A 144,179-nucleotide genomic window follows, 5' to 3' on the forward strand; every position below is an offset into this window, starting at 1 on the left:
AATGTGTTTTGACAAAAGGTAAAATTTTAAGTAATGATTTGTTCTTGTCGTGACAAATTCTTGACAAGTTTTGACTTAATATCACTGTTAAAGATTTACGCAGTAGGAGAAGCGAGATGGGCTAATACTTAGCGTGTATCGGCGTCTCTCTTCCACAACAAGGGGAGGCCTACGCCCAGCAGTGGGTTATTCAAAACGGATGATGTTAATGATGACATACTAGTTATGTTCCTCGGTTCCACTCACATAGTTACTTGAATTTGACGTTACTTAAATTATGGAAGAAGTCGTTTCCTTATGATAATAACCAATGCAATCAGTAACGTATTAATCTCCGACAGTCACCTTTTTTACTTGAATGTTTTACAAACGTGCCAAGTATCTTCATAACTTTGTAAAATATCAAGATATTTACATATATCAAAGTCTCATTCTAAATATATTACAGACGGGCCACTCAACGAAATTAAACTTCATTTCTATTCGAGGACTGTCCACAAACCGCAGCCATGCAGAGTTCGCGAAGTCGTGAATAAGAGCAGTGACAAACTCTTTGCCAATCGATGCACATGCTCCTGCTTCAAATTTTGCGGAACTTGGCTCTTTCGCTGCCGTGCCCCAGAATGATACGGAGAACTACCTAAATTTGCGTATTAAATTAGTTACTTACTATAACTTAACTTTGCATGTTATAAATGGTTATCTGTACTTGTTATAATTATGAAATTGTTAAAGCTTTGAAGATAATTTTAAATTAAAAACATAGATTTGTAGTTTTCCCAAAACTGGGCAAAAAAACTCCAAGAGGACAGATCAAGTAGTGTGGTTTATTTATGTGTATGTAGTAATCGTAGTTTTTTTTTTGTTGTTGTACGTACCTACAAGTTTATTTTGTAAAGCAGAGAGAACGTATAAATTTATAACGATTTTTTAGCACTCTCCTTCTTTTCACAATTTTTTATTAAATTCCACCTGTCCCCTATAAAAAATGAAATATATTATGTATTTTAAGATGTTACAATATTTTTTTATAAAACACAATTACAGCACACCTTATCAAGTTTCATTGTTGATCATAAAGAAAGAAAGCCAAGTTAAAAATCTTGGTACATAATTTTGTACTGGCTTCTAAATATGTTATTTTATTCTCTGATATATTATTTGTTATATCTCAACATTACTTCTATAATAATAATAAAAGTCTTATGGCTAAACTGTTATCATTTAAGTAGTCAATGATTATGCGTTTTAAGTACCACAATATGTGATCTATTTCGGTTTATCTGTGGTTTTTTCCTCTATCCAAGTTGGGGTGTCTGTTTTTTTGTTTCAGTCCAGATATTCCCAAAGTTAGTGATGACATATTAAAAAATAGAGAAAAAAGATATTCTTACTGGCCTTGACATCCATAAAAGTCATGAAAACTAGTTGTCAAATAAAGATATATTATCCTTATCTTTTGAAAAGTGAAGCCCATCTTTGGGAGAGGTAAATTATTACATAATAATTATGTTATTGCAATATGTTCTTATTATCATCGTAACCGTGACTACTGCCGAAATGAGCTAAGTTTCACGAATATAAGGCCATCCATTTATGAGCAGATGAAGCTTAAACAGACAAAGTTGTCCCACCTATTAGATACAATTTTGAGCCCACACAAGTTGAAACCCTACTTTTAAATCTTTGAAAACCACTGCAGTAATCTATTTTGGGAAGTTATTTATAGAGTTTTAAATGCAGATAAATTTTAATTGACTATTTGGATAAATGAAATGATAGCGGTAATGAATACAAATTAAATTTTATTGTTAGTTTCATTGTATATTAATTTTAGTATCTGTTGAATAATTTTATTTATGGCAGCCAAAAAGAGCAAAATGGATTGAAATTATAATGTGTTTTTGAGGTTTACTAAGGCTTCGCTGTCTGTTCGTTTACCACCAGACTGTCTCATAAACCGTTACTCCTAGATATTTTTTTTATTTTTAGATATTTTATACGCAGATGTATATCTGATTACACTCGAACAAAACATAATAAAAAAAACCGAAGAAAAGCAACGCTTGGTTGTTCATCAGTTTGAAAAAATAATTTCTTCAGTCTTTTTACACAGCATCCCTCAGACTCGCCCTTGACGGGGTTTTTTCATCAGCCTCTGCTGTCCATCTTTTAGGGGCACTTTAAAACTTCCAATACACAAAAACACTCATCAAATTCTAACCATTAGCATTTTGTAGATGATTCATATAAAGTGTTCCCCAGCTCTTTGCCTATAGTTAGGTATTACAGTGACCACATTGACCGCATTGTGTAGTGCTTGTAATGGGCTTAGCGCAATTATATATTCATGTCAGTATAGTCAGACGCATATGAGTCTGACATAAAACTGAAAATTAACTTTGAGAGTCAAATGCATGAGCGATGTTGCTATAATACCTTGTCTAAGGATTCAGAATTATATATTTCACAAAGGTTTACTTACAAGTATTAATTATCGGGATCACAGACAGACTTCGATGTCATTCCATTCAAATTGTATCAAAATCGGTTCAGCCGTTTTTTTAGTTGCAATTTGCATTATAATCGGGTTTGAAGCTACCCTGTTAATTTCAGCCTGCAAGCTTATCAGGAAGTGCCTCAAAATTTAGTGTGTGTATAAAAACGTGACAAAAAACAAACGTCGCGTCGTTCCGTTTCAAATTTCGGGATGTTAGAAAATCTTTTATGAATTGTTCTGCATTTTGATCACTGATCTATGTAATTAACTGGTCATTAATAAAACTAACATAGTTGCCGAGGCAGGTGTTTAATTCGTACTAACAAAAGCAAACATTTAAGGCACTGAGTAAGCTATAGTCCAAATCAATCAATATTGATCCATCCGACTGTACTCATAACATGGAGTTTATCAATTTAATATGTAAATGTATGTTGCCACAGAACTAGATCTGTTAGAAATAGTCTAGCTTGTAATATTGGAGTCCCACTGATGGGCAAAGGCTTCTTTCGAGACAAGCAACGATCATCGAAGTTTGAATTATTTTATTTGACTGAATTTTTTTTTGCGGTTCCATTCGAAAAAATAATTATAATATTAGAGTATTTGACTAAAGAAATCAAATTAGTCTTTCAGAAAAAAATACACAGGTAGTGTACAACCTGAGACAGGATAGGCTACGTTTTGACTGAAAAAAAAAGGTTTTAGGGGGAGGGGGTAGTGGCGGTTATCGTTCTTTTTTTTCGGCATGGTTTATGGCTTTGAAATTATGCGCTCAGCGGTTTTTGGGTTTGATTTGATAAGGGGTGCGGGCGGGTAATGCATCATATCAGTTTTCCTCAGTCAAAGCTATATTTTATACCAGCATTCCCACGCAAACTGGAACCTCCACGTGCTGTACTAGTAAACTAAAGTCCACGCAGACGGAGTTGCGGGAAACCGCTAGTTCAGAAGATAAATAAAAACAGTTGTCTCCCGGCCCACAATCGAAGACATTTCCCCTATAGTTATAATGACAGTTTATTGACAAAGCATTCAAGAATACTAGTGCCTGTTATTATAGAACTAAATCGTTTGTGTATACAAAGAAATGCCTTTGAGCTAAAAATACTGAAATGTCTTCGGTATTATCATTGACAAAAGTGTATAAATGCTGTGTTTAACTAGCTGTACCTGCGACGTTCTTTGCATTGATGATTTTCAATTGTCATCTTGGTCGACAAGTGACAGCTATGATTTAATACTAACTATAGTGTTTATTTTACCCCTGGCAGCAATTGTAGCTTTTACACGGGCAAAGTAAGTTTATTATGATAGTAATATTGAAACACAAACTAAAAAAAATCCTGATTATTTTGTGGATAAGTTAGATTTTTTGACCTTTTATATTACTGAGCACATTCATTAATGTTTTGTGAATAGCAAAACATGTTTTTTAATGTCGTTTAATGAACAACAAAATTTTCAATTCAAAGACATATTCCTAGTACTAAAGAATTCATAAAACAGTTTTGTTCGACATGATACTATATACTCGTACATATAATTAAAAGGTAGAGTCTGTCTTTAAGTGAGAGGGCGTCAAAGCGACTTGTGTTTGTAAAACACCTTTGTGATTATTTGTATTGTGTCTGAATTATTAACATACGTCGACTTGGTGGGTGAAGAAACAAATGGTATAGACAGTCAAATTTTTGTAACCTAACCTAACTGCATCAAAATTAGGGTAATGTTTAACGTGCATACTATTACATATTACTTACATATTTACTCTATTTTTTACAATTTGGCTCTGTTTTATAATATATAATTGCTTTTTTTATAATGATACTATTATCTATTCTTATATTATGCACATAAATAAGATGATAAAGATTACTTGGAATTATAATAATAATAATAAATAAATGCGGACAACATCACATAAATTGTTCTGAACCCAAAGTAAGTTGCTTAAGCACTTGTGTTATGGAATTCAGATACAACGAAGGTACCACAAACGCCCAGACCCGAGACAATGTAGAAATGTGAATTTTTACACTCGACCACGGATTAATATTTATATTTATGAAGACTTAAATAATCAAATACTCAAAAATATTTGGCAAAGTGTTATGTCCAAGGGGGTCGTGGAAGAAGAAATAACAACCGATACGTACAAACTCGTTTATTCGACTGACGCAGCAGTCATTAAATCACACGGTGTCCGTGGTCTACCCTATAATTGTTCTTAAAAGATATATGTAGGTACCCACATAACATCCCTCCACCTCTATTTAGAAGAACTTCTTATAATCTACAACAGGCCTATTTCGTTTCGAGCGCGGGTCTGGCTCGGGTTCTATAGAGGGAGTTGCCAAGGTTGCTTCCTCTTCCGTGGAGATGTCACCGTGAACAAGTCCTGAGGTCGTCTCTGGTTGTGCTGCTGACTCCTCAGCAGAAACTTCGGGCTGCAGCTGGTCGGTGCTAGTCGGATGTGTTGGCAGTATGAATGCGGGAACGATCTTTTCACATGACTTATCTTCTCTCCCTCTATATTTGAGCAACTGGTTGGCGTGTCTTTTGATAATTTGACCCGATTCAGTTAGTTGGACTAAATATACAGTTTTTCCTACACTTTTAATAATCACACCACGTGACCAATATTGTTTTTGTTGACTATAAAGTTTTACCAGAACTTGGTCACCCACACTAAACGTAACTTTACGGTTGCCACGATAACTGTCAATCTGCGAACACTGCTTAACTTTAACCACTGTGTCAAGCGCTGCGTCGGATGGCATGGTGGTGGTCGGTGTCAGGAGGTCCAACCGACATCTCAAATTGCGTCCGAACAATACCTCTGCCGGTGATCTGTTTGTGGTCGAATGTTTAGAATTCCTATAATAAAGCAAGAATTCCGATATTTTAACATTCAAATCTCTTAAACATGTACCTGATGACAAGTATGATTTTATTGCCTTTTTTATAATTTTTACATAACTTTCTGCTTGTCCATTGCTGGCTGGGTTATATGTTGGTGAAGTTAAATGAGTAATGTTATTACGATTGCAGAATTCTTTAAATTCATGTGATATAAAAGACGTTCCGTTATCTGAACAAATCGTATGAAATAAGCCAAATCGTGACATTACTTCGCATAGTTTTTCTATCACTACTCGCGAAGAGAAACCCGTTGAAACATCAAAACATTCCACCCATTTCGAATACGCATCTACTATAATTAAAAATGTTTTACCGCTGATCGGCCCTAGAAAATCTAAGTGTACGCGATGCCAGGGCTGGGTAGGGAACGGCCATGGTGTGAGAGGGGTACGCGGGGGCGCGGCGCATGAGCCGACGTACTGTTCTATAGCTACAGACATACCCGGCCACCAAAATCTATTGCGTGCTTCTTCTTTCATTTTTGTGATTCCTAAGTGACCTGTATGTAACTCTTTCAATACTTTATATCGCAAACTATTTGGAATTACTAATCTGTGGCCCCTCATAAGACAACCGTTTTCTACAGACAACTCTAACCGGTGGCTGTAATAAACCTTAATTATTGGTTCATTAATTTTATTAGGCCAACCATTTGACAAGTAGCCGATGACGGCTGTTATTACCTTATCTAGCTCAATCGCGTTCTTAATATCCATCATTGACAAAAATCTTTCTTCTTCGTAAACAAAATACACGTAACTGGATTTATCTACTAATGACTCATCATGCGCCGAGTGCGTGGCGGTTATTGTTAAATCGTCCGTTATCGATCGACTTAAGAAATCCGCACAATTATGTACACTGCTTACATATTCAATTTTATAATTGTATGCGGATAGGAAAATAGCATATCGCTGTAAACGATTTGCTGATATCTCGGGAATGCCCTTGTCTGGATTAAAAATTGTAACCAAGGGTTTATGGTCAGTTCTCAAAATAAAAGGTTGGGGTCGACCATACAGATATTGGTGAAATTTTCTTATACCAAAAATTATAGCGGTAGCCTCTTTTTGTATTTGGCTGTAGCGTTTTTCGGCTGCATTCAGTGAACGAGAAACATACGAGATAGGTTTTTCTATACCGCCTTCGACCTGTGATAACACGGCGCCTAAACCGGTCGGTGACGCGTCGACAGTTACAATTAACAATGCCTCTGGATTAAAATGCGCTAATGTAGTCTCAGACACTAACTCGCGTTTAATTGTTGACACTGCTTCATCATGTTTCTTAGTCCATGCCCAGGGCTCATTTCTTTTAAGTAAGTCATGCAGGGGACTTAAAATCGATGAAGCGTTTTTAATAAAATTCCGATAATAGTTTACCATTCCTAAAAATGATTTTAGTTCTGTAATATTACTAGGAACTCGACTTTGCGTAATAGCTTTAATTTTTTCTGGAGATTTATGCAATCCATTACGGTCAATGACAAACCCTAGATAGGAAACAGATTCTTGAAAGAAGGTACATTTTTCTAGGTTTAAAACTAAGCCCGCTTCTAGCAACCTACGGAAAACTTCATTCAACCTGCTCATCATCTGATCTTTGTCTACTCCGCTAATCAAAATGTCATCTAAAAATAAAAGAGTACCATCTAACCCTGATAGAAGCGCCTCCATGTTCCGCTGAAAAATGGCGGGGGCACTCGCTAGTCCGAACACTAAGCGAGTAAACTTATATAAACCTTTGTGTGTGTTTATACAGGTCAGCATTTGTGACTTCTCATTAAGGCATAATTGATTATAGGCATGCGAAAGGTCTAATTTACAATAATACTTGCCGCCGTGCAGTTTTGAAAACAGCTCGTCATACCTAGGTAAAGGGTACTTATCCACAAGTAACTGTTTATTAATTGTCACGGAGTAATCGGCACACAAACGTAACGAACCATCTCGCTTTAAAACAGGCACAACGGGACTCGCATACTCTGCGTATTTTACAGGTACTAACACTCCTAAATCTACAAGACGGTTCAATTCTTTTTCTACCCTTTCTCGAAGCGCAAATGGTAAAGGTCTGGCTTTAAAAAAAATCGGTTTTGCGTCTGACTTTAATGCTAAGTCTACCTTTACGCCTTTAAAACAACCTAATTTATTTCCAAATAGTTGTGTGTATTTTGAAGCAATATTTTTTACAAAATCATTACAGTTATTTAACGAACATATTTGCAAGTTGAAGCGCGAAAAGAAATCTCTGCCTAATAAAGGGGGGCCTCCATTCCGTACAACATAAACTCCTATTGTGAATGCTTTATTGTTATATGTAAACAGTAGGTTTATTTTACCCAGAATAGACAACTTATCACCGTTATAACTATGCAAAATAACATCACTGACTTCTAATGTTATGTTAAAAAAGTATTTATTATAAGTTTGCTCAGAAATAACGGTAACTGGTGAACCAGTGTCTATTTCAAAAGTTAGCTGGATCCCATTGACACAAACAGACTCCCGCATCGGCTCGCCGCGTACGGTGCGAATATTATAGCACATGTGCTTACCGTCATCACCAGCATCCCCACAGCACTCGACATAGTGTTGCTTATTAAAAGTTTGTTTACACATTCGCTTTAGATGTCCTTGAACGCCACACTTTTTGCACTTATAACGCACAAAACGGCAGCTCGATGCCTGATGACCTGCGTAGCCGCAGGCCGTACATTCGCCGCCGACGCTGCCGCCGCCGTTGCCGTAGCTGTCTCGAGCTCGCTCGCCGCAAGCTGTGGTTAACATCTTGCGCGATTGCGCGCTGCGTCCGCGTGCTGCGCTATGCTGCGTGTCCAACTTCATCACTTGAAGTTGCGTACCCGCGTCCACTTGCCGATTTGCTTCTTGTGCTCCCATACGAGCACTGCGTATGCCTTCAGCTATTTCCAAGGCCTTGCTCAGGGTCAGCTCGGACATCGCCTTGGTGAAGAGTTTATCTCTCTCTGGTCCAGGTGCCATGCCCAGCACAAAACGGTCGCGAAGCTGCTCGTCAAGGTTTGTTGACACGAACCCACAGTATACTGCCAAACCACGTACTCGTGCCGCCCACTCTGGCAACCCTTCGCCGCCATGTTGCGTGGCCCCATGAAATTTATGTCTCTCCGCGAACAAGCATTTTTTCACATTGAAATGTCCATCCAATAATGCAACTATTTCCGCATAGCTTAAGGTACCGACTTGCCGCGGTAAAGCTAGATCGCGAATTAGTTTATAGCTTGATTCCGAGCAGTTACTCAGAAATATTGCTCGACGTTTACAACCGGCTTTATCCACGTCTACCCCAATTTCGTTTGCAAGAAACCACTGTTCGAGCCTTTCTTTATATAACTGCCATTCTTGCTGCTCATGGCTAAACACTGTTATCGTGCCGACCGACAATGTAGCGGATACTTTTGCCATCTTATTTTACGCGTAATTTATGTATCCCATCCTCGTCGCCAACTGTTATGTCCAAGGGGGTCGTGGAAGAAGAAATAACAACCGATACGTACAAACTCGTTTATTCGACTGACGCAGCAGTCATTAAATCACACGGTGTCCGTGGTCTACCCTATAATTGTTCTTAAAAGATATATGTAGGTACCCACATAACACAAAGTAATTAAGTAAGTAATATGGTGTGACTGTGTCACTTTTGCTATATAGTTCTAAATTAAGAAAAGTAATCATAAACCCTCATATTCTTTACATTCCTAGAGATTTATGATCTTTGGTTTAACTTTTCAACTTGCGTTGCATTTACTTCAATTCTTGGCAGAATGAAAAAATCCAACTATCACCGTTCATGAGATGCTGCCTGATGACCGACAGACACAATTCGCTAGTCCGACTCGCACTTGCCTTTTCAATAAAGCAACTATTTTCCTTTGGAATCGAACAAGATGTATTGCAATACAATGCCTAGATACTAGAGCATTCTAGAACATTCTGGATGCTTCGATTTGTTCCCATAAACATTACTCTGTTACCTGAATGCTTGAAAAGAAATCGTCGCACTGCAGTGTAATTTAGTGATGTGCTTTTTATGTCGATATATCGATTAAAAAGTACCTACACTTCATGAAACCTCTATTCAGGCTCCACGTACAGAAAAAAATAAGTCCCTATGAAATAAATTATATTTTTATTAAGAAAAACAATGAAAACTACTCTATTCCCTATTTAAGTTACATGTACAAAGACACCCAGATTCAGAATAAACATTCGTCGATCACACAAAGTGCTTGTCCCATGTTGGTACACGACGATTTCTTATGCACAGTGGGTTTGGTCTGGTGACCTATATCAATAAATATAAATTAATAATCAATATAATGCGAGCTGCTAGAAGCTTTAATGATCTTTCGCAAGGTTCTGACATTGATATTTTCTGCACAAACGCTAGCTCAATTAGAAGGCAGATGACCCATAGCTACTTTATCGGTTGAACTGATCTTAAACTGAGCATTTTTATTTTTTTCAGTTTAAACGTGGGCAGTTAATAGCAGTGTCGAACTATTGTAATATTTACCACATGACCTTTTAGTCTGTTCCCCCTTTATTCCCTTCCCCTTTCATTCCCCTTTATTTTGTGTTAAATGGTGCTTGCTTATTAATATGTGGAAGCTTGTAATTAGCAATTTGTTTATCTATGTAATACCTATTCTACTGATTATTTGTCTGTAAGCTTTCCTATAAATAAATAAATAAATAAATAAAATTATCGATAGTTTGGTAAATATATCGACATCGCCCCATCCCTACAACTTGCTATCGTTCAGTTCGACAGCGATGCACCGCCTGTCCCTAGAGAAATACCCTGTATTAGACCTCCAGCGATATTTACGCAATCGTTTCGTTGATTTCGGACCTTTGGGTCACAAAGCGTTATGGAAACAAATAGAGGAAGCCTGAAAACACAACCTTTTGAGTTCAGAATTCATTTACGTATAAGAAATATCAAAACAAGGCAAAGCTTGCAAGGCAAGCGTCGTTCGTCCGGGATCAAGATGGATCGATGACATAGTTAATATTATAATCTGTAATCGCAGTGAGCTAGCATATTGACAAATGCTAAAACTTCCCCTATAAGGTGGGAAGACTGTGCCCAGCAGGTCATCTTGAGTCTTGTTTTGTGAATAAATGTCAATTTCAATTCATTCATCGGCAGTTGTAAGAAGCCTAATTAGGGCTCAGAAACCGAGATTCTAAGTGCGGGGTTTTAATAAAATTTCTGATAATATCATTTAAATGTGATTTTATTTTTAGAGTATTTGAGGTATTGGTCGCAAATAACAATAAATACGTTGACATATAACATATCAGGGTGCTAGTTTTTTTTGTGCATGTGATTTGAATGAATTTATGGCTTAGTAGTCGATTCGCCCGAATTTGATACGCCGGAATCAGGCGAATCGACTACTTCTAATTTTAAATATTTTGTAGGGGCAGATTCGCCCAGGACAAATTTAACAGCGGGCAAATCCGGTACAACAAAATTTTATCATGCACTATTCGCCCATAAACCCATGTTAATAAACCGCCCGCGATACTTTGATAACATTCATCAGTGTGGAAATAGTTTTTATTGACTCTAAAAGAAATATTGCCACCTGAGCCCATTATAAAGTTCGCTAAAGATCACAAGTTTGACAACTAGCCCCGGCCATAAAAACGTCGTTTCCATTTGATTTGTCAGACATTTTCATTTTGTTGACAATGAAAGTGTGAGCCAACCCTTTGTTATGAAAAGTTTTATTATCATATTTAGATCGTAGCTTTGTTATAATGATGATCTGGTTTTTATTTTTCGTGAAACAAACATGATTTTTCCTTGAATTTGTGCCCATTTCACTATGTAACACAGACATAGTGAAATGGGTTGTGGTAGGCAGATAGATACACCTTTGATTAATAGTATAACAAAAACATAAAAGCTATTTAATAAGCCGGACTAGTTTCGAACCCTATTGGAATCCTTAATAATGACGAATGAGCTGATGAGGTTGCGTGGTGCCGCTGAGTAAATAATAATTGTTATGAATCCTCCTCATAAAAGTTATTAATAAAATACCCATAACTTCATTTTTCCCTTTTTTATGGGGATATGTGTTTTTGAAAATAAGATAGTAATTTTCAAAAATACTAGTACCACAGTACCAAACGAAATTAAATCAAGTTAGAACTCTCTTCACCTGAATTAAACGTTAATAATAGTAATCGAAACACAGGCTGTCTCTTATACCAAAATATACTCAAAATTCGAAACACAGAACTCCTATAAACAAACCTATGTATTTAATAAAAACACCTTTCTCCACTTATGTTCGGGGAACATGTATAAAACATCGTAAACATGCAGAGCCTTACTGAGAATGTAAGCCTTAGGCGTTCCATTTCACGGAGTACTGAACACAGTTTTCGCCTCAAAATAATCCAGTCTGTATCCTAGACATTTTACTATTCTACGTGTAAAGAAACGCTTTAAAATATTCACAGTTGAATTATTTACGAATCGGTTTGGTTTTGAAGTGGATCGGTTTTCAGGTGAATATTTGTGTTATATATTTTTGTAAAGGGGATGGTGATCGGGATTTGGAAACTTAAGTATTTGTCTTCTCGATTTTTTTTTAAAACGAATCCCCCAATAATGATGTTACCTCTTGTGTCGCGAAGTTTTACATAAACATTCAAGTCACATGCATAAAGAGACTCAGATACAGACTCGTCGTTCTAGGTAGGTTTGGCGTGGTGACATCAACCACTCGACTGCAGTTTCTAATTTTTATTTTTCGTCTTTTATCTGTGATAACCGTGCACGGAACCAAAACTGGAAACGTTGAAAATCACGTCCGCAAAGCAAACCTACACTTAAAACGAGCACGATTTCACGAACATTCGTCCCAAGAGAGGATTGAATACAGAGGTATTTGTGCAATAATAGTTGTGTGTAATCTTGACCCTTTATTTCTCGACAGTCCGTAATAATACTTCACTTTTCTTGGACAACATCCATGAAGATATTCCTATCCTTAAGAAATGCTTCAGAAAATATAAGTACCAAAAATCAAATCTAAATCCAATACATTAGGAAAAACCCATGAAAAACCCCCTTAAAAGCAAAGTATAGTTAAGCAGAACAGCTGAAAACAAAAATATTATTCCCACGAACCCCTCCCATAACTTTGAGGTAATTTCCTTTTAATTTCTAGTTGCAAAACTAAGGGACTAATTTATTGGAATTTCGTCAACTTTGCTAATTGTGAGGGGAGTTGGCTAGAACATTATGGTTTGTATGTGTGTGTTTATCAAGGCATGCGGTACCAGGACACGGGCTGTGAGCGGTTAAAGTAGACTTCATAGAGTGGAAGGGCGATGGCGTTATGCAGTGGGTATTAGAAGCTTCTTGTTCTTTTAGCTTTTGTACGTAAGTTCTAATTGAATTTAAGAGCTCATGAATGAGAATAAAGATGTTGTCTCTTTTTAAATTGATTTGGAGTTAAAGAATAGGAGTAAATATGATGTACTTATAAATATTCAAAGGATTTCTCCATGTATAGTTAAATAAAAATGAAACAACTCCTGGATGCTTCTCGTGATGGTGTGAGTTTTTCTAAGCTACGTGTACTTACTTAAGTCGGTGTTTGAGAATAATCTCAGACACCACTGACAAACGGTCAAGCAAATCATCGTGAGGAACCTGGATTCTAAATATTGGAATCCGAAATAGCCAACTCGTAGTGAGCTATGGTGATTACTGCTCAAACCTATTGGGAAATACGGAAAGAGGTCTGTGCCCAGCATATAGGCTGGCATTATTTATGATTTTTATAGCGACTTAAAAATACTTTACACTTAGTTTCAATGGTCACCTTACCACGCACTGTTTGGCAAGCACTACGACCCATTTTAAAATCATTGCGTTTTGTTTACGCACTTTATTATACCCACTTCTATCCGCATCCAACATGTTCAAGTATTATGTTTCTCATTCACCGCTTTCCCAGTGGTATGGCGCAAAAATAATTTCCGCTGGATATATGGAGCTGGGCTATAAAGACGCGAGATATTTCACTCACATCTTTATGTTCAACGTGTAGTTCGAGAGGTTAGATAGATATGTGGTAATATCACGCTTGTATCTTTGAGGTAGGCAGAAAAGATTGTGGAGAATAGTTTAGTTGACTTGGTGTTGGCAGATTTGATTTTGCTGTTATGTTTGAGTGCTTATGAGGTTTTTAGGCAATGGGAATTTTGGAAATTTGAGTTTTAATTTTGGTATGTAATTGTCAAAAATATTGGTAAGTTTTTTTTAGGTTTAGGGTTAAAACGGAACCCTACTGAAGCACCGCATTATATCCGCTTGTCCGTCCGTTTGTATGGCACTAGCCTGTATCTCATGAGCAGTGATAGATAGAGTGCTGACATTTTCGCATAAAACGGTTGTTACCGTCAATATTGGTTGGGTGGCCAACTCACTCTCGGACTCAAAACTCTGCTGCTGGTATCTGATATAATTAAAAACATGACCGCGATTGAACGACGATTGACATCTTTAAAATTTAAGCCCCTATGATTATTGGTTCAAAGCGATGCCATAATTATTCAGAAGTTTCGTGAATGACAATCTATTAAGATCAAGAAACAGTCTTATAAGGAAAATATCGTAACATCCTCCATCCAAATTATGCATTCCACTTCCTTAGGGACCAAAGCGTCATACCACAAATAACAATGACCCCAATTTACACCCAAAAATTTCTAATACCCTCAAAATTTCCCGAAATTCGAAAGCGAAAATTTTCTCAAAAGGCTGATGGTAATAAATAGGCCATTTTAAAATGTCCCATAGGGCTTAGGCCTCAGTCGATTGTCGTGAAAGGAGAGGCCGCTTTTCTCTGAATCCCTAGGGATATTCGGATACTTATAAATCTTCAAGGTACCTGTTTTGGGACCGGGTACCTCATGAATGTCAATCAATTGTAAATGTTTGTTTGCATATAAAGCAGCTGTTTGTATTGTGTTATGTATTTTCTTTTTTTTTAAATAGGATGTTTCTGTGTCAAGTTTTCTTTACCGTTCTTTCACTAAAGGTTTCTTTAAGATTGATTAATACCTTTTTCTGTCTGATTTTCATTTTCTGTCTGATTTCGATTAGGTTAATTCTGTGACTAGTCAGATACAAAGAATAACCTAATTTATCCATCAGTTAGATTAAGAGATTTTAATAGAGTTCAGCAGGTGCTAATCGGGATGATGACTGGGTAGAAAAAGTTAAAATTTATTAAGTACCCCAGCCAAATGATAAAAATAGGCCTCTATTTAAGGCTATTTCTTAACAACCAAACATTACAAAAATAAACTGCTTTAAAGTGTAGGAGATGAGGGCTCGTGACATAACGATATCGTAAAATTAAACAAAATCATGACGTCACGCGTTAGTTTCATTTGCTCATCCATAATGTTTGCGGAACAAAATAAGAAATACGTATCCCTAATAGCAATGACATTTGGCAGACACGAATACTAAATCTGAATGGCCTGTTGATCTAGATGTTAGTAGCTCTGACAGCTATACTGGAGGTCGTCGGTTCAATTCCCGACCTGGACAAATGTTTCTGTGATGAGCATGTTCATTAGTTCTTTGTCTGGGTGTAATTTATGTATAAGAAATATACATATAAGAATGTCTATCAATCGTCTAGTACTCATAATACAAGCTTTGCTTGGGTTGACACTAGATGGCGTTGTGTGAAAATTGCGGAATTATAATGAATTGAAATTTTGAACGACTTCCTAGCCATTTTTCTTTCGGTTTCGTTCAGACATGTCAAGGTTGACATCAAACCAGTTTTATTATCCTTGATGAGGAAACAACATGGCCGCGGTAACTCTATTTTCTCTGAAATCAACATGAAGTAGCCATTTTATCGTCATATCACTTGTTTTTATGGCCATCATAAAAATAGTGACTTTGTTGACAGAATACCTTTTATAGGGTACTTATAATGCTCTTGGGCTACTTCGTCAAACAGAGAGGTATGGATTTTGAGGCATCGGGATTTTTGTTCTGTTTTTTTGAATAGTATATTTTCCGAGAATGGAAAGTGACTTTTGTAATTAAATGAAGAGTGATTTTATTTGTTAGATTTTAGAGGAAAAATGATTCTTATTTTTCGCTTTTACTTAAAGACGAAAATTGAAAAGAAAATTTTCAATTTTGTATTAGGGATGGACAATGTTTCTTTTATGCAAATCGTGGATGTATTAGAGTGCTGCTTGTATGTTGAAAAAATGTTGAATGACAGGAAAAGGTGAAAATTTTTCGCCTACTTCTGCTAGGAATTAAGGTCTAGAAATGTTTTTCCATACATTCTTTTTTTTTTTGAATAGGATTATTCTAACACCACGCGCCACACGGCTTGCCCGAGGATAATCCATCGCTTTATCTTACTCGGAAACCTTACAGGTTACCTTACGTTACAAATAAACGCCATTACTTTTCCAGGTTTGTCAATAGGTCAAGACCTGGTTTGGGGGATTTGGTTTGCACCAAACTGTTAGAAAATGGCAACAAAAAGAAGTTTAGTTGTCAATTGTAAAGACGATAATCATTTATTTGTTTAGTTAAATACGGATCGCCAAAAAAGACTTAAAACCCTATTTTCCCCTTTTTTTCTCGATTCTTTAACCACAGGAGATGAAAAAAAATGAAGGCTGGTTCAATTGCTGGGCATGTGATTCGATATGAAAATTTGTGCTTAAGTATAAAAAATTTGTGGATCACAAAATAAATGTTTGCCCTGCAAGAGAAACGAACACGCAGCACGTCGGTCGGTGGGTTTGGCATGGTGTCCTCAACCACTCGGCTATCCGTGCAGTCATCTTTTAAAAACATCTTATAGATAAGTTGCCAAGAATTTCAGGCTCAGTATATAGCCGTAAGTAAAACCATCCCTTGAGATCTATTCTACAGACATTAGTAGGAATAGCCTTAATAACTCAACCGGCTTACTCCTGAACCGAAACTAAGATTAGAGGCTTTTACTTTTACGGTTCGAAACCGGAACAGTCCGATTTTTCAGCACTAGAGCCGCCATTTTAACAAGTGAGGGATAAAATAGGATAGCCAGCTTCGTCCATTAGTCTATCCTCGTTTGATGCTAAATCTTTGGAGATTTTGCTTGTGTAACTGATTTCTGGCGTTTAAATCTAGCAAGGGATTGGAGTTTTATAGCAATTTGACTTGATATAGCAATTAGGTAGCAGTTTAAAAAGTTACGGGAACAGAAGTTTAATTATATTTGTTCATTGTCTCAGCAAGTGTTAATAGATGCTGCTTGCAGTACTTGGTCGGTCTGCTGACCTTGGTCTTAGTACTTGATAGTTTAATTACATAGCGGCTTACAGGGACTTCGAATATTTGTTTTTTTGCCACCTACACATTATATTCAATGTTAATATTATAAATGTTGTATTCCATATTGTAAACGGAATGAAAGCGGCCGGGTCCAGGCGGGGATCCCGGGAGTTTATTGCACCGTTTCGACATTCGCAGCAAAAGCAAGAGAAGAGCTACAGGGTGGCAGAAACTGGATTCTGTCCAATGTAGTTTGAACATCAAAAAGTGCTGCTTAGCCCTATTTAAATAAGTGATTTAAAAGTAGTTTTACTTTTTGCAAAGACATTCATCAGCGTTAGTGTTTCAAGAAATTTCGGACCTGAAATCAAGAAAATTTCATACCGTCATTTTCGCATTGATTGCCTTGGACAAATTCGTTTGTCTATACAAAACCATGTCTACACTCTGCAGTATTCTTTACTTGCTCACAGGATAAAATAAACTTAGTGAGAAAAGGCCATCAGACAAACAGAGATTTAATTCCAGATTCCTTTTGTGAACATAATTGTACGGTATTTTAACTACTGCTAGGATTTTGGTGTTGGTATTTCGTGTTTAGCGATTGTGGTCGCGAAATGTGTGCAATTATTGCTTTTGGTATAATGTATTGGGGGCTGAGTACGTTTTTAGCGATGTCAAATTAAAGTCATGTCTACTCGTACAATATTTATACGTATTTTTATATGTTGTAATGAATTGTATTGAGTTTTGTAATAACTTCAAAAGTTAATTTATATAATCATCAAAGGCTTCGATGTCTGTTTGTCAGTTCGTCCGTCCAACTGCTACCAGCCCGTAACTCATGAACAGTGATAGCCACTAGCCACTATTATAACAAATACTAAAAATCTAGTATAAGCAAATTATGACAAAGTTAAAAAAATATGGTTGAGATGTTTTTTAGAGATTTGTTTTTCTGTAGCCTTCGCCTTCTTTTAGTCGCACTTGACCAGTTTCTATTTGTAAAAACTGTGCATTTCCAAACTCCATGATACGTAATACCGAACGAGGTTTAAGTAAAGTCTAATACAGGACATTGATAACACTGCGAATGTAACAGCAACTCTATCACAAGTCATTAAAGTTGAGTTTTGAATGTACTGTATTGCCAACACTTGGGAGTAACTGTCCCGTATTTGTGGGTGCTTTTGTTTAAATTCCAATGTTAGTAGTTCAGATATGATTGTGTTAGTTCTGAAAAGAAGGAGGTTTGTTATCTTTTTATTCTGTGTAGTTACCTAATAATTCTAATAACAGCGTTTTTTATATGTAACTCCGTACAAATTTTGCCAAAATCGGTCCTGTCCTTTTTATAGTTGTAAATTGCATCGGATTGAAGTTACTGAAAATTTCAGCCGACTAGCTCATCGGAAAGTGCCTCAAAATTGAGTTACAAATAAACAAGAAAAGTAAGTGTATTAAAATGTGGGAAAATGGCATTGAAAAATGTGATTCAAAGTGTGATACATGTAATAATGTTCTAATTGCTACGCGTAAGCTATTACAATAACATTCAAAACGTTACACACTTTATATCGCACATTCATTTGTTATCGCATTTACATTTAATCATTTCTGCTGACTCCCTCAACGTACAGTCGTGAACATATCGAGTATTTCATCACGTGCGGCCAATACGTAACCATTGCATATTTTATAGGTTAATTCCCAAACATACAGCATGTTGTTTTTTGTGCTGGCTTTCCATTAAAGCCGTGCAGCTTTTTATGGCGTGCTAACTAAATATACGTGACTTTTTACACACCCTGTATCATGTACGGGGTGAAGGGTAAACATAAAGAATCATTTATTTTGAAACTGATTTTCGTCCGCGGTTTTGCCTGTGTGTGTTAGTTATTACAAAGTGATTTGTATTTGTTGTTGGTCTATAAACTCTTTAGGTGTGTGGTCTAGGATCATATTTTTGTCTTTAAGGACTTCTTAGCATCGCGGTAGGACATTCACAGTTAAGTACTACATTATGTATGTATGTTCTAAGATGAATAAAGCACGGCTTAGTTTATAAAAAATAAAAATGGAAATTGTTTTTTTCCCAATTATTTTAAGTACGGTTTCAATTCTTCTCTTTCGTATCATTGTGGCCATTTTAAGGCATACTATCATTGATAGAAGATGGTGAATACAGCAGTTAAAAGAATAGCTTACTCTCACCTATTTATTTGAATCTAATCGTCCTACTCTATCTACCAACCGGAGTCCTTAATCATGACCTGACGCCGCAGCTGGATTGCGAGTCAAACTGATAATGTACTGGTATTTTTTTCCCTAGTTTTTTACTATAACTTTACATTACAAAAAACTTATATTTCAACCAAAAAAATAGCACCTAAGTGAAGAGCAAAGTACAATTGAAGTGTCTCAAACATTTACAAGAAATATTAAAGTAAGAAAAGTTTATTACGACTTGTTTTGTTCAGCTGTTCGAAGTTAGGATGGACGGACAAAAGGAGATTAAATTATATAAACACTAGTGTTAGAACTTATGTGCTAGAATAAAAAATATGTATAGTCTTCGTTATTTCATTGCAACAAAAATCCATCATTGTTAAATGTACGTCGATTTTCTCGAGGAATCTTAGCTGGTAAACGAATCAACAACGATAAAATGGCATTGAAAAATGTGATATTTGGCCCCTCCAGTAAACATTGATCTTGTGACTTACTTCACAAATAAGGTTAGCAGCATAATTGACGATCGACCCGTAATCATAATAGGTGACTTCAACTTAGGTAACATAAAATGGACAAAAGAATCACTGCACCAACATGCGGAACCAAATATCGGCACCAATAATATATGTAAAACTTTTATAGAATTCTTATCATCCAATGACCTGTACCAGTATAATTCAATCCAAAATAAACAGGACAGGATTCTAGACCTAGTCATATCCAATTTGACTTATCCAATCGAGGTAACCCGGTCCTGTGATTCAATATCAAAAGTCGATGATTTTCACCCACCTTTGCAGATTAACATACATCTCAATCTTCCGAAAACTCTTAAAAATAAAATGACTAAGAAGTATGCATTCCATAAAGCTGACTACATTGAAATCAGAAATCGTCTTGAGGAGATAGATTGGGATACTGTTTTAAAATCAGATACCGTCGATATGTCAATTACTGCGTTTTATTCTGTACTTCGGGAGGCTATATCTGAATTGGTCCCACTACAAAATTCTAGTAAAAAGTTATATCCCGTTTGGTACAATAATAGTATAATAAAAATGTTAAAAGAAAAAGAAAAATGTAGGCAGAGGATGAAAAAATTTAAAAATAAACGAGATGAATACGAATACATATTACTTAAGGACCGATGTAACCGAAAAATAAAAGAACTGCACCAGAAGTATTTACAAAACGTTCAAAGTAATGTAATTAAGAATCCAAAATATTTCTGGCAATACATAAAAAACAAACGCGATAGCAAAAGCGTAGTACCAAGAAACATGAGGCTCAATGATAGAACTGCGACCGACGGCACGAGCATAGCAAATTTATTTGCGGAGAATTTTGCATCGGTATATAGCCCTGTTTCTAGTAGTAATCCAGACCGTGCAAATACTTATAAACCTAGCAATAGTAACAGCTTACATCAAGTAACATTATCGGAATCTAGTATACAGAGCAAACTTAAGAACTTAAACGTTGCCAAGGGGCCGGGCTCTGATGGTATACCTCCATTGTTTATTAGGGAGTGTGCTAATGTCTTATCTAAGCCATTGCATATCATTTACAACCGATCCTTATCTGAAGGGGTTTTTCCGGAGATCTGGAAGGAGGCCATAGTAATACCAATTCCAAAATCGGGGGATAGGACTGATGTCTGTAATTACAGGCCTATCAGTATATTGCCCACTTTGTCAAAGGTTTTTGAATCGCTTTTGTGCCCCATATTGAATTGGCATATCAAAGGTTCTATTACGGAACATCAACATGGCTTCCTTAGAAACAGATCAACAGCTACAAACTTGACTAGCTTTGTCGAACGAACTCTAGCTTACATGAGTAACGGTAACGAAGTTGACGCCATTTACAGCGATTTCAGCAAAGCTTTTGACAAAGTGGAGCATAGTATCTTGTTACATAAGCTCAGAATCAACTTTGGTGTTCACGGGTCACTTCTGGAATGGTTCCAGTCATATCTAATAGGCCGTACAGCAAAAGTAGTAGTAAATGGGCATTCATCTAACACCTTTACACCCACATCTGGTGTACCACAGGGGTCCCATCTGGGCCCAATACTGTTTACAATGTTTATTGACGATATTAAATTTTCCATACAAAATTCTCATTTTGAAATGTATGCTGACGATTTAAAATGTTATAGGGTTGTTATGACAAAGAACGATGAAAGCCTCCTGCAACAGGATATTAACAGAGTCTGTGTGTGGTGTGAGAATAATAGCATGCAAGTCAATGTGAGTAAATGTTATCATATCAAATTTTCTCGTAAAAAACATAAATTTAATTCTACGTACACAATGAGGAACCAAATTTTAAGTAAAGTATCTGAAGTAAGAGATCTAGGCATTATTATGGACTCTAAAATGACATTTCAAACACACATCGAAAACATAATAAACAAAAGCAATCGAATGTTAGCATTTTTAAACCGTAACACAAGAAAATTTAATAATTTAACAGCACTGAAAATTCTGTTCTCCTCATTAGTTCGTAGTCATATAGAATACTGCTCTATCGTCTGGTACCCAATACATAATATCCATATTCAACGTATCGAAAGAATTCAAAAAAAATTTATAAAAAGACTCTCGTATAAAGCAGGCATAAGGTATACAATCAAAAACTATGAAGATAGAGTTAATTATTTTGGGATGAAATCCTTACACTGGCGTCGAGATTTTGCAGGTCTTGTTTTCCTATTCAAGATATTTAATCAAGGCGTGGATTGTTCACAACTACTATCATTAATTAACATTAATACACCCCGGACATCAGCTAGACTTCATAATTATAAACCTTTTGCTCCTGATGGCCGCAAAACCAAGTACGGGAATAATGCCCCCCTCTCCTATGTTCTCAGAAGGTGTAACGACATCTTTCATGATTGTGACTTGGACATTTTTTCAAGCAGCATCTCTGAGTTTAAAAGAGCTGTGCTCACTAATATGTAATGTTTGCGCAATAATGCTAAATTTTTATTTTTATTTTTATTTCTCTTCCTTTTTGTTGTGTCGTTAGGTTGTTTCTAATTCAATGTTGTTTATTCTAATTCAATTAAACTTATCTAACTTTATTCAATTCTTTTGAATTCAATTTAATGTTATTTAATTATTATTATTTTTTCGAAATAATTTAGTTATATAAGTATCAATGATTGTAATCACAATGTTATCCATGTTTATATTAATTTTTATTGTAGACCTAGTGGGATCCTTATAAAATGCTGTGCTTACCTTTAATTTAGATGCATGCATTGCTATTCTATTTGTAATGATGTACTATAAATATCTATGTGTGTATTTAGTTGGTTTGCCTAAATAAATAAATAAATAAATAAATAAATAAATAAATAAACATACAACGATTTTGTTGTTGTATCTGGGGGCACGGCCGTGCCCCCACCAAGTCGAGCAAAAAAGCGTCACGGCCTATCGTTTAAAAAGCTAAAGTTTATTTACAATTTGTATAACAGGTCTAAGCTAAAATTATTCGGCATTTTTTCTAACTGTCTTTGCTAATAGGCTAAATATGTACATGTTCTAATATTTCATTTTATTAAAGAGTGTATTCCATTGAACACACTGTGTGTGCACTGAGCACCGTGTCAGTAATAGCACCTTTAAATCATAGCCAATAAGGTTGTCTTTTCAAAGATTTTTTATCTAATCCACTGTTTTCGCTCTCCTTTGTGCATTTTTGTGTCTAAATGATTAGTGGGACTGCGTGGGTTTCGCCGCGTGTGCCTAATGTTCATTAGACATTAGATCCTAATGTTTTGAAAGATCAAAGAATCATCAGCATAAATAACATTTTAGACGTTTTGAATAAGTCCTGACTAGGATTTTCTCTAGCTTTGTTAAGGCTGGATTTTGGATTCGTTAGATTTAACGGTATGGTTAACAAGTGACTCGTCGCACACAGTTTGGCGTGTTGACTTACTTCGCTGGACTATTCCTGTTTTTCATTCTGCTAGAATAATGAATGAAGTATATCATCTGATTTAAAAATTAAACGTTTATAAATGTACGCAAATTTTAGAGTATTAAACAGAAATGAGCAGTGTTTGGTTTTTTCTTTAATTATTGTCAATTTTAGTTTCCTAGCGTCTGAATTCGTGGGCTATCTGAGCCATATTTTGCCACATAAAACCAATGAGTTAAAACCACGTTTTTGTTCTTCGACAAAAATAATAACTCAAAAATTCACCACGGACCGCCGTCAAAATATGCTCTCATAATAATATCCATTGTTCGAACAGTCGGCGGATAATAAAAACTAAAGGTTTATTTCGGAATATCGGGACTCAAATAAAATAACCAAGAACTCGAAAATGATGTGAAGTCCGAATCTTGGTTTCTTTCTTTCAATATGTGTAGTCCTAATATTCGATATTGGTATGGTTAGTTTGTTTGCTGATTTTCTCTGTAATTGTTTTTTTAACTGGAAGTCTAAGGTTAGTAACTCTCCAAGGTTGTATTAATGCTCTTGTGGAAGGGTGGCAGCTACTTTCGTACTTCGTAGTACCACACCAGCAATAATAATGCTAAACGTGGTGACAGTCCCTTTACAATGATACCAGCATATTTACGTCCCACTGCTGGGCACAAGCCTCTTCTCATGTTGGAGAGGGTTGAGCATTGACCACCGCACTAAATCACTGCAGATTCCAGATTTCAATATTTGGAAACTAGATTTCCTCATAAACATTGGTAGACCTTCACTGGCTAGTTATTTGTGAACTCTCTACCTCTTTCTCTACTCTGTGGTTTGGAGGTCAAAACTTAAATAAAAAGACGAATAAGTCGAACAGAGGTCACGATTTATTTGGCCCTTTGTTTGTGAATGTTTTAACTTCGAAAGTCATAATAAAACTGCTCGTTATTTTTTTTCTGATGTTTTGTTAACTTACGAAAGTCGACCTTACCGATTGGATTTTAGGCTTTGGTAAATATTAGTGTCTTACTTTTCAGGAGATTAACAAGGATCGAAGGATTCTTTTCCTATTGGTAGACTATGGTGATAAAAATGACGGCATCTAAAGAGGGTCTTTGAATTTTGGTTACAACATTCAGAATATTTCAGAACCAAGGGTCAACAGGCAAGTTATCTTTTGAATGTACCTATGTATTCAAATGATAAGTACTAGTCACGAAAAGTTTTACGCAAATGCCACTCAACTTTGACTAGGCCATTAAAAAAGTAACATTTGGTCCAGGACGTCAGGTTTCTTAATTTGACCTTACCTTAATAGGCTTCCACCCCATTTTTCTGACATACTTGTGAACTAACTGGTATATGAGTTAGAAATGATTCCCCAACCTGAAAAACAACTGCTACGTAAACAATTGGAAAATAAAACGAAAAACTATTAAATATAGCTTTAATCACTTTTAATAATGTTTCTATTTACATTAGCTTAAAACTATAAAAACTGGATTTCTACAGTAAACATTGTAAAAATATTGTACGTAGTACAATTTACAAATAAAAAATGGAATAATGCGAGACGGTTGGGCAGCACAAACTAACTATAAATCAAACAGCGTTTTGAACTAAACGCGTTCCTAAAGAACTAGTTAATTAATTTGTGAAACATTTGATTTGTACAAAGGACGCATACGTTAAAACAAAACATTGTAGCGGTAACACTACACTGCATCAGAGATTTTAAGTGAATTAGCTAAGTCCCTGAAGATTGAGAGAGATTTGAACCTTATTGAGTCGACATAAAGCACATATTAACATGGCAAATCTATCTTATCTTTTAGAGACTCTCTAGGGACCGTTTTGGGACCCTTACTGCTCTATTCTTATAACACGTTACTAGATCTTGGTTCCTGGCACAATGTAGTGTTATGCCACCTTTAGCTTTTAAAATCATGATTGCATTTAAAATTAAAACATTTTATTGAATAAAAACACCATGATTACAATAAAACCATTGATTCTGTACACGCCCTAGCTGCTAAGTGCGTGATTATAGTTCACTAACAAAATTACAACATTTCATCAAAATACAACGTTGTCATGTACTTGTTTAACTAAATTAAAACTTGCCTCCTACTTAAATATGCTTGATCAATATGTTTAACCAGCGAATACCTTCTGTATTCAGTTTAAATTTTAAACTTTTTTCAATGTCTATCCGTCTTACATATTTGAAGTGGTCGAGACGAACATACTGAACAACGACTTGCTGATTTAATATTCGGTCATAAGTTTTCTTAAAATATTCCAAGATTTTTTCTGTCATACAAATTAGGGATAGTACGATGAACACGACTTGATATTTGCATGAAAAATAAAATCATTCACAAATGATTTTACTCAAATGGTTAAAAAATAGCACCCATTATGAAAATAGGTATCAAATAAAAAAATCACCCTAAAGCATTTTTAAGTAAGAGACCATGGTATACAATTAAAAAAATAAATAGACACATAATAAAATGTATATAAAAATATGCACCAGAATATAAGCAAATACTTAAATCATAACTTGATAAATTAGCTACTAATATAAGCTAACACATGGTTTAAAACGTTTAGGAACTATTTCTCGTAAATTGAAATTAGCTTAGTGTAACTCTAAATTGTAGGGAACCGACGCTAGATGTCGCTATCAAGTGGCAATAGTCTAGCGAAAAAGATTTGCATTTACACAAGTTTATTAACCATTATGTCAAGAGGCTACTGAAATCTCCGATACCTGTACTCTCAGTCATCACGTTGATCAGAATTAAATGGCGGTAAGGGACTTAAGAAGTCGGGAGTCAGAGATTTAGATTGGCTCTTGTAGGAAAGAAATTATGCAAGGGAATGATTAACATGAGCCTACGCGTCCTATTTTAAAACTCTACAATTTAAAGATAGACTAAGCTTCAGTGTTTCTATTACAGGCGCTGCACAAGTTGATATCAATTTCATAATACATTTCTTACAAGGCTAAAATTAAAGCAACATCTTGCTTATTTCAATTAAAAACAAATTCAATCCTTTATGGTAACGGAAGATTTTACCACTGATTCTTCTACGAATGGATGGGAATATATAAAATGTTAGCAGAAACAGCCTCGGGCTAAAAACTAAAATGTTGTTAACTTAGAGAATACAAAGTTAAATATTTTAGTAGACGGTGGCTGCACGCGTTGCGTTGCACATTTTATCGAATACAAACTAAACATGAATATTTTGTGTCTCGCTACTGGTACAATATAACTAATGGTGAATGGGTGAATAGAGAAAACTTCGGCAATGGAAGCTTATATTGCAGACAACACAAAAGCTTTGTACACAAAAATAACAAAATTGACACACGTAAATATAAGAGTTGCACAGAGGAATAAAAAAGATTTCCAATGATTGACTGTCTTCTAAAAAAAGTACATACCGATAATTGTTCCGACTGAGCGACCAATAACAAGGTCTAACTAAAGTTGTTTCTTTCGTAGAATTAATGCAAAATGAGTTCTAAACATTCAAACCAAAGGTCACTTTTGAAACAAAATCAAAGCAATATCACGATAAGTACGTGTTCTAGTGTTCATATTCATTTCTCGTCATGAAAACAAAAGCGTACATGAAGTGGAAGGAAAATGTGCAACACAAACACGAAACATAGATCTAAACAAACACATAAAGCTTAACAAAACTATTGACGTGATCAACAGCAGAAAAGCGGATTGCCTCAGTCTTCCATAATCTATGTGAATATCATTCTAGCAATGTGTGGATGCTGCTACAGAATGCTTTCGGAATGTCAAATAAATGTAGGTAAGTCCACAGTCTCAAGCGGAATTTTGAGAACCAATCCTAGATTCGGGAATGTAAAAATGTAATGGAATTTCATAGCCATAACTACTTATAATTTATGATATGAGAGATAATTTCGAGCACTAAATCAAGAATTGTTCAACTTAAATAATTGATGATCATTAATTCACTAAAAGAAATCTACTTGAAACTGTTAACAAACCACAAAAGCGTGTCAATTTAGATTAATAATCAGTCTTGGAAATTGATGAAAATCCTCGCTAAATTAATTAGCATCATTCAGTTACCATCCGTCCTAACAAAAGAGTACCACAAACAATAAATACTTAAAATCAACAGTGTACGCGAAATCCAATTGCGTTACTATGACATTATTAGAAATGGTCCATAAATTTACGCGACAAGTAAAAAATCTAGCACAAACGTCTATTTACAAGAGCACCGCGGAAAAATTAATTGTATTATCCCGTCTTTTCACTGTTACCGTGTAGGTCTCTCATCTCACTAAAAGCTCATTGGCACTTTGGTAAACCTTTAGTCTAATTTTTTACACCTCCGTACCATCCTCCCCCTCGTCCTCAAACAGCGGCTCGTTTGGATTCACTTCTGTACTCGGCTTTTTCTTCGGCTTCGGCGGTGGTCGTGGCGGGATCTTTCCACTCCTGCCCAAAGTCCCCGACTGGTTCAGTGTACTGTCGTTCTTCTTGATTTCATCTTTGGATGGAGAGCTCGGCTCCTCCTTGCTGTCGACTCTTGGGATTCTTCTGAGCGACCCGGTCTCTGGCTTGCCTCTTCGACTAAGAGTACTGCTGTCTGACACGTGTGATTGTGAATCGCTTTTATTGTCGCTGAACAAGACTTTCCTTGGCTCAGGTTGAGGAGTCGAAGTGTTTTTCGCAGTCCAGCTCATTCTTGGGTTGATTGGTTCTTGTGGCCCCGGAGTGGACAGTTGATTCGACATTTGCGAGCAAATACTGTTTCGAGGGTTGAGTTGAGGAGGAACTGGTGATGGTGCTGGTTCCTGTTCCTCTATAGGTGCGTAGAAAACTTGGTGTGGACTGTTGGGATAGGCTGTTGGTGTGGCAGGTAAGGGCCGGTTCCTCATAGGAGAAAATTGAGTTTCTAAGCCCGCTTTGTTCAAAGATAGCACTGAGCTGCCATCGGCTGTAGTTCGGAGTCCAAGATTATCATACAGGGGTTCCTGTGCTTCGGAGCTTGGTAGGATTGCCGTACTTGCTGTACTCGACCAGCTGGGGACTCTAGGTCTTCGAGGGATGGTAACGTATCCCTGCCTAGGAGTAACGACGGGAGGAGTGATGGGCGCTGTGAAGGGGGACTGAGAGCGCGAATATGGCAGTGTTCTAAACAGGTTTTGGTTCGCTGTGCCATAAATGGGAGAATGTATCGGACTGATAGGATTTAACTGCGGTGGTAGTCTAGTGGTGTCCGGGACGGTGGACGCGTTGCTGGCCGCCGGCGAGATTTGGGCAGCTCTCGGAGGGAACGAGAGCAGATCCGGAGGATAAGCTCGTCCGTCGGTGCGGCCATATTCTACGTTAAGAGCATCCTGCGATTGTTTCATTAAGTGGTCGTAGCCGAGAGATCGTTTTTCGTCTTCGTTGTGAGCTGAAACAGAAAAAGGATATTAGTCATAATGCAGTAAGTCATGTAGCCTATCCCTATGATAAATGCAGTTATTATTTATTGCTTCAATTTCCAGTAACCGCTTGTGAAGTAGTCAATCACCTCATGATAACACTAACGGTTTGCGATAATAGTTATCTTTGTGTAATGCAAACATTCAAGCTTACTCACTTATCTACAGTATTGATAGTGCAGGATACCTAAAGATTATGGGCTTATGGGATTTATATTAACTTAATACTGATATTTTTTTTTTGCTAATCATACCTACTTTTTACACTTACTTCTGAAAATGTGGAAAGATTACAAAGTCCTATTTGATGAGTCGTACATATTTTTGGCGAAGGTGCTTTCTTAGATACATGCCTATCATATTCTAAATCGATTGCTTGAAGTGACATTAACAAACTCAACTTACCAAAAACAGAATCATTGTCCAGCAATGTTTTATTCAGTTCAGACATTTCTGTCGCTCCGCTCGTTATCGATGGCGGCGCGTCGTACCTCCTCGGAGGTTTCGTCACTGGATTCACAGCAGTGATCAAACTCTTCTCCATCTCAGGTATCACGGAGCCTTCAATCAAAGCTTCCCCGTTCGAATTCGCCTGTTTCTTCTTATCAGAACCTCGTTTTCTACAGCAGCAGTAGCAGATTATCACAAGGATGATTAAAAAGATCGCAGCAGTGCACGAGAGACCTATCAAAACTGGTAACATGTTGTTATCCATACCAGTTGGGACCACTATACCGGGAGGGGTTTGAGTCACTGCTAATGTTAGACTCCTCTCTTCAACCCCGCCAGGGTTTTTCGCAACACATAAGTACTCTCCATTGTCAGTAGTACCTACATCAACGATAGTCAGATTAACCCATTTGCTGTTCTCATAATTAGTTTGAACAATGTAGTATTTGAGTTCCCCTTGGTATCTATAAGCACCGTCTATGATTTGAGCGTTTAGCACCCAGTTGACTTCTGGTAAAGGGTTGCCGTTGACTTGGCAAGCGAGGGTGACATTATTGTCTGATGTACGTAAGGTAGTACTAGCAGATGGGTACACAATACTTGGTTTGCAGGCAAAGTCACTGGAGTCCAGCTCCTTCCACAGCTTTCCATGTACTTTTGGTGGCTCTACACAGGATATTGGTGAAGTGTAGAAGTTTTTGCTGATCACCCAGTTTCTGAAAGGCTGGAGATAGCAGTCGCAGCGCCATGGATTGTCGTGGACGTCTAAATTTGATAGCGATGTTAAGGCGCTTAATGTGTCTATTTTTAAGTATTCCAATTTGTTTCCATCTAGTCTGAGGATGTTTAGTTTCGGTACGTTCATAAACGTCTTCATTCCAACTTGCAATATTTTATTGTTGCTAAGATCTACTTTTTGTAAGAATGGCAAATTATTGAACAGACCATCTTCTAATTTTTCTAACTGGTTATCGTTTAGAAGGATCCATCTTATCTTCGCTGTCTCTCTGAATGTGTCAGCGTGTAACATCTTCAAGTCGTTCTTGGATAAATCTAGTTCAATCATAATGGCAAGTCCACTTAGGCCATTTCTTTGTATAGTGATAAGTTTGCACTCTTTCAGTATGAGTTTCTTTAAGTTTATTAGGCCGACATCTTGGAAGGCATGTCTGGTGACCTCGTACAGTTCGTTCCCTGTTAGATCGAGGTTTTGTATCTCTGAACTTAAGTTTTTAGGTATGTCTTGTAGATGGGAATGTGAGCAGTCAGCCTGCTTGTTACCGCTCGCCCAAACGCATTTACATTCTTGTGGACAGTTGCTGGTGAAATCGGCGAGAGTAGACGCCACGAACAGGGTCAGGACCATCCAGACGGTCTTCTCCATTCTGAGATCATGTGCTTTGAACCTGTAACAAAGGAAAACCAAATTAAACATGTGTAAATGCATGTAACTGTTGGCACTGAAATAGAAAGTGTTAGCACGCAGGAACGATTTAATGACGGCATTAAGAATGCAGCTGGTATCGTATAGAGTATCAAAGGTTGTAAACTTAACAGCTATGTTAAGGGCTTATGTTGAACCCTTGGTATAGAACTATTGCTTTGTGAATTTAAAGTAGACACGCATCGATGGAATCAAATAACATGTTAGAAACACGGTAATTAGAAAGGACAATGAAAAGGCGTTATCTGTTTCGTAGCTTTGGTAAAATGAAAAATATAATTACAAGATCTTCTTTGGAATAACAAAACCTTTCAAGAGTTATTTTACTGGTTCAAAGACAAACTTTTGTTTCAAGACTTAAACTAATTAAATAAACATTTCTTCCTACACAAGGCAACAAAGATAACTTTACAATTTTCTCTTTTATAGTTCCTTATTATTACTGTTTCTCTTGAAATTATAACATGCTAATACAATTTGTTTGGCACATAAATGTAAGTACAAGCGGCAGTTGAAATGAGGACATTCGAAGCGTGTATTTTGGGTTTACATTTAGGCATGTTGTTACTAATGATGTAGAATTTTTTTTTCGTAAAATTATGTGTGGTTCCGATGCGATTTTCTTTTTCAATGTTATTTTTGCCTGGAACACAACGGATTTACCTGTTAACGACTTATTTTATGGTACCAAATGAACAAGCTTATGAGTTAACCCTAAATCATTGTACAAGTTTGGAGTCATAATTCTACATAATTAGACGCGGCCTTTTAATGTATGTACGTTTGAAAGATCAAAGCCATATTTATGTATTAAAAGTAAGACCGCCAATTGCTTTCGAACTATAAACTAATTGAATGGTTTTTTGTTTAAAAAAAGTGGAAGTATATTTTTAATAAGCACTAGTAGTCAGGTCTTTAAAAGAAAAGAACATGTATCTCTTAAGTGGAGTTGGTGAAGATACGAAACTTTGCTTATAAGGTATGTAATACCACGATTCCGTCTAAAGTGCTTTGATTCGAGGGTTAGGATGTCAATATCCCAAGGCATTGCTTACCCTATATGGAGGGTTAAATATTGATGCATCACTTCAGAGCAGCCTCTTCAAAACTAATCAGCTGATATCTGTGCACGTACTAAAACCTCTTTAGGCAGAACTATAGTCATTGTTGAAGTGGGATGTCACTCTATATTTGTGATAGTGGTATCTCGCTTTCACCGTCACCTGTCGAGTATTTACATCTCATAATAAGTGTTCAAGCCACTTCATCAAACATTCACTGAATATTGTAATGTAGTGGTTCACTTTGGACTTGTTATCAAATAACTTATCCAACAAAACCATGTGTTCGTGAATGTTGTAATATATACCGAAAGTGCGTGGAAATAAAGTTGGGAATACGAAAGGTTATATTAATATTTATGTTCGAAGCTAGTTTTTTGGGTTTCGTACCCAAAGGGTAAAAACGGGTCCCGATTTCTGAGGCTCTGCTGTCCGTTCGTCACCAGACTATATCTTGTGATGACTGGACAGTTGAAGCTTTTCACTAATGATGTATTTGTGTTGCTGCTATAAAAATAAAATTTTAAAAAATAACAACGAGGAGAAGCAACAGTCTTAAACAATACTAATCGGTTGGTTGTCACCCGATTAGTATTATTAGGATATTAGTCCGACTCGCACTTGTCTGCTTCTTAGCGGTTTGGTGGATATGTGAGCTTTTGTAGACTTTCCAAGGCTTACGCGTGTACTCGCGGAGCGTCATTCGATACTACATTATTCATGTTAATTTAAACGAATAAAAATTTCACGCCTTTTGAAACCGTCCATCGATATCAAATTTGAATTAAAAAAAAACGTTTAACACATTTTCCAATTTTCAATCATTCTTGTATTATAAAAAAATACTCATCAAAAAACATTCCTTAGTATCCCAATAACACTCAAATTGGAGCATAAAGTCATAAACCCTTGGCGTTGAGTGGTAAACATGGCGGAACTTTCGCATTAGTCCCAAGTTCAGTAACACGGATAGAAACAGATTAGCACAGCCCCCCCCTTGGTCCCCTCTCCCTTCCCCTCTAAGCCCCGCACTGGCACGCGGATATTAATTTGGCTGAAGCTAAGCTTAAGCCGTGAAATTAGAGCTTTCTTATGTGAAGCTAAATTGTTACAGTTCCATGATATGAATATGTAGAATTCTAAATTAGATGCTGCTTGTTTGGCGGGAGTTTACGATTGTGTGATAAAAGGACAGCTGAAACTATTATGACGACCTCCGTGGTCGAGTAGTGTACGCACCGGTTTCAAGGTGTCGCTAGCTCTGAGGTCCCGGGTTCGATCCCCGGTCGGGTCAATGTAAAAATTCACATTTCTACATTGTCTCGGGTCTAGGTGTTTGTGGTTCCTTCGTTGTATCTGAATTCCATAACACAAGTGCTTTAGCAATTTACTTTGGGTTCAGAACAATGTATGTGATGTTGTCCGCATTTATTTATTTATTTATTTATTATAATACCAGTGATGCTAGCTGTGATGGAAGGATTCTGAATTATGCACTATTGGATAATCGTATCGTAAGAGCCTTACAAACATTATATTCAGTTTTAGACGGCCATCTAAAGGAAGATACTACTTTTGCTATTAATTTTGGGGAAGTGTTGCAGGACACTGCAGTAATATCCATGCTAATTTTCTACTTGCCAGCGGTGAGGTCAAATATGCGCTTTGAGGCACACAAGTAAAAAAACCACAGCATTTTTGGCCATGGTATAAATTAAACTAGATCATACTGTTCAATCGACGAAATTCAAGATCACCCTTGATAATAAGTAAGATAAGTCACTCAACATTGTTTGTACTTGAAACACCCAGGTACCAAAATTTCATCCAAGAGAAAATAAAATAATTCCATTGTCAAATAAACCCAGATTTATTTAAATGGAAACCGCAATATTTCAGGACCAGACTGTGTCAGACATAAATGTCTAACCTAAAATTTTCTCCGGCTGAAATTTAGGCAAAAATAAAGATTAATGACTTAATATGTTTTTGTGAGATTTATCTAGGTCGTTTCTCGTTAGTGCGACGATATGAGCAGCTCACGATAATTACATTCGGTGTGAGTAAGGGCGCGCATAAACTGCGAGCAATTTGGAAGTAAGTGCGTTCCACAGTGTGATCTGTGCCTTATGTTTGTATGCGTCGTGTGGTGCATGTTGCAAGCGAAAGGATTGGTTTTATAACCTGAATATTTGAGCTTAAACGGATTTGATGGAATAGGTATATAATAGGCGAGGTGTTCCTTCTTTTTACGTTTTGATGATTTTATAGACAAATAACTATCTAAACTTGTCAATTTTTCTTCCAGAATAATAAAAGCTAAAAATATTTCCCTCTTATGTATATACTTTAAGCGATGTTCTCCGAATATCTCTGCAGTAATAAAAAACATATCAAACTGTACAAAAAAACAATACATTTAATAAAGTAGAGCACTAAAATACTATGTATCTACTAAATACATTGTAATACAGCAATAAAATATAGCACATCTACGTGCATCATCTCTATCATAAGTCTACAATCTTTCAATTTGCTCTAATTCAGGAATACGCAAAAAAAGCACCAAATTCCGCACTGGACGTTCATTCTTGTACCTACAAAATCGCTACCGCTTATCAACTGCACCATACAATAACACTGCACAGTGAGACTGGTAATGTTCTAAGCACCGTGAAATGGGCATCTCTTTCTTATGTTCCCCAGCGCCACGTGTTCTACAACCCCTTGCGATTGCACGGCGATTTATTTCGTGAAGATACGTATACCATTGTTGGTAGGAATGTAGATCTTGAGGTGTTAAGCAGAGGAATCCCTTTAATGCAATAAGCTGTGAATGGTTCTACCCTTGAGAATACACAAGGTACCTTAATATAATATTCCACAACTTTCACACAACGCCATCTAGCTTCCCATCTAAGTAGCTTCAAACTAAGCAAAGCTTGTATTTTGAGTATTAGATAAATACATCCATAATATTAATTATCTAAATTTTGGTGTTTAAAAATCATTTGATTTTAAATGCAAAACGATCTAGTCACAAACCTAACGATATATACATATATGAAATTTGTCCGTATCATGGTATCAAAAGAAAACAGAATTCCATTGAAAAATAAAAAAAAAAACAATTATTGTTGTCAAATTCCTAATACAAACACGACCAATTTACCTCAAATTCATCACTGAACACAAATTATTGAATTAAAATAACATAAACAAAACCTCTAGACATACCTAGCAAATAACAATAAATTACGAAAAATAATAATCCCATGTATTATTATTAAAAACTCATAACCGTATATTACTACGACATCCAATGGCTGTACAATTTATACAATTTGTACCTCGTAAAGTTCAATACATATATTAAACAGTGTTGTATACTCGGTCTACAATGAACCAATGTTTGATAACCCTTACAATGGACAGTGCCGTCAATGAGGGCCTGTTGTACCGGGTTACGCTTTTATTGACCTGCCGCAGTTGTTTACGGGTTATGTGTGCTGTGTTGGAATTGTATGGATGTGATTCTTGGAATTGTTTTATTGAGAATGTTTTTTGAAGTTTGTTTTGCTTTATAGTGGATATAGTATCGTATTGTGGTATTTTTATAGTTTATTTTTGGTTTTAAAATAACTGAATCAGGGATTTTTAATATTGCATTCTATAAACTCTTGAAAAAAATAACACCTTTTAGCAGGTTACTCTGATTAAAAAAGACTTGTGACAGGAAGCTTTTAACCGTTTCCTCTTTAAACATATCAACTTAATTCATAAGTACATCTTTAATCTATCCTTCTAATATTATAAGAGTCAAATTTTTGTTACCATTTTACGGAAAAACCACTAAACAGATTTGGACGAAACTTGTGGTACACATTTTATGACCTGCATTGGCACATAGGATATATTATTTTAAGTTCCCGTGTGATCATTCTATTTATAGAGGTCGGAGCATGCGAGCCACTGACAACAGCTAGAAGGGAATCACTGCTTTATATAACTTTTTTGGCGTTCTTTATAACTTTACTATCAACATTTCATGATAAAGAAATTCACAACTTGTTAGATGGCAGCCATCTTGCGTATCCACGTTAGTCTCGCGTCTTGCATCTGCCTGATTGCCCCACTATTAAGCAAGCTCATATGTTAAATGAATCAATTCTAACTCGTTAGTCTTACCGTCACATACATGCCAAGCTACTGCATCACACTGACTATTTAAATGCCAGTTGTGAAATGGGTAAACAATATTTCGGTAGGACTTTTATTTGTTTTCATCTTTCTAAACTTCTACAAACATTAAAATTAAAATCAATTTATTCCAGTTATGCTACAAGCTAGCACTTTTTGAACGCCAAGGAATTCTATAGAAAAATCGGAGCAATAAAGTCCACAGCATGATTTTGACAAATTCTTAGAGAGCTCGCAAACTCCATTCGTTAAAAGTAGATGATCAAAATTAAATACTATTTTTTTATTTTAATCATCTACTTTTGCTGTAAACTGTACTATAAATATAAGGGCATGGTAAATGTGTACCTTTTGAATTTAACTACGCAGTGGCTGTCAATACAAGGGCTTAGTCTAATGGCGCATTGAACATTACCTGTTTCCGAACTACTGACCTGTTGTATTGAGTTATCATTAATTATAGCTAATATACTAGTAGTAATACTGGCAGTTAATGTACATAAATACAAGATGTCTTTATGACTATGATGAGTTGTTTGAGATGATTGGATAACACCAGTCGGATGTAAGAAAGAACTTACTTTTGGTTTTAAATCTGTTCGAATTATGTATCATTGTGGTAGTCGCTTGTTTTTATGGAATTGTAGAAGAAAGCTCGAATTTCAGATACATTAAAATGGCCAACGTAAATATACATTGAGGGTTCCGTACAAATAGGCTAAAGAAATAGTAAAATTAAAAAAAAAAACTGGTCAACGAAGCTTCTGCCTGGATAGTTGCTTAACGTACTATTTTGTTTGCATGGTAAATGTGACGAAACATAATGAAGTGTCATGATCCTAAAAATGTATCTGTCTTTTTCTGTCTTTAACAGTCTACTGCTGGACTAACCTCTCTTTAAACCAAAATGTCCAATGCTGGGTCAAACTCACCTAGATTCATCTCTACAATATCACCCACTTTAGTTACACCGTCCACCCATCCTTTACTTAACTTTTAATCAATATTTCACAATTTGCTTTTAAAAAATTACTCCCAATACACGGCATATACCAACCCAATTTTCCAAATTGAACCCGTTGCAAGCGCGTCAATATTTGTTCGATGCAATCGCACTTTAAGTATGATTTACACCTGGCTGCTCGAACGTCACACGAAATTGAAATTTATCGATTATGTATAAAGTTCAATTTTCTTTGAGATCATTTTTATTTTCGTGTCAGTACTAATATTCGTTTTGTTCAACTAGTAATGTGTTTTAAACGCGAAGTTGAAATTGAAATTGACGTTCGGTTGCCTTCGTGAGCGTTCGGTTTTGCGTTCGCATCCAAAGAGTAAAAAAGAAGCCCCATTACTATGGATGAATCGTCTTAGTTAAACAGTTTAAATTTTCGATGTGGAAAGATGTGGGTATTTCTGTTGCCGAAAACACACAAATGACGATGATAGCGGATAGCCGCGCGACGTCACGGTTCGATCCCCTCGCAGGACAAACACTGGACAAGCTTATCTTGAGCCAGGGTATCTATGTGCATGTGACTTGAATGTTTGTGAAACCCATCGCGAAAAAAGATTGAATTCTTCTGTGAGGGAGTCGTTAAAAAATAATAATATGAAACTTTACCAAACACAATTTACATCGTACGAAAAGCAACATTTAGTGTTACAAGCCCCGGTCCGTGTACTTATTACGAGCGGCCATTTAATTTTGACCCGTTGAAATATTCAGAGCTGTTTCCAGCCACAACAAGAAACCTCACAATATTCGGTGAACAAGTAAATATAATAAAGAGATACTGTCAAAGAACGGAATAAATGCAAGGCAGATTTCCTTCTCCGATTTCAGCCCCAAATTGGAGCCGCAATTCGATAACATTGGCAACAGATAAAAAACAATGTATGTCTTTGATACCAACGCAAAATGTATACCTTTGTATCTTGTTTTCCCTGTATTAAGAAATTTTGTTTAACATATAAATAGAAATAACTTTGTTTGAAAAAAATTGGACGAAAAACTGAATTCAATTTTCTGCTCCAATACAAGGAGAAAATTTTCGGTTTTGGTCATTTTAATAATTTTAGCATTTGTAAGGCTCTTGGTATAGATTACTTTCACCTAGACGAAACGTTATGTAATGAAAACCATGTTTCTAACAGCAATGAGTAATATTACGAAACCAGAGCACTGATTAACGATGCTGGTGTGAAACATGATGTAAGTGCTCTGAATGATTTGTAAATAGGAACATAATGTACTGTGATAATTGTTACTTGCACAACGTTTGCCTCTGTTAGTACCTTCAATTTGAGGCACTGGTTAGGTATTGATCTGATGGTCCAGTTTTCAAAGCAACTTTCCCTCGTTTTGTAATAAATTAAATTGTTGATCTGCTTCTTAATTACGTATATCATCACGCTATGCCTTTTTCAATAAAGGAACTGTCTATCTTGATGTCTACATATAATTTGTGCGCTCCACCTGATTTGAGTTCTATTCCAAAGATACCATTTTTAACTGTCGAAATATTAAAAACACAGTAAACGTTAGCATTTGCTTGTCTTCATCAAAAAACACTAACGTGACAAAAAATCCGAAGAATTTATTCTTTCAGGTAAAATCCATGAAATCGAATTTGAATACCAATAAGCTAAACTAAGCAAAAATTGCGTGGAATACTCTTACACATTACGTACCTGACCTACTGAACCAGTTACATAGAAATAGAGGAGAAAAAATCCTCTGATGGCATTCCTGAACGAAGGGCGTTAAGTAATGCCTTCGGAATCCCATAGATTTATCAATTTCACTGCGGATTTAGAACGTGGTTAGCGAAATAGCTGATGATTATTTCAAAACACGGTTCAGATTTTCCTCTTCAAATAAAAAGGTAAAACTGTGGTAGTTTAAAAGGGGTGCAAATTTCTCCAAGCTTAAAATTACACGCGCCTACCCAAAACATTTTTATAGTTACATGGGTAATGATAAAATACCGCTTTATAACTAAAAATTCCAAGAATCGCTGTTATATTCTAAATTCCGTCGCAAAACGCAAAATACCACAAAAACAAATGCGGGATGGTCCCAAAGCTCCCTCGGGGAGGAAATGGTCCTGTCAGGTCCATTGCACCCGCCAGCACCTACTCTATAAATTTAAAGCGGTATTAATATCGAAACGCGTGTGTGCGTCCGTCATGGACATTTTGAATGAATGACTAAAATTTGAATTTTTTAGAGTTGCTAGCGGTGTAAAAACCTCTGCGTGGAAAAGATTTTTTGGAATTTGTTCAGAAGAATTAAATGTCACTAACTGTTTTGTATATTTGGTACCTTTTTTTGTTGAAAAAAAAACGACACCCGCACTTATTAATTTAATTCTTGTATTGCGGAGGATTTCACAAACATTCAAGTCACATGCACAAAGTGACCCAGACTTAGTAGTTTCTTAGGTTTACGCGAATGTTAGACATTGAAAATATGAAACTACTACAATGTACTTTTGATTTTAGTCGAGAACTAAAATCTGAAATTAAACCGCGATAAAATCCTTAAAAGTAGTTTCATTTCAATCACCCAGACTTGTTCTATGTGGGGATCAAACCCGCAATAAGTCGTGTAGTGGGTTTGGCGTGATAAGTTCAACCACTCTGCTATCCGTGCATTAAAAAAAGCAGGAACAAAATTTATTGTCAATCATAATTATAATTAATTTTGTTGACATCATGGAATTTATGTTTCTGTCATGTGCCGTCACATCCGTTGTGGCTTTTGTTCTATTAATATCATTGCGTTTACTGTGAATTACGTCCTTTGTAAAACAAAGCTATTCGCAAGCAAAGTGAAAATTGATATTTCATGTTAGTCACTAGCCATGTTTTACCATTGCGTTACTAATAATCTTTTCATAATTATCCGTTCAATCTAAAGTGACGTGAATTAGACCACTCATGAAATAATGACCGAAAGACCAGGAAGAAATAAAGAAACAGAACTCAGCTTTGTTAGAACACTTAAGAATTCAATTAAATACACACTTAAGTATTTTGTTTTGAAAACAAAAAATCCAATAGGTCCTTAGACTGAATCACCTTTGCTACAATAATAACATCGTCTACCTGGTTTCGTTTTCCTGTAGAATTATCACCGCATTATCACCGTTTGTTTTTCAGGCCCCGAAGCCTATTACCATAAAATAAAGTATAAACAACATTTAAGAGAGGCAGCGTCCTGAAGCAAGATTACGGATGACGTCAAACAAACTGATAGGTTTCTTGTTTCGGCTGAAATTTAGATTTTCAGAGATAAAGTTTTACACGATCTAGATAAAAGGAAAACGGAAAGAGATATTGGCAAGAGTGAGTAAAGTTGAGAATGTTAAAGGAAAAAAAATAAACAGCAAATACTTAAAATTACTGAAATATATCCGTTGTGTACATACTGACCCAGCAACTGGGGCAATAAAACATATATAAAAATCAATCATTGGAGGTTGTAGTTACAAAAAAAAGAATTATATCCACGAAGAAAAAAGTACGGGAAGTTTACATGCAAAACTTAAGAAAACATTCGGACTGCCCAAATCTGTCAAAACATTGTATTTTAACATGAAATCTCTCGCACCGTTACACCGAGTCAAGGGATTGGGGCGTATCTTGTCGATCAAATGGAGGGCTGGTAACTGCGAAGGCGGTGGAGACACGAAAAAATATCGTAACGAAATGTTCTCCGAGTTAACAAGGATAAAGTCTATTTTATTTTAAACTAGCTGTTGCCCGCGACTTTGTCTGCGTGATTCTCAAGATGTGAAAAACTATGAAGTTTAATAATAACGATCATAGCAAAAATGTAATGCCATATTGAAAATGAAACACTTTTTTTATATTTTAAGCTTCCTTTTTTATTTCTAAATTATAATGAATCTTGAGCCGCCCAAAAACTATCAAATATTTGAATCAAACACATTTCATCGTTTACGATACTATCCTGGTGTCAAATATTTCACAGCTGTTTTAATGACTTTTTCTTATTTAATCCCAAAAACGTTTTATAACTTTGACATATCTGCCTGTCTGTCTGTCTGTGTCTACAATGTCTGTGACATCATAGCTTCCGAACGAATTGAACTATTTTAATGTAAACGTGAATTATGTGCGAGTGTTCGCTCAGACATGTTTGACAAATCGAGCCGTTTAAAAATGGGGGAGGGGGGGGGTTGCAAGTAGGAAAAAATAACTGAAGGTATAACTCAGTCTTAGCACTTCTGCTAAAAATGTTTAAAAACAACAAAAAATTTACTAATTGGGTGGGTTATGATTTTCGAGCACGTCTTTTCTTGGGCCGGCCTACACCTGAAATTGCTAGACGGATTATGACAGTGATTATGAGGTATCATAAAATTATTATTGTACTGTAACCAAAGAGGTAAACCAGAACCATATTACTGAGGCCCCAGTGTCCGTTTGTCTGTCTGTCACCTGGCTGTTTTTCAGGAACAGTGATAGCCAGACAGTTGTTATTTTCACACACGATTTTTTCTGACGATATAAAGAAGATGTCAAATTATTTTTGTGGACGGAGCTGGTGAAGTGAGAGTCGGGCTCGGTAACTGTGGATTTTACATAGTGTTATAAGATATAAGATTTGGCAAAATTGAACCCAGATACACGGTTTCCTGAAACACGTTAAGTATGTTTGATTGTCCTCTTAATATTAAAACTGATCTTCCTCACAAACATTTGGAATATTTCCAAAATAAAAAAGTTGGTAAACTTGTTATCTTGGCCCCCTGGTGTTTTGATCATGATTTGCCTTTAAATTGCTGATAAATAAATAGCGTGATAATAAAAAAAAGTATCAGTCACCCCTTTTTTTAAAATTGACACTGACAAAAATCTAAAGTATAGGATATGTGTAATTTGTGATGTTACGACAAAGCAAAATATGAAGATAAAACTGACTTCATGTGCATGAGTTCTATTTACTGTACCAATTTACAAAGAAAAATTACGTATTTTATTCGTTAACATACCTGACGATCATTGAAGTAAAATACCTACCGTCATCCCTACTGCATAAATGGAACTTAAATAAAGACTTCATGAGGTTGGTTATGAGGTTACGCTGTCGATACCGACAACCAAAATGAATTTTCCAGACATTGTGTGACGGATGTAAGTGCTGATAGCTACACGCACATATGTTCCTAATCCACGTCGGCTTAGGGATCTCAGAGACTTATTCAGTCTCGTTCCTTCCCCTGTTTTTACCAGGCTACGAAAGAAGAAAATTTTAAATAAGTAGAGAATACAATAAATTGTTAAAGGAATTTTTGGAAGGACCACGTGTGCGGTCTCTATAATGGCGGATGTAGACCGATCAAATCGTTAAAATATTGAAAAATCCCAGGTATCAGTAGACATTATTCTAGCAATACATACATAATGTCTATTCATTGATAGCTTTGGTCTTATAGATCTTTCACATTGCATACCTATTTAAATGCAGTTTTTATGCAAATTTTTTGGGCTTTTTTATCCGAAATACCTTTGGCCTATGTCATGTTGCAAATTTAAGCAAATTTAATTTATTTTTTACTTATAAAAAAATGTTGCTAATTGTTACAGATGAACCAAGGTAATATTTAACTGTATCGTTCAGTAATTTTTTGTTATGCATAATTATAGATGAGATCAATGTGAACTACATGCAACTTTGGGTTTAGTGTCACTACGAATGTTTTGATCTTGAAGTAGCATCGCCAACATTACCGAGCTAAAAACATAGGTATATACTCCTATCGTAAATAAATACAAAATCATGTTACGGCATTCCACATTTAAACTTGAGTAATTTTAGTACATCAATAAAAATAAAAAGAATTTAAGTTCCTCTCTTTCAAGAATGTACCGATTACGGTAACAATTGCATAATAAAACGTATTAGTTTATGTTTCTTTTATTTTACTTGTGAAATAGTCGCGGTAGGCCTATATCAGACTTGAAAGAGAATAAAATGACTAATTTTGTGAAAATGATTTAGTTTCGAAAAATCCTATTATTGCTCTGCCAAAAGTCTTAAGATAAATAGCGTGATATTTTTTTTGTAAATTGATGACCGTGCTGCCTACTACTCAATGGGGTGAAAATACACCTCATAATTGTATTACACGATGTTACGGGTGAGTCCAAAAATTTAAAACTTTACTGCTCATGCCCCCTGCATAGTAGCGTTATGGTTTTTGTATATTTGTTGTATCATGTGTACGATAAGGTTCATGCAAAATTTGAACGAAATATATTCAGTAGTTTATGAGATAATTTGATATTTGTTTAAAGATATAAAAGGCTCCTGCTCACCCCCTGTAACGAAAAGCGGGATAATAAGTAAAAAGTATGTTGACCGGACCTCTTGTTGATATTCTCTGAAAATTTGAATCAAATCTATCCAGTACTTTCCGAGATCTTTCCGGACATACATACAGACAAACAGACAAACAGACAAACAGACAAAAATTCTAAAAATCATATTTTCGGCATCGGAATCGTTCGTAGACCACCCTGCAATTATTCTTTTTTTTAAATATTCAATGTACAGTTTTCACTTTTCTACAATTTTATTATATGTATAGATAACATCAAATAGAAGTACTCGAAGTTATCAAAGTAGAAGGAAATGATGATCGGGAAAATACTTTTCAAATAATGTTGATACTTATTTCAAAATTTTGAATATACTGAGAGCTATTAAAGCACCTCAATTAAGATATCATAATGGTTATTAAAATTAATAATACAGCTACTATGTTTAAAAGTATTATTGATGAAAAAGCTAATATAATTTAATTATCCGCACTACATATTACATGCAATGTAAATTCACGTAATATTCGTTTTAACACTAATACTAATTAAAATTCATAAATAATTCATACAAATATGATCACAGAATTGCAAGCTTATGATGTTAATGGCAAAATAAATTTCCATTCAAAAACAACAGTCGACCGCTGGTGCGGTGCAAATATAATTTTATTTTGCTCCACACGAGTGACCGTTCAAACAAATGGTTTGTGTTTAATGACTTTATTCTAGCTCGTGGCTGTGTCTGTGGTATCACTTTTATTCTCATCAAATGAATAACAGTTTATTTTACAGTATTAATATTTATTTCACAGATATGTCGATGGCATTATTGTAAAGGCACGTTAGCGGTTACCAGATTTCCGGATCGACTGCAGGTAATATTAGTCCAATAACCCATTGAGCGTCAATCGTAACCCAATGGCTTTTGTTCCAAAATTTCAAAGCTTTATTAAAATGATCTGTTACGGAACCTTCCATTCAGGAATCCCTACACAATACTGTAAGCTCAAAAGCAAATTCTATTTCCATAATACTACTGCCCACATTGAACAGAACCTAGGCTTATAACGTGGGTCACCCATTACCGCAGCGGTCAACACAATTAACTGAATTATTTAATTATCGACTATTGTTTTGCATCCAGAATGGCGAAAATTCTAATTCTCATTGTTTGACTTCTGGATGGCGTGGGCTTCACAGCTTTGTTTATCAACCAGTTAATTAGGTTGTTGGGAAACCTTTGAATTTGTTTGAACAGGTAGAAATAGTCTCTTAAAATTTCTGAGCTTAAATTTGAACTACTATTTGCCTAAAGAACACAAATGAACTTCGGAGAAATTAAAACGAGAAAATACGATACTTAGGATTATTTTCAGGTAAAAATAGGTAAGGAAGACCTAAAAATAAGGTAAATTAAATCAGCTTTTATTTTAACTTTATGTATGGGATTCTCTTCAGTGAACATTCATACAGAGACCGCAACGTTTTTTAAAGACTCAGCAGAAACATAAAACCGAAAAAAGAACTCCATATTTGGAACGGAAAACCGCGAAAAGATTCCAAATACTTTCTCAGCATGGCAGATTTCCAAGACCTATTTATACATAGAATTATAAGCTTACATAAAATACATCGGTTATATATCAACAGAGTCAAATAAAAGCGATCAAAAAATCCTTTTTCATGGCACGACTCACAAAATCGTTCATTGTTATTTTCTTCATGGTCGCCTTTGAACGAATGTGTTAACATTGTTTCCTGCTGGTCCAAATAGGAACTTAGAGCGGGTTTCATCCATCGTAAGTATTGGAGAAAAAATATGCTTCTTTGTAACTTCATCTGAAATAATCACCACGAAAAAAAACAACAACAGATGAAGAAAAAGTTGGTTGGTTTGTTTGAACGCGCCAATCCAAGTAACAAGGCAGTCTTTCTTTCAACGAGGAAGGCTATAGGATATATACAGTTACACTATTATTGATAAGATTGAGACTCCCGAGGAGTCCAAAAATAGCCGATAACAATCCCAATTAATACGTGTGAGTAAAGAATAGTAAAGCATTACAAAACGTTTTTCAATTCCTAACTAATATCTTCTTATCACGGTCGCCCTTAAGAGCTAGTCTGAAAGAAAGCAGTCGTCATCAGCTAAACGCCTGTAGGTTGTACCAAACATCGATTACACGGTCTGTGACCGTCCACCGCGGATATAGGCTCATTGTCTACCAAAGGCTTCGCGGAATACCCTCAAAGCTACATAAAACATTTCTATACCCATCCAGGATCAATTCAATTTGATATGAAAAAGTTGAAATAGTTTATCAAAGGACTGGTTTTGTTATTTTTATTTTTGGTTCTCATTCGTAATCGAACATGATCCCACGGGAACATAAAAACTACCCTATATGTTAATCCTCGTTATAAACTATCTGTGTACCAAGTTTCGTCTAAATCCGTTCAAAGAGGAACAAACATCTATACATTGAAATTTTCGCATTTAAAATATACGTAAGTAGAGTAGTAATTATCAGCCAAAGAAATATTATTTATATTAAAACTGGTTTTTAATAACTAAACAAACAAAATAAATCTTTGCGCTTAATGATTTCTGTAAAAACATTCCAATTTCGATCATTATCTTTGCCTTGTCAATGAAAATTGTTTTAATCCTTTACAATATTCCATTGTGAATTCGAAATGTATCATCATTTGCAGCATTAAGCTGATCCTTATCAGAGTCCTAGCATTAATTAGCGCTGAAACACGAACTCAGCAATAATTTATATTAAGACTTTAATTATTATTGCCTAATTCCAGACCACCATCTAGTTTACTCTTTGAAGCGTGCTGTGTATTTGAATTTGGTAATAAAAACTAAGTACTCAAATGTCTTTGGAAGTTTGCCTAACGATGGCCTGAACTGAATGCTCACTTTCTCGCAACATAAGAAGCCACGCACCAATAACTAAATTAGCTAGTTACAAAACCCGCCTTTGAACTGCTTTTGACTTATTCTAACTATCGCCATAACGAAGATGTTCTGCTAGATTTAATCTTCGTACTCTAGTTTTACTTAGGAAGTGCAGATCTGAAACAAGCTATTCCGAAGTAGTTAACAGATATAGAGTAATTGTGTAAGTTTCAGAAACTAGGTGACGATAAGTTAAAGGAAGTTAATACAACAACTTCAAGTGACTCCTAAATTTAGTGAAGTTTTGAGACTAAATTTAAACAAACAAATTCATTCAGATCGTGCTTCCATGGGTATTTGAATAACAACCAGAGGCAGTAATTAGGGGGCCCCGAGGCAGACAGTCGTGGTATAGGCTCTAAGCCCCAAATGTCTGGGGGCGACGTTTTCTTGCCTTAGGGTAATGCAGCGGTGCGCTTGTAAGAGATTTCGATTCCCTGTACCGTTGAACAGCGGGAGATTTTCGAACAACCCACAATTACAAGGTTTTAGAAAATTTAAAGATAAATTCCTTAATTGGAGGACATTGGTCATTGATTTGACTATTTTTTTAATGTATATAAAGCTTTTCGAATATTTTAATAATAAATATTCTGAAAAATTTATGTACATTGTTTATCTTTAAATTAACCGTCACATCTTCAACAAAAACGTTTTCTGGAAATGATAGTACATTTCTAAACGTTACAAAAACATGGACGTTATCATGTATTTTTACGGTATCAAAGATCAAACATACAAGAAATACATATATTTTTGTCGGCGCGAGGCATCCAGCCAAAAGGTCCCTAGTTTTCGCGCAATCCTCATTCTTACCATTTTTATTTCATTACGGCAAACATTTACAAGTAAATTATCATATTTTCTGGTCCCTAAGTGTCGGTTGTGTACCGAAATGTCTAATAGCGGATATCGGAAAGTCGTCAGGGTACAAAGTTGGTCATTAATTGGGAGAGACCCGATAACGTTAATGACTTTGTTCGTGATTGGTTACGTGGATAACTTGTATTTTTGGTAATAATTGGAATACCTAGGGAGGAAATGAGAAACCTAAATTATTGGGTTAATGGAGCTGGATGTGTTTTGAGACTTGGAAGAAATATGAAATGATGCTTAAGTAGCAAAAGAGGATGAATTCAAGAATGGTCGCCATCAAACTTGAGATCATATTTGAGACTTAGAATTATGTATACAGAAAGATATTGTAAGTGTAGAGTTTAGTTCAGTAGAGGGTAAAAAAGGCCCCAATATTACGGAAATATCGTTGTGAAGGACGTTAACACTATTCTTAATCACGACTTACAAGTGACATCATTACTTCAAAACGAAAAAAACATTTCAGCCTGTAAAAATATCTAAAGAAAGACCCACTTACAAGTAATTGCAATTAACGAGATAAAAATAGCGAAGTACCGAGAGTTATCGCGAAAATGGAATAAAGTTTAATAAATGTATCGGGGTTCCAGGAATTTCTTCTTTAACGGTGGCAATTTTCAGGAAAGTAACGTAAGACGTATGACACCTGACACACACACTACAGAAAAGTGATGGAAGCAAACGAGGCATACAAGGTATGTAATATTCTCGCTTTCTTAATAGGTTTACGTTTTTAAATTATTATAAAAAGGACAATTTTTATGACTTGAAGTTTCTGATTCCTGAACATCATATTAATGGCTATATTTAGCATGCCTAACTCACTGTATGTTTTGTCCAACGAAGAATGTTTTGGCTCTGATACAAAAAAGAATCTAGTCTTTAGTATACAAGTTGACAACTGACAAGCGTAAAGAAATGCTTCGCTTAAAAAGACCATCATCCGACTAAATAGACACACAATAATTCCAACCGTTTTAACCCCATTAAAGATCAGTTGTTATCTTCTCCACACATGGTAATTTCAAATCTCATGGCATTTTGGTAAAAGTGTATGCCTATTATAATAAACATGTACAATTTTCCCTTAAGAGGCCGGTGATAACCCCCTTTGTATACATTTTAATGGGGAAAAATCTGTTAGTGAGATGTCGAGATGTGGTACAAATTATAAGCGAATTGTTCAATTCGAGGACAATGAAAAAATGTTTTCGTGTATTTTATTATAAGATTTGGTCTTCGCTTTATTCAGTTCAAAATAAAGGTTTAATTTTTTTCTTTTGAGTGTTTTTTTTACCCACTTTCGTTTTGTGTAAGAGCCCATTTCCCCCCCAAAAAAATGGTAAAATTGCCACTTAAAGTTCCAAAGCGCTGTCATCTTCCCAAACAGATTAATCTATACATATGCCGGCATATCTTCGTTTTTATCAAAGCCATCCGCTTCCACTCCCAACCTACACCACATAACACTCTCTTAGCAATTTGTCTCCAATTTACTTAGATAAGAACAAATCTCCCAAGTGAATGAGTTATGGTGGAGATTCCAACACCAGTCGTCTACCTACGTATTGCGGTGGCAAATAAGATGTTTTAGGGCAATGAGATCCCTTTGGTACCTATACACAAATTCTGTTGCCTGCTTTTATTTCTGTTACCTTGGAAATGTGTTTTTGTGAAGTTTTCGAGATATATTAAATTTATATAAACAGTATCACTAGATTTTTATTTAGTGCATATAGAATGTAAGTAACTTTCTCATCTTCAATGTGAAATAAGGATCGAATACCTTTTCGGGAGGGCAGTGCATATCGTCAAACTGATATTGCACATTGGTTTATTTATTAGTTGGTTTTAAGAAGTTCTGGATAAAAGAAACGCATTTTGACCAAGTCGTAAGTAAAATAGGTTGGATTATGAAATTAATCGAATCAAGTTATTGATAAAACCTCGTTTACATTAGCGCCTTTAGGTGGCGAAAAACTACTTAGTGTAGAGAGAGTTCTTTACAAACTTTTATCTCAAAATGTGCAAAATCATTGCTTATACAATTTCTCTCCGATATTCACCCATTGCAATTATCATTGTACAAAACAGTCACCGTCTAAATATCAATATCGGTCGTATCATTTTCTGGGCATAAACACGCTTCAAATATGAACCGTTTTGACAGGCGTCCGTTGCTCGAAGTTTGGTAAACACGGCGTCAAAGTCTGTGCTTTTGTCGGCGAATAGGCGAAAATAGGCCAGACAAATACAAAGCACGGCCACCGAATAGATTTTGTCGTGATCACAGACGAGCGAATGGCGAATGCTCGAATTTGTTTCTTTGTAAAAACCTCTCGCTCTAATGACAGTCTGAATCGCGGCAGTGATGACTCCCTACAAAGTAACAGTTTGCAACAAAATTGGTCACCCATCATATTTTTGAGTGCTCTAAACGTTGCTTCTCTAGCTGATACGACGAACAGACGAATCAACTGACTGGCCATCCGGCCTTAGTTCCGCTTTTACGCTCGGATACGAAACCCTTACAACGTTGATGATATCCTAATTAATATTAAAATTGCGTATATTTTTGAGATGCATTCTCAAATTCTACATTCATTTTATGTTTGCGTATTTTTCCTCTCAAATACAACAATTTTGTTTATTTAAGGGGTTTTTGTCAGCTAATTTCTAGAACTTACTAAACTCGCTTTAGAAGTCTAACAACTGTGGACAATACGTGATGCATACAAAACAATAGAGCTAGAGTTACGAAGCTAAAACATATGTTTTTGTACAGTGGAGAGATGAAAAACAAATGCAAGCTGTGTTCGCCAAATATGTGGACATTTTCGGTCTGTTTTACACGTCTACAAGTGTGTTTTACACTTTTACACAAATTTAATAATTATTATATATTTAATAATTAGTAATATAGGTACTGTTCTTGAGTCCTTGCGTGATGAATTGCTATGCATTGCCGGGCAAAGAATAAATGCGGGAGATGTTGAGAGGTTCAGGTTTTTTCAGTAAGAGTCTGTATTCTTTAAGGTCCCATAACCAAAATATAAAACGAGTCTAATTACCGCTATCACTAGGACTTCGCTGACAGTTTTTCCGTCTGTCACCAGTCTGTATCTTATGAACCGTGAAAGATAGATATTTTAAGACAGAATTTCGTGGCTATAATTACAACAAATTTTCAGACATTTTTTTTGCGAATTTCTTAATAATGATATAGAACCATCGTTAGACTCGCAATAACCCGGTTTTAGAATATCTGTTAGGAACATACCAATTATATGAATCCAGGGCATATTGAAATGAGTTCCCCTTCCCCGGGGGACGACGTGCGTGACTATATTTTCTTTGTATTAAATCAATAAAATCTAATTATATTCAGGGAATTCCGATGCGGACTTCACATGTTACATTATACTGTTATGAAAGAAAGGAATAACGGTAACAGCCTTTGTTATTTGTACTTATATTATTAAGCTCAAGAGTTTGTATGCCTGCTTGGTTCTATGTGCTAATCTCAGAAACTACTGGTCCGATTTGAAAAATTGTTTAGTGTTACAGAGAAGATTTATTGAGGAAGGCTATTGGCTACATACTACCACGGTAAGATTAGAATAAAAGTCGTATCTAAAGGAGGTTACCGTTTTAAGTTTTTTGTTACCGCTTGCGGTATGTTGGTTACAAGGCTGTAGGTACCTCAGGAACAGTTGAAATGAGGTTATGTTCGGACCTCAAATGTTCAGAGGCAAAAATGCGCTATTTGAGAAAAAAGATTTTTTATAGATCGTAGACTAAATTTAAATCAGTTAGTAATTCGTTCTAGTTAAAGACTTAACACTTTCCGTCCTCGCCGTAAAGCCTTAGATTACGCTATTCCAGTCCGCCAATCCTTCCAATTAATTACAAGAAAGACATAAATTAATTACCATTTCTACCTATTTCTACCATTCTACCGACAAAAGTACAAAACAATATGGCGTCAGAAGATTCATTTTAAATAATAAATCCGCGGGAATTAACTCGAAGTAATGTGTTGTGTTGGAATTCAACGAAATTGCCATATCTTTTTGTTAATTAATTTTGTGGTGGAGAAAGATTGTTTAATCTGTGCTGTCGGCATGCCAATCAAGAGAGGATGAAGATAAACCCTTATTATAACGAAATTAAAGATACGGAAGCTAGAACGAGATAAAAATATACATAAATCTATTTTTTTTAAAACAAAATATTACGTTTATTAAAAGGTACATGATTCAAATCTATTCTTCTATTTCTAATATATAAAGCTAAAGAGTTTGTTTGTTTGAACGCGCTAATCTCAGGAACTACTGGTCCAAATTGAAAAATTCTTTTTGTGTTGAATAGACCATTCATTGAGGAAGGCTTTAGGCTATAAAACATCATGCTGCGACTAATAGGAGCGAAGATACAATGTAAAATGTGAAAAAAACAGGGCAGGTATTGGTAAATCATAACTTTTATCTTCTACCCACGGGGACGAAGTCGCGGGCAACAGCTAATATTCAATGTAGTTCAATGTATAATTTGTCGCTGAAAAATGGAATAATGGCGTTGAAGAGTGTCAGTTATATGTATATCACATTTAATCATAATATGTTTAGGGAGCCCTTCATCATTTATAGTTCTCGTTCGAGACTAGCCTTTGATCGATTATGTTACAAAGTAAACATTTTTTATAGTAACAATTGTGAGAATGATTCCTGAGGACTCCGGTTGGGTCTGAAACTAGTCGGGCACCCCGACTTAATCGTCAACTGGCGAGCGCGAATCTCGCGAGCGCGCGCGAGTTGGCACTTTTCGATTTTGCCTACTTTTTTTGTCGTCAACTCGCGCGTCTATATAATTTGATGTTTTAATGTATAGTCAGCTACAAAAACGTTATAACAAATTTAATTTAGTTAGGTACTTACCTACTATAAATGTATAAGAAACTTTATGAAATTTGATTTTTAAAATAAAACAAAATATACATCGTTTTGAAATCAGTTTATTATAAATCAACAGGACAAAATATAAATTATTAGTAGTATTTCCCTTACTAATTATCAACTATATCACATTGATTTGAGAATTTGGCTTATTATCTTATTATCTAGTATGTAAATTGTAAAAAACTAAGTAAATAAAATAGAAACAACGAAAACACTCCCCTCACATACTCGTATACAAAATTATATGTGAGGAGATTTTCGATAAATCTCATAATATAAATAATTTAAATCGTATTGAATATTGGTAAGTATAAAATAGTAAAGCTAAACATAGTAATTGACAACAAACTGACTTATTATTGCTCACTAATAAAATCAATCTTAGGAACCATAGAAAAAGTCTTAGAAACTATAAAATCACAGATCAGATATGGTTGTAAATGATTTTTACAAAAAAAGCTAAACACTATCAATAAGTAGATTCATCAATTGGCTAAGTTATTACTGACGACCTACTAATACTCCGTAAGTGCACTGTAAACGTCAGCTTAGCTTACGTAACATTAACGTCACTAAAATAATAACTAGGGTGCTTACTCCTGATGAACTTCGAACGACTAAACCCTGGATGTACCCGTCCCTGTCACACACACACATCACTTCCGCCATGTTAGACGTGACAGGTACATCGTTTGTAACTAAGTGCATAAGGAGTAGGCACTCAGTTTGCAAAATGAATTAGAAAGAGATAGCGCTATGACAGCTATACTGTTGTGCGCATGCGCGTTAGACGAGATAGTATGTGTCATTGGATGCGTTCCCCAGGCCTTCTCATTTCGGCCCTCTAAATCGTAATCTAAGTCTTCACATACTCACATTCGTCTTCAGTACTTCACAGAATCAGCTAACGCGGTCAATAAATAATTATTAATAGTTTTTGTTTTCAATCTCTTTTTATTTGACTGTACTTTACATAGACGCGCGAGTTGACGACAAAAAAAGTAGGTAAAATCGAAAAGTGCCAACTCGCGCGCGCTCGCGAGATTCGCGCTCGCCAGTTGACGATTAAGTCGGCACCCCCGATAAATACGGGAGTGTAATTAATTTAGTAAATAATGTTCACTTTAATATAGATTTCTATAACAACACGAGGTCATTCCATATGTGTACATACATATGTCCGCATATTACTTCATAACTTAATTAAAATGTTACAATTAAATAAAACAAGAACTTTTCACTCTAATAAACATGGAAATATTTCTCGTTTTAATATCATCAAGCGGCGCGTGGATCAAAAGTTGTGAGTTATGTACAGTCGCCAACAAAGTTGTCGAAATAAAATGTGATTTACAAAACTTTACACAATAATATGTTACGATACAGCTTTTAGAATATAAGTTCTCGATTTTTTGTGATATTTATGATATTTGATAGTTTCAGACATATGTATATACATTTTAAAAGTTTAAACGGTGACCGAACAACTGAAATATATGTTTCACAAATATTCATTTTTATAGAATTTAATTTAGTTTCATGTTTTGTAAACTTTTGTTCATGACTGTACATATTACTAGTATTGTCTCAAATGTTACACAGAACATTGTACTTTAGCAGGAAATATGAAGACGTTTTAATTGTGTTATAGAACGTAATTAATATCTTTGTAAATACAAAACAATTATCAATTTCTGAAAACGGTACAGGAAAATATCATGAGAAAATATGGACTACTTAGAATTTATCTACGTGTTAAAAACCAGGAAGTTGGGCGTGTAAAACTTCTGGTTCTGCCCAAACATCTGGTTATACTATCAACTACCTATATAAAGAAACGAAAGTTTCTTAGATAACTGACGAATCTTCTTTTTTTAATTACCTCTCTTTCAATTATAAATCCGTTATTTCGAGAAGAATAACCAGATTTAGCTGAATTCTAGGAAAATGGTAATAGCATCAAAGCTGGCGCTAAATCTAGACTATGTCAATCTGAATTATTCTACTTAGCAAATACCAGTTAATAATTAAGACTTAAAATGACTAAAGGCCCGATTTTTCAGTCGTCAGATAACTTTTATTTGAGGAATAAATATGGCCGTTTGACAAATTTGAAAACTGTGTCTACACAAAAGCAGTCAAAACGTCAAATTTATTCGTCGAATAAAAGTTATCTGACGATTGAAAAATCGGCCCTAAATAAACAGACTAATTGCCTTTCGCTTTAAATAGACTAACTTCGAATTCGTGAGAATTTCGTACCCAAAGTAAAAACTAAACTCTTTCCTGAAGCTCTGCTGTCAGTCTGCTAGTGTCGTCGAGGCTGCATCTCATGAACCGTGATAGCTTCACAAATGGTTTTTTACTGTTGTCGCTCAATCGAGGAGAAGCAACGGTTAATACGGTTTTAATTTGATGGGTACCATTTTTTTTCACTAGTTTCTCTTTAGCCTATTTGTAAAGTGTGTTATGTTTTTATTTACAGATCCTTAACGACAATACTTCAAATGTAAGAGATATTTATAAATATTTTGAGATTTGATACCGCTTTATTAAATTATCTATATTTCTGAGCAGGTACTTAAAACATATTAAGCTCGCTTGAATGGTTTAACGATTCAAATGAAATTTATGAAAATATAATGTTATGAAAGTAGATCAAGAACATTCAGCATCTCAACTTAGTTCATACACATGATTAAATAACACGTTTTAACATAATATATTTACAAAATAGCAAAATCTATAGCAAATATATATTTGCAATGCTTGCCCTGAGTCTGGGTGTCTTTGTGCATGTGACTTGAATGTTTGTAAAATTAACCGCGACACAATGATTTAATGCCTTAGTATGGGAGTATTTTTTTTTCGAAAAAATACCACTTAATCTCCTAACAGCTGACAAATTAAAAGTGAACGTCTTAACCTTAGTGTTCAGTTCATTGCCCCGTGACATAAATGCTACTGATATGCAACGACACAGAGGTCGCCATTTACGACGATAACTGACCCACTTCGGACCTCAGATGGTACGACACCAAATTAGTCGTGTCGTAACGTATAAGGACCTCTTGTAAGGTCAGAATGTGGTATTAAAGAGCAAGATAAAGTGGTTCCCAGAAGCATTATAGTGTATTAAATGATCTTAGAATTCGAAGAACTGCCTCATGATAAGGCGTACTTTTAAGAGCTTTAATCGGAAGTGGGTTTCACATTTATATTATTAAAATTGATAAGCAAAGTCAAGTGACTTTGGGTCTAAATTAAATTTCTATTCTAAATACTTTTGTAAATCCTCATTTGCTAAATTAATAGCTTTTTTAATGGATAGCTTCAGTTTGGAGTCAAAAGCTAGACACACTTTTTTGGAAATAGTAATTCAGATTAAAAAATCTATTCTACTAATATTATAAACGCTTTTTTACGCAAAAACCACTAATCGGATTTGGACGCAATTTAGTACACAGATAGTTTCTAACCAGGATTAACAAAAATAATAGTTTTCATCTCGATTCTATATGTTCGTGCACCATACATGAAATAAAGCAAGTCAGTTCCTTAAGACTTAAATCATGATATCATCAATTTCAACGAACCTCATAGGTTTAAAGGACGACGCTGGTGAATGAGGCTTCAAGTGGTAATGACGTTAATCACTCTACAGTAAGTACTCTTAATTAGTACTTAGACATACACGATAACGCACTAGATGTAGTTAAGGTCGACGATGACACTGACTTTAGACACGAAGCTAGAAATTTAACTGTAGGGTTGGGTGAAATAGTCTAGTCTAGAAATAGTTTAGTCAAAGCCTGCGCTGACATTTACTGTAAAGAAATGTTACAACAAACTGGTTAGGAACTAGTCGGTGGACACTGGGGATTCCGTAAATAGGCTACAGAAAATTGCATTTGCAATAAATATAGGTCCTATGCAATTTCTGACCGTAACAAGCGTAACTTAATTTAGATATTTGTTTTTAGTAATTTTTGTTATAACAGATACAGAAATACGTAATTTGTATGAAATTGAGATTTCCAACTATCATGCACAAAGACACCCTGCTCAGAACAAGCATTCATGGTTGATACATATGCTTGTCTTACATGGGAATCGAACTCACCACACTGCGCGCCCATGCTATCAATCGGAATTACATTAACAACGGCATCAGATAACCGTTAAGGTTACTTTACCATTTCGAAAGCAGGATTCCTGTTTTGTTTTTATGCAACAAAATGATTATTATGAAACAGACACTGATTCAAACGACCTTTTGATTCTTTAAAGTTCAAAATAAAAAAGAATACCATCTGTTTCATGCCTTACCTTATGCATGCAACGAAATGACATGCCTTACCGTAGCTTTCTGAAGTATTTGTTGATCCTAAGATCTAATCTAAAAATCTGTCAAATGCGATATGGACACACTAAGGGTTCCTTACCAATTGACTAAAGAAATACAATATAAAATGTTGGATAACAAATAAATTTAATGGTGGTAATTATTGTTATAACGGCACCCATCTGTGAAAATTCCAACGATCTAGCTATCGCAGTTCATAAGCTACGCCCTGGTGACAGGCGGACGGAGAAACAGACCGCTGTGCCTGACCCTGGAAACGTAGTCTGACTAAACACCAGTAATAAATAGTTAGTACCATTATTTTATCGTTTGACATTAGCACTTGTCAAATTACGGACTCTTAAAAACAGAGTATAGGACGTTCTTCAAAGTCTAAGCACAGAAAAAGAAATCTTATTAATTCGTTTGACTAGACTTCCTAACTGTGCTGTTCAATCTCAAGTTTTGCAGACATCTGGATAGGGTTCAATAACCCAAAAAGAGTAGTTTACCGGTTAAAATAATAACTATATACAAAACGTGTTGATTGATGAATCATCTTTCGCTAACCATGGATTAACTTACTAATCCGAACGAAAAAAGCTCCCATTCACAATATACGTATAATGAACTGTTTTCATAATGATTCCGCGAATTCCGAACGATAATGATTGATTGCACCTTCACAAACATCTGTTCAGTCTAAATTGAATACGCTGGGGAAATTAAATAACTGGATATTTAGTCTAGATGCCTGCCAATGAAGGATGGAAAACTGTTTCGGAAATTCCAGCGAATTTTTTATACTCATCCGTGTTTTTTCGTTATTGGAAAGGTTAATTTGGGAATGAGGCATCGTTATTCGGCAGTTTTTTTTTGGTAATTTAATGGGTTTATAAGGTAAAGAACTGGTAGTAATTGTGTTGAATGGGTAGGTGTTAGTGTGATAAATTACGGTGTTAATGTATTACCATGATAACAGATAGTTATTGATATTGATGTACACATATTTATTTCTTGATAACGATTTACTTATGCGTATAATATATATCGGTAAAGCTTGAATATTTCGATATAATATACGCAAAAGTAAACCGTTATAATAAATAATGATGAATCCACCTCACGAAAATTATTGAAATTATATACAAATATTGACGAAGTAATTATTCATCATTTATCTCATGCTTTCTCAAAAAGACACAGGGCTTAGTTATAAGTAAATAATAAATAGAACAACACTAACATTTAAGACAAATAATATCTACTATAGAATTTCCAAATTTCGACGCCCATAACCGTATCATGATTACAAAACAAATCCATTCAATATGGCGTTGAAATTCGAAACATTTTAATAAACCAAATCCAAAGAGTATGTAGCAACAGATACGGGATCCCTAGATCCCTTCTGGGCCTTCTACTATATGTTATTCTGTTTGCCTCGTCTTCCCGGGATCCCGGCAAGCCCGGGATTGCGAACATCGCATTTCCATATTAGCACCTCACACACCGACGATACGTTCAGCTTATTTGTGAAGGTAAACATAATAGCTTTAGAGTTTTATGAGAGAGATTTTGGGATGTTTTGTTTCGGCAACATTTTTGCGGGTTGACTAAAAGTGGTGATCTGGTGGTCGATTGTTGGGTTTCGGGTTTTAAGTCAGTGGATATAGATTCGCCCGGTTTTTTAAATTCTTCTAATCATATCCATAAGTTTTGATGAGTTCCTAAGATATTTTTGACTTATCTTCTAACTAGGGTAGTTTGTCAAAAAATGATCTGAATCTTTTTATCATCTTATTATCCTGGGACTAGGTAACTAATTTAACATGTCTGGTACTATTATGTGACTACGAAAAGAAAACCAAATTAATAACAATAGTACGTTACGTGACGGTTCGTTGCTAACAAATGCAGTAATGTTCACCTGTAGTGAGAACTGTTTTAAATATTCCGTAGCAGAGACAATTATTTGCCAAAAAACCGTCCAGAAACCGTAAAAACAAAAATAAGTCACTAGATCTAGTGCATCCACCTGTTCATACTATTACCTTTTTCGCTTCATACGGCATTTTCACTGCAAGTCGCAACTAACTTTGGTACATAACAGACCGTGCAAAATAAATTCAAAGCATTTATAACAAGCTCCTAAATGTCCCGGTATCAGTTGGAGAGCTTCCAAATATTACGTGTCTGAGATAGCTAGGATGTAGCCACTTTAGTCAGGACCTAAGTAGCGGTCATAAAGCTAGGGAGTACTTTCTATAGAGGCATATTACAGTGACTGCGGATAAAAACAAGACATATTAGAAACCATCTGTTTTGGAATTTTTTGGAACAGTGTTAGACATCAAATTAATTTGAGAGTTATTTTTTGTGGAGAGTTAATTTGTTTTTTTTATATCATATATAGTTTTATATCATATTATTTTCGAAGTAAAGTTTCATATAAACCAGGTCTATGAGCCGTCTATGCATCTGACTAATGAAAAAGCGAGTTAGGCTCAATCAAAGTGATCATCTGTCACTAAATCTACTTTTGGAAAGATTTTGGTGCATACCTAAACATACACATAACATAAACATGTTTTTTGAAACACTGATGGGTTATTGTTCCAAACAAACTATATACATACATACATAAAAATTCTACTGTTTTTCTGTATGTCACAGAACTCCTAAACGGCTAGACCGATTTAAATGATTATGAGTTTCGATAGCACCCTGCATGGTTAAAATTCACAAACACGGTACGAATTTCGAGGGATCAGTTAGATTTAGACTAAAATATAAATTGAGATTGTCTATAACACTAATATATTCACTTTTTACTGTCCCAACATAAGGCAAAGTCCACCCTCCATTCCTTCAAATAGTCTGGAAACCTTCTTCCAATCCTGAAATTAATTGCTTGAATTATGAACTAGATATTTTATTTTCTATTTATCTTCAACACAAAGTAAACCCAATGACCCAGACAATACAGTATCAAGTTGATCGAATCAATACACATTAGTCTCAATATCTTACAGACAATATTTATCCATTAACTTGAATCTATGAGAATATAACACAAGTTCTTTGATACTCGGAAAAATAGCAATATCATATAGGAATGATATTGGTATAGGAATGTTTTTAGTAGCAGACGACGGGTTGTTCATGTTTAATATTTTATGCGTTATAATATGTTTATTTTGTGTAGTATATACAAAGCTGAAAGAAGAAATATGTATATTTATTAATATTAGACAATCATGCGATCAAAAATGTATCGAATGTAATGTTACTCAGAAACTTTAGCCGTCAATTGAAGTTCGGTATAATAATATACGCAGCATTAAGAAAGATCTAGGTAATTAATCATATTATTACATCGATTCATCCATTTTGAAAATGCGTTGACATAAAAACTTACATTTAAAAAAAAACAATCTACGATTTGCTTAAAAACAGAAGAGAATTTACAAGAAATAGAATAAAGATTTAAAAAACCAGTTATCCTAAAACTTTACCATCACAAATGACATAACTAAATCACAGTCATATACAAACATGATGCGTTTTTTTTGTAAAACTTTTCTTGTATAATTACGTCTGAATTTATACATGAATCCAACATGTCTGGCGGACTGTAGCGAGACTACAACAATTCGAACAAAAAGGTCTAAAAACGTAAAACTCACGTACATTATTTTTGTAGAGGCGAGGACCATTTTTTAAATAATTCCTATATTTCTTTTGTTAAAATCTGCATGTCATTTTAAAAATATGATAATATCATCTCCAATTTTGAGAGCATGGATAGCCGAGTGGTTGAGGTCGCCACACCAAACCCACTGTTCGTAACCTGTCGCGGGTTCGATCCCCGCGTAGGACAAGCTTTTGTGTGATCTACGAATACTTGTTCCGAGTCTGTGTGTCTTTGTGCACGTGATTTGTATGTTCGTATAAACCCTTGCGACACAAGAATTAAATTCCTCAATGCGGGAGTCGTTTAAAAAAAATCTCTTATTTAAATAACACACAGTTGTTCGGAAGTCAGACAAACATACATACATATAATAAAACAGTAAATACAATTAAGTAGGACATCACACCTGGACGGAAACACCTGGCACAATGGTACGAGGCACAGTCGCGACCAAAGTTCATTCATCAAACTGATGATACTAATACAAAATGAGTGAAGACTTGCTAGGTGGGGTGTTCGCCTATATTACAGAACATTAAAGATTACCTCCGATTTCTAGAGGCAAATTTTAGGAATGATTACTTTCGGTCTGGATTCTTTATTTCTTGATGATATTGCGTGCGTAACGGTGTTCGTTAACCTTATTTGATTTTTTTTTACTGATAATAAGAATATTTTGAAATGAAGGCAAACTTCTGTTAGCTATACTTGGTTTTCGACTCGGCTTTCACTGTTTTCGGACTCATATTAATCACGAATCGAGGATGTTATCCTTGTGTCGCAAGGGTTTTTACAAACACTCAAGTCACAAAGACACCCAGACTCAGAACAAGCATTCGTGGATCACAAAAATGCTTGTGCTACGCGGGGATCGAACCCGATAAACGAAAACTGCGTGGTCACTATACCACTCGACTGTCTGAGCAGTCTGGATATTACCCTGAAACTAAGCACCCTATTTTCTTTTCCTAGAAATCAAGCTCAAACTGGATCAATGCTCGTTAAAATAAATTTAACTGTTGAAAACTGTTAAGCTTTGAAAGCAGGCAGACAGTCACAAAAGTATACTTTAGCATTAAACCTTTAGTGTTGATTCAATCCATTAACTAACTACAAAGTACTTCAAGCCTTATAAAGGTGATCTAAATTACTTACATTTTAGCGACCTCTTTATAGAAATAGTAACTTCCAGGATATCTGAGTGGTTGAGGTCACCTCGCCAAACCCACTGGCCGCGACGTGATACCCGTGCGATCCCCGCGTAGGACAAGCATCTGGGTGTCTTGCAATTTTTGTGAAATCCACCGCGAGGTAGTGCAGGAGCCTTTTAAAAAAAAGCGATTCCGAAGATTATTATGCTCCTCTAACTGTCTCCTACAACTATAATAAAACTTCCGCCGTCACATTTAGGTAATGCAAGAAACTGAATTTAAAGCCATTTCAAAATTGAATTTTCGTTGAACCTCGGCGAAATATCGGCGCGAACAGAAACGTGAATTTATAGCTGGCGAACGTTAAAAGAACTTAACTTTCCAATATCTGGTGTTCTGCGATAGAAACCTGAACTATTCTGTTTTGTTACCTACTTGGAATGCATTGCAAATCTCAGCATCTTTTGTGCCTAGTCTTTCGAGAATTGCTTTATTAGCGTTCAGTTAAAACTTTTTGTGCATTGTGAATGTCTTTTGTTCTTAATTGCGGTAAAGATAAATGTTAAAAGTGCCTTTGCCGGTTGTCTTATAAATCCTGACCTGGCGTCTTTTTCCAGGCTCATTTCATTAACAGGGATAGCAAGACAGTTGACATTTTCACAGATGATGTATTTTTGTTGTCGCTGTAACAACAAATGACAAAAATAAATATCGAAGTTCGTTGCTTAACTTAGTTGGAGTGCCAACTAAATTTAGCAACAGCCAGCGACTGCCTATATGAACTCCTCAACTGAGTGCAGTTGAGGAGGTCAAATGGGCAGTCGCTCCTTGCAAAAGACGACTTAGCTGGATCCGGTTAGACTGGAAACCGACCCAAACAAAGTTGAAAAAAATAATATGGGTTAAAATGAAGAGAACTCGTACAAAGGCCATATAGATATACAATGTATCATCGAAGCAAACCCAAAGCATGATTAAGAAATAAATAACCAAATAAAGTTTCTTCCGCATACACAAGATTATTTAGAGTACGCATGTTACTGGTATGTCGTGTTTCGAATCGTAAGGAATGACACCGATGTAATATATATTTCTAGTTCCCCGAACAAAGAAAAGCACGCACGGCAGTAGGAAATTGATGAATCAATTCAATATGCCTATCGCTTGTATATTTTATTTGGTGTTCTTGTTGATTTGAGGAATGGGGTGTAGACAGGAGTTGAAGATGTCGATACTCTGGTTTTTTTCTTATTTCAGAGTGAAATTTTTCTTCTTAAATAATAAACTAGCTTTTCACCCGCGGCTTCGCCCGCGTCGAGGTCGGTTATATCGCGTTTCCAAGAGAATTCTTCAAAAGTCCGGGATAAAAACTATCCTATGTTCTTTCTCAAGGTCAACTCTATCCCTGTACCAAATTTCATTAAAATCAGTTCAGTGGTTTAGACGTGAAAGCGTAACAGACAGACAGACGGACAGAGTTACTTTCGGATTTCTAATATTAGTAGGGATTTTTCCAAACGCTCCTCTTATTGACCACTTCTGATTGATTTCGATGCCGGTTCCAAGATAGTAAATCGTTTCTCTGGGACGTACTGAGTTTTTTTTTGTTATCAGGTTACCCAGGAGCGGTATGGTTGGCCTTTTAAAATATACAATACCAGCCATTAATGAGTCACTACTAAGCACAAGCCTCTTCTCATGGAGGGAAGCGTTAAACATTGATCAGCATTCTAGCTCACCGCGGGTTGGCAATTCAAGATTCAATTATTTCGAATCTAACTTTTTTCGATGAATTGTGTGGCTTGAACTTGCAACATCCGTTCATAGATCCGTACAACACTTAACTAGCATGAGATAATTCTTCAAAGAACGTGATTCAAAGTTCCATACTTCAACAATGTACGCATGTCAACATACGTATACGTCAGATTAGTTTACAAACTCCGTTAACGCCAGTGACACCGTTCGAAAATGATGCATGTTGCAAAAACTGGGCGCCGTAATTTGCAAATGGCGGATTTCTGAGATTTCGCAATGCGTTTGAATTAAAGAATGTCCGGAAGTATCAAGCAAATAATTCATTGTTGAAGGTATTGACAATCGCCAAAGGAAGACGTCAAGTGGTAACATGAAATGCAAACATGCATGTAAGTAGGCAACAATAGTGACTAATGCGGCAATGCTCATTAAATACCGATAAACATTATACTACAGGATACAGGATACTGCCTAGTAATATGACATTCAGAATTCAAGAACAGTAGCTCCATCTGAAATACGGTATAAAAAACCAACCAGATAGCTTGGACGACTAGGCAGAAGTTGATTCGCTTGCAGCACGCCATACCCATGGCGCGTCGTGTCGCAGGCTCGATCCTCACGTAGGACAAGCATTTGTGTGATCCTCGAATGCTTGTCCGAAGCCTGGGTGTCTTGTGCATGTGACACAAGAATTGTTCACAAAGTTTTTTTTACTTCAGGATGATTTTTTGATACAAAAATATTTGCAAAATACATATTTTTGTGTTTACCTGTACAGTTATTACTTTTATTTTCATCTCCGCAATTCTTTCTTAATGTCTGGTTTTCCGCTTGCCAGCTGTCTGCCATGTGTGGTGTAAACTCATTTAACTTTTGAGAGAATGTCTTGTTTTTACTTTTACTTTGATTGTTGTCTGAGTTTTTGAATGTTTTTTGTTTTTGATTTAATTTGACTCATTTGTTTATCAGCTGGAGACATTTTTAAAAGTCCCGCGTACACGGAAGATTTTGCATAAATACTGCTTTTAAGACAAATAAAAAATGTTTTACTGAGAATATTGCGATAGCTGAAAGATGATTTTAAGACGCAATTTTGAATAGTATTTTTTACAGTTTTTGATGCGTGCCTACTTATATTATTTCTAATTTTGTAAATATCTTTAAAAGTTGTCAGATTCTTAGTCATTTTTATTAATACCTTACCTATTTAGGACGGGTGTAGAAGCCAAGTTCTGGACTTGATGTTTACCTGCAAAAGGAAAAAAATATAAAATTAATATATTTTTATGATGCTAATAACCTAGACAGGTCAGACAGACAGAACGCGGTCAAATAAAAAACCCAAGACAGATAAACATTTATCAATCATCTGATGGCGAACTCGTCAAATAATACTTAGTCACAAAATTCCAATACAAACCGCTATACAGTCAGTTTCAAAATAGTTTTTATTACAACCAAATCAGTTGAATTTGTTCGGTGTATCCTTTTATTTTGCTGAAGTATTCCCCCAGTTCCGAAGTACGAACGTTTGTGACCGCATCGTTCCATGCTTTGCAATTAAAATGGGTAATTTTATAATAAATAAAAAAGGATAATTTTATTGTACATTCATCCCGGTTTTAGGGTTCCTTACGAAAGCGTAAAAGTGGAACCTTATTGCTGAGGCTCAGCTGTCTGTCCGTCACCAGGCTGTGTCGTGAAATAACTAGACAGCTGAAATTTTCCCAGAGGTATTTTCAACACACTAACTAAACAACAAATAAAGATTGACGTTAAGTAAGTGTTGATACGGTCACAAATATCATGGGTGACCAATTTTTTTACAAATTTGTTTTATTCGTGCGGAACTGTTTTCGCGATTCTGACTCACACTTGACCTTTTTTGTTTGAATGCTCCATAAGGAATTCTTGGTTTTACAGATAGGTATGAAATCATGCATGCATGCATGATTTTATTACGAACTAGCTGTTGCCCGCGACTTTGTCTGCGTGATTTTCAAGATGTGAAAAACTATGAAGTTAAATAATAACGATCATCGCAAAAATGTAATGCGACATTGAAAATGAAACACTTTTTTTTACATTTTAAACTTTCTTTTTTATTTCTAAATTATATCTAATGAATCTTGAGAGGCCCAATGACTATCAAATGTTTGAATCAAACACATTTCATCGTTTAAAATACTATCCTGGTGTCAAATATTTCACAACTGTTTTAATGACTTTTTCTTATTTAATCCCAAAAAGAGCGGTTTATAACTTTGACATATCTGCCTGCCTGTCTGTCTTTGACATCATAGCTTCCGAACAAATTGAACTATTTTAATTTAAACGTGAATTATGTGCAAGTGATCGTTTAGACATGTTTGACAAATCGAACGGTTTAAAAATGGGGGGGATGCAAGTAGGAAAAAATAATAGAAGGTATAACTCAGTCTTAGCACTTCTGCTAAAAATGTTTTACTTTCGAGGGTTTTCCATTTTCTAATTGGGTGGGTTATGATTTTCGAGCACGTCTGTTCAACCAAAACCAAAAACCAGAACTATATTACTGAGGCCCCGGTGTCCGTTCATCTGTCTGTCACCTGGCTGTTTCTCAGGAACAGTGATAGCTAGACAGTTGTTATTTTCACACACGACGTTTTCTGACGATATAAAAAAGATGTCAAATTATTTTTGTGGACGGAGCTGGTGAAGTGAGAGTCGGGCTCGGTAACTGTGGATGTTACATAGTATCATAAGATATAAGATTTTGCAAAATTGCGCCCAGATAAACGGTTTCCTGAAACACGTTATGTTTGATTGTCCTCTTAATATTAAAACTGATCTTCCTCACAAACATTTAGAATATTTCCAAAATAAAAAAGTTGGTAAACGTGTTATCTTGGCCCCATGGTGTTGTGATCATGATTTGACTTTAAATTGCTGATAAATAAATAGCGTGATAATAAAAAAAATACCAGACACCCCTTTTTTTAAATTGACAATGATAAAAATCTAAAGTATAGGATATATGTAATTTGTGATGTTACGACAAAGCAAATTATGAACATAAAAGTGACTTCATGTGCATGAGTTCTATTTACTGTACCAATTTACAAAGAAAAATTACGTATTTTATTCGTTAACCTACCTGACGATCATTGATGTAAATTACCGACATCCCTGCTTGACATAAATGGAACTAAAATAAAGACGACATGAGCTTGTTTATGAGGTTTCGTTGTCGATACCGACAGCCAAAATGAATTTTCCAGAAATTGTATGACGGATGTAAGTGCTGATAGCTACACGCTATTATCAGCCTTATTGGGGAAATTTCCAAAAATATGTTTCTAATCCTCGTCGGCTTAGCTTTGGGATCTCAGAAACTCATTCAGTCTCGTTCCTTCCCCTGTTTTTACCAGGCTACGAAAGAAGAAAATTTTAAATAAGTAGAGATTACAATAAATTGTTAAAGGAATCTTTGGAAAGACCACGTGTGCGTTCTCTGTAATGGCGGATGTAGACCAATCAAATCGTTAAAATATTGAAAAATCCCAGGTATCAGTAGACATTGTTCTATCAATAGATACGTAATGTCAAAAACCTTCTAGCGTACGCTCTTATTCATTGATAGCTTTGGTCTCATAGATCTTTCACATTGCATACCTATTATGCAGTTTTGTGCAAAATTTTCTGGGCTTTTCTATCCGAAATACTTTTGGCCTATGTAATGTTGCAAATTTAAGAAAACATTATTTCATTGTTTGAAAGGCTTTTTTTTGTTTGAATGTTTATATTTTTGTTGCTAGTTGTTACAAATGAACCAAGGTAATAATTAACTGTGTCGTTCAGTAATTTATTGTTGCATATTTATAGATGAGATCAATGTGAACTACATGCAACTTTGGGTTGATTGTCACTGCGAATGTTTTGATCTTGAAGACATAGGTATATACACCTATCGTAAATAAATACAAAATCATATTACCGCAGTCCACATTTGAACTTGAGTCATTTTAGTACATCAATAAAAATAATTTAAGTTCCTTTCTTTCAAGAATGTACCGATTACGGTAACAATTGCATAAAAAAACGTATTAGTTTATGTTTCTTTTATTTTACTCGTGAGATAGTCGCGGTAGTCCTATATCAGACTTAAACGAGAATAAAATGACTAATTTTTTGAAATGCTTTTTTTCGAAAAATCCTATTATTGCTCTGCCAAAAGTCTTAAGATAAATAGCGTGATGTTTTTTTGTGTAAATTGATGACCGTGCTGCCTACTACTCAATGGGGTGAAAATACTCCTCATAATTGTATTAAACGATGTTACGGGTGAGTCCAAATATTTAAAACTTTACTGCTCATGCCCCCTGCATAGTAGCGTTATGGTTTTTATATATTTGTTGTATCATGTGTTCGATAAGGTGCATGCAAAATTTGAACGAAATATATTCAGTAGTTTATGAGATAATTTGATATTTGTTTATAGATATAAAAGGCTCCTGCTCACCCCCTGTAACGAAAAGCGAGATAACAAGTAAAAAGTATGTTGACCGGACCTCTTGTTGATATTCTCTGAAAATTTGAATCAAATCTATCCAGTACTTTCCGAGATCTTTCCGGACATACATACAGACAAACAGACAAACAGACAAACAGACAAAAATTCTAAAAATCATATTTTCGGCATCGGAATCGTTCGTAGACCACCCTGCAATTATTATTTTTGAAAAATATTTAATGTACAGTTTTCACTTTTCTACAATTTTATTATATGTATAGATGTGTAGGAATGTTTGTTTAAAACACCTTTAAATTGTCTGTTATTTATTACCTGTGGGCATTCAACCAATCAGGATCAATGTTTTCACCAATCGCCGGTCGTTTTGTATATTGTTTTGCAGTTCTGTATATTTTAAGCGACTTCAAAATATTCCATTTGGTCGTTATTTTGTGGAAATATGTCATTTGATTACTTGAATGCGTAATCTACGTTGTATCATAGTAAGCTTCACTTACCATATATAGTATTTGTATCATGCCAATCGGTTCATAAATAAAAAATACGCCTATTAAGAAAATAACTTATTTCTTCTTCAAAATATTTTGTCACGAGACACCGCCAAAAGTCCCTTTTTCATAAGATCGACGTCACTGACTTAGCCAGTCAGGAATATCAAAAACTCTTACGCAATTTTCACTATCATTACACCTATTAAACCGTTTTATAACGTACCACAGAAGGTCAATCTTCTAATACGTTTTCCAGATCATCTTACCTCAGTATTGGATCTATATTTAATGACAATTTTATTGGGACATCATAAAGCAACGCATTAAATCAGCCGAGCCTGTAACACACTTAGGTTGCGCTATATGACGCGTGTCGTGAAGAAATTAATAAATATCGACAGCTAAAATGCGCCATTATTATTGCAAAGTATTCGAATTTTATGGATGTACTTTTCGTTTTAAATTCTATTGTTAAAAAAGGCGTTTTTTGCGCCTTGGAATTGTGCTCAGTCACAATTTTGTACTAAGTCTGAATTCTGATTAAAAAAAATTATTTAAGTAATTTAAAAAAAAAATGGTGATGATTACATTCAATCATTCTAACTTCGACCTTCTAAATCTGTCAATGTAGGCCAATCTAAACACCATACATAAAACCATTGGATTCTAGAAAGAATCTTACTAATCCCAAGATCACTTCTCTATCATCCAACATCATTTACAACAGTTGACAACAAAACTAGATATATACATGAAGTCGTGGCGTGGCGTATACTAAACATGTTTCTAAATTTAATGTCACCGCACACGGCGGCAAGCACCTGCGGAAGTTATGAGAGTTTACGATAGCCGTTAGTTAATATTGCGATGCCATTATAATCGTTAAAACTTATGTAACGATATTAAATAATGTTATAACGACATGTGGTGTGTATGGTCTGTGGATGGGTGAGATGCTGTAGGTTTATTGAGTAGTAAAAACTAGGGATACTATTTTTTATCATAGATTTTGTTTGAAGTCTTTAGGAATGTGATGGTAGATAATATCCTAATAAAGTTATATACGCGAAAATTTGTGTATGATTGATCCGTTCAGGGGTTTACGCAAAAACCCCTGAACGGATTTAGACGAAACTTGGTACACAGATAGTTTTTAATAAGGATTACTTTATAATTAGGATTAATTTTATAATCCACTGTAATCTTTGTCGACTTGTAGCGACAGACCCGCGGGCAATAGCTAGAAACAAGTCTAGTAAAATTGAGAAGAAAATAGTTTCCTTGCATTGAAAAATATCCAAATTATCTATATTAGAAGTTAGGAAAGTTAGGCCTGAAGGCTTTCCTAAAAGGAATAAGGGTCATTATCCTTTGTGAGATCCTTCTATCCATTTAAAAAGAGGTTAGATCTTAATCAAATATCGCCTTTGTTTAACAATGTTTGGCTTGATTACGATTCTGCAGTTACTTTAATGAATATTTCAGGCACCCTTTACAGGTAATTTCAGACAGACAGACTTTTTAAAGACTGTTAGTAGCCTTATTAGCTGGTTTTACATCCACTAAATACTATATTTTGATAGTAACTGTCGTGAGAATGATTCATTATTAAATGATGTAACGGTTTACTCAGCGTATTTATCGGGATAGCCCGACTAGTTTCGGACCCAACCGGAGTCCTTAATCATGAGCAGACGCGGCGGGATCGCGAGTCGAACTGATCCCGCCGCGTTACATCATTTAATAACACTCACTACTAGATTTATCTCCCAAATCTGTGTTAGGAATCAGAAAAGGAAAACAGAATCTCAATATCAAGATATACCATGGTTTCATAATTCATAGCTCATTATTTCGTAGTTCTATTTTTACTTTTTACGATCAGTCCTCAATCCTATTACAAATAATCGCAATAAACCCAATTGAAACTGTAACAGCAGTTACAAAGCAATCACGAAAAATACTCATCTACTTAAAACCAAACTCCGTGGTCGAGTGGCGCCCGCACCGGTTTCAAGGTGTCGCTAGCTCTGAGGTCCCGGGTTCGATCCCCGGTCGGGTCAATGCAAAAAGTCACATTTCTACATTGTCTCGGGTCTGGGCGTTTGTGGTACCTTCGTTGTATCTGAATTCCATAACACAAGTGCTTTAGCAACTTACTTTGGGTTCAGAACAATGTATGTGATGTCCGCATTTATAACATGACCGCAAAATATATTTATAAATACAACTCGCACAACTTCCAAACCCATACATTTATGTATGAGAATACACCAAATATTTGTTCTAAGAGAAGCAAGTACATTACGCCAGTCTAAGGCTGCATTACGTCTAGGATCGCGTGGAGTATTCGTGATTAATTGCAATGCATTGTCAAGCACTGGTCAAATGCGAGACGTAATGCGGTTCAGGTTTAGCCAGTAAGAGACTGACAATACCCAATTTCTTGTCCGAGGAAGGGAAAAGGCGTAGTGAATGTGTTTTTAAGAAATAGAAGTATCTCTTAAGTAAGCAATTTTATTGCAAAACATTACTAGTATCCGTCGATCCGACGCACTTTTTGTAATTCGGAGATAAATTGTTTTTAAGTATTTTAAGAAAATACCCAAATATTTAACATATCGCCGCCCTATCTCCGAAACCGCTGTTAGAGTAGTTTTCGAAAATTAAAATAACATGGTACGTCACTCAATTTTGTTAATGTTTTTTTTTCATTCGTACGGAACCCTCCGACTCACACTTGAGCTGTTCTATTTTATAAATGAGATGATGAATTCAAATAAAACTAGGCTCGCACGAATGATCTATAAAACTTAAAATACGTTCGCCGCTTTTGACCCGTGGAGTGGCCAACTAATTCATCTGAATCTCTTCTCTTGTCTCTCTCTAGATAAATTAGTAGAGTGCAGCAGAAAATGTAAGAATAAAGTCACAGAAACCGAGTCTAATTTACTAACACTGTATGCCCTCAGCATCATATTTGTCCATTCAGCTTAGACTAACAACATCCTATATAAACGCCAGCTTCAAGATACAGTGGAAAGACAAAAAGCTATAATAAACAAGCACTAATGTACCTCAGACATAGATTTACCTAGAACAAGAATATTATGACATTAAAATCTAGAGTTAAACTAACTCTCAACCTAATGCGTATAGACCCTGTACCATGAGATTTTAAAACAGAAATATTATCGTTGAGGAAGCGAGACAGCATTAGATGGCGTATAGTGGCGTCTCGTTCCCGCAATAGCGATAAACCTACTCAAGTTCATAGTACTGCGCAGGTCGTTTAATATACCGCAATGTTATTACTTCATGCTGTATATACCGTTTACCCACAGCAGCCTTTTATAGTCTATAATGCTCTGTATAGTCTATAAATTACGTTTTATTTCTACTATATTATCAATTCATGTTACAATAATCGTAAAGGATAGAAATATTGAGTTGAAAATGAGAAAGAATAAATATTTAACGACGTATGTTGTTTTCATGGTACAGGGTAGGGGCATATGTTTTGGTTACCATACTTCATATTATTTAAAAGCATAAACTGGTAAAGATAACATGAGAAAAAAATATATTAATGTTATTTTTTTTGTAAGTTTTCTGTTCTTTCTTCAAAAACAATTCTTGATATTGGAAATATTATCAGTATGTTAATAAGGCACACAAGCACAATTAAATGGAGAAATATAGAAGTAGAATAATGACAGATTGACATAAAAAATAGGTTAACCTAGAATGTCTTAATCAATATACATTTATTGACCAAATATTAACAAATAGAACTCCAAAATTCTCTTTAAAGACCTTGAAGTTCATACCAAGAAAAAATACTCTTCACATAATAATAAAAAGATTAATAAAATACTTAGAAAACATTTCAATTTAAAACAAACAATCAATCCTTCCACCCATCAACAATCACTTCTCAGAAAGAGACAGCGCTATAGGTTCATATATCTCCATCTCTGTCACTTGAACGCCACTCTATATTGACAACAGCAGTTTCTAATAACAGGCGATATTTATTGGAATGTGCTGTCAAGCGCGAAGACATCTCAATCAAACTGTTAAACAATTATGTTTTCTCGGAAAGATATATTAAATTGGATGATTTTTCGTCTTGTCTTCATAGAAATTCGAAGGGTTATCAATAATTTAATTGTATCTATATTGCATAGATATAATCCAATTATTGGATGAGTAAAAATTTGAAGTTGATACGGAATATTTTTGGTCTCTCAAATCTGTGATTATAATTATGGTAAATCTAAGCTTTTAAAACAAATTATTAACAAACGAACAAAACACTTGCTAAGCGCTCGAGCTTATGATATTTTTTTAATTTAAGTAGTCATGTTCAGTTTCATTGTAATGGTTACGGTTTGAAATAGTCTAGGCCATAATCTAACTCAATAAAGATAGTAATATTTAATACCAAGTAAGTAGACAGTAAGTATATAAAAATATTCTTTCCTAAGAATTCTGTCTACGATATGTCGTCCAAGTTTTAAAGCACTAACAATGCCTTATTGTATGTCCAAATGGAATAGCACAATTTTTAACTCAAACTGCAATTAGAGTTCCTCTTTCAAGCCAGCTCATCGCGTTCCCGAGCATGAATGGCGCTTAATTGAGTCTACTGACCTCCCGACTTCCCATTCTGTCTCTTTTTTTTGTTAGTCCACGATTATTGCCCTCTCATTCTTTTGTTCATTATTGAGACAGTATTTTCTGGTTCACATTTTTGAAATATGCTGTTGTACTAGAGCGTTTACTAGCGTAAAATGCTTAAAATAAAATTAAGGTTAGCCAATGATACGGAACCCTCAGTGTCAGACGTCCAACTCGTACTTGACCGGTTTTTTGGACAATTAATGGTTGTTAGGTTATGATTTTCCGAATCTACTCCTCATTGGGATATCACTCGAAAAATCTATTGTTTTGGGATGTTAAAAAAAATAGAAATTGTTTATCCACACCACAAATGTATTTCGAATTTCGATCCACTTCCTTCATAGCCGTATCTAGATCGAAACAGACATTTCGCCTACAGACATCGATTTAGCACATATCCCTTCAATTTCGGCATCTATCTATCACATATACCACACTAGAGCTCACAGGTTAACACCAATCATTAGCTCAGAGTTTCCCAGATCACTACATCTCGGATGACCAAGCATTCCCCTGCTGCATGGTCGACTATATTTTACATATATGGTCCTTCAGCGATTTGGAAGGTTCAATAATCCGTCTGCCTGACAAACGAATAATTTTGATGTATGGTACGGTCTATCGAATATCGCACGCAATTTTAGTTTGAGAGAAAGGCAATGATTTTGAAAAATTGCTTTTGGGGTATAGTATTTTTTTGGGGTAAAAAATAATTTCATGTTTGTTTCGTGTTACTTAAAGGTCTGTTGAATCTATTTGCTTTAAAAGAGTAAAGATCTCCCACTGTTGGTCAAGGGCCTCTCATACAAGGAAACTTAAGGGCTGGTACGAGGATTTCAGAATGAATCCCCGCGGTTACTTGTAGCGGGTTGGCAATTGCAGGTGCAATATATTCATGAAAAAAAGATTATATAACTTGAGAAAGTCACATTGGTTTACTAGTTTTTAAAAAAATCAATCCAATAACCTAAATACACAAGAAAAAGCGATTATTCTTCCATAATCGTGGGCGCTAAAACATTAACATCACATTTTCCAAAGTGTTCATATTTTTATTATAACAATACTCTGGTAAGTTAATAATAAATGAGGATACAAAGTAACAGACTTAGGATTTTACGTTACTAATAGAATTTTAAATTTTGACGTAGTTTAAATAAAATAATAGTTACTGTCTAATAGTTTACACGTGTATCTTTACTAGTAAGATATTAGAAGGTCACAATATTTTCCATTTATCTACTCATTGACAGACTAACGGGCGGGAGGTGAAAAGAAACATCGTTCACTCGAGATTCAGATGTTTACGTAAATAACAGATGAGATAAAAGAATGATAAGGAAAGTTTCAGGTCTTTTGCGACTAGGATTATGAAGATAGGCACGCAAAAAGTGAGGCATGTCAAGCAGAGGACCTGAAAACATCATGATGATAATGGACAAAATTGACCAAAATTTCAATTTATTTTAAATTCTGATACTGCTATGCTATTAAATAATTTTAGTAACGATCAAAAAGTGCCTGTTTTTAAATAATTTGAATGTGAAGAAGGAAAAATATCCCATAAAGCATTATTTTGATTAAAAACTTGATCCCCAATTTAAAAGTTTCAACAACACACCAAAAATTACACGAAAATCGTCACACACGACCCAAAAACGGGAAATTCCCAGAAAATGGATCTAACCCTAACGTTGCACGGTCGCTGGGGTAAATATGAGCAGTGTCAACAAACTGGGCACAACTGATTGATTACAACCGTTGTAATTAAGGTCGCTCGCTTGTCGAACGACCAAGAATTGGCCCATCCGGACCAGCCGTGAGTTTTGTAGTTCTAATTAATAGCAGATATGTACTACAATACTCTGTGTAAAACTATGCCTCACATGTTTTGAAAGCTTTTGTATAGAATTGATATTGTAATATTGTAATTATGTTCTGTTTATTGCTGTGGTTTAAAACAGTTCAATTAAAATATTGTTTCATGAGGTTGAGTTAAAACTAAAGTTTCTGTAGTGACGAAATTATTGTTTTTGTAAGTCCCATATAGTCAGTTATTTGCAGGTTTCTTATGCAACAGTCACTTATTATTTTCACTGTGCTTTTCCGGCTTGTTGTTTAACTTAGTTAGTAGTAGTAGTAGTTATCTGGCGACTGAAAAATCGGCCGTTAGTTATTTTTTTTAATTTAGATGTCGCGATTTGGATTACATTTTATTGGTTGAAGACACATACAAGGTTTAGGTAAACATTAGAATGACGTTTAGAACAAGCTTAGACTGTAAACGAAATAATACAGTTAGTATTTAAGAAAGAAAAAGACGATGAGGCAAAGCCATCTGAAATTGATACAAAAATTCTTACAGTAAAAAATGAAACCACGGATGAAACAGGTAATCAGATACATACAATGCTATGTAAAACAGGTTTGCTCAAGATGTACATACACATATGTCACGAAATAATTCGAGGGTCTTTGACTAAGATTCACAAGGAGAATCCCTGATGTGTTCTGGAATAAATTCCACACCATGTGGTATGCATGAGGATTAATTAACCAATTCGGGCGTATTGTTAATGAGCCATCTAGGTGACCTAATACGACCGTGTACGTGACAAAGCAAGGATGAGACTAAGACGCAAATGTCAAAGCGATGATTGCTATTCACACCTCACCCAGAAGCAAGCGTTCAAAATCCGTGGCATTATAGCGTGTATTTAGCCCAAAACAGATACAATGCGTGTTATTTCTTGAATGTATTTTTATAAAAAGACTCACTAAGGTTGTTGGAATTTAATTTGAATGATGGCCGACTGCACGGATAGCTGAAAGGTAGAAGTCACGACGCCAAATCCACTATGATGCGATCCACAAATGCTCGTTCTGAGTCTGGGTGTCTTGAGCACGTGAATTAAATATTTGTGCAAACCTCGCGACACAAGGATTAAATCCTTTAATGTGTGAGTCGTTAAAAAAAAAAACAAAAAAATTTGCTAGCCCCCTTGCAGTGTAAGTTAAATTCGAACCGGAGTTCGAACGTTGCAAAGTCATTCGCAAAACCAAAAAGCCACAACGCCCTCGTAACATGTAACATATACTCATCTTAACAGTAACTTCATTCCGTATCGTTCGTTTATAAATAAAAACCAATAATGTTTCCGATATCGTCAATAATACGGTTTTTGTTCGGAGCAATCGCAATAATCATCAATCTCGTTCCGTTTAGTTTTTTTGATATGTGTACGCTAGACAGCCATTCTCCCATGAGACACACAAAAAATACAAGAGTTAGTGGGAACAGTCACGTTTATTTATTTGTATTTTTGGTGTTGGATGGGTAAACTTACGCCTTTCTTTTAATTTTAATTGTTATTAGAATTTCTGATTACCTAAATAATGTTCGTCACATTTTAGATTTATTAAGAAAATATAAGAATAGCTTATAATATCGATTTGACTGATAGCTGACTGCACGGACGAAAACGGGGGTTCGATCCCCGCGCAGGACAAGAATTTGTGTGAATACTTAGTTTAGATTTTTAGGTGCAACTTAACTTGAATGTTTTAAAAACCGTCACAACTTAAGGATTAAATCCTCAAAGCTGTTGTTTGCTGAATGACTGCCACAAAAAATGACCAAATACAATTTCTGCCCAAAATAACCGACACTTGTTAATTCAATACTCGCGTATGATACAATTCTGTTACTCAAATCAGTCGCGTCATCCTTCCATTGTTTTTATAATCATTGTTTTTATTGCCGCCATGTTTGTGACGTCACTCCCATTCAATCTCATGGGTTTGACACGTGTGGTATACATTCTATTTATGATGTTTCCTGTAATTGCTGATGGGTTAAAGATAAGTGTGGATTGAATGATTTATGATAATTTGAATGTGTGTATATTTGTTACTTGTTTTAGAGCTTGAAACTTAAAATAGCAACTTATTGTTTTACTGATGATTATTATCAAACAGGAATGATGGGGCACTTAAAATTCCAGATTTCGTTTTTATTTAGTCTAACGTAACTCAATGTGTGATTTTTTTTCGTTGACGTATCCTTAACAGTATTCTACATGTCATAATATTTCTGATTATATTATAGTTTTGAGGTCTGATAGTGTTCGTCCATTTCTGTTTTTTTTTTTTATATCTGCGAAACGTGTTGAAGTTATTTTATGGTAACTTTTTCCTCCTACTTTCCTTTTCCAAATTTTAACACAATATTTTTTTGTATCTCTTCTACACGTCATTTCAGTATACCATTCTTTCTTTCTCATATAATATTTTTAAAATCTATTATTTTCCAAAGATAAATAATAGTTACTTCATCAATCAGTTTTTTTTCTATTTCGTGATTCAAGTTTACCCTTCGAAAAACATTAAAGTCAAATATCGGAAAAACAATTTCTATATGTACTCCATTTTTCGAGTCTAGATAAACAAATGTGACCTACAAATATTTATTTAGAGCTGGATATGCGAGGGGATTTATATCTTTATTTTCCAATAAAAATTCTAGATAAATCCACGATCAGATAATATTATATATTTTATCTTTTTTATTAGCCTACAAATTGGTTTAAGATAAATTATAACTTTTGAAGGGAGTCTACCTTTTGCTGACTAAATGAATTTATTTACCAAACAAAATGTTATAATAGAAAATTTCGCAATTTGTAAAAAAAAAACTCTCTTAAAACATAAAAACTCACAAACACTTACTCTTTTAAACATTAAAAAAATAGCAATAGAAAATTATGACAACATAGGCCAGTATTCTCCACTTCAAATGCACTAAAAACATATATGACAAAAAAAACAATTGTAACACCAAGAAAATAAATACCAGATCCGTCACAGAACAAGGATACACAAGAAAATAATATTATATCATACGTATACAGAACACACATACAATGTTTTGTTTTACACGCACAAAGCCGCGGGCGTATGTATGTATGCATACGTTACATCTGTAAGTTGTTTTATTACCCCTGCTTCCTGCTCTCTATACAAATAAGAAGTTTTTATAACGTCATAATAACACAGAGTTTATTTCAATGTTACATCCTTCTCGTCGTACATTTAAAAGCTTTTTGTGTAACGTAAGTGAAAACCATAATTGTGTTGATGTGATAGGTATCAGAATTTTGTATTCGGAATAGATAATGGTATCAGGTATACTGGTAGGTCGTAAGGTCGTCTGTTAGGACTAAATTGAATCTAGGGTTCCATTGATCACCCATCAAATTTATGACTGTAAGGTAGCTGTTATTATATTGGGAACAGGACTTAGGTATACATCAACAGTGTAAATTTGACTCTTCTAGCTATTAAAATTCATAATATACAGCCTGGTGACATACATACGGATAGACTGGTAAAAGGGTTCCAATGACACCACTTTGGCTGCCGTCCTCACAAACAATGCCCCTCAAAAACAATAGATATATGTTGAATCTAACACAATTTTTGCTATCACTAGCTAGGAAATACCCACACAACATTTATGAAGGATGCTTTGATCAAATCCCATTAATTCTTGTAACTAACCCGAAAATAATTCCTCCGAATTTCTATAGGGAAGATTTGCCGAAGACTACACATTTCACTGATCCCCTCTATCGAGAAGGTTACCTAGAAGAAACGATGCACAAATTAATGGATATTTGACAAAAATAAATCTGTCAGAAAGATTTCCAAAAAGGGGATACAGTGATTTAAAATATCGTGTAATTTCACTTACTAGTACGCTTTTCACTAGCAAGTGATATTTTTAGCCCCTATTACACAAACTTAAGTGCTTATAATATAATGTTCCTTAGTTTCTAATGATGTGACAAAATAAAAAATACGTATTCAATATTGATTTATATTATTAGATTGTCAAATACCTAATCCCACCACTTAGAGGTCTTGTCAAATGATGATCAACACTCTCCAACTAAGTGATCGCTCACAAATAAATCTAACCCAATTACATGTAAATGATGGCATGCGACATCCGGCGTCCTTTATTTGACGTGTAACGTGCCACAATTTGGCAATGTTTATGTTGATATAATACTGGTATTGTTCACGCATGGGTGGCTGACGCAAGGCATCGGCGACGGCGAGGGCTCATGGCAAAAGTATGTAGCCGATTTTAATGTGATATTCAGGCACTTTGCAATTTTGAACCAGGGCAAGTATCTTCAAATATTACTTAATCCTACGGGAAAAATAGATGCGTTTCCTACCTTTTAGGGCAAAACCGGAATTCTCGTTTACCGGATCCAAACACCCAATCTTAGAGCTAAAATTTGTAAATCTCACAGACGTTTGCTATGATCATTCGGGGACCAAAACAAAGTGGATCTATAGCATTCCGGTATCCATACAGTACTATACTTTTAGCACTAGCTCTTTCAAAAAGTTTTTCACTCATACCAACATCTACCGTTTTTTTCATTGATATAACACGCACCGTACTCGCATATCGACAGTCGACACCGCTCTCATTTGTGGAAAATTACGGGCGTGTTCATAAAACTCATAATTTACATAGATAATGCTCTAAATATCAACTTTATAGGTTAAAATAAAACGCACGAACAGTTTCGGGAAATAAATTAGACTGCAGGGCAATTTTTGACAGCACGGAATTGGAGATTTCCTATTAACTCCTATTCAGGGACTTACTAAGGAAACTTGACTGCACGGATAGCCGAGTGGTTATTACGCCAAATCTACTGTGTGACGTGTTGCGGGTTCGATCCCCGCGTAGGACAAGCGGTTGTGTGAGTCAAGAATGCTTGTCCTGAGTCTAAGTGTCTGTCTATGTCCATGTGAAATGCCCCGCGACACAAGGTTTAAATTCCTTGTTGTTTTTTTCAAGTAGATTTTTTTTAATATGCTTTATAGTCAAATAGTCCAGTACTCGAGATCACGTTGCCAACCATTTCTAAGCTGCCTACAGCAAGATAATTCCTCACACAGAGCGGAGATCACTGTGATCCCCAAATGGTCGTTCCAAGTTTGAGAATTATTATTCGCGAATATGATTTATTTCAGTACCGTAAATCCAGAGATATACAAGGATTATAATGGACGTCGATTTATACATTCAAAACCAGAAATCAGGTTTTTCAGTTACAGAAACATGTTTGCAGTATTTTTGCCAAAATTCTGGGAGCTTTTAAAATTCTTTTTGTTTTTTGGCTTTTGTCGGGTACATTTCAGGTTCAGTGTATTTTAAAACGTTAGTTTAATGGTTCAACGGTGGAACTTTGGTTTTGTAATCATGAAGTCAATGCTCGCATAACATTTTAGCCATAAGATCAAGTGTTGACTACCGCAGAGATCGTAAACTTTGCTCCATTTATAAGCACGAGGCGATCTCTTTAAAGTCAACGACGCCGGCTTTTTGAGATGGAATAAAATTCAGAGACTGAGGACTGATACTCGGAACTAACTACTTTAAATTTAGTGTTATCTATCTGCATCGATCAAAAAATCTTTGTGTTGCGGGGATTTTACAAACATTCAAATTACATACACAAAGATAACCAGACTCGAAACAAGCATTCGTGGATCACACAAATATTTGCCCTACTCGGGATCAGTCCTTTATTTCGGCGAAACCTTGGGGCATTTATGTCTGTTCTTCAATGCGATGTCACTTGTTTTATGTTCTATGTTATACATAATATGTTTTCGTCAAGGTTGATTGGTGTCGTACCAGACTCCCGAAGTAAGTCATGCCGACTTCCAGGTATTTTCCTCAAAGTAAATAAGAAAGAATAGTCTCAAACGAAATTAGATTAAAAAATATACATATTTACACCGTTATAAATGAACATCTCAGAAATAACAGTCATCCAATTTGTCATTTTATGCCCATTCAACGTTAGTCGCCGAGTTAAATATTTTCAGGTTTTCATTAATATTTCAGGGTTTTGACTCACGGCCCTTTGTAGCCCACTTCAACTACGCCTACTTAAAAATAAATGTACTGTCGCGAGCATAAATTGTAGAGCAATATTTTTATGACGAAAACTTTAACACATTTTTGGCCTTTGAGTTTGAATTTTTGTTACTAACTAAAAGAGCGCTGAATTTGTTGGTAGGTTGTGTATGGGCAGGCAAAGCTTGGAAAGGTAGAATTTATGACGGGTAAAGGATAGAAGGAATGGAATGTAATCACGGTTAGAATCTTAGATGGCAAGAAATTAAGAAAGAGTATTTATAACTATATTTTTTTAATTATGACCAATAGGGTCATATTCCTAGGCCCAGTAGTGGACTTTGATAGGCTAGTATTATATATTCTTGGAGGTATTTTTGTGATTGATTTGTAATTGAATACAACCTATAATGTAGGAGAGAGAATGATAGTATTACTTACGTAAACTATCTCAGAAAAATAAATACTGTTGCTTCTTTACCACGGTTAATAACCTCTGGTAAAGGTTTACGGCTATATACGAATGAATATATAAGAAAACGCAACATTTTTAAATACAAAAAACGTTTCGATAAAATATATGTATACCATACCAGAAAAACAGTCGCAAAAATAAAACAAACGACTAAAGCAAAACCACTCCTGTTTTCAGTAAAAGCCTTAAAAAAACCTCCAAAACCTCCGGTACGCATTAAAAGAGGATCGAAAAGGTAAAATTGAATAATCTATAGAAAGGAGGGTAATCCAAGAAATATATTCCCGACAAAAATTAATTAGGAGGGTAGGAAGGAAGTGCGGGATTAAATGAGCCCAGAAATATATAAATAAAGAAAAATCTTATATTTTTAGTGAAATGGGAAGCTCTTTGTAAGGATTTTTTATTAAATAAATACTTCGAAATACTTACTTAGTTGAGATTATACGAAATCTTTCGTAAAAGGTAACATTTTTCAGAATATTAATGTTATTTATTGTTATAGCGACTTCAGCCAAGACACACGGACAGTGAGCGAGGCTATTAGGAATTGGGTTTGGGTATGGAACCCTAAAAATAAAACGGTTTATGTAAATCTCAGCGGTTCAATAATTTCAAAAAACGACGCTTTTTTAGGCATTTTTCATCGAAGAAGTTGGCAATGCTGTTTCCATCTCAAAGGCTTACAGAGATCTCAGGTCCAACATGCAGAGACCTTGTTTAGTCCACCTATCAGAGATCATCCATTGCCGATGAACGGGAGAACAGACATGAACAATCAAGAGTACATGCAAAACTATTATGATATGTAGGAAAAATAAGGTGACTTTTTCTCATATAGAAAAATATGTATTCGACCGATTTCGGAGCAGCTCGTCTCGATTCGGGCGAGTTCCGTAAAGTCGTACAATACGTCTAATCGCATGACACACAGCGCCGTGTCGAAGACTGCCGAACTGACACGACGTTAGACGATGCACGGCCTTCAAGCCACACCTCCGTGCCCGTCGGAGAGGGGAGCGTGAGGTTTTTTCGTTACGGAATTTCTGGGTTTAGTCCCCGCGCTCAAGGCCTGCGATAGAAGCTATGCAATTAAATTTATTAAAGTTTTATAGCTTAAAAAACTTTAATAAATTTAATTACTCCTCCCCCATCAAATAATAATGCCACAACAGACAGCGGGACAGTAACATTATTATTACCTACTGTAAGACCTATATCACAAGTTTACAATAACATAAACATTGATCGCTTCACTGCACTGTATATCGGATTACGTAAGTACCTGACGATATATTCTCACGGCACATTTGTTTTAATAAATCATATGAAAAACCTAACAAATAATCAAGAAATCTATAACTATTCTTGGAATTTATACCAGCCTTTATCAATTTCTTCTGCTGGGTATTCAACTTTTTTAAAATCTTTGTGTCTCATTCTTACCTAAGTTTTGTAAATTAAATACATAAATAATGTTCGGTTCATCTGGGGGTCCCTAAAAAACCCGCAAAGAATCATGTATACTTAACAGTTTCATCAGTTCATGTTCTTTATAGTTTTATCTACAAACTACATAGATAATAAATTTTTATAACAATTGGTGGAGCTTTAGCTGGATCCCAAGAAAGCACTGAAGTAAAATTTGTCGCCGATAATCGACTCCCACGCGAGCGGAACTGCGGGAGAAAGTGTGTTTACAGATGTACCTTGTTAATATTTTATAAGGCAATTTTCATAAGTCTTTATAACGATGTAAATATGTGCTTCTTCATTGAGATTATGCTTTTACAAATTATATTAACGAAGTTGTGGGTCGGCAACACCTTTTTTTTGGAATAATAATAATAAAAAAATGGAAAATTTTGATATTACAATTATGACATTGCAGACACCAAATGTTGAAAATAAATTAACCATCTATAGCCGAACTATGTACCTATAATATATATGTTTACCTACCTGTATCTCGGCTTACATTTCAGTGAAATCCTGTTAAAACATTACGTGTGGTTATATAATACAATGTTTTACTTTCATAAACAGTCCAAAATGTATTTTCTGGTTTCGACTACGATATTTTTGGATCGACGAGGGATTTAATTCTTATGTCGCGGGCAATTTTACAATCTTTCAAGTCCCATGCACAAGCCCCTATACTCTGAACGAGCATTCGCGGATCACACAAATGCTTGTCCTACAAAACACCGCGCCCAGTACTTTTGGCTTGGTAACCTATGCCACTGGACTATCAGTGCAGTCGATTGCAGATTTGATTTAAAGCCGTCATAGTTTTGTAGAATTCGAAAATAGAATCCACAGGATTTTTTCAACAGGAATTCGTTACATTCAAGTTTATATTGGGTTCATCCACTCAACGAAATAAAATCCACACTGACATTCGTAGTTTTATTTAAAACTACCCTCAAATCCCGAACCAGTTGAATCCATTACTTTCGCGTCACCACAAGGAATAAAACAGCGAACCAGTTAAAAAAAGCAGTTCAGAACGGCTGACCGGATTCAAAAAGATTTTAACTAAAAAACCCGGTTCATTTCCATTTTACCATTCATGGGGCAGCATGCGTATGTTGCCATGGAAACCGTGTAGGAATGGCGACTAATTTATATTCATCACATATGCATAACTCAACCCCCTTCTATCTTTATTTATGCGTTTTCGTGTTATCGTGAAATTTGTCGCATTTCTAAAGCGAGTATGTGTATTTTTGGTCATTGGGAAAGCTAAAATTTGTACATAATAGAAAAATAATATAAAATTTTCGCCGTTGAAGCAGAATTTTAACTAATTTCATATATCTATTTCGTGGCAACAAAACTGATCAAGTGCTGGTCGATTTCGAGACACTGGGGCATCGGTACAAATAGGGCGAAGAAAAATAAACTCAAAAATATAGTCACCCGTCAACTTTATGACCTTGCCCATTGTTGCTCATAATTTTTTATATGCGAAAACAGGGATACCGGTTCTTGAAATACAACTTCTTGATATTGGTTTTTGAGCTTCAAAACAAAACTTACATTCTAATTAAACTGGCATATCCTAAACGCCCATTTAACAATCCAACATCTATATTTATCTAGACTTTGAGATGAAGAGTAAACAAACTAAATATTTTCTAATAAATAGTTCCATATGAACATAATAACAGAATGTAATCACTTCATACACACGTTTGATTAACTTCCGACAAACAACCTTTGTTTTGTTCCTCTAATTAATTAATGTTTGTGGAGTATCATCAGCCCTTTATTCTCTATGGATAGCCAGAGGCGTCTCACACAACTCTGTTAGTTACAGCAGTAAGAATACACCAGTTATCTACGTTATAAAGAAATAATACCAGGAATATCCCACTATTGGGTACAGGCCTCTTTCCATATAGAGACGGTTTGAGCATTGATCACCACGCTAGATTACTGCGGGTTGGCAATTTCTTACAAAGAATAAAGAAGATTTAGTCTTTCAAGGAATAAAGGTTTGCTGTCATGTTTCAGATCCTGTCAATTCTTCTGCCCATAAAAGTTGCCTAATGTCTTCAAAATACGCTGATCCAAGTCAGTATGAGATAATAAATGTTTTTTTTTCACTTTTTGTCATGTAGGTATGCTATTTTGCTTAACATTAACTAAAACCAGGTAACGGGAAATGTAATGAAATCTGTCCAAATTTTTATCAGCTAATGATAGTTCTGTAATAAATAACATTCATTTTGTATTAAATGAAGTCCATTTCCATCAACATTATTTCAAATTCCAACAAAATTTTCATATTGCATAAACAAGGAACATTATCATCGCCACAATTCGAAGGACAGTCACGGTCTAAATGGCAAAAATCCTAATATTTACGCCGCTTCCCGCCGTTTGTCACTTCTGGATAAGTTTTATCTGGTCTCCAGGGGCCAGGGGGGTAACGGATAGAAATGTCACTTACACAATATCTATTCGCATCTAAACTGAGAAGGGACGCAAAATGCTGCGGTTTTATTTAATGTACCGGAAAATTATGGCGAAGTGGCCTGGTGAATGATAAACGGGATTTCAGAAATATTATAATGGACTAGCCAGGATGGGATGATATCAAAATGTTTTACGCCTAAAATCTAAAACATTACGGTTTAGAATCGCTGTAAATGGTCAAGTATTTGTTGCAATTTTTCCTCGTTATTTCTTCACAGAATAGAATTGCGATAAGGCGTTATTTCAGGAGTATAGATAATCATAATTCAACTACAGTCGGAATCCAATTCATGAGTAACTTCCGAGGTAAAGAAGAAGTATAATCTAACTTTATTATTATCTAGAATCGTGTCTATCCTTTACTAAAACTTGTGCGATAATTCGTTACATCGAATATAGTAAGGTCTACAAATATAAAAAGCCGTGCGTGCCAATCCCTACATCCTCCAAAACTGAGACAATTTGAAAAACATGAAAGCTTCACAAAAACCCTTTACCTAGGGACCTTAATATAGCAGAAGCCTAATAAAAAAACATAAATAAAACGGCTTTCAGTTTCAAAACTACGAAACAGTTGTTATTTTCTTGTGAGCTGATAGAAAAAGTTTTTTTATGATGATCATGTGTAGTTTAGGGATTGTAGAGTTTATGAGGGTAGAAATAGAAACTATTCGATGCTTCGGAACTTTTTTATAAACTCCGTTTTAGTGTATTTAGGTAATGGAGATTTAGTCTTAAAAGGGAATATGTAAGTATGGACAGTACGTATCAGGATTTAGCTGAACTTTACAGGGAAGATTTTATTGGTCTTGTTGTCAAAGTCCTGGCTATGATGCCAATGTTTATTTGAATTGCCAGTCCTGTATCAGTTCAAAAACGAATATAGGATGTTTATTTTTTTCAGAAAAGCCACATAAATTCTAAATTAATGCTGAGTAGAACTCCTAAGCTAAGCTACCCACAGGCCCTTTTATGAAGTATCTATCAACCAAAAACAAAGTCTCTTTCCCTATAAAAAATCATACCATTTACACGTGAAATTATCTAAGAAACTACTTTCAAAGCTTACAAAGATATCAAGATCTAGGACGATTTGTCCGTCGTCCAGTCTATCTGTCGGGCAGGCTCGGGCGGGATCGAGCGGGAATTATGGCCGTCAGTGCCAACGATACAGAAAAACCTTAAGACCTTTTCTCGATGCCATAAAAAAGGCTATTTATAATAACCGGGTTAGTGGCAGAACGCTTGCGAATAAGAAAATGTTATATTTTTATAAAGAATAGCTTTGGATGGTCTTGTTTGCTAGTTTCATTTCGTCCAGAATTTCATTACAGAAGTAATGTTTCTAAGAATAGATTAGCTCGTTTTGAGTCAATTGCATGTTTGTAACTTGTGGTGCCTTTATCTGAAAGTAAAATTCAAAGGTAGGACAATAACCTCTAATTTACCAAAACGGATGCTGACAATTTTCTCGTAAACTTGAAATTTTCAGCCATCGTGATTTCATCCACACCATTACTTAAAATTCCAAATTTTAAACTATGCTCAAAACATTATAATAACAGTACATTAACAAAATTACGTGTTTATGAAGCGTTTGAAAACACAATTATGTTATGAAAACCACTAGAATCCCAGCTATAGCCTAAAATATGAGCGGAGTAGTGTAAACAATCACAGCTCGACAAGTGCCTTTGAAACGGCCAGTAACGTTAAATTAGGTTTAAAATTTTAAGTGTATTACCGTGTAGCTGGTTACTGTGTGGTTAACTTAGCTCATAGTATGTTTGGTGACCAACATTGTGACCTGAACTGGTAAAATAGGTAAACTAGAGCTAGGTGTACGAGTTAGTTAAGCCTTGTTTTGTTGAAGTTTTGTATTATTTTGCATATTTTTAGGTATCCGTATCTGGGTTGCGTTGAGGTATTTTTAGGACGAAATTTATGCAAATTTGAGAATTTTTAGCTACGTAGCTTATAGAGTGGAGTTTAGTTATTCTATTCAGATTTTGTAATTTGCAGGATTGCTGCTGAGTTTGGCGTAAACAAGACACAGCGACGTTATAGCAAGTACTTTTTACCCTTATTGGATGAAACCAAGATACATGCTAATAGATAAACAAATAGGCAAAACAAATAATGTCACATACATCAATACTTATTGAAAAAAGCGGCGTGGTAAAAAATGACAAGTTTCTTTTTATAGGCATATGTGGTATTAAATCTTTTACTATACGCAATAAGGTTCATTTTACCTACTGATCTTTCGTGTATCATACCATGTAAGCCAGTGTAGAATAACACGAACATTTTGTCGCTTGATATTAAATACAACGAGACAGCGACCTAGCAATTTACTGGACTAAGGTCACTCTGTGTTAAATAGAAGCAAAGTAACATTTTACGTGGAATATCAACCTACATCAAAGCCTTCATTCTTAGAATTAAGATATAAAACTACTTGTTTGGTCTATCTCGTAAAGTTTGGTTAGATTTTGTTATTAATATGTTAATATCTAAGAAAACTATACAACTAAATGTCTAGAATCTACAAGTTACAACCTACGCCTTTTCCACTTTTCCAATTTATAGATATTGTTCGATCAAAATTCAAAATCATTTACTTTAATTAGGCTTCCAGTTAGCACTTTCGAAGGTCAAAATACGACCCTTCACATAGGTTAACGTGTTATCTAAGTACAATGGCATGATAGATACACGCATGGAAATAGAACCTCTATTGAAAAACTCTCGTTGCTCAAGACTTCTGATTACATCATTTATAGGCAAGATTATTTGCAGGATTACGATGTATACCTCTTAGTAGCTCTGTTTTTCCGTAAAATAGGAAGAGAAAGCTTTAATCTTGCATACCATTCAGAACCAATCACCTTAATATTATAAATTAGTTCCTTACAGACATTTAGGTTACAGGGGCAAAATTTTTGGCAAACCCCAAAAGTGTAGGCAAAAATTTACCAAGGCCTCAAAAACAAAATGGATAGCGGGATACAATGCGAAGGTAGCGGACCATAGAGATACATCACTGTCATGGGGTAATGTCGGCAGATCAGGCCCGCAGTATCTAATTGGGGTTATTATTTTAATGTAACCCCATAATTTGCTTTGGGAAAGCGGTTCAGCGAAAGTGTTATTAATTTTTTGGTGTGTTCCGCTGAGCTTTGTTTGAATTTGTTTTAGAAGAAGGTTAATGGGGTAGAGTATGAATATAGCTATTTAAACCATAAAATCGCAAAGCTTGGATAACTTTTGACTGATTATGTAACAAACTCTTTTCGGATTAGGACAACCAATCCAATTTAGCTCCACCCATACAACACGTCTATGATCATTAAAACGAAACAAAATGTATATTCCTCGCAAATTTTCTTTCATAACTTCCGAGAAATATTCTGTTCGTTATAATGAAATGCTGATTGGTACAAGTACTTCCACACCTGGCAGGATTACTAAGAAATTGTCGTTTTCTGCAAATGTAAGGGAATATATGTAGTAAGGTTTTACAACATTTAATGTCACTGTAACTTATATGCAGATAGAGACATCTGCGTTGCTAAAAATCTGAGGCTTGTAAGTCATGTCAAAACTACTGATATGAATACGAATATAATGTAAAAACATTACTTACAGTATTTATGATATTTTTTTTAGGGGATTTCTTCACTGACCTCTTTTCTCTCAGTGAAGGAAGGAAGATAAATTGTTACCACCAGAGTGGGCCTTGTGGACTGTGAGATTTGAAAATGCGTTGAAATGTATCACAACTATACATTAATATATGGGAAAATAATGCATAGATGATAAATGCCCCTGGTCCACCAAATTCATAAGACACACGCTGTTAAGAAACCAGTGAACTTAGACTATCCAGTCTAGAGTTGATCCCGCTTACCACATTCCCGACCCTTACTAGAGAGAAACGCGACCCTTACTAGAGAGAAACGCCATGTATCATTTTTAACTTCAAATTCGCGAGAATATCGCTGCGCGTAGTAAGTAATGATAGCAATTACCACAATTTGATTGTTCGCAACCCTTTCGCGAAGCCAAATACTCAGCCTGCGTTAATCAGGTACAGAATCCTTGTTTTGTTTAGAACCACTCAGAGAAACAAGATAACTTTGGACTACAGAGATGTTAACAAACAGATGAAGTTGGGGCTCAAGGCAAGGGATCAAGCGATAGATATGTATTTGAAAATTGCGAAATTTAAAACTATCTTCTAGTTAAGTTTAGGAGCGACTTAATACTACTAATCTTAATAATATTTTAACAGGGGAAATGTTGGATGTACAAAAACCACGGAACGGATTTAAAAGAACCTTGGTACTTGGTCTTTAAGTTCCCTAGATCATTTTCGAACGGGCATTTCCGCGTTTAACAGCTAGTAATATAAGGAACTAACTGTGGCTAGCAGCTTAGCTTACTTATATATCAGTTATAGCTGCAAAACCACTCCCCTCCTCGAACTAAATCGAATAAAATTAGTAATTAGTCGTCAGACTATCTGGCAAGGAGAAACTGGTCAAACAAAATTAGGACACTACAGATGTACTTGTTCAATAATCGTTTTATATCTTTCAAGTACCACAAAAAACTGTCATCCACTTGTAGAAACAGTGTGAAGTTGTTTGCGATAAGGTAAGTTAAAACCTCCTTCCTAAGTTTTTTTTCAACTCATCAAGTGTTAACAGATGTGTCCATGATAAGGATTTTTTGCGAATCCCAAAGGTGTTTGGAAGTTGGTACTGGGAGGTAAATGTGTTAGGTGGCAAGTGTTTCTTTGAATTAGGGAAGTTTCTGAGTTTTTTAAAGTGAATATCATATATATCTGATATTCTTCTAAATGGCTGGACCGATTTGAATGTTTTTTCTTTGGCCGATTTGACTTTGGTTTGATTCGATGATTCTAAGTTCACAACAAAAAAACACCGGATATATTCAGCAGGACAACGTCGATATGAAGCTAAATGTTCGCTACTTGAGACAAAAATTGTTACAAAACTATATTTTAAAAATAGCAGCTTCCACCCTTAAACCATCTATTGTTATAAAACAATTAATTGTTGACATACAGGGTCAGTTCTCTCCCTATTTATACCCAAAATAGGTAAGAAGACTATTCATTATTAAATGATGTAACGGTTTACTCACGCGTATTTATCGGGGTAGCCCGACTAGTTTCGGACCCAACCGGAGTCCTTAATCATGAGCAGACGCGGCGGGATCGCGAGTCGAACTCGAGGAGACTATTCAATCAATTAAAATATAACAGCACAATTTCCTACCTACAGCTAGTCCTTAAACATGTACTTTAAATCTATTCACATCTTACCCAAGTATTTCAACTATTAATAACCTCAAACCGCTTATAACTTAACTCTAAGCTCCTAAACATTCATCAAGACCGCTCTCCGCTGCCTTAAGACTAATTACAACGAATGATTTACTAACTGCATTCCGAATGGGGGTTTGCTCATTATAACAGTGTCTTTAGTCCACATGTATGTGTAGGGACAAGTGAAATGTAAACAAAGAGGATAGATGAAAAAAATATAACATTTTAGGATTTAGTTTAGCATTTTTTTGGGGTGTGATTTCATTTTTTTTTTATATGAGATCTTTTCATGACATCGCAATAGAGGTCGAATAGCATGTGTTAAAAAAATTGAAACAGCATTGCCCTTGATGGAAAGAAATTAAAGAAAAGTGGAGAAAGAAACAAAATACTTATTTTATGACCAAAATCGTCATTAACATTGTTTCATTAGAATCTCAGTTTTTGATAAGAATATGAGCAATTTATTTATAAGGGTTTGAATGATTTCACTGTATTACTTTTATTTAATAGCAAATACTATCAAAACGATAGAGATTAAAAATGACCTATATTATAGAAAAACTAAATAAAACTGCCAATGAACAAAAATTACGCAACGATTTCCAAACTGCATTATGATTGGCCCAAATGTTGGTTCCAATAAAAACAAACACAGAACACGTGTGCAGCCAATACAAAAACACGTGTCGAAATATATTTGTACTGACACTATCCCTGTTTTGAGACAAATAAAAAAGTAATAAAAAAGTTAACTGCGTTAGCATAAACTAGGGACTTGTCACTAGAATGCAATGTAAATAAACATGTTTGTCAAATGTTGGCTGCCAGTGTTGTAATACATTAAACTGGCTCACTGTCACAGCGTTTATATACTCTCTGTTTTACTCATAAACTGTTAGGGATAGAAAAGTCTTATAGGAGTAAAATTCTAGGCATTCTGTTACGCTTAGCCCAAAAGCACCGGTCAAGTATCACCGGTATAAAAAGCCGAATCAATAAACTCCGTAACTTACACTTTTTAATAAAAGTTGATACCATATTTTTATACAAGTGTATACACTTTTCATTTCATAACACGAACTTTCTGATTTACGTAAGGCACCTAATGTATGCCTAGACTTTATTTAACAAAAACATTTATTTAAATACTAGACTAATTATTTTTATACTATGTATTACCAAATCGCCAAAGAAACATCACCAAAATGTCAGCTTTCCCAAAAAAGCATACCAAATGTCGTTGTAATCGGTGCAGCCGTTTATTTAAAAGTGATGAGTTAAAATAACATACACATGCTTTCGAATTTAAAGTATTAGTGTGTTAATATGAGATAAATCAAAATGATTAATCAATTATTCAGCTTATCGGAGTCCTCTGCTGGATATAGGTCAAAAACTAGTCTGTTCATAACATTATTTATTGTTAGTGAGCATGTTGCACACTTGAGTACATATCAACTATGTCAACTATGTCAACCACTTATATGTTTATGATCTCAGCCTGTATGCCGTCAAATATCATTACTATCACGACATAAGGCTTATTATCGCTTGGCAAGGCCTATCAAAGGCTTTTAGCTCCTCAAATAGGTTGGCACTCTACATTTTGCTCTAAGAATTTCTTCCGCCAATAGTTATTACAGCCGTAGCGACTTTCGCTGGACCTTTATGTAAGATTTTAAAGGTTTCAACTTGTGATATAAGATTGAATGTGACAGAGTATGGGAGGCTCGCCAAATTGTGTTTAATCAGACATACATATAGTATGTAGTATATGGTATGTGTATTTTTAGGGTTCCGTATCCGTGAGGGGTAAAGAAGAATCCTATTACTGAGGTTCCACTGTCTGTGTCCTTCCGTCTGTCTCGAGGCCGTTTCTCATGAACAGATAGAAGAAATTCACCAAGTATTGCTGTTGTCGATATAACAACTAATAATCATAATAAAAATAGAAAACCAGTACTTATTGACAAAATTTAGATGTGTGACTATTTTTATTGTAAAAAAAGTTTATCCAGAGACTAATTGGAACGGTTTTTTTTAAGAATCAGCACAGGCTTTGACTTCTTAGCCAGTCAATTAATAGTGTAGTTACCACTTGTATCCACACGTATAAAAGAAACAATAGTTATTTTGCTCTTCTAAAATTCTTGCTCACTAACAACAATCACTACATTGTGTATACACCTTGTATACACAAATATTTAATTCACCTACAGAAAAGACAAGCAGTCTTGGACCTAGAATTTGTGAATACCACTCGTTCCACTCATGCGGGTGTCAAACCCACAGCACATCCAGCGTAAAGGTAAACACTATTTTGACTGAACGTAGCGAAAAAAAAACTTCCTAAATAGAGTCAACTTAAATTTATTTTAGAGACAGTATTTTTGCTCCGAATATTCCATATCTAGTAGAATATATGTGAAATGAGTTATACTGTATAAATTCTGTTTATTTAGGTCTAGGTTAGGCAGACATTCTAGGGATAACGGCGTTAAAACAAACTTTTAGCTGTATTAGCTCCAGTTAGGATGTTTAAACATGAGTGAATCGATTGCTTGATTATCAAAGGGCTATTGATACCGTTTGATCACAAAAAATCGGACAGTGAAATGTTTGTAGCACATTTTTTTATTGATGTTTTTTTTATATACGGTTTTCCTATGCGTGACTTCGTGACATGACTTCCTCCGTCAGGGGAGAGGCGGTGTGCCGGGCTCTTACCGGCTAAAACCCTCCATCGTGTCTTCTCGCACGTGGGCACGCAGGGCCCGGGAGTCCAAATTCTTCCACAGCCCCGCACTAGTGCTGGCCCGGTCGGTCCGGGCCTCGCCTCGTGCACGGGGTAGTGAGGTGTTTGCCTACCCCGTGCACCGCTTCAGAGGCGCGCGCGTCTCCGCCTCGGGATCTAACCTAACCTAACCGGAGTCCTTAATGATGATCTAACGCGAAGGTAAGCAAGCAAATGAAATGCAGGCATCGCTGTAAACCCACGTCATGAAAGTTGCCCTTTTAATAAGCTGTTGCCTGCGGGCCTGATTGCTACAAATCGAAAATTAAATCACATGAACATAAAGTAGGAAAAAAACTATTCTATATGTAGAGAATAGTTATAAACTAAAATTGTACCAAGTTTCGTCGAAATCCGTTCAGTAGATTTTGCATGAAAGAGGAACAAACATCCATACATGCATACTTTCACGTTTATAATATTAGTAACATATTTTTATCGTCTTATAGAGCAAATTTTCTGTGATCCATTGTACATGCCTCTTAGGTCATACAACAATGCTTTGTATGCAGAAAGCAAGTTCCATAAGTAAGATATTTTATTCTAATGCAACTCTGCATGCTTCCTGCTTAAAAATAAAACAGGAATATTTTTAGAGTGTATTAGATTCCCTAGAAAGACTAAAATTTATGTTGCAAAGCGAAATACAAGCGAGCTTTGTGTAGTATGGTTGATGAAATCTTGTTTAAACAGAGATGGGTACGCTCAGTACTAAGGAATATTTCATTGTAATTGCACATTTTGTTTTATCTAAAGGTATAATTTAAAACGGGGTAAATATGTAGATTCACAAGGGGTAAATAGAAAAGTGTTTTTAGGGGTTGTATACATTTTTTTATAAAACTGCTGAACAGGTGAAATCATTTTTTTTCATATTATGATTTTATTTTATCTCGTGAAACTGTGTTTTTATCCACCCTGAAAATACCTTTATTCATCTCATTTTACCGTTACTCAATAGTTTTAAGTCAAACTGATATAACAAGTCTGATCACATGATTTTTCACCGCATGACTAAAGACTCCTTTTGAGTCTAATAATATTGCAATCTTGACCGAAAACCAAAGGAACTAAGTATAGAGATATGAATACTTTTTCACCATCCTTTATACTGAATATTCTAAGTACAATTAAGGTAATCATATACCTCGTCATAGAAGAAACATAAGATATACGAGATCTACTTGGAGGACTATAAAAATGTTACTCAAGTAATGTATTACTGGGAGCCGTTAGCGAAATTCGTCATATATCTGTATTAGAGTCTGTTTTGGAGGACCGATATGATTGATACCGAATATTTATCACTTTGAGATATTCGGTATGGCAAATATTCAATTGGAACTATATTCTGAGTTTTTAGGCCGAAAATCGTGTTTGTGGTCTTCTTACAAACTATGCTGAAATCGTCTAGATTTACCGGATGAAGCTAAGGGCCTAACACAACCTATCTAACGAATATTTAAAATCTATCACAATTGATTTAAATCTAGTGGTAAGACCACTAGAGTTCGCTCGAAAAGCAAGCATCGACATTCTGAAGGCATGTTAGGTTGCCCAAAATCAATCACTTCAATAAACTTCAATTACTTGAAACTTTTTTTTTTTTGCGTGGCGCATTTTACGTTGAAAGACTGCCAAAAGATACACAAAATTGCATTAAATTATTTTGATACCAACATTTCTAGTCAAGGATGAAAGAAGCTTTTCAAGATTCTGTACTATAATGTATTCACAATAATAATACCGTTTATTTATTCGATACAAGAACCGCAAAATTGTAGGAATGGAAAAATATAACTTTTTCCTTGTAACATGTTGGCTTATCCAAATGTTGTCTTAAGAAAGCCACATAGATTGTTTCCTGGTTTCTAAATGAATCAAAAGATCAAGTCAAGGTTTTTAATATGGCCAATGGCACGTGTTATGGCCACAGGGTTTTTTTGTCTTTCGGGTTGTGGAACACCTTTTTTAGAATTAGTTGGACTTAAAAACTATTCAAAGCTTCTATTACACTATTCGAGAGTTGCTGGCAAAATTTTGTTCAGATCGATCTGTCTTTCGCTTTCCAAGGTCAGGTCTATATTATGTTGGATTATTATTGTAAGCATGAATAGAATGCTTTAAATGTATGAGAATTTTATTCCTTTTCGACAAGTGCTGTGACTTTGACTTGTCAGTTGAAAATAAATAAAATAATATCGTAGAAAAGTGAAATCGGACTTCTTTTTTCAAGATTTTTAAATTTATCTTTTTGTCCGCCCGTTTGTGCGCGATGAACTCTGCAACGGCTTCTATTTAATTGCAGTTTGCTCTGATCTATTATGGTAAGCTACATTAAAAAGTCAGTGTTTGTTTCAAGTCAATCAGTTCATAAAAGTTTTATTTTTAATAAGCGAATTTAGAGAAAAATATTTTTCGTGGATTCTTTCTCAAAAGACACATCCAAAATAAATTCTCCACGCGAAGAAAGTCACTTACATGGTTAAGAATACACATATGAAACATTAATAGCAACAATTGACCGAACTGACACAAAATAGAATAGTAAATTAAATTTCATTGAAAATCACTGACCTTTTTAATTACGATGATTTCTTTTCAGTACAACAGCAGTTGACATCTGAAAAAATAAAGAATAGTGTTAATGTGAATACTGAGAAAAACAATACGAATGAAACAGGTTTCTGAGAAACACACGCTTTTGTATTTATTAAATGAAATACAGAAAATTGTTTGTTCAATTCAAAATATTTAACTTTTGTTTTAATATCGTTATTTTATTTCGATATTCGGAATTGATAAACGTTTTAATTATATTTTGTAACAGATTTTTAATTTTGTTGTTAACCAAATATTCCACTCCATTGCAAATTATTTTAATTATTATGTATATAGTTTAAGTGCTGAAGTTTATTAGTACATATTGAATTAGTTACGGGTATTTCAATATATATAAAGCTGAAGAGTTTGTTTGTTTGAACGAACTAATCTCAGGAACTACTGGTTCGAATTGAAAAAATCTCTTTGTGTTGAATAGACCATTTATCAAGGAAGGCTATAGGCTATATAACATCACGTTGCCACTAATAGGAGCGAAGATACAATGGAAAATGTGGAAAAAACGGGGAAAATTCTTACCACGTGGACAAAGTCGCGGGCAATGGCTAGTTGCTTATAAAACATATAAAGCTTTAAATAGACTATCACGTTTTCTGACATAGGTACATATTTTTTTACAAGACAAATTAATTTAGTGGTTCCCATGAATATATTAGTTGTGAAACCGATTTTTTTTTCGCCTATTTGTACGAAACACTAAGTCTCGCTTGTCGGACTTGCACGAGACCGGTAATTGTTTAATAATACTTTTTCTTGGTTTCCTTAATTAATATTGCTTTATTTGACTACTTATACAGGTATATTTGATTACTGTACTCCAATAAAATAAAATTTAATTTAATGAAAATACAAACCAGAAATTTTCAGACAGTCGATGACGTATACACAGATTTACTTTCACATTATATGTATGTAAGTATAAATAAATCAATTTTCATATACTGATTACGTTGTTAATAATGCTGGCAATCAGTAATACAAATATAATTAGTTTCTGCATGTATTATTGACTAATATTATTACTTCTACATTAATTATAACAAATGTTAATAAATTCAATTTGTGTTTCATAGGAATCAATTAATCCAAAATCATAGCTTAATAGGTAATGTATTGTAAATGGGTAATTTTATTAATATATGTACATTTTAGATCCGTATTTGTTTCGTTATTTTTGTAAAATCAAGTGTCATAAGATTACCGACGACCGCTTAAGTGGGAGTCGCTATACGCCACTTAACATTCTGCATACATAAAACCTTTCATTAATAGTTAATTGCCCACTAACCAACAAGTCAGTTCTTGAGATACAGCCTAGTAACAGACAGACTGACAGATAGCGTAGCTTTAGTTTTAGGGTTCCGCTTTTACCCTTTGGGTACGGAACCCTAATATTGACCCAAGTTTTTTTTTTAAAAGCTGACTGTGGTCGGCTTTTAAGCAAGAATAACATAGGTTTGAGAGATTCCATGTTTTCGAGACTTGATACGGTCAGTCCATGGATGGGTGACCATATCATAACGGGCTCCTCCGGTTTCGGAAGGTAAGTTAAATAGTGAATCCCGGTTTTTATTTACCCATTTTTGATAGCAGTCAGTAGCTAGAATGTCTGTCAACCAGTCTGACTAAGGGGTATCGTGTTGCCCAGGTAACTGGGTTGAGGAGGTCAGATAGGCAGTCGCTCCTTGTAAAACACTGGTACTTAGCTGTATCCAGTTACTGGAAACCGACACCAACATAGTTGGGGAAAGGCTAGGCCGATGATGACAAATTTTTAAGACTGATTTGATGAATTCAATAACTCACACATAATGCATAATCACGCATCTCCATCAAAAACAGTTAAAACCCTTCATCGCTATAAATATAAAAGTGACAGCTTCATATAACGTGGGAACAGACAAACAAACAAAACCGCCTATTGAAGATCTATTTAGTAATTAATGCAGGACCATGCCCCCTATAATTATGTGCATACAGCTCCATAGTTTTTATTAGCCGATGGCGATCTATAACGTGATTTATCGACGCTTTATTTATAATAGGAAGTGGACTACGAATGGAATGGAGTCGCTATTGATATAGAAATTGTTGGGAATAAATTCCGATGTGTATGTGCAGTTTTATGAAGGCCGGCGAATTGGGTCGAGATTAACATAATTTTCTGGTTCTGTTTGTAGGTTTGTTGTATTAGATTGATATGGGAACAATAGAGACTAATTTACTATTTGCGTGGTGCGTAGACTGATATTAGTATGAGACGACTAGAATATGTTTTGTCTTGTCTTGTTTTGTCATATAAAAATGCGGTTGATCGTAGAGAGTTCAACATTCAGGGAAGCATGTATTTTTCTATGAATAAAAAAATAACCAAAGATCATAATATAGGACTACCTAAAATAAATGTTCGCGGATTCTCAGACATAGAAATAAGCACACAAAATTTAATCAGAATTGTTCAAGCCGTTTCCGAGGAGTTTAACTACAAAACAACGTGACACGAGAATTAACTTACTACAGAGTCTACAGACCTCGTATGTAATATAATTGAAAATCAAAATCACTCACAGATTATGGATTATCATTATTATAATCAAAAGTGTTGTGTTTAAACGAATCTCTAGACTGCTATGCTTTAATTGTACCTTATCAGATATAATTTTGGGATGAAATTAACGACATAATTAGCATGTGCCATTACAAGCTGTTACATTATGACAGCCTTTTATAACAGGCTCATTGACTTTAACCTTTCTTTGGCACATCAGATTATAAAGGGCATTGAATTATTGTTTTTTCATTAGGGTCTAGCTATGAAAAGCTTTTAAAGTGGTTTTTGAGATAAAACACAGGTAATTAGGTGTCTGCGACAGGGAGTGAAGTGGTTCTTCATTTTAATATTATAATATATGTCGATTGCAATTTTTGAAGGCACTGACCTCGTCACAGAAGGGTGACCTTTACTTAAAGTTGATATACTTGGTCTATCTAGTCATGTTGAACATTGGTCTGGTTATCAAGACTTCATTGGAAAAGAAGAAAATACCATGAGCCTGTAATTTCGAAAAGTACTCTCATATAGAGAAGGGACGAGAAATGATCTTAACAATTTCACACTAGCACCTGCTAAACGATTTTATAGTTTAGCAACTTACCAATGAATAACATTTTTATAATAACTATCGTGAGACTGATTCATTATTAAATTCCTTAATCATGAGCAGACGCGGCGGGATGCGCGGCCGCTGAAGTCAGTTCGACTCGCGATCCCGCCGCGTCTGCTCATGATTAAGGACTCCGGTTGGGTCCGAAACTAGTCGGGCTACCCCGATAAATACGCGTGAGTAAACCGTTACATCATTTAACAATGAATGATAAATTAAAAAGGAATTAATTCAAATTAAACATGAGATTTGGATCATTGAACTGCAAAGCCAAAGTTAAAAGCATCAGCAACAATAATGACTTACAATAACAAATGAAAACAATCATAGTTTTCTTCATTTTCTTGAAACAAAAATCACACAAAATAACCAAAACAAATCCATCTCATAAACTTTCACCTCTACCTACCGTTGCCGAAAAGCAAATTTTTACCCTGACTCCATAGTTTCAGATTTCTAGACCATTGAACAGAGTCTATCTAACTTTGGATCTAGTCCTGGCTTTTGAACAGTGAAATTGGATATTACTTACATTCCAAGTAGTTTTTTCGTCTTTCAAATTAAATATCATCGATATGGAAATTTGAATGAAAAAATCATAATTGGCGGACAGACGAATGCTAATGAGGCTTCTACGGGGCCTTTGAGCTAGACCTTAGTAACAAGGCTTTTACGGTACAGTAGAAAAAATTCTCACTCATTAAAAATGTATGTTCCATGGAGCTTAGTATAAACTTTACAAATAAAATGAAAAAATTGTATTTTTTAAGTGTTTCATGGATGAAAATTGTATCTGCGATGCTATTTATCAATCAGCCCTCCCCGATCCGTACTAGCTGAATGACAGAGACACATGGCCTTTAACTTGAACAAATAAATGTCTTCCAGTTTTATTAGGTATAAAGTAAATAAATATCTAAAATACATAACACAAGGAATGTAGGTACTTAGTGTATTAAATTATCTCAAAGTTGTCTTAGCCAAAATCTTAGAAATTTACCCCTACAAACCCTAAAGGACAGGAGAAATTATCAAACATTCTAATCCGAAGAAATTCCGAAACCCGTATCTAAGGACCAAAAACCAATTTACATTCCTAATAGGAATAAATTCAAAGGCTTGTTATCAGGAAGGTCACCGATACACCTTGTTATCTTTACCTAACCCGGTGTCGAGCTATGTGAGAAATGAATTTAACATTTGATGTGCCCCAGGCGGCACGTTTATGGTAACTGGGGGCAGATCGATGCCATATATATGGCTGACTCCCACTTTATTGAATACTCGTGAATCGTGAAGACGATGTTTTCTCACGGTGCGTGTCGCGAACGACCTCAATCACTCCCCAATGTGGTTTTAAAGCTCAATTTTAGGTTCGTAATTTGACTCTCTTTAACGAAATGTCAAAGCCACTTTCTTGAAAGAAAATGTATCTTGTGGATGGTTCATTCAAGGAATGGAAGTCCACGAAACGTCGTTAAATCATGACATCACTTTATAGTATTTTTTGACAAAACACCTTCATAAATTCTTGTAATTTTCCCATAGGGACTCGGAAATTACGGAACGCAACGGAACTCACACACTATTCGCATTTTCCGTGTTCATTCAACTTTCATACATATGGAACAGTTCCACGTACTTTACGAGTTTGAGACCTTTCGTAAGACGCTACTATCTGAAAATGTTTAATAACATCTAGGAGCAACAGTAATTGTTGTGCTCACAATACAATACGCATTAAGGAACAGCCTTGCCCGTAATTTGCTCCCGATGTCGAATGAATTAACCTCCAATTATTTGCGGAGCAGAAACAATCAAACATCTCATATAATTGATTACTTCTAGTTTGCAGATTATTAATATCCGAGAACCGATATTCAGTCTGTTTCCAACAAATTCGGACAAAGACGAATTTGCCAGCAATACTTTGGCGATTAATCTTCCGAATTGTGAATGGGAACCAGAAAACAGAGCATTTGAGGATCCGTAAAAGTTTCTCATCTATGAAACGGTGATTCGGGAAAATTAGGAAGGCACCTATAAAATCAGAACAGGTATCCCAGCCTAAATTCCGAAGAGGTTTTGCGGTGTAACTTGGGAAGTTTCGAGCGGAGATATCAATTTATGGCGGTAGGTTTTATAGCGATAGTAAAAAGAACTTTTGGGTCATTCAGGAATATTTCGTTGGAAGTTTGCGCATTCCGCGAGTCTCACCCGCGGATATCCAGAAATGTCTTTGCAAAGTTTTAGCCTTCTCGTGTTGTTCACACTAAGTGCTAGGTAATGGGTTATTAATGCGTCCAAGGCTTTTTATCTTTGATGCTTCATTACCGGCTTGCGTCATTTTTATTATGGTAGACATGGATTGAACATGTTCTAGTTACGCCTACGTAAGCTTCAATGTGTTTTATGTCCATTGTTATGAAATCATATTGAACGAACACGTATTGTATAATCGTTTTCGGCATCTCTGCTTTATTTGTTGTGACCTCAATCAAGAATCAAAAACATCAGAAATACTTGAATGTTTTTTCTCTACTGTTGATCTTTTCTTCCACAATTGTTGCCCATTTAATTTTCGAGCAGTTTCTACAAAAACAAAGTATTTATTATTGAGCAAAAGTTAAACGTACATAGTTAAAGTACTTCCAAACATATTTTAGGTAAACTACCAAGGCTAATTGTTTCTTCAGCGAGATTCGAAACTTGTAGTCCATGAAATGTAAGTAAAATAGAAATTGTAGCTTCATTGCCCTCAATGGGTCTGAAGATTGCACTCAAGGAGACCTCGGGCGTCGTTATTTCATTGCGACTTTATTTATTGTGTTCAGTGCCGTCCGTTTATTTGATTTCATTCTTGACGCTAAGTTTTATTAGCATGGCTCCAAGTGGCTGAGGAAGATGGACCCCGTAATGTTTTTTAGTGGTTCTTTGAGAGTTTATCTTGTCTTTGCGTTGATTGTTATGAAATGAAGTTTTGTATGATTTCGTTTGGGTTTATTTAGTTTAATGACTTAGTCTTAAACTAAGACCTAGTTAAACTTGAATAAAGTCAACGTCGGTCCTTTTGTATGGAACCCTAAAAAAAATGGCAAAGTACAAAAATGGAATCTCATTACTAAAGTACTTCTGTTTTCTGTCCGTATGTCTCTAGGTTGTATCTGAAGAACCGTTTTTGGCTAATGATGAAAATTTTACAAAGCTGTTTCTGTTGCGTTATAAAAACATTAAAACAATATAAAGATGGCTATCGTTGGCAAGGTCATAATTTTGATGGATGACCAATTTTATTGAAATTTTGTATTCTTTAGTGCAATTTAAGGGAAACCTCAGTGTCGCGAACCCAACTTGCACTGGTTTTATTTCTATATAATTTTGCTCGTAAAAACTTTAACGCACAAATGCTTTAATGTAAGCCAGGAGTGTTAGCATTCATTTTGTAATTATATCTTTTCGTACAGAAATTTTTCGTCGTAACATAAGTATACATTTTTGTTTTCCTCTTGTTTTGGACAGCGTCGCTAATTGCGGACATCTAATTGCTTGGGGACACTACCATTTGTGCGAATAAATGATGCTTAAACTATTCTATTTACTGGCTCTTACAACTTTGCTGGTAATTCTTAGTTTTTAGGTTGAGAGCGTTAAATGTTGACTCATTTTTAAGTTTTATGTAGTGATAATTTTTAGTGCGAAACAGATTATATTTAAGTACGTTTTTCTCATTAGGGAGAAACGTTTTTGGTTGAAAGTGGGTTTTAAAATACCAATTAATAAGTTCTTATTTGATGACCACGTTTCAAAAAGTCCTAGACATGATTATTATAGATTCTGTACTTCTTTATAAAGTATAATATTTCAATAACTTCAATCTCAGTTACCAACATCTAAGGGTGTAATAAAACAGTTTACCGACACTTTAAGCGAGTGGTTGTAAGTAGCAACAACTTTCGCGAACAACTTACAGAAATATAGATTTCTTTTATACAAAAGTTAAGAAAAATATACTTTTACAGCGTAACTTTTTTCAACACGATTCCGTTTAGCAAGGTAGTGGATTTTTTGTTCCATGTCGTGGTTACAATAGCGGTAAAATGAATTTCGAAAAATAATAAAAAATCAATTAATATAGAATTGTTTCTATCTTAATATTTAATACGCTGAAAGTGAGGCAAAGCGGCAAAAAATACAATTAAATTCAGATGGTACATTGAAAAAAAATGATTTAATAGTACTGATTAAATATGACTTCAGTGACCAAGATTTTAAATTTCTTTAATGTATAGTGTCATATCCTACGTTGGAAATGTGCGATTTATTTTTCAGTTTCATGTAGCTTGGTGGGTTTGTGCCATTTGCATTTAATTGAAAATATTGTCATATAAAATTGTAATTTACGTCTCAAAGGACCAAGGACAACTTCGATAAGAATCTCATTATTAAATTGCCAAATTATCAGGATAGATTTATCTTGCAATATAAATAAGTGAAATCATCATAAACGAGATTTTTCCGAGTTCTCGTGGTAAGGGTGACTTGTTATTGGACTAATACAAATATTGTGGAGCTTTATAGTCTCTACGTGAGAAGTAATATGAGAGCTGAGATGACGTCATAAGGACACGTTCCCAGTTCGCAGATACCCTGGAATTATGATTGGTTATTTTAGCTGTAATATAATTCTAGATAATTGTTGGTTTTTCTTTGGATTTGGCTTTTTCATTCAATGTGACATAGTTGTCGTTTTGAATATAACATTTTATCAAGTTTGGTTGAGTAGTTTTTATTTGAAGTCCGTTGCACCTTTTTGGTTTTAAAATAAATACTTTTAGTAAGGTATAAGTGACTACTTAATACAAGAACAAATTCTTCAAAATGTAGGTATGTCGGAATTATCGGACATTACTATGCCTACCTACTTGATAACAATTTTAAACTAAAAAACTCAAATAAAAATTTAAAACTTCCAAATATTACCGATAATAATTCTATCCTAAACTGTGTAAACTCATACATAAGTTCCAACTCTCGTAAATCCTTAATAGATTCGTATTCAAATGTAGGCATTAATTGGATTTGTTGGGACAGAGCCATCTAATAGGATACTATTAAAATTGTCTAGCTTTATGTAGGTTAGACAGTTGTCTAATTGTCTTCGTAAGATATGTTCTGAGTTTAAGCGGCCCTAAGGGCATATAATTTCTGGGAATGGAGGAAATTTAACCGGCATTTCTGTTGACAACTTCTTTTTGGGATCTATCTAAGCCAAAATTGTTTAAAAGGGCCTTTTCAAGCTATTTTGTAATATTAACATGACTCCAGTTGTGCTGTTCCAAAATGTTTCTCAAATTCTTTTGGAGAAGAACCGGCAAAAAGCTGAACCCGTTTTTCTCCAAGAAAAAATTCTTCCAAACAGTCACCGATATATCACCGCTTTCTGGTTATTTTCAAGTATCTGTGTCTGAAAATAACCAGAAAGCAGTGGAGGAAAATATTATATTATATACATATGTATCTTCAGTAGAAAAAGAAAATTGATTGAAACGAAGCGAAACATAGAAATAATAAGTCACCTTACAAATAATATTGTCCAAACAAGCGAAGAGTAATTTTAAATTAAGCTACGAAGTCCAAATAAACAATAACGAAATGAAGGAAAAAAAATAAGTTTATAAAACGGAAAGAAAACAGTACACAGAGTATGATTTGAAATTGTAACAATCGACGATTTTAATTGACCTGTAATTATCTCAAGTAAAGGAATTTTTCCCACGTTTTTATACACTCACTTTTCTTGTTTGTTGTTCTGGTTGGATTTTTGTAACTCAATTTTGAGGCCGTTTCCGGTAAGCTAGCAGGCTGAAATTTGCAGGATAGCTTCAAACCCAATGACACTGCAATATAGAACGGTTGGACCGATTTTAATAAAAATTAAATGGAGTTGGACATTTAAAAACGTGGAATTATAGTTTTTTAAATTTATTAGTTTTATTTAACATAGATGAGGCAAACCAAAGACGAATTTTGTCCAAGATATTTTTCATCCTCAACGCAAATACGGCTAAAATCCAGTACAGATCTTGAAGTATCATTGTATGGAAGGACACGTGGCTTGCAACGAGGAAAATATGCTACTTTTGAAGTTACTAGAAGGCGCGATCAAAAGCTAGTGTTACTAGTTGCTAGTAATGTTATAAAATCGAAAGTAAGTGCGTGTGTTGTTTGTTAACCCTTCACGCTCAAGCGACTGGAGAGGTTTTGATGAAATTTGTTACTCTACTGTTAATTTGTTAGAGTTACCTGACACCTTCGATTAACACATAGAAAACACGTGTGTGTCACCGATGTCACGACTGAATCGAAGATCGAAGCCGCGATTAACAGCTAGTAGCATATAAAACACACGGTGACAAGGACCCAGTGGCTACCTAAACTTTTCTGAAGCAATCAGCTTCTGAATGAACTTGAAAGCAAACTCAAGTTCGGGAAAGCAATTCCGTTTTACAGCACTTCGGTTAGTGATACCGGAGGCCTAATTTCACTTATTCCTTAATACAGCTGCGGCGTGAGACGGAGGCACAAAGGACCTCTTTGTATTTGATGTTAATGGGTGGCCCACAGGCACTTAACTTCAGGTGACACGCATGCTCGCCTGCCTTCTATATTAAGACGTAGATAAACATACATTATATTGACGATGGTTTCCTTGTAAACAAAATTATATGAAATTATGCTGGCTACTGATGGTTGTGAACGGGTGACAAAGCTTAATTTCGGATTCATGAAATAACGTTTGATTTTTGGTAATAAAAATTACTATTTTGAAAAATCCCAAACAATATATGCATCACCAATTTAAATTACCATATCCTGTATGTACATGATTTTGATTAAAATCGTCTAAAAAGCACCACATATATGAAATGAAAGTCGTAGTCAGAGAGTTGTAGCTGTTTGACTACAACTCTCTGCTACATCTCAGACTATAAAAGGGACAAGACAACAATTATCAGTCATATACAGAGACACTTGTCCACAAATTTGTATAGAAATTCTAATCAGAATATAATTTAACATCCCCAATTTTTACCTCGTCATTTCCAGTTTACGCAAGACAAAGAAAATGTACATAAAATAACGTATTTAACAAAATCAGTATCATTAACATTTTCCCATCACCCAATAATATTACCTTCTAAATAACGCGCACCTACTCCCGAGTACTAATCCTTAATAAAACCAAAAGGACCAGTAAAACAAGGGCAAAAGGACCAGAAAAATCACGCAGTAATGAGAACGGTAACAGTATAATAGTTCCGAAGCGGCGTTTTGCTAATATACTGCGCAACTTTCAGCCGTAATGCGTTAACTTTCGTGCTAACCATGCTGAAACTTATGCATTCATGGTTCAAGTGTAGCTCATAACTTCTTTAGTTTTATTTCTGTGTGGTTATTAACTTTTGAGACCTGATATTTTGAGTTGGTTTTATTTAATTTCTTGTTTTTTTTGGTAAGTAGTATGCGGAATGGTCAAAGTCAGGCAGATTAAAGTAAATAACAAAAAATAGAGTTTAAGTTAACTTTTCCGCTGTCTGTGCGTCGGTCTGTCTTCAACCTGTATGTTAACAACGGTGCATAGCTATACAACTTCAATACATACATATTTATGTTGCTACAACAACACTAATAATAAAATAAAATTAATCTCAAACAAAGTTAATACGGCCATGAATTGGATGAGTGTTTTTTTTTATTCCGCCATTTTGTTCTGAGCCCGTCGTGTTGCAAGTCCAACTCATATTTGACTAGTTCTTCTAAGTTATGCATTTTTATGAACACACTTTTTTCAATGCCAAAACATCATGAAATCACGTATATTTTTCCCATCTTCCTAATTACAAGAATCCGGGGCCCAGTCTTTGGACAAACGCGTTGTCGGCACGTTGACAAACAGTTAATCTCAGTAAGTAATTAGCGTTTAGGAAGCTGCTGACCACTCTCTTTGCATAATCCCTTTGTAAATATCACGTCCCTTGCGGATATAAGGACCGAGGTATAATATACAGGCTTATATTTCTTATTTATTTAATGAAAATTTGTGATTTTTTAAATTCTTCTGTAGACTTTTTTTAGAACTCTCGCAGTAAAGAATCGAATGCTTGTGTCGCGAGGGTTTCACAAACAAACATGCACGAAGACAACCAGACTCAGAACAAGCATTGGTGGATCACACAAATGCTTGTCCTACGCGGGGATCGAATCGAGAATTTTGGAACTACGTCTTGTGATAGAAGAATAATAAGCTTTAGTGCGGGAGTAAAAAAGCCTCAAGAGAGGTACTAAAATCTCGTTTCTCTTGAAAGTTACATCGTTACAAGTAATACTTTTATATTTAAACTATATCAAGTCTACGCAATATGAGCGAGTATACCTACAGAAAATAGCATTACCCGTTTAAACACGTGCCAACGTAAGACAATATTAAACCGGTCTGTGTCTTCATTACGTATCAAGCAAAAGCCAAGCAATCGCATTTTTTTACAGTTTGGTCTGAACAATTATTTCTGTAAAATATTTTGCTTTAAAATATTTAGATTGCAATGACTGTTTAATGGGTACAAGAAAAAATAAGACCCACCCCATGTATGTATGGTATAAATATTTAGCAGATTTTCAAAGACTGATCTGTAGTAATTGATACTGTCTCTTAACAAGCTGATTTCGAACTCTAGTTAGTTTTCATTTGAGTCCCAACTCGAGTGTATTTACAGATAATCCGTTATTCTACTATTTAAAACGTCTCTTTTTTATTTTTACTGAGATACAGTAATTATTGAAAACCGCTCTACTGTTCAATAACCCCGGTCGGTAAACTTACAATTTAACAGCAATTATTCCGCAATTTTCGCTACAACTTTCGCTACACACTTAATACATCTGCGGGTTATCTTAGCCGGTTGATCGAAATGAATCTGTATCTACATTCCCTAGAGCGATCTATTACTAGATAGGGGCAACGACCTGAGTTCATAGCGAAAGAATCTATTTGCGAGGCTATGGTACACTTGGTGATGGGCTCCTTTTTCCGCACGTAGGCTCTAAGTCGGCCCATTGTGCGTCAGGTGGCTTTGGGAGGCTGTCAGTCCAGCCATCCCAACTCCCTCCAGAAGCGCAGAAGTCTCCTGGGACGTTCGCAGGAGGCTATGGTACAATAATGGCGTCTTATCTGTAACTTATCAAGTTCTATGGTAAATACTGGTTTTAAGGCTTAAAATGGTTTTTTTGGTCTTTGTGTTGTTATTTAGTTGGTTTTGTAGATGTTTACGTTTGGTTTCGAAGAATTTCGAATATGAAGGGATTTGAAATATGGAAATAGTGTATTTAATATGGGCTTTTTATACAAACTTCTCATAAGTCGATCTTTGGTATTGGAGAATAGTTTTTAATGTTCCGTATTGAAAACAGAATTTTTCCATTGTTAGATAAAAATGTGATTGTCCAAAAAGTAACGAAAATCTATTACTAGACCTCGTGGTCTTGTCGGTCTATCTGTGATCAGTCTGTATCTAAAAATCCGTCCCTAACTGTTGAAATAACAAATATTAATGTAAATCAAGGTTTAACAACGGCTGTGACGGTCGTAAATTTGATGGATGACCAATATTTTTTGAGATTTTTCTTAACCCTTTTCAGCTTAAACCAGAAAAAAACAGCGGCGGCAAAAATCCTTCCGCATTAATTCAAATCAGAGATTAAAATTCAGAAACTAACCCATATCTGTATTATCCTAAAATATAGCCCAGCCTTAGAATATTCGCAAACAGACTAGACCAAGTAATCGCCAGATTTACATAGGCTAGACATATTTGGGTGTTAATACTGTCAGATGGTACAAAAAGGGATTGAATTGATTATTTTGTTCGTCTACCCTTTGCATATTGGAAACAGAGTAAATTGTATACATTTGTAAAAGTTTTTTAATAACGCCTGCCCTGCGGCCTTTTGGGTGAGTTGTAATAAAGTATGTGATAACTAATTGAGGTTTAAATTCGTTTTAATTTAGGTCAGCAGTTGAAATATTGACTAAGTATGAAAAGAGAATATTTATTTACTCGTATATTAAGTCAGTGTCAAAATTAATTATGTTATAGTAGACATGTTTTTACGCCATATAGAGACACTAGATGTTGCCCGCGACTTCGTCCCCGTGGGTAGAAGATATAAGTTCCATTGTATCTTCTCTCCTATAAGTCGCAGCGTGATGGTTTATAGCCTAAAGCCTTCCTCGATGAATGGTCTATCCAACACAGAAATCATTTTTCAATTTGGACCAGTAGTTCCTGAGATTAGCAAACAAACAAACTCTTCAGCTTTATATATTAGTATAGAAGTATAGATTAGTAGGTATAGATATAGATGAAAAAAAGGAAGTCGGCATTTGACAATGAGATGGGAAAACTGGCTGCAGAAAACGATAGTTACAACATTGCAACAAATTATGGTCACTCATAAAATTTATCACTGTAGCCAGCAGCAACGTCGCTGAACCTTGTTCTTTTTTTTCATTATTTTTATTATAGCGGAAAGAAAACTAAATTATACATGAAAATTAACTATCTAGCTTTCAGGGTGTTTGATACAGCCTGGTAACAGACGGATGGGCAGAAAACAGAGCCTGAGTAACACAGTTCTATTTTACGGGAGTTTTGTGATTGTTTGCGTACGGGCTAAAACATATATTTTCGTATTTATTCCAAGGCATCACTAGGTGCATTGAACTTTAAGTACCGGATAAAATGTGATTTAATCTTCGTATGCAAACGAGGGCTGGACGAAGTATGATAGATATGAGTAACTGATATCAGAAAGCAAATAGTACCTAACGTAATAGGTCAGAACTAATATTTAACTTGAACGCGGATTAGTCTGCGTCAATAGGCAGAGTGTAAATTATCGTTGAACTTATCTTAGTACTATACCTACTTAAGAGTCGTGGTTTTACCCGTTTCGGTGATAACCGTTTTGCTTTTTTAAAGTTAAAGAAATTATACTCTATGTTTTTTTTCCATATTTTATGGAAATGCGTTTATTTTTTATTAATTTATGAAATTCTGTAATTCTCCAACCATGTTTAAACATTCGCATTTACAATAATGTATTAGCAGGACTAAAGCCAATCTCACTATAAAACAAAAGCTCGGTCTAGTCAGATATTTTTAATAAATGTTAATTTAATTAGAAACCTAATCAGATCAATTGGACAGTACTCATTAATGAAACTGATGGTAACCAAAAAAAACCTTGATTTCTGGAACTAAAATTAAACTTAGTTTCTCAAATATTCTTGAACAGTGTAGTATTCTTAGTATATGTTAAGTAAGGATAAAACACTTTTATGTATTTCCATTTTTCGGGATAATCAGACTAGTCCCAGTAGGGTATAAATAAAAGCTGAATAAATAGGGTCCTTGAAACCAACGAGATAGTATAAATTTGTCGCAAATCCCTCTCTCGTGTTGTATGAATGTTTCTATTCGTTTTATTATTTAGTAGGCAGATATGTAGGGTCCTGTTTTGTAAAGAAAAGGTTCGGAGATGAGGTGTTTGACAGTCGATGTACCTAAAGGTTGAATGTATTGCTTTGTCTGAATCATCTTTTTGTACATTTGTTCAGAGTCATAAGGTAATAAGAAGTGTATAAATTGGGCTAATTTAATTTAAGGTAAAAAAAAAAAAATATGATTCAACAAAAGTAATGAAAAAAACCAGTCAAGTACCGATTTCGTATTAACAGGTAAATTTTTTTTAAATGTTCACCTAACAATTTCATGACCGTGCCAAACATTGCTTAACCTCGGTTTTTGTTTTTATTATTTATTTTTATAGTGACAACACAAATATCATCTGTGAAGATTTTAAATGTCTTGTTATTACGGTTGAAAAGACAAAGCCTGCTAACGGACGGACAAAGAGCTGTGCCTCAGAAATAGTTTTAGGGATAAGTTTACCTACAAGAAAATTCTAGTAGGTACAGTATTACATAGAAACAGTCCTACTTCTTACGCAATGCATTGCTAACTTAGAAAACTTGAACGAAGGTAAGATGTTGGAGCAAGAGTTTATGAAATTATGTTGGACAAAGCTTGCCTTTATCACTAATACCATGTTTAGACAGACAATGTTTATATTGTAAATAAGTGACAATGTAGTGCGAGTCCAATTATCTCTCGAAATACAACATCAGTTCAAAATTTGCATGCGAGGATTTTTTTTCCTTTTTTTGATTAAAATCGTAAAATGTCTTTTAATTGCGGGATATACTTGAAATTGAAGAGTATAGTTATTTTCGACAATTCTTTTTTTCCATTTTTTCAGTGTCCAATTTGTATTTAATGTATAATAATGGATACGCATTGATTAATCCGGCAAACATAAATTGATCAAATGACAATGAATGAAACTTACGCTTGACCTCACAAGCCTATTCTTATACTTAAAAGCAATGAATTTCGGTCAATATTAGATTTTCAAAAAAAGGAAAAACACCTGTCTAATATTGCTCAAATATCTTATTGATAGACTAAATCGATTTTCTGTTTATACCCAGTTATCGTCCCTAATAAAATAAAACAGCTTTGGTATTCACATTGAGTTCAAGAGCCACATGTAGTATGCTCCTTTACCTAGCAAAAGCATTAGAATCTAGACCATATTTCATAAGATTTTTCTGAGTAAGCCGCCAGTATATAACACGTGCTAATGGCCTATTACTTTAATGAATCTTACCTAACATTAAATGATTTCTTACCGACCTTTGAGCACAATAAAAATGAGTTATTTTTGGCATATGTACGGGAGGGGTATTGTTCGGAATATCAGCAATCTGTAGGTAATAGAACAGTGTAAATGATTTACTAGAGGTCAACGGTTGCTTGTCAAGGAAGGTTAGAGGTCAAGGTTATTTAGAGACTAAAAGGTGAAAAGGAAGGAGGGATTACAAATAGGCATCAATGGAAAAGCGTTAAGAGATAGGTTGGTGATCTTGATGTTACTAAGACTATTCAACGTTCTATTCACGATGTAATCTATACTAATATATAAAGCTGAAGAGTTTGTTTGTTTGTTTGAACGCGCTAATCTCAGGAACTACTGGTCCAAATTGAAAAAATATTTTTGTGTTGAATTGACCATTCATCGAGGAAGGCTTGAGGCTATACACCATCACGCTGCGACGAATAGAAGCTAAGATACAATGAAAAATGTGAAAAAAACCGGGCAGATATACCTAAATCATAACTTATTTCTTCTACCCACGGGGACGAAGTCGTGGGCAACAGCTAGTATTTTATAATAATAACACAGGACCTGATCACAACTTTATTCTTCCTACTAATATTATAAAAGCAAAAATCTGCTATCAAAGGTTTCTGAAATATATTAACACTAGCTGTTACCCGCGAGCGAACCTGCTACAAATCAACAACATAAAATCGGGATGAAAACTATCCTATATGTTAATCCTGGTTATAAACTACGCGTGTACCAAGTTTCGTCTAAATCCGTTCATTGGTTTTTGCGTGAAAGAGGAACAAACATACATACGAACTTTCGCCTTTATAAAATGAGAAGGCTTTAAATATGGATGTCTGTTACGATTAATTGTTTTAAAACAGCCATACATTAGACCCATATCATTTTTACATGTATCACGATTGTTGAACTTTTGGTTTCGGGATATATTTTAGCATGAAAATCCCTGATTACACCGGTATTATCTTCTTTTATGAATATGTATAAAGTGACGTTAACCTGGAGTATATTTAGCATTTTATCTGCCTGTTTTGAGATACCGTCAGTTGTGCTTCGTTTGAAATATTTCGTTTTACTGGAGTATTAAACGTTTAAGTGGGAGTTGAACTCGGACCGTTGCGGGTTTTGTACAAATAAGCTAAAGAAAAACGAATTGGTTGAGTGTCAAATAAATATGAAGGATACACAACAAATGCTAAAAAATTAAGATTGAAGTTAAGCAAGGTTTGTTGCCGTAACAATTTTGTTGGGTGACACACGAAATTATGAGTACCCTTCAAATCTATTTTTTTCTTAAACCTACTTTTACGGAACCCTAAATGTCACAAGTCCGAATCACACGCAACCGGTTTTTGATAAAGCCATGAAATACTTACAATCCTTACATCCCTATAAATGGCGAAATATCCCAACCCTTATCAAAACAGCAATAAACATAATGATTGATTAAAGCCATCAGCAAACAAATCAGCGAAAACCTTTCCTCAAATTGTCTTCTTAATGAGGATAAACTGGTAATCAGAGCATAGTTGGGGCTTCATAAATCATGTTTGGTAATGGACATTTCGGGCCATATATTATGTTAATTATTCGTTACGGAGTTGGCTAAAGTTCGGTCGTTTGTACCAATGATATTTATTACTTGATTCCTTGTACAAATGTTGGGGTTTATAGTCTTTGGTTGGAGTTTTTCGAGATTGGTAGTGCATTGATTTGGGGGATAGATTAGATTATTGTTTATTGCACACTACATGAGTATAGGGTGATATAATGTCACAACGCTAAGGAATGAGTTTCTGAATGTGGAAGTCGTTTTAATAATAAAAAAAAAATGCATGGTGCAAGCTATGAAGTAATTTGGATAGGGAGTTTTTTTAAGCATTTCTGTTTTGGCATAGAAAAACGTGAAATTGAAGATTTATCATTTTTTGTTTTTGATAATGTACCTACGAACTCAGCTTTTTTGAATGTTTCACTTTTCTCCTCTAACTTATGCTGTCCACACTTGGACAGACGAATTCAAAACAAACCTTGTTCATAAAAAATAATAAAAAAATAAATAACCAAAGTCTTCCACATCTTACGTCTCATGTTATTTTCAAAAGGGCAACACCTTCCAAGCACACTTACCAAAGAAATCTACTTCATAAAATCACATTAGTACTCAATTAACACGAAAACAAGCTTATACAGCTGCGCGTGCGCCTAAATCAATACCGCAGTCAAAACATTATTACCAATAGCACGATTAATCAGCCACCACCTTCCACAACCTCGTAGTCCGCAACTACAGTTGTACGAGCGAGATAGCATGTTACAAAACATATAGCGTCCTCTCACTCACACAATTAAACACCGTATTATTGTAATACGATTATCGGTGAGGAGTTGACGGTTATTTCTGTTCGCACGTGCGTTTTACGTGTCAAACACCCCTGAGAAACAAACATTCATTTTAGAAGTTATTACGATCGTTATATGGGGTTTAACAGAAAAGCTTAAGTATTTGTGGATTGCTATTATTCTTGTATTTATGGATTTAGTGATTGTTTTATAGACATGCAATCTAGTGTAGTAGTTTTTGATATGCGTTGTGTGAGGCGGCTGGCCTTAACCACCAATTACATTAAATGATTTTTTTTTATAATATATTTGATAAAACGGTTTCGAAATAATACAATATCATATCCTCCAACTTTCACACAACGCCATCTAGTCTCAAAGTAAGCATAGCTTGTACCGACCGAAAAGCTAGTAATATAGATATTTTACACCCAAACACAGAACAAATGATCATACTAATCACACAAATAATGTTTGTGTGGGATACGAACCCACGTCCTCCGGTACAGCAGTCAGGGCTACTAACCACTAGAGTTCACTAGACCAACGGGCCAGGCAAGATATAATGTAAACGAACATAAAAGTGATTTATTATCGAAAACGAGAGTCCACAAACAATTATAATTGCGTTGCAGTCACCAATACAATCATTGATTTATTAAGGGATTTATTGCCTACAAAATTATGATCGTTTTAAATGCATTTTATTAACAAAAGACTCAGCTGCCAACCGCATACAAATGTATCCAATTTCTACTAATCTATTTACTTGTCTATAACTGTCTAATTGTAAAGCCGACCATTTATTATTACCATCTATTATTCTTTAGCCCATTTGTACGGGACCCTCAGTTTTGTCCAAATTACATTTAACCAGTTTTTACTTCCCTTCTCAAACCATGTCAACCATGTGTTTTAACCTAGTTTGTCTCTCACTGCTGTGCGAAGCTGTACCTCCTCTAATCCCTGGCTATTCCATATTGAACAACTACAAACAGATTCCTAAAGTAGTTAATTTTTAATTTTTGTTTAATACATTACGTTCGCTATATTCTACTGGATGTCAAGGAAGTCCGGACAAGCGGTAGCAAATAGTAGTAATATGCAGCAAAAGTATGTATGTATGTTTTTTCAGGTGGAGTAGTTAGTCTTTTATGTGAGTTTTAAGCAAACTCCGAGTTCCCTAACTTTTATCTTCATAGACACCGCATGTTTTGAAAATCATTTTCACCAACAACCATAGGTACCCGTTCCAAAATCTCCGAACTATACAAACTCAAGCAATCTTCTACAGAACCCTGATGTTCTCTAAACGGATCCAAAAGGTCGTAACTCCAAGTCAGTATTGTTATCTGCATCAGTCATGTCAATTACGACACCCTTGCAATCGCCGGTGAAGCGGGAAAGCGTCGACAGGGGATTATTTTTGGGGAGAGGTTTCTTACAACCTCTACTTGTGTAATATATTGGTTGTATACGTGCCCCCTTCTGTATAGTTTTAGGTAATACTTAGATATATATAGGTAGGTAAATAAACAATAGTTTGGTGAAGCAGTCAGATTGCGAACGGGTGTTATAACATTCAAGTCGCATGAACAAAGACCTCCAGACCCGGAATAGGTGTATGTGGATCACACAAACACTTGTACTATACAGGGATCAAACCTGTAACACGTCAAGCACAATGGGTTTGGCGTGGCAACCTGTACCACTCAGCTTTCAATTCAAGTCAAATAATAAGAGGAGTTCTGTTAGAAACTTAATACACACCAAACAGTCAAAAGATCTGTTAGGTCCAAATCAAGATAAAAACGCTTGTATATACTCAAATACAAATGTTAAAATACTTAAACCGATTTTGTATAATTCCTTCAATGTATAAAATCATTATTTCCCTATTTGTTCGGAACACGTTTTGTAAACATTAGCTACAACTATAACATAAACTATGAGAAGACACCAGGTGCTTTACAAACTGCCCACGTACCAAAATATCAAAACGAAATTACGATCGCTGAACTGCATTTTGTAGGGGCATAGAATGCATTCTTAGTAACGGGGGGAGGATTACGGAGTAAGGGGCATTTCAATAGACAAATTCTTGGGCAGGACTTATGGAACAGGATGCATTTACACCGTAGTGTAAGTGTTTTCTTCTATATTGTTATGATTCTATCAACGTCGCTGTGGTCTTGCAGTTTGTATGAATGAGGTGCAGGTTCGTTCTCCAATACAGGCAAAGTATTAGACTTTCTCCTTCAAAAGTAACTTGGTACAGTCGCGACACTGAGGGTTACGTAAGAATTGCCTAAAAATATTCCAATGGTTTGGGTGATAAAATAATTGTTTGCTCGCAAATTTATTTAACATCTCAGTTCTGTTAACCCTTTCGGAATAGAACCCTAAAAAGTTGAAATATGTTTAGGATATAAGAAGATATATGTGAAGTGTACAATGTTATCTAAGACGGCATGACCTTATCATTAGGAACAAAAACAAATTGTACTAAATAATTTAAAGCAAGTCAAAGGTTAAAATAAATTGTTACAAGTAACTCATTTTTACACTCCATGTCTGTTTTATTGTTTGATAATTAATTAAGAGACAAACATCACTATCTAGTGTCATTATGACACTTTTATGTCGTTTATCGATGCACTGGTCGTTAAATGTGTCGAACTAATATTTGTTTGACAGATATTTGGGTTGTTTTTGTTTATTGGATTTATTATTCCTGTATGAATATTGTCATGTACATGTCTAAAACAAAGAAACTTGGAAGGATTTGCGGGATAAAGTGGGGTAGATAAGAAAATATGACAAAAAGTAGTTTACCTTACAAATATTCCACTGCACAATCGAAGGATTGAACACTGATTCCCACAATTCCCTTCTCTGTGTAATTTCATGTAATCTACGTATGTACCAATATTGAGAATATTAACTCAGGTTTTTCACGCTTATTAATTGCAAATATATTTTTATACATAAAACTGTAATTTAATTTACTGTTTAAACTGTATCAAAGCGATTCCCAACTCTCTGCCATTTGACAAGTTAATGCATAAAAAATACGTCAGTAATAAAATTTCGCGTTCGCTTGCTCGTTTCGGTGTGACACACAGCCGTATAAGGGCTGACGGATAATGCAGGGGCAAGACGAGGGGGTGGAGTAAAATAAAGGGGATTATACGGGAATTACGTTGCCATAGCAACGGCGTGCCCTCGAAAAGTAACGACTCTTTTCTTGCATAAAAATAATACTTTCTTAAGTCAATTTTGAATGAAATTTGGGAGAATATTGCGTGAACGCTGTTAGATGTCAGTTTTATCATTTTTGGGTAATCAGTAATCGGGAGCTTGTAGACAACATTTTACGTTTTTGGGAACTTTTACTCAATCAATAGTATCTTATATTTGCGAATTTGAACTTAAGTATTTTGAAGACAATTATTTTAAACTAGCTGTTGCCCGCGACTTCGTCCCCGTGGGTAGAAGATATAAGTTATGATTTATACCTGCCCTGTTTTTTTCACATTTTCCATTGTATCTTCGTTCCTATTAGTCGCAGCGTGATGGTTTATAGCCTAAAGCCTTCCTCGATAAATGGTCTATTTAACAAAAAAGAATTTTTAAATTTGGACCAGTAGTTCCTGAGATTAGCGCGTTCAAACAAACAAACAAACTCTTCAGCTTTATATATTAGTATAAAAGTATAGATTTAACTGGCAACATAAAGATCAATCTATCTTTGTTTGCTCATATAATATGCAAATCAGTCTAACTTAAGGCAAAAACCCATCAGAACTTAGACCAAGCTTTTCGTAATGACGCCAAGCGCATTCAAACTCATTACTGTGAAGTGTCAATTAATTCCCAGTCAAGCTAAAAGGGGAAGTTATTCCTGGGTACCCTCAAATAGAATTAACAAAAAAATATAACAGGAATGTCAAGGGATTAATGTCTTTTAAATGTATATGATCTGCTATGAAAAACTCCATGAATATGGAAGTGAATATTTTAGTTGAAGAGGGAGAGATGAGTGCCAATGAAATTTGTATTTTGTTAGCACTTACAAAACATTAATATGAACGAGTAACTTTTGGTAGATAGATAATTGATGTTTTTAGCTGTATGTCTATAAGTAGGTACAATGGATTCGGTGATGAAGTGAATTTGAAAAAAGGCGCGATAGTCGTGCTAAAGAATTTATAAGGATCCTTGCGTCGCGGGGGGTCTCACAAATACTCAAGTGTCGTACACATTGATATTTTAAGGTGTCAAAATGACATAGACGAATCAATTAGTCCAGACGCAATTACAATTTGAAGCTAGGAAAATGCCTATTCCCGAGAATTTTAAATTAACAATACGTTTGTTAATAACAGACCCTGAGCCCATTTTGAATGGCCTTTTGGTTAAGTGGTAAATCGCCCTGATGCTGTACTAGAGTTAGTTCGATTCGTACTTTGGAGAAATGTTTGTGTGATAAGCACTATATCGATTGTAGGAATTTCACAAACATTCACATCACATGCACGAAGACACCTAGACTCAGAACAAGCATTCGTGGATCACACACATGCTCGTCCTACACATCGCGCAAAGTGGTTCTCTTTATCTAATTATTAACGTAGATTTATTGTGACAGGTGGAAATAAATTAAAAATTCCCGAGATGGAGATGTGTCGCATTGTTCATAGAGACTTGTCACAGCATCTCAAACTCTAATTATATTTACGAAATCTCCAGACCACCTACATCTCCATGTCTTGAACGCCAATAACCCTCGGAGTTTTTACGAGCTCTCGTAAAGGCAACATGATTAATTAAGATCTCGGATCCCGGTTGGCCCAATTCAAGGCATAATGGAGCTGGAATCGAGGTTATGAATACTTAATACTGCACACAAGATTAGTCTAGAAAGACTACGTTGTGGTTTCTTGGATAAATATTGTGGTTTTAAGAAAGAGAGGTGTCGGGAGAGAAAAATTACAACAGACCAAAATAATTTTCTTTAATACTACGATGCATGGAAATCAAGAAATTTCTATATGAAAATTGGACTTCCCATTCAAAATAATTTATTATTTTGTTGGCTTCCTTCGCGTAAGCTTTTGTTTAAGGAATCCAGTTTTCGACTTTTAGCATTATCAAGTAATTTTTTTTGCTATTTATAAATTAATATTATTTATTACACAAAACACTAATGTTTGAACATCCAAATTCTTAGGATGTTCAAAAGATAATCTTCATTTATGAGCAAAAGGAAGCACTGCAAAAAAGAGTGTACTTGTGAGACATAGCAGACTGCGTGGATAGATAAAAGGATTTAGTTTTTCACCCTGAACGTTGTCACTCTGTTCTATGATACCTTCGCTTCCTGATATATATCTCCATGGTCTCATAGTGTAGCACAGCGGATTCTTATCAGCTGCGCCACGAGGGTGCCTCCCTCTACCGGCGACTAGGCGGAAACGCATTGCAATGCACCCTACCCCGTGGGTCTATTACCTGAGCTGAGCATGACAGAGATCGGAGAACTATTTCGTTATTATTTTTATGTTTGGATGTTTGGAATATTATACAAATTCTAAATTTACTTTTCCAGATCATTTTTATAGAGCTGATAATCTATATCCATTCTAATATATAAAGCTGAAGAGTTTGTTTGTTTGTTTGAACGCGCTAATCTCAGAAACTATTGGGAAAATTGAAAAAATATTTTTGTGTTGAATAGACCATTCATCGAGGAAGGCTTTAGGCTATAAATCATCACGCTGCGACTAATAGGAGCGAAGATACAATGGAAAATATGAAAAAGACGGGGCAGGTACAAATCATAACATATCTTCTACCCACGGGCACGAAGTCGCGGGCAACAGCTAGTTTATGCATATGTCAAAATTGATTTTGATATCATTTGTAATGGAATAAGTTTGAAACCGAAGAAAGTAAGACAGTTTTACATACAAAACAGGTGAATATGACTTACAGGGAAAGTAGAAATGATGATGAAAATACTATAAAGGGATTACTGATATCAATCAAACTCGGATTTAACAGTCGAGAAAGATCGCTATCTAGTAGTTTACTTTGAAAACCATTACAAGATTCGTCTCTATTTACCCCGTTATTCCTATTAACCCCTTTGATGGTATACTACTTTAGCCCCGGATACCGATACGCATCGCGAACAGATATACCCTTGTAAAAAAAATTAGCCACTTATAAAGAGCCACGAAATGCTAACCTAACCTAACCTATTTCACTCACGAGCTTCTCCACTATTAAATCACAAAGGGTATCTCATATCATCGAATTCTGCCCTCAGAAACTTTAGTTATCCACAAACTAAGTAATAAGTACACGCAAAGTGAAGATATCGCTCGAACAACTCCTAAGATTTATAATATAATTGCTTTGACATTCGCTTCGGGCTGTATCCGATTATAGCTAACGTCTTGTTAGGGCATTGGACTTTGCATTGTAACTATAATACAAGTCATATAATATAGGCTGGATCACTAGTTTAAATCTAGATAACAAGGATATAGTTAGGTATTTTTAGAACCGGCTACAAAGTAACCACCAACTAGAATACATATTTGCGCCGTTTAAGGTTCTCAGCAGCCGCGGCAGCAGAGCCAGCGCAGCTCGAAGAGCCGGGAAGGTGAGATGGCGCAAGAGTATCGACACAAGTGGCGTCCCACACTAAAGGCCTACCCATCTTTCAAGGGAACAAAGACATACCATCCGGTCTCTTGCCATCATCGCGTACCAAAGCATTAGGTTCTAATACAGCAGGTACGATGGCAACAAGGGCTCGACGGATAATGTCATTAATATTCGCGTGACGAGCTACGGGACCCGCCTACGGCTGCATGATAGACCGTGGTGTCCGAGGCTGTTGACTACTTCACCGCAGTGGCAGCGATGCGGAGAACAAGATGAAGCACCTAGTTTTATGACGCCTTGTTTTAATTTCATAATGAACATGTATTTCATCACAAAAGAAATATTTTTTATCATACATTCATATAAAAATTACATTAATTTGTGAAATCTATACACGTGTTCATAATTACCTATTATTTTAGGCTGCTATATGCTTGAAGAACTTTGTGAAAATTACCTGAAACAAAGGAATAATAATTTATAAATAAACGTTAAATAAAGAGCGAGTTTTAAATTTGGTATCCACATTTCAGTTAAATAAATAATAAAGGAACGCGTTAAACAGTCGGCTCCTTTGATAGCTATTTCTTTTTATGAGTTATTTTTAACTATTTTGTACTAAGTATTACCGTTACAGTAAAAACTAGTAAAAAAGCGCATCACAAGCTATAATTCGTCACAATGTTGATTCTCCAAAGCGTCCTAAAGGAATATACTATAATCATAACCTAACTTTCTTTCTGGCGTAATCAGTTAAAACGGTTATGAGTTTTGGCTTCGGTATTTATGACTCCTTAATCACATTACTACAAGAACAATAACATCACCTTATTCCTAAAGCCACAAGGTTCATTTTCGGAACATCGTTGTCACAGACATGTAGACATATGAAACAAACATTTCTCTTTATCATTTAACTATCAAAAACCCATTTCTACTAACCTCAAGACATTTCAAACATGTGCTTCGGTATATTATTTTAAACTGTGGTACACAAGTATTTTATAAAGGAAGCAAAATTGACTCTGTCACTATTTCACAAGTTTAAGTATCAAATGATAACTAACTACTTATTATTAATAACGACTAATCTATACTAATATATAAAGCTGGAGAGTTTGTTTGTTTGTTTGAACGCGCTAATATCAGGAACTACTGGTCCAAACTGAAAAATTATTTTTGTGTTGAATAGACCATTCATCGAGGAAGGCTTTAGGCTATAAACCATCATGCTGCGACTAATAGGAGCGAAGATACAATGGAAAATGTGAAAAAAACAGGGCAGCTATAAATCATAACTTATGTATATCTTCTACCCACGGGGACGAAGTCGCGGGCAACAGCTAGTTGTTCATAAAAAGGAAGGAATCAATCTCTTTTGTAAATAAAACAAACTGTTTTGATAAACTGCCCAAAAACTGCAGAAATAATGCTGCTTTACGAGTTAAAACCACGTTCTTCTTAAAATTGTACCTTTCTTGCATCAAGGAATTTAATCCTTAATTAATTCTTTGCATTTTTGTAGGTTCATTGTTGTGACCTTTACCACTCTAAAATCTAGCCTTAAATTCCTAATTTTACGCTTGTATCATTTTATTTCAACCTTAATCTTTATTTTCCTAACAAGAGAATATTCTCTACTTTATCACACTCAAAGATTAATGATAATTACAATTTAACACTAAAAAGACGAAGAGCATACAAGTGCGTGAGTCTTAGACTAATTGTGTTGAGGCAATGAACTTTGAAAGCCAGTGCTCACTGGCAACAAAATAGTTGCAAGACACACTTGAATTAAAATCGTACGCACAAAGGTAAGTATCAAAGTTGTGTCGAAGCAGTTTCGCAAACATCACAATTCACATGCACAAAGACAGCCAGACTCAGAACAAGCATTCGTGAATCACTCAAACACTTTTCTATGCGGGGATCGACGCACAAAACGCTTGGCGTGGTGGTTTGAGATCACCACGCCATTCGGCTATCCATTCTGAAGTCAGCTTAATCGACAACTACTGGCACTGGTTCAATCGGATCTCGATTTGGTTCTGTAACACTCTTTGAGAACCGAATCAAAGTCCAAAAACAGTACGAAGCCAGTTTTGAATTATATATTTTCAGAAGGGAAATCTTCATATTACTCCTTCTGCTTTAGGTTATCAACCTTTTCTGACTTAAATCTACCCATGTTCCTTCCTTTGCCTTTCGTGTGCTGAGCCCAAGGGTTGCCACCAAGGGTTGTTTTTGGGCATTCCCGCTGTCCCGGTAGGCATCAGCCTTAAAGGGGCTCTGTTTTTCTGCTGTTTAGTTTTAGTCAGTAGACAGTTGCAAGACTGTAGTGCAACTGTTTTATTGCAAGTGAGCGCTGCCTGCTAATAGATTTAAATAATGTCTCAGACGCACTGTAATTTCGAGCTAACATCATCGTGTTACTACATATATTTGGTGACTAAGTACAATTCAGTGTTTAAAAACTTGCTTTTATTTTGCTGGTGTGAACTGCAACGTGAGTCAGCAGTTATTTGCAGGTGTTGGTAATTTGAGTTACTGATCAGTGTTTGAAAACAAGTGATCATGGTTACTACTTATTATGAATGTCGTATTTTGATACGATACTTAGTTTCTATAAATAATATTCAGTAATAATTTAACTGGGAGTGCAAAATTCAATCTAAATTTGCGGACTACGTAATTTTGCAGGAGTCAAAACAGTTAACTTTTTTCCCGTTTTAATTAAAAAAGCAAACCTAAAAACGAATTGCAAGCTCCGAATAAAACTAGCATTTAGTCTAAGATAAATGCCATCCTCATGAACTTCCCCAATTACCTTCATTGGAACTTCTGCCGTTACCCTCGTTTTTGGGGTGCATCCCTAATTGTTCCCAAGCCATCCGAAAACACACTCTACCACCTAGACCAAAAGGTGAAATTACACTGGTATTGGATAAAGAAACATCTGCTACATTATTAGATTCTCAAGAAAGTTAATTTCTTACGTACTGATGAATAGATTCTGGACTCAGACTGACTACAAGTTAGTACTAGGGCCTGAGTTATATGGGACAGTTAATGAGGGTACAATAATTAAGTTTATTACATGCCAGCTTAGAGGCGATCGGAGAACGCTGTGTTCTTTGTTATACGGAAAGCAAATAGTTTAAGATTTTCCGCTTGTACTTGCAAGTTGGGAAAAGATAAGCTGCTTTAGTAAGCGACCAAAGTTTGTACCGATTTGAGAATATAAGATCAGAGTTCAAGAAGAGGTTAGTTATTGCAATATTGTGTAGTTATTAAAATGACAGGTGAGACGGATTCGCAATTGATGAAGAACGATTTGCTCTCGTGTACTCTCAGATTTCAGACAAAAACGGAGTCCTTAATCAAGTCCTTATCCCGCAAATACACGTCAGTAAATCCTTCTTAACAAATTGTTATGCAGATTATTTTTACTTTAATTCAGAAATCATATTCTGATGCAACATTAATAATAATAATTAGATGAAATGTGCGCAAACCATTATACATATAAATATCAACGTGCAACGCCTAACAAAATCCAACCTCAACAAAAACATTAAATAAAAAAAACCAATTACTGGCAACCATCTAAACGTTTCTAAGATTCAAAACGTGAAAACCTGAACGCAAATGAAGACGGCACTTTGATCAGAACCCTGGAAATTACATTCGAAAAGAGGAGCCGAGAGGTCGACTTGCCTTTTGACGTGCGACGGGTCCTCGTGTGAACTGCATTCATTAGCGAACGAACTTTTATAAAGGAATACATTTGTGAGCTAAATTAGTTGACTTCAGAACTAAATTTAAAAGTTTCTGCAGCTTCAGTGTATATTCTTGAATAGGGATGTGTTGGATTGTGTTCTGTAACGGAAATTTTGCAGCGGATTGAATGGAATTTCAGATACTGGGAATTACTTACGGTAGATTAAACCTCTTTGAAAGTTTCAACAGTCATTCGATACTAGGAATAAATTCGGTTAAGTGCGAGTCAAACAAGCAACACTAAATGTTTCGCGCAAATAGATAAAAGAGAAACTAACATAATTTGAGGGTTATCCGACAAATGTATAGGTACCGTAATAACTTTTGCTTATTATTTCATTATTGAATTTAAATTCCATTTTAATTTACGTATTTCTGTTGACGAGATACGGACGGAAAATTTCATTAACATTAACGGAAAATTTCCAATACTAGAAAAAAACAGTAACTCTATTTGCGTGATCATAGAATGTACTATGAAGAAACCGAAATCATTTGAATTACTCCCAAACATTCAGATTTCTCATCTAAAAAGCGTTGCTACGAAATATTTTCGTCTTCCCATCGGCCAAAGAGGTTGGACCCCAATCAGGTGTCGATCAAATCCAACCATCCGTGGTCTACGGATCTTAATAAACGTTTACGAACTAATCTGGAACAGTAATATTTGGACCTTTAATTGACCTCTGGGAAGTTAGAATAGGAATTTGAAAGCTCTGGAAGTGGAAAGAAGATTTATGAAATTTGATTCTATCAAGAAAGATGATTTTTACTTTCAATAAAACAACTGACATGAAAAAAGTCACTAAGCAGCGAATGACAAATGATAGCAGCATATCAGATAGGTTTTAGGTAATGACTTAATTGACTAATGATTGTGGGCTTTGCCTGGGTTTGACACCGACTTTATTTTATATTATTTAAGTTTTATCATTGTGATCCACAATCTACTTTAACGTCCCAATTTCAATTCAACTAAAATCGGGATAGCGCTAGTATTTTGTAGTAATCCCACTTGCCATTTTTGATAGATAAAACATTTCAAAACGCGACGTGCAATTAGTTATCCAGTAACCCAACCATCCTAAAAAGCAACAAAAAAAAAGAGATATCCAATTTCAAAAACTGTGTCTGACAGTCAAATTATAGTTTTCACCAAAGCATTCCGCTTCTTTCCGTGAAAACGCGAAAATAGAACGCGAACAACAGAACATCGCATAAATCTCAAGAGTCTAAGAATGAACCTATTTCCAACAAATAAAGACGAAATAAGCAAAGAGAACACAAGTTAAACTTATTATTCTAGGCAAGTATCAAAGTTAACTGCAGAGAAACGGGATCCAGAAGGGTTCCTAACTCTTAACGTAAGATAGTTGCCGTTGTGGAAAAGAGACAGCGCACTACAAAGCGCATATCGGCATCTCGCTCTTACAACTACACCAGTCTTATTTGGGTTGGTAATGGTAGATGCTCAGTAACATGTATGCAGCTGATCGGAAAGCAAACCTTGCATTGTTGTACTTCTTAAAACCTACACGTTTCTGCCTCAAGCTGTTTGCTAACATACAAGCTTTATTTGTTTACTGCGATTTGTGGAATTTCCGTCTTTTTCACTAACTTTATTACAATGAAGGTTTGATTTGTTTTTTTAATGATGATGATTTGAGACTTTTGAGAGGCCTAAAACCACACTAAAACCTTCACCCTAAAAGAACACAAATGTGAGTCATGAATGTGACTTAATATAAATTAACTAGTGTTCTGTATCCAAAGGAAAAAATCTAAACTTTATTACTGACGAATCTCGATATGTCTGTTTCTCTAAGTCGATCTTTTCGCTCTTGATTGTTGTTTTTTTAACAGTAGACTTGTGCTGTAACACTGGAAAATGGAAATGAAATCAAGATAGGTTTTTAACATTTTTAACAGATACCATCAAGCTCGAGCAAGTCAATAAAACCTTATCCGAAGAACATCTCAAGTTAGATCGGGATCTCAATAATTGGCAATTTAATCAGTTGTACCTAGTGGGCGGCTACAAGATCCAATTACAAGGGACCTATTATCGTTCATGTTGAATTATTGTCCCCTTCGGCGGTGAAATGGGAAACAAAGGTTCAAGATAGATGTTAGAAGATAGATTTTTTTGTGAGATGATGAAATGATGATATGATGACATGAATAATATAGGCTATCTTTGATTGCTATCAGTTTTTTGAATACTTAGATTCAAGTGTATTTTAAAAGTCATTTAAGACAGTCAACTTTACAATAATATCGACTTTGAACATTATCAGACTAGCTTTTTTCTAACAATTTGGAATTGGCTTCGGAGCCCCTCTTCAACCCAGTTACCTGGGCAATACGATACCTCTTAATAAGACTGGTTATAGGACTTTCTAGCTTCTAAATACCAAAGACCTTAACTAAGACCAACAATTTAACGCATCTTTCGAAACACGGGGGAACTGGATATGACAAACATGGTCACCCATCCACGGACTGACCTGTAATCGATTTACTTGTGCAGTTGTAGCTTAGCCACATGCTCTTTGACCTCCAATATCGACTTTGATAAAATCTAATATTAAAATATATTAAGCATGTGCTTAATGAATGCTGTTATCTAGTAAATAAATAATTTCTCAGAACGCTAAACAATTTAACTGTTGTTAGTTAAACAATCCTCAATAATTTTCTCTGTTTTATTGAACTAAAAACATGAACAGCTTACTAATTCATCAGGTCTAATTAATCCTTTGCTAATATTTGTGTTAAATCAGAATTTGGACTAACTTTTGGTAACCCCTAACTTTTACATTGCGCATGACTTCCAATCTCACCGGATTCCAGTGTATACTGGTATTTAACTTGGTAGCTGTATAAATATATCTTCCTACCTTTCATACGACCACAAAACAATATGACTTATCTACAAGTAAGCAAAAATCTTTCAAAATGACCTGAGAATCCTGACCTATTAAAAAAATATCGCTTTCAGTACACAACCCCTTATAAGATCAATCCAGAAGAAAGTACTCTTAACAGGTGTCCCACAAGGAACCGTTCTGAGTCCCTAAGCAATACATTTTATATCTGTTACTTCCCTAATACATAAAATGCCCTATGCTACTGCTATCGAAAAATTCTACAGTAAAAAACAAAACTTTTAATTCACTATCGGTAGGGATAAAAAAAAACAGCGTGTAATTGCTGGAACTGTTGATCGAGTGTTGTCACGCGATTCCCGACTATCAAGTGTTTCGGCCCTGGGATTGATTGCTTGTTAGAATGACATCTGTTATTGTTATTCCAATACGTTTATTTGTGGTACAAGGATCCAATAATTGTTATTGGAAATCGAGGACTTAATAACGTACGTGTTTTGGATACAATAAACCAATTTGAAAGATTTTTGTGATGTAATGTTTTGTTTTAGCTTTTATTTGTTGTTGATCCGTATCTGCGTATATTGGAAAATGTGGAGCTTACGAGTATATCGTCAGTTGTTAATTCATAACAATTTTATTCTGCCCAAAAATGCTGAAATGGAATACTTAGTTATTTAGTAACTGGGATATGCAATTTAACTAAAATCCATATCCCATTTTCATATGATCTAACTAGATCATTCCACGTAAAGCAACACTTAAAGCTCTTTGTGATTGAAAACAGAGAGCTGGATAATAAATAATAAATTCCGACATATTTATTTTTGTATTAATTATGTACTAGTATGAGAACCTGTGACCTTCAGAGGGATGGTCACAAGCTGCTATCACATATTCATCAAAAGTTTTATTGGTGCAAAACAAGTTGTATCCGGAAAAAGAGCTCAAAATATTCAAATATAGTTGAAATAGTTTACAGGAAAAACTTTTAACAGGAAACTGTCAAAATTTGTGGTCCTTGTTGCGAACGTTGGAATATCAAAATTTGAATGCAACTAGCGTACTTCATGTTGACCTAAATATAACAGTAGTTTCCAGATGTTTTAATGCTTTGCCACAGTTTGTTGGAGAGGACTTTATTGTCGTAACCATTGTTGTACAATGTAAAGGAAGAATTTTGCCAAAAACCTGAAGAAATTGCAAACTTAAATAGTTTTTTTAAACAATGAACACAAAGTCTTCAGAATGGAAATAGAAGTTTTATAAAAGCTGTAAAAGCACCCTTTCTCGTTTTCGACTAAATGAGAGTATTAATTCTAATTCTTGGTTATTCTTAATTGAGCAAGCCTCTGGTTGGTGTAAGTTCATTCTCAATAAGAACTATCTTAATGCGACAAAAAATACTTTTTACCATCTAAATGTTTAGCCTTTTCAAATAATTTTAACTGCAATTTCGGCCGTTTCACTCATCCGAACACGAAAAAAAATTTGTATCGTTAAAAAGGGCTTTACAAAAACGTCATATCATCGAAACTAGATATAGTTTCCATTCATGTCTAGGAATAAAATCGAAACTGTGTCATCGCGGAATACAAAATAAAAGTGCGGGCAAGCGAACGGTCTGTTTTGTTGGTATCACACTTCGGTAGCAAGCTGTCAGTGTCAGGTACAGTGAAGCGTTATGAATCCTTTTTGAGGACCACGCCCTAATATTCTGCGGTGTTATTTTGAGTTCATACATTTCGTATTAAATTTTGTTGTACTGTTCAAATAAATCCTATATGAATGTATAGATGTTTGATCCTCTTTCACGTAAAAATCACGGATTTAGACGAATCTTGGTACACAGATAGTTTATAACCAGGATTAATATAGGTTAGTTTTTATCCAGATTTTATGTTCCCATGGGATCACTTTCGCACTTTTGTCGCGAGCGGGCCCGCGGTCAGTAGCTAGCAACTCTATAATACTACGGTATTGTTAATATTACCGTGACAAATTGTTACCTTCGAATAGTTGGACCAAGAATGACATATTTGATCACATTAAGGTATTTGTCAGCTAAGGGAATATTTGAAACAGTAACTTATTTTTCCTTTGATTCAATCTCATTTAAATCTTTTCCTCTGCCTAAAGCTACGTTTTAACCGCCACAATCTGAGTGGGCAGAACCGCGAGACAAAGCAAAGTTATTCATCAAAACGAAATTGCCTACATTACGATCTAATAGGCGAACAAGCTATTTTTAATCCTATTTTTCCCGATAGGAATATTCATCAATTTTAATTCACGATATTACTGTTCACTATTCCCATCCATCATTTTCTCGCGGTTACCGCCGCAAAATTTGTTTCGAGACAGGAATTCAAAATTAATTAGCCGTCAAAATTCATAGTTTGGGTTTCGTATTACAAACAGGATGGTACGCTTGACGGATTTAGATAACTCTATTGGTATAGGAAGAATGTAACCTGGATTAACAAGGATCGCGAAATAATGTACAACGAAGCAGTTTTGTGTTTATCTTTCAAGATTTGGTGAACGGTAAATAATTATTGAGGTTAGAAAGGTTATTCAGGCTGGTGACCTTTATACCCACCAAGGTGTTAAGAGGGCGAGAACTGAATTTTAATCATCGTTCTAGATTAGAACGAAGTTACTTCAGGAATATAAAAGATTTGGGTAGAATATGGTTGAAACTGGTACAATTTTGAGAGAGAAAAACAGGCTTATGTCCAGTTGTGGATGACAATGATATAGGGAACGGATAATATTCTTAGAAAGGAAGGAGTCTTGTAGCAACATGGGGAAGTCTAGCGAAACCTGATTAGATACTATACATTTGCAGCAAGTATTTTTTTTTCGACTTCATTCATGAAATCCAAAACAAAGTCTTTCTTTGTTATTGTTTATCTTAAAATTTCTCCCTTAATCTCGACATCCACCATGCCTCATGTCGTACAAAAAACTACATAAACATCCAAAAATCCGTCATCCAATTACGCATATACTGTCCTCACATAGTATACTATATTTTACGACTCCTATCCAAATAATAATATAGTTCAATAAAAATAACGGATGAGTATAACATAACAGCCTTGACTCGAAGGCCAAACAGTTCGAGATCCGGATCTACTAGACATACCGAAATAATCATTTCTGAAACTTGTAGAACACATAGAGCTATCAGGTTGAGAAAACTGGTTCAGCATTTTATTGTTTCTTTGAAAATTCAAGTCCTGTGGAAGATATTTATAGTGTAAATAGGGATGGAAATAAGGATCCTACGATCATTGACTGGCTCGCTGATCTAGTGAATAGTGACCCTCACTGCTATACCGGACCGCGGACGTAGTGGTTTCGATTCCCACCCAGTACAAATGTTTGTGTGATGAGCACGATAATTTGTCCTTAGGTGTAATTTATCTATAATAAGTATGTTTATCAGTTGTCTAGTACTCATAATACAAGCTTTGCTTGGTTTGTGTCGCTAGATGACGTTATGCGAAAGTGGTGAAATATTTTTTACTGGGTATTTTGGTGAGACGAGACAGCACTATATTTCTTGTCCTTATTGCTGCTTTCACAACTCCATTTTTTTTTGAGGCGAGATTTTTTAAGAAAGTTGTCTTAGTATTTTTCTTATTCTTCGTCTTCTTCTTCTTCTTCTTGATTTCTGATAAGCTACAGAAGTTGGTTAATGCTCAAGTGCTTTTTTTTGTTGTTATTGGTTTCTTCCATCATTATAGGTCTCACCTAATTTGACAAACAATTCCGAAACCGATAGATAAACTTTTACCAGATATTTATTACTGAACTGTTTTTCCTGAACTAAAATCTAGACGACTGTCCTCAATTATTTTCAGGTCAAACCGTCTCGATAACAGGCGTCAACTTAAATAAGAAAGTTTTTGCTTTTGTAAGAAAAATCTTCAGAATCTGAAGTGGAACATTCAAAACAACGTTAACAAGAGCAGACATTATCGTTAACACCTAAACTTGGGCTAACACAAGTAAGATCTGGATTTGTTTGAGGTCCTCCAAAGCCCATATTCTGTAAGGATTATTAAATTAATAACTCAACATTCCAAAGTAACTTTTGGTTCAAGACATCCGTTGGCATGTAAATTTCGTAAAAACAGTTGCTTGAGCGTAAAAGGTAGGAAAGTTTCTCTGTAGTCAAGAATAACATGGAACACGTTATTTATTTATTTGTAACGCGAACATTCCATTTCCGTGCCCCGGAGAGCATGTTAAGCCGTTAGACTCGCTTGTCGAAAGGAAAGAACTAGAAATTGTTACAAGATGAATTCCAGATTTCGTCCTGACGAATGCCATTCAGGTTTAGAGAATTCTGTTGTATGTAAAGTTTGTTGAAGAGAATGTTACGAATGGGAAATCTGTGTCATAGGTTTTTATCAGTGTAATACTAAATTCTAACGAATTAGATCTGGGACATAAAGTTTATTAATTACTAGGGCAAAAAAAATATTATACATATTAAAAACGAAGCCGGCTAAAATCACCAGTCATTTATATTGTATTTGGCTTATACATTTAATCATAGAACATTTGATCAGGACGATGATGATAATGATGAAAGCATTACTATTTTAGCTGTCAATATTGAAGCAGTGATTGTGGAATAGCCGTTGGACTGCTAAATCAAAAGTCGTAGGTTCGATGGCACACGCGAATTCATGTAGGTACTTCTTCCATGGCGAAGAAATGAGCACACCTGAGATTTTTCACAGTTGTTTTAAAACTACAGAAGCCTACTCCGGTCTAATAACTCATCACCAGGTTGTTCTAAAACTATACGAAAAGAAGATGCTAAAAGCAAAGCTCTGTCACCCAATTACCATCTTAAGTGGAAAACACATCCTGTTACTCCAACTTTTCAGTAGTCTAAAACAGTCTTGAAAATCTCGCGTTTGAATAAGCATTTCTTGAAACAAAGAAAGTTTACAATTGTATTTATAAATAGGAGCTGAATTATTTATAACAGGCGTTTGCTTGAGGCACTATGATGTTAACGCGGCAAAAACTATACTGTAGCCTTGGTTAAAGTTTAAGCTATCTCCGTACATCTGTATGTTCTATATGGGTTTAATGATTTTCTATCAAAATAAAACACCCATACAATTGATATTGTTAGTCTGCTTTAGGACTATGATTATTTTGGTTAGTATCGTTTTCATAGTAACTTTCGTGAGGGTGATTCATACGTTATTGATGCAACGGTTTACTCAGGCGTTGTCTGTGTGTTTGTTTTTTTATTTTCTTGCCATTTCTTTTCCATATGAATTATATTTTGGGACCTAAGTGTTAATAGGGTAAATACTGTAACGTTTTAAAGTTCCTGGAACACGGCCTTATTGAAATGAAATCTTTGAATTTTGATTATGTATCGGGTTCGCCGAATTTTGGACTCAACCGAAGTCGTTTATCATGCGCTGACAGGGTGTGATCAGAAGTAGAACTGATAATATTTGTTAAACTAGCCATAAATATGAAACCATCTCCACATATCACCCTGTTTAAGATATTAGTCAGATTGTTTCGTCGAAGTACGGCTTAAACTGTAGATATTGATTAGGTAATGGCTGAGTAATTCGAGGTACCGTGAAGTTCAATGGCCTGAGCTAATCTGTGATTGAGTGAATTTGAGAGGCATATGAGCATAGGATGGGAGACAAACAGAACGTACAAGCTAAGAGGAAATGGACCAGATTGTAATTGGAAATGACGTTTTAGTAAATTGACTTATAGACAAATACATTTTTTTATGTTTAATGAGTGTTATTTTATTTGGTTTTAAAATTGTGTTTCGATGATCACACAAATAATTGTCCAATGTATTGACCGAAGTCGCGACACGTCGCTTAAAATAGGTTTGCAGTAGTTGCCTCAACCACTCGGATATCCTTGCAGTCGTTAAGTAAGTGTTATATTTGGTTCTGAGAAAAAGCAAATACTTTAGTTAATTATCTGAAATGGGTTTAGATAAAAAAGTCGTTAAATGAACTGAAGTATAACATGGTAAGGATTCAATATAAAGACATTATCTACATCAAAATGAAGTTATGTTATAGTTTTAGGTTTCAGCTGAGCTTCTAGCATATTCATACATACAATTACTATAATAATACCATCATGGGTATGTCAACAGTTCTAAGAAACTTGGTAGCAATGCTTTGAAGACTGACCTAGGATTCGAAGAACTACTTTTTTATAAAGGCATTTTAAACTCACTTTACCCAGCACACCTTTAGACTTTAAATAAAAATTTCAATCGTCCTTAAATTGCAAAGGAAATCCTCGAGTCGAATTTAATCCGCCTTTTGACGCAGGTTTTCATTCGTTTGAAGTAAAAGCATTAATACTGAGACACGTCAAGTTGATAGACGATCTGATGAAACGTGAGGTATCTTGAGGCTTCTGAGAAGAGTTTTCGGAGAAGGCAGGGTTACCAATCTTTTCTTCGACGCACTTACAGGTTTTTTGCCATAGCGTTTTATCCCAAGGCACTGGATTTATTTTGTCATGTTTTGCCCTTTTTAACTGGGAAAATCCTTGTGGAATTTCTTTGTCTTTGCAAGGCAGAAAGACTCTTACCGGCTAAAACCAAGAGAATGTTTCATTTTAAGATCTAACTAGCCGTCATCCTAGATATTTATTAAGAAGTACCAACAATACAAGCATAATTAGTCACTGATTAGATAAGCACAGAAACTAAATCAAATCGATGCAAGGGAAGAGAATAACTTATGTGCATTAGTGTACGCAAATACTTGGTTTTGGATTATGACAAGGCTCTGCGGCTCAAAGTTTGGGAACCACTGGCTTTATAGGACCGGATCCATGATAACTCCGTAAGGTGAGTGAGCAGTGACAGTATTCGAGTAAATTTACAAGTGTTTTACTTAAGGTTGTCAAGAACCTCGGAGAACAGTAGCTGGCAGTGTTGAACCTTCTGATTTTACATACTCTGGGGTAGTATTTTTTACTGGTATGTATACTATCATGTACAGATATTTTATAGTTTTTGTTGCAATAAAAAGAAATGATTTTGGAAACGAAATAATGAAAATAAACTAATAGACTGCAGTAAAATGCAGTGTATTTTTTAATTTTCTTCAAGAGGCTGGTTCTAAATGCGAATATGGTGCTGGTACTCATAATAGTCTTTTCGTTTTATTAGTTTAATAATTTTATTGTTTAATAGTAAAGATAATTTGTGTTGTGTTAATTACGTGATTCTCGTAAAGACAATAAAAAAATATTTAAACAAACCTAGCATTTTAAAATTAGACTTAATATTTATTATATCCCGGTAAAACCGACGCGCAACAGCAAGTACCAGGATAACAGACGTCGTAAGAGAATAATTTAATTTACAATGCAAACGATGAGTCAGCGAATATTATGCCATTTATAAGTATGCTAAAAATATGTATTTTCAGTTGCTATGACAGAAATATACACGGACTGCATAAATACATTTTCGTTCACATTAAAATGCTTAAGTTTTCTACATTTATTTCTACCGTATGTTTTCTTGGACTTATGGAAGAAAAATCTAATCATAAGGGTTTACGAGAATTTCTTTTGTTTTAGTTTTCTGCTTTTATTTTTACTTCATATTGCGTTATTATTAAAGTCGTTTCTTTACTTGGTTTTAACCTGCTTTAGCCAGTTACTTAGAAATACGGTAATGGTTTATTACTAGGTAACTGTTGGTCTTTTCTAAGTTCGTTTTTTTGATGCTGGACGATGCCTCTTGTAGGTAAAAATTGGTTAAGTCTGAGTTGAACTTGATACGCTAAGGGTTCTGTTCAAACAATCTAAAGAAAACAGTAAATAATCTGAATAGATTTGAGGGTTAGGTAATAAGTTTTGCGCGATTGAAGAAGAAAAACAATTTGTAGGTGGATAACCTCAAAATTATTAGTTAAACAACAAATTTATGACCGTACCAATCGTTGCTTAACATCAATTTTTATATTTATTAGTTTTTGCTATAGCGATCTCGCGATCTATCATCATCGTTCATGAGATACAGCCTGGTGACAGACAGACGGTCATATATCATTTTTACAATATAGATCCAACATTCAAACAATTCTATAAGGCACATTATAAGCAAAATAAACCAACCTATTCTTTGAAAGTCTTTCCCAATCGTTTTCCCATCCGACCCTAAGGTACCACACGACCACATAATCTCTGGAACTTGATCAGAAAGCCAACATATATTTTCTGTAGTATCTGTTCCTGACAAGCTTGTAGTGTCAGCTATATCTGTATGTATGGAGGTTCAATGACACTACAGTGCCATCGTATCACAGGATTAGTGTCAGATTTCCTCCCCATGTAGATATATTATATACAAGTATGTTGTGTGGTTTGTGTTTAAGTATTGCTGGTTTTCAGTTTTGTTTTTATAGAATTAAATTAACTAGATAAAGATTTTAATCGAGGAGGGATAAAAGAAACTTGTATGTTTATCCAAGGTGTAAGCTACGTCCATGCCAATTTTCATCAAATCGGTTTAGGGGTTTAGGCGTGGAGAAGTAACAAACGCGCGCACATACTTCTATTCTAATGTAGCAACATCATTTATGTGAATATGTGATCTGATTAGTTTGAAGGTAGATCTAAGGCTCTTTGATATTTATTTGAGTTCACTGACTTCACAAAACGGAAGATAATGAAAAAGTATTTGACCTAACATTGGGATAGCACAGCTGCAGACTGTTAAAACTGCAAAAAGTTAAGACCAATTTTGTAAATTGATATGAAAGTAACTGACACCCTGGATCGAAAATAGGTTTTTTTTATGGTGAAATTTCTAAGTATTCTGTGATTTGAGTACCTACGGAACAATGCATTTTGATATACCGCAAATAATACTGGGAGCAGTTAGTACGGAAAAAGCACTTTCAATTATAAACAAACTTCTCACAGCGAATGTCAATATTTTTATATCAATAGCAAAAGTTTATTTTCGCTATTTTATTGGCCCATGTTTCTCTTGTAACTGAAACAATTTATTCATGAAAAATACCTACAGTGGAAATATGAAAATACAGTTTATAAATGGATTTTTTGCACGTAGGATTGAAACGGAATGATTTTCATGAGAACTTAATGTTGAAATTCAGATTTTCCATTCCAAAAATTTGTGAAATTCATACTAATGGTCATTTTACACCGAAAAATCGTCGGATTCCAGCGTCTTTGTGGGGCAAAATAGTACAAATAATTTTGAACCTTATGTATGTGGGCTAAAAATTAAAAAATCGAATGGATTTTAGCCGATATCAGTGACTAGATATTCAGAAATTATAATTACTATTAAACCTTTCCCTGTACTGTTGAAGTATTTAAACAAACGCTAACCAGATTAAACAATTAATGAATAGTCATAATTGTAAAGATACCTACGTGAAAAATCGCTCTAGTATTATAACTGACTTCGTTTTGAAAATTCTATTTATTTGAACCAATCCATCATCATCAGCATTTACTATAAAATAAATATCAACTGTCTCAGGACTTCTCACATATTGAGACGGAAATACAGAAAATCTTTTACAAATACTCCGGTTAATAAATACGTGAAAGCTCAATAAAGTATCGAGGCTACAAAAATAAAGCAATTGAACAAGCTAAGTTTATTTATAAAAGACGGAGATCGTCTGTCGCGTCGACAATTTGCATTCACCCCCGGCGGCACGGTTTGATAATATATTAGACTTGTGACTGAGTTGTCGCCGGTTCAATACTGTTTATAGTATAGTATGGGTTTTTGTAAAAGGTTTTCTTTTTGTTATATAAATTTCGTAGGAATGATTTTAATAATTGTGCCTTGGTTTTAAAAACATCAAATCACATGTACCAAGTATTTATCTAGACTAAGACCAAGCATTTGTTTGTGGATCACATAAATGCTTGCTGTACGCGGGTATTGAAAACGTTGAATGTTGAGAGATTAAGGAAGTTTAATGTTCTAGTGTAGTTTGAGATAGAATCAAGATGCTTTTTCTGAGTCTAGGTGTCATTGTGCATGTGATTTGTATGTTTGTGAAACCCCGCCGCGATACAAGGATTAAATTCCTTAGTGCGGAAGTCAGATTTTTAAATGAAAAATGAACTTAAAAAGCAAATATATTTTTCTAAGCAGAAGCTATCTAATATTATCGATTAAATACCAAAACATTGCACTTAAGTTAGTATTACATATTGCTAAAGTTCTCTGTCTACCCCCCTGTCGGCGCGCCGTGAAGACATATCGCAAGGAGTCACGGCACACAGTTTCATGCAAGTTTCCGCTTACCTTCATTAGTCAAAACATTACATTAGTCTTTCTTTCTATTGTCTAAACTACAAAGAAATGGTCTCAGAAATAAGTAGGCAGATTAATTTTAACTTAGGTTTAATTTACTTAACATAATATATTTAAATAAAATCTGACAACCCTAGTTGCCTTTGATCATCACTGTCTATCACATACTATATTACTTTTCTTATTTCTAAGGGCTGTTAATTAGGTTACCTATTAATAAAATAGATGTAAAATTAATTTAATATTTCATCGAAAAGTGCCTCGGCAAAATGCTAATGAGGTGCGTAATTTTCTAGACCATATTTTGATGAAATTTATCACATGAATTATATATTTCGATCATGGGCTTTTGAATAAAAATTTGGGTTTTCCAGTTGTAGAATGGTTTCTTTAGAGGTACAAAACCCTAAGAACCAAATGTAAAACGGTTCCCCTTTGCACAAATCTTACGAGCTACGTATGGTATTCCGAAATACGCTTGCCGAAAGGACGACTTTCCGAAACACTCTACTCCGACGGTTAGTTGAACGAAAAAAAATATTGACCGATGAAACGTTTCGCCGAAAATATTATTTATCGACGCTTGGTAGTCCGAATGAATCCTTCGCCGATGTAACGGTTCACCGAAAACACTCTTCAACGACGATTGGTTAAACGAACGAAACTTTCGCCGATAGCACTCGTTGTAGGGGAATTCTTTTGCCAAATGGATAGTTTTTTTTTTCACCTTGACAACACCCTTAGGTCTTGTAGAAGTCATGTTAAAAATACATTATTACAAGTATTGTTCAGCTGCATTTCACATAATTATAAAATATAGTAGCTAGCGTAAACTGAATGCTATCGGCGAAAGTTTCGTTCGTTTAACCAATCGTCGTTGAAGAGTGTTTTCGGTGAACCGTTACATCGGCGAAGGATTCATTCGGACTACCAAGCGTCGATAAATAATATTTTTCGGCGAAACGTTTCATCGGTCAATAATTTTTTCGTTCAACTAACCGTCGGAGTAGAGTGTTTTCGGAAAATCGTCCTTTCGGCAAGCGGTATTTCGGAATACCATACGTAGCTCAAATCTTACAGACACAGACATCAGTTAATAACATCGTACGAGTCTTAATCTATAGAAAACTAAGTCTAGGGCGTCGTGCAATAAACTTGAAAAAAAAATTGTCCCCAATTAAATCTATGACCATACGAAGAATGTTTAATTCGATTCTTAATTTATAACAGATACATTCATTTATGAAAACTTCAACTCTTCAAACGTCTTGCTATCACGGACCATGACATACAGCCGAATGACAGACACACTAAGAGACAGCGGAAACTCAGTAATCGGGTTCAATTCTTTCCCTTTAGATCGAAACCCTAAAAATGCTGACTATTAAAATACTCTACAAAGTACGTTATCGATTTCAATAGAACACAAACCTTAGGAAATAAAGTACTTTGGCACAGTTTAAACTTAATTGTATTCGTTCGTTTCGTCTGTTCGTATTCCTTACTAAAGACTTTCATAGTTCGGTGGAGCTCACCACTGAATCCACTCAATAATTACTGAACTTTCAAACCAATCGCAAGACCCCGTCAACCATCTGTCACTGTAAAACTGAAGGACTCAATTTTGAACTTTAATTTTTAAGTTTCAAAGTCGGTTTTACATTGCTCAAGTATGGTGTGTGTTAGGGAAGTTCTTGGAAAATTGAGTTTGGACGTTTTAGGTTTCATATCTAGTAAATTGGATAGTTTTTAACCACTATTAGGTTCAGGCCTCCTATGTATAGAGAAGATTTGAGCATTGTTTACTGCGTCAGATTCCAATATTTGGAATCCAGGTTTCCTAACAATATCTTCCTTCACCATTTATCAGTTGTATCTTAGAACAATTAAAAACTACTTATATCTGTGAAAAAGTCTTAGTACATTGGTACTTTACCTGGTTTGATATCAAACCTGCGCCCTAATCGCCATTACCAGAATGCTTTTGAACTGACACGAACTGTTTCCTTTGACACCACCAAATCATTAAAAACTTGCAGTCGTGAAAGCAAGACAGCGCACTACACGATATAAAACGCAGTCTCACTTATACAAAAACAAGAGTCTTGCTTCAATAAGTGCCCCCAGGGTCTAAGCAAGGGGTAACAAGGGGTAACCCGTAATATTCCCCATCGGGCCACATTTACATGCCGATGATAACGACGTCCATTTTTATACCTTTGTAACACGCAATATAAAAAGGGGATGAAATATGACGCAGTTTATTGGTAGCCTCCCGTGTATCGTTAATGTGAAAAATAGAACTAGATTTTAAAATACGGTATTGTTAATTAAAAAAACTAGCACGACTGCTGTTTCAATTATCTGTCATAGATGTTAGAGGCTACTAATTGGGGTTGAATTATGACTACATTATATTTCATTATACGACATGTTCAATTTAATACTAATTCTCATTTTTATTTGATCTAATATATTGTCTAAGTATTAGTCACGATTTTACAATACTATTAATATTTACAACTGTCACATTTTTTATGCCTGGTCGCTGGCTTGCTATAGCTATATTCCATAACCAAAGAAAAATATACATTTATGTACCTTCACAGAAACGTTGGAATGTGAAGGATCTTTATAAAATGATGTTATGGATTACTCACGCGTATTTATCGGGGTAGCCCGACTAGTTTCGGACCCAACCGGAGTCCTTAATCATGAGCAGACGCGGCGGAATCGCGAGTCCAACTGGAGACTTCGAACACAGTCGACTGACCAGTTACATCATTTAATAATGAATCATTCTCACGACAAGTACTATCAAAATATAGTGAAGGATCTTATTGTAATGCCAGCATACTCTATGGTAATAGGTAACTTTTGTCAAAAATTATATAGGTATAATAGCTAAGTTTGGGATGTATACCGTGTGATGTATACCGTATTACATTTCGGCTTAAAAATCTAACATCCTACTACTATTATAAAGGCCAAAGTTTGTAATTATGGATGTATGGATGTTTGTTACTCTTTCACGTAAAAACTACTGAATGGATTTGAATGAAACTTTACCACAATATAGCTTATACATCAGAATAACACATAGGCTACAATTTTTGAGGTTTCTAATGTGAGGTCGTAAAAAAACTCATTTTTGCGCTTACATTGCTATACTAGACGGGACGAACCTGAAGTCCACGCGAACGAAGTCGCGGGCAAAAGCTAGTTCATTTATAAAACACGGTTATTCAAATATAGCAAAGACACACCCAATTTTATCAATACATTTAACCATGTACTAATTACTTATTATTAAACTAAAAGCTACAAAATAATTTTAGCTAAACAATTATTTTATCTAGTTGAACTATTAGTCGCCATATTAACAACTTTCATGGACCAGAAAATCATGTCGCACAATTACATTCGTTATAACCAGGGTTGGCACGTACTAAATAATAATAATAATAATATAAATATCTTTATTTCGAACCAGAGTCCATATTTAGAAATACAATTTAAATACTGTTAAGGAACACATTAACTCACTTAACGCTAAAAACAAGAATCGACGGTTTTTGTATAGCCATCCAGTGCCTCATGATATCATTATTTATGTCCTGAGATACAACGGCCAGAAAACTGTTAGCGCCATCCCTCACCCGCCGCAATAGGGATGCAATTCTTTTTCGCCTTATGGCAAAAAAGTCGTCTATACGAGCCTCTGCGAACATCCCCGAAGCGCTGCAGAAGCGAGGTAGACCCAACAGCATCCTGTATCCGTTATTATACTGGACCCGTAAGGCACTGTAGGCCTTCTGCGTATACTTGACCCATAGGCTGCACGTGTAAAAAGATTGACAGTACGCTTTGAATAGCGTGTTTTTAATTGGTTTTGAACAACGTGCAAACCTACGAGCCAGCATATTGCATCGAACCGACAGTGCCCTACGTTCCCTCTCCAGATCCATATCATCACTCAGACTATCTACGACCCAGTGACCCAAGTACTTAAATTGTTTGACCCATGTTAGTGGTGATCCATTAAGTAGGACTGGTGGAACGTCATAACTTTTAGTGCCCGCTTTAAAAAGCATTAATTCACTTTTTTTAATATTGTACTTGAGCCCATGAGCCGCCGCATATGCTTCACAAATTCGAATCAATTTGTTCAATGCACTGATCGAAGGACTCAGCAAAACCATGTCATCTGCGTAGCTAATATTATTTGTCGTGTTTCCATTGATGGAACACCCAACATTGGCTTTGCTGAGTTCAACGATCAGCCCCATTAATATACAGATTAAACAATTTTGGCGAGGTTATACCCCCTGCCTGACTCCGCAATCTAATCTATACTCGTCAGAATATGAGTCTGCCCACCTCACAACATTCATTTGATTGCTGTACCAATACCTAAACAGATTAATAGTAACCTCTGGCACAGTTGTTTCTGCTAACATCTTTTCCCATAGTCTGTCATATGACACTAAATCAAATGCCTTCGACAGGTCCAGAAAACAGGCATATACTGGCGTTTTTCTGCTCGTATAGTACTGAACAGTATGCTTGAGGCAAAGAATAGCAGTCTCAGTAGATAGTTTGGATTGAAACCCAAACTGAGCGTCACTTAATGACATATGCTTATTCAATTGCTTATCAAGCAGACTGTCCAGCACCTTCGCTAAGATAGTAGCTAGCGAAATGGGCCTGTAGTTGGACCCGTCGGAGGCGTCACCTGTTTTGTTTTTGATGATTGGTACAACAACCGTCTTCATTAAATCATCAGGGAGATATGAGTGGCTGATACAAAAATTATAAAACATCGCCAAAACTCGCGGAAGATGTTTGCCAGCAAACCTCAAATGCTCTATGCTGAGACCGTCATGCCCAGGTGACTTCCCTCTCTTCATACCATTAATTATTGCTACAATATCCTTCGCACGAACCAAAGTATTCATGTCGGACATGACAGTATCAGCACGAGGTCTTTTTGAAGAAAGCGCCCCTTGGATGTTACAGGGCTGAGGCTGTACCATAAATTGGTCCTTAAATAAATTAGAGATGCCTTTATGATCACAAATACCATTCATGCTCACGGGTAAACTATTCTTTGGCACAAGTTTGTTCGTAAGTTTCCAAAAACTATTAAAATCTTTCGCTTTGTGATGCGTGGCTAACATGTCCACCTGAAGTTGTAATTCATTATTCTGGCACCACTTTATTTTAGATTTAAAAACCCTTTTTGTTTCGCACATATTATTATAGATTGGACCAATAGTGGGTTTGCCACACTGAATCCAGGTCAAATAAGCTATACGGGCCTGGTCATGAGCACTACGGACATGTTTATTCCACCCTATTACCCGGGGTTTCTTTTTGTGAAGAATATAACTGCGTACCGCCCCCTCCCTCAGTATTTTCACAATATTATTATACATATTACTAATTATCACTTTATGATCTACATTATTGCACAACTTTCCATCACAGCCAGTAAACTCAGTCGGATAATCTAAATCTCTAAATAAACTATTACATATTTTATTATACTGCTCAATTTGTTTTGTATCTCTAGTACCCCACACTATTTTATTAGGAACTCTAACACTATGTACTATCTTAGGGCTAATCATATTGATATTACAGCTTAATATTAGAGGGAAATGATCAGACCAATATACATCATACTTAACATTAATATTAGTTACAGTACTCCAGGCATTTTCCGTTACTAGACCAGTGGTCTAACCACCTTCTAGAGCCATGCGAATCACTTATGTATGTGTAGGTGTCAGATGTTATGCCTAACCGTTCAAGATCCACACAAATCCATTTCTGTTCACTACAAAAGTTTATAAGTTCCTTACCAAACGCCTCACTCGGGTGCGCGTTGAAATCTCCCATAATATAAATCGACTCTAAATCACAACTCTCTATAATGGCACTAATCTCACCGAGACAACTCGTAAACTCCGCTAGATTTTCAGTTACGTCACAGGCATGTACACAGAAAACACAATAAACGATCTGCTCGTCGCAGTCGATACTTTTATAGCCGATAGACGTACACTTTTACACTGTATCACTGTTACATTTGGAAAGATGCTCTTTCTCCATAGAAGAGCTACGCCTCCGTGCGGTCTCCCCCCGCAACATTCCCGATGTCGTATCCACAGCAGAAGTAGCAGTGTAGCTGAAGTTGTCATCAATGGTTCCCAAAAAAGATAGTTCATGGGGCATACACCAAGTCTCTTGAAGTGCTATTATATCACCTTGTTTACATAATGCACGAATGCAATCCACAGATCGTCTTACCGATCTACAATTATAACTAATGAAGGTACAATTCTTATCCATCATCAACAGTATGTAATATTTCACATATTAAACAATACCCTCCGTCCTCATTTTTAAATTATAAAAACGACGGAAAGATATCCCCTCAGGCCACAAATTATTGTCCATGAATATATCCAACTTATGCTTAGGTACCAAGATCTTAAAAGAATTGTATT

General features: G+C 35.2%; 2 protein-coding genes across 2 annotated transcripts; both read right to left on the reverse strand.

The window, feature by feature from the left end:
- Positions 1-4,652: 4,652 nt before the first annotated feature.
- Positions 4,653-8,203, reverse strand: LOC113500297. The gene is made up of 2 exons (XM_026881022.1): positions 7,983-8,203; positions 4,653-5,238 (listed from the first exon to the last, which is right to left on the reverse strand). Exons 1-2 carry the CDS (start codon positions 8,013-8,015, stop codon positions 4,777-4,779), a joined length of 495 nt encoding a protein of 164 aa, XP_026736823.1. The 5' UTR covers positions 8,016-8,203; the 3' UTR covers positions 4,653-4,776.
- A 16,223-nt stretch (positions 8,204-24,426) lies between these two features.
- Positions 24,427-95,642, reverse strand: LOC113500331. Its single transcript, XM_026881082.1, has 3 exons — positions 95,597-95,642; positions 28,896-30,346; positions 24,427-28,459 (listed from the first exon to the last, which is right to left on the reverse strand). The coding sequence occupies exons 2-3, from the start codon at positions 30,322-30,324 to the stop codon at positions 27,381-27,383; spliced, it is 2,508 nt and encodes an 835-aa protein (XP_026736883.1). The 5' UTR covers positions 30,325-30,346; positions 95,597-95,642; the 3' UTR covers positions 24,427-27,380.
- Positions 95,643-144,179: the final 48,537 nt, after the last annotated feature.

The sequence above is a fragment of the Trichoplusia ni genome, chromosome 13 (genome assembly GCF_003590095.1).
Source record: "Trichoplusia ni isolate ovarian cell line Hi5 chromosome 13, tn1, whole genome shotgun sequence".
Lineage (NCBI taxonomy): Eukaryota > Metazoa > Arthropoda > Insecta > Lepidoptera > Noctuidae > Trichoplusia > Trichoplusia ni.

Coding starts and splice junctions, on each gene's coding strand:
- LOC113500297 (XM_026881022.1), bottom strand. CDS start 8,015: ATGTCGAGTGCTGTGGGGATGCTGGTGATGACG. Junction 5,239..7,982: donor TGGGGATGCTGGTGATGACG/GTAAGCACATGT, acceptor AAAGTTAAGCAG/TGTTCGCAGATTGACAGTTA.
- LOC113500331 (XM_026881082.1), bottom strand. CDS start 30,324: ATGGAGAAGACCGTCTGGATGGTCCTGACCCTGTTCGTGGCGTCTACT. Junction 28,460..28,895: donor GGACAATGATTCTGTTTTTG/GTAAGTTGAGTT, acceptor TTTCTGTTTCAG/CTCACAACGAAGACGAAAAA.